Source organism: Dreissena polymorpha, chromosome 13, assembly GCF_020536995.1.
Source record: "Dreissena polymorpha isolate Duluth1 chromosome 13, UMN_Dpol_1.0, whole genome shotgun sequence".
NCBI classification, from domain to species: Eukaryota; Metazoa; Mollusca; class Bivalvia; order Myida; family Dreissenidae; genus Dreissena; species Dreissena polymorpha.
The window spans coordinates 70545487-70689665 of NC_068367.1; the positions used below are offsets into that span (position 1 = coordinate 70545487).

The window sequence follows — 144179 nt, forward strand, 5'->3', positions numbered from 1 at the left end:
TTTTGCCCAGTTTTCTCAGAACGCGACTCATATGAAAATATCGTTATAAATTCCACATCCTAACAGTCCATTGATGTGCGCTTCTAAATTCTCACACGGCAAATTTGTACACAAACAGAAGAAACAACAATTAATGTTTTTCTTGAACTCTTAATCATTATATAATTTCAAAATACGGTGGTATAGTATTGTTAGAAATAAGTTTTTTTCAAAAATAAAAAGATCTGTGAACGTATGTTTTTAATGATTGATTTCATTTAATATAAAAAAATACAACTCCGGGCAACTATCTTTTATTTACTACTAAAATCACCCGTTCATGCATTTGTATTAAAATAAAATAAAAACTGACTTTGATATTGACTGATGTTTATTTACAGGAATGAAATAGTGTGTTTAAATAAATGCGAAACTTGATTGAGTGATCGTAAATCAAAGCACTACAAAGAATGCTATCGAATGTACCTAAAAGGTTCCAATGTCAATATCACATTTCAGTCATGCGCATTAATGTCACCGAGGTCGATTCATATAATACTGCTTGAAAAGATATATGACAATCTCCAGTCAAAACAATTATCTCACTTGCAAGGAAATAAACAATGTTTAAATTCAATAGTAAAGAACCGTCATTGAACATAAATCAAAGGTCATTTATTAAAGCGAAACGAACACACGGTGGAGTTACACAAAAAATGAACGCAGACATAACTTTCCAATTGATTACATGGTCTGCTGCGGAATTGTTATTGGGTGAACGCCGTCATTATTCGGGTGCTTAATTACTTAGTAGCAATGTTTTAATTACTTAGTAGCAATGTTTTAATTACTTAGTAGCAATGTTTGTTCATAAAAAATTGCAAAAACCCTTGATGAATATACCCGTAATGACTATACAGTACACCTATTAACACGTGTAAATGTCAGTGTTGTGTTTTCTTATACCAAGGCGTTGTACTGGAAAATTCTAGTTAAATATAATTATGTTAATGCATTCCCGATAAGCAGCTTTTAAATGGATAACAGCTGATAGATGTGTTCTGCTAAAATTAATTTTCCATTATATTTATTGAATATTTTCACAAAATCTAATCTAAAATAATCATGGGAAGTGGAATCACTAAACCCCGTCCAAAGCCGGAGTTGCTCCAGTGTTCAATATGTTTCAACGTCTACAAAGTACCGCGGATGCTCCCGTGTCAGCATACATTCTGTGAAGGATGTCTGCATTCGTACATCATGACAACTGCGGTGCAGGACGCGGAGAAGAATGAGTTCCCTTGCCCGATGTGCCGTGATGTGGTCCAGGTGCCGCAGCCTGAAAAGCCAAGGTTTAAATGGGCCAAGATGTTCCCGAAGAACAGACTGATGATCTCCCTATTTGACGGACAATTTGAGTTCTCCGATTCTTGTAGGTAAATACACGTGTGTTTTAAGTAGTGATTGTTGTTCAACATTTGAGTACACCGATTCGTGTAGGTAAATGAAAATAAGTTGTTTAACCCAGTCTAGTGGACTCTCAAATCCTTCAAAATTGGATCAAGTTATTTCCAAAATTATGGATGTCTAGTATATTTATTTCATCATGCGGCGTCTCATCTGGGTCTACGCTGTTTGCCAATGTCCATTTTTCTAGACGCTATGAATAAATGGGTTAAGTTGTAATTTTCGTTTAATGTTAGAATACATGTACTCATATTCTTGAAGGTTAATAATCCCGTGTTGTATAAATTGCAATTGTTGGTCAGTTATGTGTGGTTTCCAATGATGTGTGTTCCTCACTCTGTGGAAACTGGGCTCAATGCATGTGCGTAAAGTGTCGTCGAAGATAAGCATGTGCATTCCGGATAGGCAGCTCAGCGACTACACTTTAAGCATAAACTGGATTTTCGTGTTGGAAAGACTGCTGACAAATGACAAATACCGCAACAGCGGAAAGTGTATTTTCTGATAAGCCTGTGCGGACTGCACAAGCTAATCAGGGAAGTCATTTAGCACATGCCTTAAAACACATTTTCCCAGACTGAGATTCTTAGTCTAAGACTTTTGTCACAGTTTTAATTAGTGTTTTATTAAATAAATGTAGTTTTTAATTTTTTTAAAATGTTTTCCGATGGTCCTTCATTGGCGATATTACGTTTTTTGCGTGTACGCCATACGAAATTTGTGCGCAGTCGGCACGTATTTTTTCAAAATAAATCGATTTTTGTTATATTAATAATTTTGCTGGTCATGCATTCAATCTTATTATTTTAATTATATATAAGATTTCCATGTTTTTTGCTTCATAGACTGCATCCAGGAAAACTCATCGAATTCTTTTGCGAGAATCACGTGGAGATAGGATGTGGCTCGTGTCTCGTTACCCGCCACAAGGGCTGTGAAGTGACGTCACTTGTACGCTTATATCAATAGCGGGAAATTCAAACGCGCGTGTCAGAAGAACAACGATATGCTTCAGCAATGCATAAAGGTGTTCGAAGATATAATAGTCGAGGCAGGTAAAAATCTCAACACTTTGGAAAAGGAGAAGGTAGCAATTGTAGAAGAAGTTAAAGCTATGCGAGCGTCCATCGAAGAAATGCTGAAAACCATGGAAGATAAACTCCTTGCTAATATAGGTATTATCGCTATTTAAAAAAAAAAACTATTAATCATATGGGTTTTCAATGTTGTATTTGTTTAACACAACCAAGATGACCTTTATTAATTAATTGTCATAGTAGAACAACATGCGAATTTCAGACAAATCCTTACATGTATGTAATACCCCCAATTATATGAACTCAGTGTAGGCTTATTGTGAACGAAACTTTCCGCTTGTATGGAATGTTTCGTTTAAAGGATGTCTCTTTTAAGCGAAGTTCCAATCTGCTCGGCTAGTGTAGTCCCTGATTAGTAATGTGCGGACTGCATTGACTAATCTAGGACGACACTTAGGCACATGCATCAAACCCCGTTTTCCCAATAGGAGGGTCATACATTTGATTACATTTTGAGTGTTAAATATTTTCGGTATTTAGAGTTCTGGTAACTAAGTTGAGTGTTGGTTTATCTATATAAATATGTTAGCAACGATATTGTTCATAAAGAACTATGGCATCAAGATGAAACAAATCAACAACAAAGAATAATGCTCAAAACATTGTATTTCTCAAACTAGCTGGACACATTTCAAGACGTCCAGTAGTCCTAATGCATTTAATTTACGTGTAAACAGTTTGAAAAAATGACAATTAAAAAAGTCATACATTAACAAAAAGAATTAATGCGGCGTCTCATCAGGGTCTGCGCTGTATGCTTGAAGGAATTTATGTAAGAAATACTGTAAATATAGAAATTAATATACTATACATCCCTAATTTTGGAAATAAATTGACCCAATTTTGAAGGATAGGAGAGTCCACTAGGCATAAATGAGTTAAGTATATTTCACAGATGCGACTTTCAAGGCGGAATGTGACGGTCTGATGGAGAGGACTGAGAGATGCCGCAATGTGATTGTTGACATTGGCAACGCCGTGGAGCAAATAGCGGCAGCACACACAGAGATACGCCCGGTATGAACACATACACAACGTACACTTTGCTCATTAATATTATTAATATTAATATAATTTGGTTTTGTTTAATTAATTTATCGTGGGCTTAAAATGTATAGCTAAAAACATATATTTTTTTACGTCATATGTCTTTGTACGTCATGTGCAAGTTAAAAAGATGAAATGCTAAACATTTTTAAACATGCAATAAATAAAAAGATGCAATAATTAAGCAATTTAAATTAAACACAATTAAATGTATTATCTAAGTGTTCTGATTGTGTTTTTTAGATTTCTAATGGTTGGCATGATAATATTTCTTTTACATGAAGTATACAAAAAAAGTTCTCCGAAACGATATCTAGAGGAGCTAAAATTCCAACTTTGTGTATAATTTTGCTTTTTTATTTTTATGCCCCCGAAGGAGGGAATATAGTGATTGCACTGTCCGTCTGTCTGTCCGTCACACTTTGCGTTTAGGTTTCGAAAAATGCTCATAACTTCTATGTCGCTTCAGATGTAACCTTTATATTTGGTATGCACGTGTATATGGACAAGGCCTTTCCATACGCACACAAATTTTGACCCCTTTGACCTTGAACCTGAACTTAGGGTCCGCGTTAAGGCTTCAAAATCTGCGTTCAGGTTTCGAAAAATGCTCCTTACTTCTATCAAAGCGTTTTTTTCGGGGGCATATATCAACCTATGGTGACAACTCTTGTTTAACACCAGAATTGCTGTTTTTAGGTACAGAAGGCCGAAATTATCGTCACGGTCAATGAGAAGCTCTCTCGCTATGGAGAAAGTATACGTGGAGAAATAGACACACTAAAATATGTTAACACCATGATCTGTTTCGACTCCCTTGTTGAGAACCTTGCAGAAAAATTACAGCAAATAGGCGAACTTAAGCTAGAGAAGTAAGTATTGTAACATCTTATTGTGGCGTAAGTATGAAGGGATGCCATAGCCATCGCAAATAACGTTTTGGCTCTATAACTGACATCTTAGTATAGCAATATAACTTCGATGTATACAATGCACAATAAATCATATGCGGCCTGCATACAGGTACACAAAAAGGCACTTGTCACGAAAGTTTAATCAAATGGAAACAATAATTGTCAATAAATGTTTAAGGTCAGGTACGATCCATTAACGGCTTGGCCAAATTCTGATTGCCTGTAAGTGCAGTAAAAGCGTCGTCAGGTAAACTTTGCCATATGTCCGTCATGATTCATTAGACATGAATGAGTAGAATCTTTTTTTAATTGCCAAAAAAATCATCGACTGACATGCAATTTGCCACATGATTTTAACTCTTACAACGTAAATTAACGAAATTGTTTAATGCGCGTTATCTATGATTCTCTTTAGTCACATAAACAATTCGATGAACAGAGTTTTATTTCAAAGGAGAAGGATTTGCATATGCGTGTTATGCAATCAGACTCAAACTTAGAAAGAAATAAGCAAAGAAAAATGCTGTAAATGCAATCAGACTTGCAATCATGAAGAAATTAACAATTAAACACCAGGCTTACGATAAAAATTGAATAAATACTTTGCACGTGCTTTGAAATAAGCAGGACGATATATCTTATTTTCTGTCGTACCATACACAATAACGAACTTATATAAAACAATAAGAATATGTCACCCATTTTTTATCTGCATTTGGCTAAAATTCTAATTAAGCGTATATTAATTGAATGTGGCTTGATAGAAATGAGCCCCTCTCTGGGACTTAATGCATGTGCGGAAAGTGTCGTCCCAATGCATGTGCGGAAAGTGTCGTCCCAATGCATGTGCGGAAAGTGTCGTCCCAATGCATGTGCGGAAAGTGTCGTCCCAATGCATGTGCGGAAAGTGTCGTCCCAATGCATGTGCGGAAAGTGTCGTCCCAATGCATGTGCGGAAAGTGTCGTCCCAATGCATGTGCGGAAAGTGTCGTCCCAATGCATGTGCGGAAAGTGTCGTCCCAATGCATGTGCGGAAAGTGTCGTCCCAATGCATGTGCGGAAAGTGTCGTCCCAATGCATGTGCGGAAAGTGTCGTCCCAATGCATGTGCGGAAAGTGTCGTCCCAATGCATGTGCGGAAAGTGTCGTCCCAATGCATGTGCGGAAAGTGTCGTCCCAATGCATGTGCGGAAAGTGTCGTCCCATATTCGTGCAGTCAGCACAGGCTTAGCAAAGACGACACTTTCAGCTTAGACTGCAATTTCGTTTAGAACAGATTTCCTTTAAACGAAAAATTCCATAAAAGCTCAAAAGCGTCGTCCATGGAATGTGCTGGCTAACTAGGAACGACACTTTAAGCACGGGAATTAAGCCCCGTTTTTTCCAGAGCGACGCTCAAATGTATGTACCACTTATGCTGTGGCGTATTCTGTTACAGATCAGAAATCAACTTTATTCTACCACCTTTTATTCCTGGTGCGAACGTTAAGCCAATGCTAAATCCACGACGTCACAGAAACAAGCACGTCATCAAGATAAGCGAGCATAAGGTCAACGGTGAAGGAGAGGCGTTTTTCTGCAATATAACAAGCACGCTAGTGTTGCAAGACGGTCGCATAGTATTATGTGACGACAGCAACAGTAAACTTAAAATGCTCAGTGGAAAGTTTGATCTTCTGTTTGAGTTGACGATAGATTCAAATCCCTTGAATATGGCTTTAGCAACTGAAGAAAAACTAGTGGTTTCCATTCCATCAAAACGTGAACTGACGTTTGTTGATATTGGAAATAATGACTTTAAAATTGACAGAAACATTTCTACACGGCTTGATTGCTGGGGTGTTGATATTTTAGAAAATTTTATTATCATCACAACTGGCAGAGATGGGCATTCGGTGATTGTTATGGACATGAAAGGCAAAGAAGTTAACTCCTACCTCCTTACAGCGCATGCGGATGAAAATATTCGATGTCCAGTGTCCGTTAACGCTGAGCGAAAAACGAGGTTGCTATATGTTACGTGTACCGGTGGAGCTTGGAGCAAAGGCTGTGTCATCTGTATGGATCTTCAAGGTCAATTGATCCGCGTGTACCAGGATCCCGACATTGACACGCCGCGGAGTTGTGTGATTGACCGACATGGGAAGATTTATATATGCGGGCTGGAGTCCTCGACAGTGTTTCAGATCTATCCATCGGGAGACGTTTATAAAATCTTCCCCGCTAGAAATGAAGAGGTGGTGGGACCACTGCATTTAAACTTTATACGCAACTATCATATACGTTTCCTCTTGACTGAGGTTGCGAGTGACGTCCATTAAGGTTTATGAACTACCGACTGCGAAATAGTTGAATACGTCTTAAATGTAAACTACCATCTGCGAAATAGATGATGACATCATTTAGCTTTTTGAACTTCCTTCTGTGATATAGGTTCATAGTTTGCCCAATTATGTCAATGACGTCATAAAGGTTTATTAACTACCGTTTGCAAAATCGCGAGTGACGTCATAAGATTTTTTGGACACAGTAGTTGGGCATTGATTGACCGATGATTGTGTTTTCATTTGTCCTACAGCTAAATGATTTTATATAACACATTATAACACATTGAATCAAGATTTATTCAACACTTTGCTTTATACAACACTGCTATGGGACAACTTGTGTTTGCCTTTCACTCCTCGTTCATTTGTATGGCCCCTTATATATACTAACTTTCCGAATATATTGTGCGTGCATGTAATGGTTATGTTGAAAATATTCTTGTCGAAAGGAAATACTTCAATAGTGTTGATCAGAAAGACATTGATATATAATTGCCGATATTTACTGACTGCAATAAAGCCGCATTTGACAACAATTGATCTCACCGACAATCGGGAAAAAACAATACCAAAGAACGTTTACATGTACTTGAATCATATATGTCCTTTTATTTCACTTACATTGCTTTTTCTTACGTTGTATTAAATTTATTACATTGGATGGAATTTAATACTTCTGAGCACCTCCGTCAATGACATCCCATGTATTACGTCGGTAAATGACATCCCAGGTATAACGTCGCTAAAGGACATCTCAGACATAACGTCGGTTAAGGACATCTGAGGCATAACGTCTGTTAAGGACATCTGAGGTATAACGTCTGTTAATGACATATCAGGCATAACATCGCGAACGTCTGTTAAGGAAATCTCAGAAATAACGTCGGTTAAGGTCATCTCAGGCATTACGTCGCGAATGTCTGTTAAGGACATATCAGACGCAACGTTTGTTAAGGACATCTCAGACATAACGTCTGTTAAGGACATCTCAGGCATTACGTCGCGAACGTCTTTTAAGTACTTATCAGACATAACGTCTGTTAAGGACATCTCAGACATAACGTCGGTTAAGGACATCTCAGGCATTACGTCGCGGACGTCTGTTAAGGGCATCTCAGACATCACGTCGGTCAAGGACATCTCAAGCATTACGTCGCAAATGTTTGTGCATCTCAGACATAACGTCTGTTAAGGACATCTCAGACATAACGTCTGTTAAGGACATCTCAGACATAACCTCGGTTAAGGACATATCAGGCATTACGTCGCGAACGTCTGTAAATGGCACCTCAGACATAACGTCTGTTAAGGGCATCTCAGATATAACGTCGGTTAAGGACATCTCAGACATAACGTCTGTTAAGGACATATCAGACATAACATATGTTAAGGACATCTCAGGCATAACGTTGCGAACGTCTATTAAGGGCATCTCAGACATCACGTCTGTTAAGGACATCTCAGACATAACGTCTGTTAAGGACATCTCAGACATAACGTCTGTTAAAGACATCTTAGACATAACGTCAGTTAAGGACATCTCAATCATAACGTCTGTTAAGGGCATCTCAGATATAACTTCGGTTAAGGACATCTCAGACATAACGTCTGTTAAGGACATCTCAGACATAACGTCTGTTAAGGACATCTCAGACATAACGTCTGTTAAAGACATCTTAGACATAACGTCAGTTAAGGACATCTCAGACATAACGTCTGTTAAGGGCATCTCAGACATAACATCTGTTAAGGACATCTCAGACATGACATCTGTTAAGGACATCTCAGACATAACGTCGGTTAAGGACATCTCAGACATAACGTATGTTAAGGACATCTCAGGCATAACGTCGGTTAAGAACATGTCAGACATAACTTCGATTAAGAACATCTCAGGCATAACATCGGTTAAGGACATCTCGGACATACTGTCTGTTAAGGACATCTCAGACATAACGTCGGTTAAGGACATATCAGACATAACGTCGATTAAGGACATCTCAGACATAACGTCGGTTAAGGACATCTCAGGCATCACGTCGGTTAAGGACATCTCAGACATAACGTCGGTTAAGGACATCTCAGACATAACGTCGGTTAAGGACATATCAGACATAACGTCGATTAAGAACATCTCAGGCATAACGTCGGTTAAGGGCATCTCAGACATAACGTCGGTTAATGACATATCAGACATAACGTCGGTTAAGGACATCTCAGACATAACGTCGGTTAAGGACATCTCAGGCATCACGTCGGTTAAGGACATCTTAGACATAACGTCGGTTAAGGACATCTCAGACATAACGTCGGTTAATGATATCTCAGACATAACGTCGATTAAGGACATCTCAGACATAACGTCGGTTAAGGACATCTCAGACATAACGTCGGTTAATGACATCTCAGACATAACGTCGGTTAAGGACATCTCAGACATAACGTCGGTTAAGGACATCTCAGACATAACGTCGGTTAAGGACATATCAGACATAACGTCGGTTAAGGACATCTCAGACATAACGTCGGTTAAGGACATCTCAGACATAACGTCGGTTAAGGACATATCAGACATAACGTCGATTAAGAACATCTCAGGCATAACGTCGGTTAAGGGCATCTCAGACATAACGTCGGTTAATGACATATCAGACATAACGTCGGTTAAGGGCATATCAGACATAACGTCGGTCAAGGACATATCAGACATAACTTAACATATCTGTTAAGGACATCTCAGGCATAACGTCGGTTGAGGACATCTCAGACATAACGTCGGTTAATGACATATCAGACATAACTTCGACTAAGAACATCTCAGGCATCACGTCGGTTAAGGACATATCAGACATAACATCGGTTAATGACATATCAGACATAACGTCGGTTAAGGACATATCAGACATAACTTCGATTAAGAAAATATCAGGCATAACGTCAGTTAAGGACATCTCAGACATATCGTCGGTTAATGACATATCAGACATAACGTCGGCTAATGTAAGGGACATCTCAGGTACTACGTCGCCTAATATAAGGACATCCCATGTTTATGTCGCCTAATATAAGGACATCTCAGGTATTACGTCGCCTAATATAAGGGACATTTCATGTATTACGTCGCCTTATATAAGGACATCTCAGGTATTACGTCGCCTAATATAAGGACATCTCATGTATTAAGTCGCCTAATATAAGGGACATCTCAGGCTTATGTCGCTTAATATAAGGACATCTCATGTATTCCGTCGCCTTATATTAGGACATCTCAGGTATTACGTCGCCTAATATAAGGACATCTCATGTATTAAGTCGCCTAATATAAGGGACATCTCAGGCATTACGTCGCTTAATATAAGGGACATCTCAGGCTTATGTCGCTTAATATAAGGGACATCTGATGTATTACGTCGCCTTATATAAGGACATCTCAGGTATTACGTCGCCTAATATAAGGACATCTCATGTATTAAGTCGCCTAATATAAGGACATCTCAGGCATTACGTCGCTTAATATAAGGGACATCTCAGGCATAACGTCGCTTAATATAGGGACATCTCAGGCATTACTCGCTTAATATAAGGACTCTTCAGGCATAACGTCGCCTAATATAAGGACATCTCAGGTATTGCGCCACTAAATCACGTCCAAGTTTTGGTACCAAACGAAAGTGTAATCAAATTTTATTTAAAAGGCACATGTTACTTTAAACTTTAATGTATTTTAAATGGGCGGTGGTTTCGTGTTTCATGTCCTCAATCAAGCATTCAGAAGCTCCTCCTTTTAGCATAATGCACTCAATAGATTGTCAGTTATTGATAGACTAATTAACTATGCTTTAGGTTAAGCAAAGTGAAAATCTGATATTTATGTACAAAGTTTGAAAACCCTTTGGTATAACAGTAAACAATATTTAAAAAATTAACTCCAATAGTACAAATTCATCATCATAAAACTTGGTCGCAATCCCTGTTTGCACAGATTCTCGGCCAGAACGATAACCTTCAGATTGCCTGAAGAACTTCTAAATATGGTACTAAGTTCTCTACTTATCAAATAGTTTTAAGTAGTAAGTGACTGCACAGGCTGATCTGGGACGACACTTAACGCACATGCATTAAACCCCCCTTTTCACAGAGCACGGTTCATTTACATTATCTTATGTTGAAGCGTTCTTCCGTTCCTCAAGAATACCCATAATACTGATTTGGCTGATCGCTGTTCTAGCGTTCTCTACATATCTTGCGGAAACAAACTGGTATGTGGAAAAGATAGTTTTGATTTACAACCCCAAATTTTTATTAAAATCAAAAAGTTTCTTCTGTTTTTCCCACTCTAGTAACAAACTGTGTTTTTCCCACTCTAGTAACAAACTTATTTATCAAAATGATCATAGGTCAACTTTTTTTATACATAAAGCGCGGAAATTAATTTCATGTTTAATGCACTTTACAACCAAAACGCATTACTTTAAACCCTCTTTAGAGACATTTTTTCAATTGAATATGGCATTCTCTAAGTCAGATCAGGAGCTACTCGGTCTGAAAATAATACCACGAAATCTTGTGCGACTTTATCACGAAGAGGGTAGCTCCTTACCAGGCTGCGCAAATGCTGGTGTAGAAATGCGCTGGCCGCATATGACACAAGACCCATTTTCGCATGAAGCGGGACAAATAGGAGATTTTTCTTAAGGACCAGTGTGTTGTTCTCGTGAGCGAATTCAGTATGTATCGATCATTAACTATTTAAAATAAAAATACTGATACTTTCTCCGCTACATATACATGTTCTGCCTCCGTTTGTTTACGCTTCCTGTTTCCTTTTTACCGGACTTCAGTGGGTATAAGCCATTGACTGGTTCATTACAAATAGTGTCAGTCTTTTCCAAACACAATTTTGGTAAACATAACCCAAATAAAATGTATTGCCTCTATCCCGATTTCTTTTGAATTTATTTTCTTTGATCTTTTCGATATCTTATTGTTATTATTATCCTTACAAATCACAAACGCTTGATTATTTTTTTTTCAAAACATTATTATCGGCATCTGTATTCTCGCAGTATTCTCGCGGTATTTCAATAACGCCACCCTACTGTTTACTTGTCAGAATTCGTGACGCATTTTCCATCATTCACTCTCAGAAAGCAGTTTTACGTGTGTGATCATAAGCAAGATTCTGGTAAGTTGTGGTTGTTATCCATCAGTAACACGATTATTCAACAATTTAACTTTATTCCGATTTAACTTTTCAGTATTTTGTAAATTCTTTTTTCTTCGTCTGCACTTTCCCCGGTCATATGATGTATATGCGTATGGTTACAAATAACTATATACAGATTAGGCCTCAAATCACTTCATTTAATAATGTTATGATCTCCCCCGAATATAGTTAGAATTGGGTTGTAAATGTGAGATCATACATTATTTTATTTGCAGAAAATTAGAAGGAGTAAAAAGCCATGCTTGAATGCCATCATTTTTGTACCACAACCTTACTCTTTGTTCAAAAGCAACACAAACGGACATTAAACAATTGTCTGTTTTATTTTTATTTATCAAATTGTATGTGTTTTTTTTGCCATTGATGGTTTTCTATTTTAAGAAGCTGTTCTGCCATCACACAAGCCATTCCATAGAGCAAAACTGACAGTTTTCAGAAATCAACAAAGGAGTGATCCCTGCACTATCAAAGTTTCCAAGGAAGAAAGCTACAACCCATTGTGATCTCGTTCATTGATTTCCTTGGATGGAACATATGTGAACTTTTATAGAACTGTAAAGATTCTATTTATGTCTGTTTGTATACAAAATTCAGCTACGTTGTTATAAAGATCAGCTGTGCAAACATTGTCAAAGTGTTGTAAAATTAACAATTAGAAGGCAATTAACATGTTGAAGAAATACGAATCATTCCTAGTCTGCTTGTCGACCAGTGCATGCAAATAAATGTTAAACTAGTATTAAAAAAATAAGTATTTAAAAGGACTCACTACCTAGACCACTGTGTTGTGATCATTTTTAGTAAGACAGGGTAATTCTAAACAGTAGCAACAAGCTTGTTTAGTTTATGCATAAAGATGATTTCCTGTTTATTGTGTAATAAATCAATTGGCAGTTACTTGTTGTTCCATGATAAATTTGTAAACGCTTGTTCAAAACCATCATTTTTTTATTTTTAAAAGGTTATACAATATTACGTATAAGATATTGTTTTAAACAAACTGAATACTGTGTTGTATTAATATGCCTATAAAATTCATGCATGTATTCAATGGTTTATTTATGTGTTATTTATGACCTTTATTTATAAATTTCTACACAAGGGCTTGTTTTTTAGTGGCAACATAATTTCAAATAAGCGACACTACTTTGCCAAAGGAAATTAAAATCCTTTGAGCTACCTGTATTTATGACATACTTCAAAAAACAAGAACGCTGTCCTTCAGTTTCACATAATTGTACAATTATAATCAAAACTGATTTGACAAATCACATTCTTTAATGTTAAATCTGTTTATGCTAGAATAATCAAATTTAGCAAGATTTATTTGAATTGAGACATTTAATGAAACAACCTGATTCCTGGATAGGACCAGTACATTGGCGTCTTAAGGGTCATCTATAGAACACTCCCACTTAAGGGATCAATACCAAGACCCCACAGTCGCAAAGCAGACACCATATCCACTACGCAGAAGCCACTGAACCAGCTTTGAATAACAGAGGCTAAAAAGCACACAATTATAAGATATAAGATCTTAAAGCCGGGCTGATATAAAACACTTTTTTTATCAAGCAAAAAATATAATTTAATTTTGTTGGTTGTATAACTTTTTATTGAAAGTCTTGTAATGTTTTGTACACAATAATTTCCATATATTTATAACAATACATGGTAATCAAATATCGAAGCTTTTGCCCGTAAATAAGGTAGCACTTATTATCATATAATATCAACGAAGCTTAAGTTATCAGAACTACAATCCGAAATAATACTGTTTCGTAGATTTCACAATCTCGATAGAACTTATGTGTTTTTGCCATCGAGTGTGTTTATTTTTGGTTTTAATCGGCTTTTTATGCAATATAATGTTATGCTGTTATTCATTTTCACATGCAAGAAATTAATGTGTAAATTTGAGTATGAAGTCGATTTACTATTGTTCAAGTGTGAGTAAACTGTCTGTTGTTTCATAATTGTCCTCAAAAGCAATTTAGTAAGTATAAGTTATGTCCAAATTTTTATCAAATCTGCAACCGGAGGTAATGACCATAACCGGGATTACAAAATTACCCTTGACTGGTCATTTTCGGCTCGGGTACTACTTACATGTACCCCGGCTACTCTTAAGAGTAGAGGGGAAACTAGGCTTCTGGGACAGAACCGTTTCCCTTCCGTTTTCCTTCCGTGTCCCAGGAAATTCTATATATAAATGTATAGGTAAATAATATCTTTTTCAAGATATTATATATCCTTCCGTGTACCCGGGAAATTCTATATATAAATGTATAGGTGAATAATATCTTTTTCGAGATATTATATATTTCAGAAAGGTCAAGCTCGGGTAGCATCCCATTCGCGAACGCGGCCGCTCGAGGACTTTTGACCACTACCATTATTCGTGCATTTTACAAAAAAAAAAAATGAAAATGACTTAAGTATTTTTTTTTACTATATAAAATGGATGACAAAACGGTACAAGAATTGATTCAACGGCGTATTCAGCAAATTGAAAATCCACCACCAAAGGAGCATTTAAATACAGTTTTACAAGACTTAAAATTTACACAAAAATTATTTAATTGCATAAAATTCAAAAGCCATTAAACCTGTTAAAAACAGTTGGATTTATGATCAACGTGTTATGGATTTAGTAGATTTTAAAAAGGATTAAGGTCCATTTCCAAACCCTCACTTGGGTATGAAAATGACTATTACAAGTCTATTAAGCTTTTATTGTCAACCCATGAATTAAACGATTCGGGATATCCAAGCCACTTGACTAACGACTTGTCCCCGCGTTTTCGAATAACTTTTTCTATTCTATATACTTCTTGACTTGTTTTTTGTAGTTCTTGTTCATAAAACGTACCCTGTATTTCCTCATCATTATAATCAGTGATTTTATACGTTGGCGGATCTGTATATTGAACTTGTGACACTGTAAACACCTCCTCAGTCCATCTAGGTGTATATCCTTTTTCAAATATTCCCTTTTCTTAGTTATTCTTACCTTATCGCCGACTTCAAATATTGGCTTACCGTACTTTTGTGGGCGTTTGGAGTACAAAATTACCCAAACAACACTTTCATTTTTTTTATCACTAGCATCATCAGGTGTAATTTTGATTGATGAATGCTTTGTGTTGTTATAGTCATTGACCATTTCATCTAAGACATCAACATATTTTTTGGTAGAGTTGGCTGAAAAGTATTTGAACATTTTTTCCTTCATTGTTCTGTTCCATCGCTCTACCACGGAACTTTTCTCTTCGTTTTCTGTGGAATACAACTCGACTCCCAACGCCATAACGTTTTTATTGTAGAACTCCTTTCCTTTATCTACCCACAACCTTTGAGGTTGTCTGTTTTTAAATATTTTGTTAAATGCTTCAGCAACCTCAACTCCGGTTTTACTCTTTAATGGAACAATCCATCCATATTTTGAAAATACATCAATAACTGTTAGCAAGTATTTTACACCATTATTAAACTTAGCAAAAGCTTGCATTTCAACTAAATCCGCAGCCCATATGTTATCAATGCCATGGGCAACGACTATTCTTTTTCTAAAACGTTTTACAACGGGTCTATGCAGTTCGACTGCGAGCTGATCAGACCATTTTATTTCTTTAGCCACGACTTTTTTTTTTCCCATTATAACCCAACCCAAACTTTGCCTTGGTAGATATTATCGGCTTTATTATACTACGCTCAATTCTTTCACGGAGTGTTGGGTCTTTAATAGCATCCATTTGTTCAAGCATAATTTGATCAGCTACGTTTCTACCTGCTGTATCTGGAAAGTGTTGGTAAGCTAAATCATGATGGTAGGCGGCATTATCAACTCGATCAACTGGTTTACTCCAGTCTTTATATGCGCCAGTTGAAGTTAATCTCTCGTTTAAATTAGTTCCAGGTCCTGCAAAGTTCATTCCTGGAATATGCATTTCACCGGGAAATTTAGCCCACGGAAGCTTGACTTTACTCGTCACCTTATTTATTGTCGAAACCAAGTCTCCGCCAGTTTTAGTATGCATTTTTACAAACTGTGTTTTAACACAACCGCAAACGGAGCACTTTCCGCGAAGCATTGGTTTATTGTTCTTACTGACAACATTTTTTACATCAACTGTTTCAGTTTTGCTTTTGCACTTTACACAATACATTTTTTAATGAAAAAATAATTTATATTTAAAATGGAAGTTAAAGATCTTTCGTGGAATGACGTAAATACAAAAAGATACAACAGTAGACTTTTACCGAGATCAATACGAGGTCTTATTATTGGTAAAAGCGGATGTGGAAAAACTATACTATTGTTAAACCTTTTACTTCAACCAGGCTGGTTAGACTACAACAACTTGCAAGTTTTTGGCAAGTCGCTTTTTCAGCCGGAGTACAGAATTATTAAGAAAGCATTTGAAGAAAAGCTACCTAAAGAAGAGATTATAAAATTGTTTAACGAGCAAGACTATATAATGGAGAACGACGTTTCACCAGCTCTTTTAGTTGAAGAAATGGCTAAAATTTTAGATAAACCAGCTGATATTGAATGTAATTTTTTTGAAACGTCTGATGATGTACCTGATCCTAGAGACTTGTGCAGGTCTAAAAAAAAAATAATGATTTTTGACGACCTTCAGTTGGAAAAACAAAACAAATGTGAAACTTATTACATAAGAAGACGGCACAGCAATGTAGGTGTGAGGTTGAGCGCTCTATAACCAGGTTTAAACCCCCAATGCTTTGCATTGACCGTTCCAGGGCGTTGACCCCAGCTTTATTCATATTTTGTGTTTATGTTGGTTTGTATTGTGCTGTATTGTGCTGTTTTGTACTGTTTGGGCAATCGGTCACTTGCCTTAAATAAAGGACCAACTTATTGTTTTTAATGAAAATTCAATACTGCTCCAGCAGCTGGAGTTTCTCTTCTTTATATTTTATCTTGCACAAAACTACTTTAAACTTCCGAGACAAACAATACGTGAAAATGCAAACTTTATTTGTTTATTTTCACAAGACATGAAAAATATTAATAACATCTACAACGATCACGTTTCAACTGATATGTCAAAAGAAGAATTTAGAAATTTTTGTAAAGTAGCCTGGGACCGTCCTCATGGATTTGCTGTAATAGATCTTACTAGTAAAAATAATAATGGTAAGTATAAATCGGTATTTGACTGCTTTTATATGTCCGAATCAGTGTACTAATATAAAAATGGAAACAACGCTATTAGAAAGAATTGCAAATAATACGGAAACAACTGCTAAAAATACGGAGCCAAAATCTTCGTTTTACATCTTGTTGAGTGAGAAATGCGCTTGCATTAAGACTAAATTTAGACCACTCATACAACTAGATAAAAACAAAAAGTATGAAATGGCGCTAGTTAATTTAGAAACATACTATTCATTTCCAAATATAGACTCTTCAAACAATAACTTTCGCTATAGCCCTAACAACGGAGATGATTGGTATGATATAAATATTCCCGAAGGCTCATACGAGCTTGAGGACATAAACGAATACATACAACGAATAATGAGAGATAATGGCCACTACAACTCTAAATTTGATAAGTACGGCATAACACTAGAGCCAAACAACAGCACGCTCAGGTCTGTACTAGAGATTAAAGCAAAGTATCAAATAGACTTTACAACGCCAAACTCTGTCAGAACGGTATTGGGGTTTAATGCAAAAGTATACTCATCAGGGTACAATGAATCAGAAAACATTGTTAATATAATAAGTGTCAATAGCTTGAAAGTAACTAGTGATATAATTGGTTCATCATATTCGATTGGTGTAACTGAAAACATTATATACAGTTTTTTTTTCCATCAGTTGGACCCGGCTATAAAATTGAAGTTCCAGTTAATTTAATTTATTTACCTATCACTATGAGCACAATTTCGTCAATGGAAACAAAACTTACTGATCAAACCGGTCAACTTATAAATTTGCGCGGTGAAGAACTTTCTATGCGGTTCCACATACGAGAAGTTTAAACTAAAAAGTTTTTTTTTAATCATATATAAAATGAGTCGTTTCGTAAATATAAAAGTAAATATTAGCGAAGGTCAGAGAGAAAAGATCAAAAAAGCTATTCAATCAGGAGCTCCCGTGTCTATTCGCCTATCACACGAGGATTTATCTGGAGAACACGTGCTAGCCCTCACTCAAGCACAGATTAACAAAATGACAAAAGCGTACCAAAGTGGTAAAGGAGTGACGATTAAAATGTCAAAAACACAAATAGAACACAACGCAAAAGTTGAAGGTGGATTTATTGGAGCTATTTTGCCGATGTTGGCTACCGCGGGTAAGTTTCTTATGTCAAGCGTTTTACCAGGACTTGCAACTGGTTTGCTAACCGGCGTAGGAGCCGCAGACGGTAGTAAAGTTGTCGAGAAAATTAGTGGATCGGGTGTTTTGTATTTAAAGAAAAACGGAAGCGGTTGTAAAGTAACACAAGCAGGTAAAGGATTGTATTTAGCTCCGTGGAGGAAAGGTAGTTCGTTAGGAGAGGGATTATACATGAAAACCGGAAAAGGGTTGTACATGAAAACCGGATCAGGATTGCTACTAGGACCTAATTCACCATTTAGCAGTATTCCAATACTAGGAACGCTGTTGTAAATAAAAATATTTACATATATAAAAATGCAAAGATCTAATATGCCAATTCACAAGTTTATCCACAAGTATAAACAACCATCACCAGCGTCAGTTAAATGGTTGCCACACGGGAATCTTTCGCATTCTGCAGAACAACTGTATGGTAAATGGAGTATTTTAACGCAGCAATCGCTTACTATTAAACCGAAAGCAGCACTTACTATTGAATTAAAAATAGGTTTACGGTTATTTCAAGGTGTTTGTTCGGTATCGCTCAAACAAAGTTTAAAGGAAAAGAAATGTAGTTTACAAGATGGAATTATTGCTGAATCTGTTGACGACATAATTGTTACAATTCAAAACAACTCAGACGTTGCAGTTAATATTGTTGAAGGCGAATCTTTATGCTTCGTCACACATCAGTCGTTTAAAAAAAATATTTTGTCAATATAAAAATGGAGTATAAAGATTCTAAATGTAACGCATACGGTACGTATGCTAGTGACGCTAAACTATATCCAGCTCTACCTGCTGTTCCATCGGCTCCTGAACTAATAAGAGTTGAAGGAACTGCTCAGTCATACAGACTTCAAAAGATTAACGAAATTCAAAAAGAAATTACCACAGAAAGAGACAAGCGTGCTTACATGTCTAAAAAGTATCACAGAGCAGTGAGAGTTATAGCAGGAGTGGACAACGTTTTTGTTGTTTTTTCAATGGTGTTAGGTGCTACAGGGATAGGGGTATTGAGTACAATCATTGCAGCGCCAATTGCAATAGCAATGGTAGGTGCTGCCTTAGGTATAGGACTATTGTCTATCGTTGGAAGTCAAACCAATAAAAAGCTATCAATGAAAGCTGAAAAACACGAAAAAATTAAAACTCTTGCGGATGCAAAGTTGAACACAATAAGTGATCTTATATCAAAGGCGTTAGCAGACGATCGAATTTCTGATGAAGAATACTCATTGATTCTAAGTGAACTAGACAAATTTAATCAAATGAAAGAAGAAATAATATCTAAAATAAGAGTAGGTTTAGACGAGGAAACAAAACAGTCTCTTATTGCGAAAGGACGTGACGATGCAATTTTATCGTTTCAAAACATGTTTAGTAAATCGAAAGAGACGTTTATAAAAAAAAAGACGAACACCGCTCAAACAACGTATGACGTACGACGTAAGACGTACGACGTAAGACGTGAGACGTACGACGTAAGACGTTACGAATCACGTCTAAAATCACGTTGAAATCACGTCAAAAATTACGTCTCAAATCACGTCAAAAATTACGTCTCAAATCACGTCTAAAAACATTATTATTTCTATTTAAAAATGTCGTTTTTAAAGATAACAGATCCGCAAAAAAGGGACTTTCTTGTGAAGGAGTTTCTAAAGTCAAAGCATAACATTCGTCAAAACTCTTTTTTTGAAAAGATAGGAGATATAAGTTTACAAAGAAAACTAACAAAACTCTACAAACCTATCACCGACTCTCAAAAATAGTTAAAAGAAGCAACGTCAGGTGCTATACAAGCGCTACCTGCAGCATTAACAGCTACAGCACCTTATGCAGTTAAGTTCCCTCATTATCCGAGCATACAAGCAGAAGAGGATAAAGGACCGAAAGAAAGCTTAATAAAACTTGGTCCAATAGCAACGGAATTCTTGAAATCAATGGCAAGCAAAACACAAACCGATAAAACATTTGGTTTGTATGATAAAAACGGGTCCTTTTATATAGGTGATTCTAAGGTAACACTATCAGGGGATGATATTATTTTAGGAAACACCAAATATGAGGGAACTCCTGGACTGTGGGAACTAATCACCTCCAAAACTCCTGATTCCAATATATATTCCTCTCAGGATATCGACTCCTACGAAACAATTTTACTATCCACCAATGCAATCATAAATCCTGATACGGGAAAGGTTAAATCTAGTTCAAGAGAGAAGTATAAAAACATCATACAACCTGTATACGAAAAGTATGTCAAGCCTAAAAAGACAACAAAAATTCCTTTAAGGACTCCGGAGAAGAAAGGAGAAGGAATAGCGTTAATGCCTTCTGATCCGAATACACTGGTTAACATGCTTTCATTACGAGTTGCAAGTTATAAAGCGGGCAATACTGGAGTAAAAAATGAAATCATAGACCTAGCAGATGAACTGTTGAGACAAGGGGTAATAGATAAAGAATATTATAAAACTTTAATGTTGCTTATTTAAAAAATGATTGTTACAACTAAACGAAGATACATAAAAAACACGTTATTGGTGGTGCTGGAATATTTGACACTGCTGCAAATTTCGTTAAGCGAATAGTAGGATCAACGGCTGCAAAAACTGCTGCAAATGTCGCAAAAACGGTGGCATCGAAAGTGAGTAGCGCATCAAAAACAGATATAGGTAAAAAGGCTATCAAAGCCGGAAAATCGGTTGTAAAAGAAGTTGGTTTAAAAGCTATCGATGTTGGAAAAGATGTAGCCATAGCCAAAGCTAAGGCTTTGATTGATGGATATAAAACACCTACCAATCAAGAATTAACGCAAGAATCGAGGGACGCGTTAGCTTCTCTAATTCATATGGGTTCCAATGAAGTGGACATTTACAATAGGTTTGCGGGTTCCGGCGTCGGGGCGAAGAGAGCCGCCGCAATCTCAATTCAAGATCTTGTAAAAAGTTTGAACACAGGCTCCGGTCTTCGTCTTGCTTAAAACTTTTTTCTTCGTTAATAAAAAAGTAACAATGTCAAGCGAAATATTAAATTTTACAGAACCTGCAACAGTTGACGAATCGATAGAAAAATATGAGTGTCACGAGTATGAGCCTGTAGCTCGTACGAATTTAAACTCAGTTGTGAAATACGTATCAACATTGAGTTGCAAGACCTCTTTACTCATCCTGCGGAATCATACTTACAATTTGAAGGTCGACTGACGAAAGCCGACGGGAATCTATACACAAACGCAGACGCAGTAGTGATAACACACAACGGACTTATGCATTTGTTTTCACAAATAACGTATTCGCTTTCAAACCAAGAAGTAGAATCCTTGTATCATCCGGGACAGGCCACAACCATGATTGGATTGCTAAAGTATCCTGATGAGTTTTGTAAAGCACAAGGACTCAATCAGCTTTGGGCTAAATATAGCACTGCAACCGCTGTTATTGCAGACAACCTAGGATTTGCTGCTCGACATTTACACCTAATTCGAAAGCCAACCGTTAAGGGAACATTCTCATTCATTGTCCCGCTGAAACACATTTTTGGATTTTGTGATGACTATGACAAGATTGTGTATGGCTTTAAACATACGCTAGCCCTCGTTAGAAAATCAGACGATGACGCAATCTTTAGAGCACGTGCAGTGGATGGAGTTCCTGCTTCTGGTAAAGTAAACATTGACAGAATTTCATGGTTTATGCCTCATATCATACCTGCAGATATGGAGCGAATGCAGCTGTACAAAACAATTGAGGCGAAGGCAACATTACCCGTTAGTTTCAGAGCGAGACAATGCGACACTATTACAGTTCCAGAGTCTACTACGTTCAGCTGGAGACTAAGTGTTAAGACATCACCCGAAAAACCGAGGTACATTTTAGTAGGATTTCAAACTGATCGTGATGGTAATCAAGAAGCAAATCCATCACTTTTTGATCATTGCGATCTCAAAAACATGTACATTATGATGAATCAAGAGCGTAATCCAGCTGTAGATAACAACTTGTCATTCCCAAATCAACAGTTTGCGAGAGCGTATTATGAAGCATCTAGATTTGGTGAAAAGTTTTATGGGATGGATCCGTTGATAACGCAGTGTAACATTACACCTATGGATTTCAAAGATCTGTATCCAATTATGGTGTTTGATGTTAGTAAACAAAGCGAAAGACTAAAGTCGGGAGTTGTAGACATTCAAATAAAAGCAATATTCAATAATGCAGCGCCAGCAGGGACGGAAGCGTTCGCAGTTGTGATTTCAGATAAAATGTTAAACTTTCACTCTGACGGAACTTAAATGACTGTAGTGTATTAAGGAAAATAAAATGAAAATGGCTTAAGTAATTAAAATGCTAGAAAGTATTGACGTTCCTGCTACGACTGATCAAAGTATAATGGAGTTAATGTTGATTGCAAAGGAAAACGGACTAGATTGGAAATGAGAAGATGTTGTTATACCAGAACCTAATGAAAAAAGACCGCGAGGCAGACCTATACAGTTTTCACCTAACGTAATTGTTAAATTAACGAATATTGAAACTGAAAAGGAAACAACCTATTACTCAAAATACCAAGCAATAAAAGCGCTTGGTTCTAATATAAAAAAGAGAAACAACGGACAAGTGGTAAATGGAATGAGGTATGAGGTCATGTTTTTATAAGCAAAACACATGCTTATAAAAAAAATTGAATTGACCTAAATATTTTTTAATATATATAAAATGAATAACAAAACTGTAAAAGAGTTGAAGAAAGCCGCAAAAGATCAGGGTATGTGCGGATATTCGAAGCTCACAAAAGCTGAGTTAATAGCGACGCTGAACAGACGCAACGATGAGGATTCGGATGATGATCTTTGGGAAAATGCAAGGGATGATGCAAGGGCTGAACCAGCTAAAAAACCGACTATGATAAATAGGTTATTTAATTGGGCTGTTAAACCTGTAAAGACAGCTGCGAAGAATAGCTATGATTGGATTATTAAACATACACCAGAGCCTTTAAAGAAAGCGATAAGCGAAAAGGCTGATGCGTTTAAAGCAGAAGTCAAATCTATTTATCATAATTACTATAAGAAGCAGCGAAGTAGTGAACGTGATATTAAAATTAGTGAAAGTGCCATAGTAATTAAAGAAAGTAAAACTGCACTTAGACGTTTTGCAAGGCAATATGTTATTGATGGGGTTGAAAAAACTGATGCTCCAACATTTTTAGATATTGTTAAACCTGAAGTTGTAAAGTTTATGAGCAAACATCGTCAAAAATAAAAATGAATCTAGTGCTAGTGTGTGAAATGTAGCGGCATTCCATGGAACATAAAACTGGTGTAATCGAAAAAAATACCCTTTGTTTCGAGAACTGAAATAGTATTGGAGGGAACTGATGTTGCTGAATTATTTACCCAAATGGTAGATAGGATTTTGGAATCGTTTGCAAATTTTCAAATGAAGGGAAGCAATTGGAGACTAAAGTCCGTCATTAGACTGGAAATAACACCGGTACGTATAAGCCATTAAAAGGTAAATCATACATTCCATTGCCGAAAAAGTTGGCTGCTAAAAAGGCAATTATTAACATAAAGAATGAAGACGACGAATGTTTCAAGTGGTGCGTCACGAGAGCATTAAATCCTATTGTAAAACATTCCGAAAGAATAACCGAACAATTAAAGGAACACGCAAAGTTGTTAAATTGGGATGGTATTCAATTTCCAGTTGCAGTGAATGAAAATGTTATAAGTAAATTTGAAAGAAACAGCATCTTGAGCATCAATATATTCGGTTATGATTCTAAAGAAAAGGATATTTACCCACTAATAATAAGTAAAAACGAAAGTGAAAAGGCTATTGATTTATTGCTGATTTCAAATGGAAAAACAAAACATTATTGCTTGATTAAAATTTTTAACAAATTAGCTTCGGGACGAACTGAAACCGGTCACAATAAAATGTATTATTGTAAAAGGTGCTTAACAGGTCATCGAACAGTTGAGGGTCTTCAAAGACACAATGAATATTGTTCATTACACAGCACACAGAAAATAGTGATGCCAGCAGAGGGAACCACAGAGTATTTCAAGCATTACTGTAGATCAATGAGGTTTCCGTTTGTAATATATGCATACTTCGAATCGTTTATCGAGCCTATTAGTTCTTGTAATCCGAATCCTGCGACGTCGTTTACACACAAGTTCCAGAAGCATACACCTAGCGCGTTTTGCTATCACGTGGTATGCTCTGGTGGCTCATTGTATAGTCGAGAGCCTGTTGTATATTCAGCTAAGAATCAAACAGATGATGTCGCGCAATTATTTGTTAACTCTGTTGAACAAACCACTAAGGATGTTTACAACACATTTAAAATTTCCAAGGAAATGATATTCACAAAAGATGTTCAAGCAGAATACGATGCTGCGACCACATGTCATATATGCGAAGGTGATGAAGGAGAGTTTAGATTAGAAGGCAACACTGATAGCTATACAAAGGTTCGCGATCATTGTCACTTGACTGGAAAGTTTAGAGGAGCGGCACATTCAAAGTGTAATTTAGGGTATAAAATCCCTAACTTTATTCCTGTATTACTACACAATCTTTCTGGATATGACTGTCATCTATTTATTAAAAAGTTAAGTATTGGAGGACAAATTAGCTGCATTCCAAATAACGAGGAAAAGTATATTTTGTTCTGTAAGAAGGTTGTTGTTGACACGTATACAAACAAAAAAGGACAGGAAAAGCCTATTTATCGTGATATTAGGTTTATCGATACCTATAGGTTTATGCAATCGAGTTTGGATGCTTTATCGGGAAATCTTACCGATGATCAGTTTCGTGAATTGGCTAAGGTCTATACCGGTAATGAGTTTACACTCTTGAAACAAAAGGGCATCTTTCCATATGATTATGTGAGCTCTGTTGAAAAACTCGCAGAAACGTCATTACCCCCAAAGGAAGCATTCTACTCAAAGCTCACGGGTAAGGCTATTTGTAATGATGATTATGAATTTGCAAACAAAGTATGGAAGGCTTTTGGCTGTAAAACAATAAGAGACTACCTTGAACTCTACATAAAGAGTGATGTCTTGCTGCTAGCCGACGTTTTCGAAAACTTCAGAGATGCTAGCAATAAATATTATAAACTAGATCCAGCATGGTATTATACAGCGCCAGGACTATCTATGGATGCGTGTCTTAAGTTGACTAAGGTAAAACTTGAGCTTATAAACGATTATGACGTGTTGCTAATGTTAAAGCAAGGTATTCGAGGTGGGGTTAGTACAATTTCAACGCGTCTTGGTATTGGAAACAATAAGTATATGGGGGATGATTATGATGAAAGCAAAGACCCATCGTTTATCATTTATCTGGATGCTAACAATCTCTACGGGTGCGCGATGAGTAAGCCACTTCCAACAGGGGGGGGGTTTAAGTGGATGAATGAAAATCAGCTTAACGATTGGAAAAACATTTCATACACAGAAGGACAGGGGTGTATTTTAGAAGTTGACTTAGAATATCCTGATGAATTACATGATCTTCATAATGACTATCCATTAGCCCCTGAAAACATTATACCTTAGGGATCAAAAGTTAAAAAGCTTATTCCAAACTTGAACAACAAAATCAAGTATGTAGTACATTATGAAAACTTAAGTTTGATGAAAGCCCTTGGTTAAAAACATATATCGACTTGAACACTGAATTGCGAACAGCTGCAACTAACAACTTTGAAAAAGACTTCTTCAAGTTGATGAACAACAGTGTGTTTGGAAAAACAATGGAGAACATCGAGAATCGTGTTGATATCCGATTGGTTAATAATATTACACAGGCGGAAAAGCTCCTTGCAAAGGTTAATTTTGACCGCTTGACTATATTTGATGAAAATTTAATAGCTGTACATATGAGAAAAACCAAGTTATGTTATAACAAACACATTTATCTTGGAATGTCTATTCTAGACTTAAGCTAGATAATAATGTATGAGTTTCACTATAACTACATCAAGGCTAAATATGGACAAACGGCAAAGCTATTGTTTACGGACACAGACAGTCTTGTCTACGAAATTAAAACTAAAGATTTTTATGCAGACATTTCAAACGATGTTGAAAGACTGTTTGATACGAGTGAGTATCCAAAAGATCACCCCTCCGGAATTAAAACGGGTGTAAACAAAAAGGTTCTCGGGATGTTCAAAGATGAGGCAGCTGGAAAACAAATAGAGGAATTTGTAGGACTCAGAGCTAAACTGTATTCGTGTAAAATGTATGAAGGAAACGAAAACAAAAAGTGTAAGGGGGTAAAAAAGAGCGTTGTCGAAAACACCATTACACACGACGATTATAAAAACACGTTGTTTTCTCGCCTAGAATTGCTAAGATCGATGAGCGTAATCAGAGCATACGCGCATGAAATGTATACTGAAACGGTTAACAAAGTAGCTCTAAGCGCAAACGATGATAAGCGTATTATACAAAAAGACGGCGTTAACACATTGGCTTATGGACATTACAGTCTTAATAAAAAATAATGACAAACGTTAATAAATTAATCAAAAAGTTTAAAAGCGTGGGAGGACGTGTTGTACCCAACGTACCCATTTACAGTACGTTCTCTTCCACATCACAGCTTATAGATGCTGCTAAGCAAATAAAACAAGCAAATGTTAGAGTAAGGTATCTACGTGACAACTATCCACGTCATCCAAATATGCCGGGTACACACTGGACTGCGTGGATCAAAAACGGTCATGAAAAAATATACTTTGACACTTTTTCTTTAAAGCCACCTCTTGAACTTGTAACCTATCTAAACGAGCGAATGAACGCAAAACAATAATATATAAAATGAGTTTTAATACCGTTAAATATATTAGTGTTGAAGGGGTTGTATTACCAAACGAACCTCTATCCAATTTTCAGTTGATAGATGCTGCTAAAAAATTAAAGATTACAAACTCTAGGGGTGTCTACCTACGTGATGAACTTCCTAAACAACCTAAAAGGGTAGAATGCGGAATTTTAAATTTGGGGGACTCACAAGGAAATGGCACACATTGGACTGCGTGGATCAAAAACAATCAGCGTAAATATTATTTTGATAGTTATGGTTTAACCCCTCCCCAAGAACTAGTTAGCTATTTAAACAAACCTGTGTATTATAATAGCGAAAGAGTACAAACGGATGGTGAGGTATTTTGTGGTCACCTATGTCTTTACATTCTTAAACAATGTGAGAGCGTAAGCTTACAACATGTGATAAACTCATTGTATTAAAAAAATGTGTATATAAAAATGTCTGTAAACATATTTGGTAAAACGAACGTCGGATCGTCGCAAAGAGTGATTTCAGGATGGGTTACATTATCACAAGCCATTAATACGTTCTTAAGACGAGATGGTAAAAATGCAGCTGCTGAAAATATTAATATGGATTCTCACAATCTAATCAATGTATTGAATCCTATTAATGCTCAGGATGCTGCAACTAAAAGTTATGTTATTAAGCATCTTCCATTAGCAGGTGGTACTTTAACTGGTATACTAGAAATGAGTTCTAACAAAATAAGCGGTGTTGGTGATCCTTCTACTGATCAAGAATGCTGCAACTAAACATTATGTTGATACGCATATTAGTGAAGCTAAAGAAAACATTAGTGTTCCATGTTTAAGTGGATATACTCCTATTTTGGAAGGAAATGTTAGTGTAACTGGGTTTCGTGTTTCTTCAAGTGCTATACTGGGGGATACATTTCAACCATACCACGCTTTTAACAATCTTACTGATAATGGGTGGGCTATTCCGGGTTCGGGAAGTCTTGAAATTGAATGTCCTGAGTCCGTAAAAATTTGGAAAGTGGCGTTAATGGCTTTAAAGGGTAGAACTATTACAAAATGGGAATTTGAAGGTAGCAAAAATGCTAGAGAATGGCGTACTCTTCTTCACTGTATGGTACTAGTTCTGCTGTTACGTATTTTTCTATTCCACCTTCTACAACTATTGATGATTATACATTTTATAGACTTACTATAAGCTCAAGTATATCTACTGAGGAAATTGGTATTCAATATATGCAAATGTATGCTTTATCAAACTAATTTAACTAAATCAGCCTTAATATAAAAAATGAAGATTTTATCCGTTTTTTCTAGAATGTAGTAAGCGTGAAACTGATAAGGAAAATAAAAGGTATTTGGAGCTTCTAGGGTTTGGAAAATGTGGTATGAGTATTGACAATGACGATGGAACGTCAACACTCGTTAAAGAAAAGGGAAAATTCAAAATCCCAATAACATACAGCGTCCAAATGCATGATGAACTTAATCAAATGATCTGGACTAAAAACAATGAGTTTGAAAAGCTGGAAGCAACCATTAAAGAGTCAATGAAACAGTGGGTGAACGTTAAAAAACGGGATCAACTTAGGTTGATTGACAAATACGTGTTAAAATTAGAGTGTGATATGAAGGAGAAAAAATATCTCAAAGGTGCTATTAACACGGCCTTCTTACTCGGAATGATCAAACCAAACGACATTGTTTACCAAGACTTTGAAATTAAACATATAAACACAATATTTTCAAAGGCCTTCACGAATAATGGTAGTGGTCAAAAGTCCTCGAGCGGCCGCGTTCGCGAATGGGATGCTACCCGAGCTTGACCTTTCTGAAATATATAATATCTCGAAAAAGATATTATTCACCTATACATTAATATATAGAATTTCCCGGGACACGGAAGGATATATAATATCTTGAAAAAGATATTATTTACCTATACATTTATATATAGAATTTCCTGGGACACGGAAGGAAAACGGAAGGGAAACGGTTCTGTCCCAGAAGCCTAGTTTCCCCTCTACTCTTAAGTATACTTTCATGTACCCCGGGTAGGGTAAATATACTAAAATGTACCCGGGAAATTTAACGCTAAATCGATCGTTGTCGGCTAATTTTGTTAATGAATTATATTCACATGTATGTCAATTTTCTGTAAAAAGGCCTCAATTTTATAGAAACTCATTCTCAAAAAGCATGTTATAGAGGATATTTGTTGGATTCGGCGGATTATCGATTTTAATAGACCCTTTCAGTTATTCAACTTCAACTTCAACGGGGGTACTCGACAAAATCCACATCGACGTCGAGGGCAAGTGTATGTACATCGGTGTAGGGCGAAGTGTTCCGACAAGTATTAAAATTGTTATCATAGTATAAAAAATTCGTCTACACCGTTATGTGCGGATAAAATAGTCAGAAGACAAACATGTTTTTACACTGTGCGAAGATAATGTCCCTTTATATATATGATAGCACTACAGGCACAATCTGGATGGTGGTTTTAAATATATCCAGGCTTGCAGCAGAAACGCAGGATTCTGGTAGCTTATTCCAAGTAATGATAGTTCTCGGGAAGAATGAATATTTATATACATCGACCCGTGTTGGTATTTGTGTGAATTTCATGCTATGGCTCCTTCTGGTAGATCTTATTACTGCGGTAGGTGGGAGATATGAGACTGGTATAGCAATTAGGCAGTTAACGACATTATACATGATGGTAACGTCAGCTACTGCTCTCCGTTGTTGGAGGCTGGGCCATTTTAGGTCACTTATCATTTCGCTCACACTTGATGGATTATGCGGGTTCCAAGGTTTTTTTTTCACCCTATCTCGCGGCATTTCTTTGAACTCTATTTAGCGGCTTTTCTTGGTTTTCATTTTTGACTGGGTTCCAAATGGGTGAGGCATACTCTAATTTTGGTCAAACTAAACTTAAATATGCGTTTTCTTTTACTTTTGGTGGGCAATATCTTAGGTTTCTTTTCAGAAAACCGAGAACACTTGAAGCTTTTTTAGATATGCTGTCTATATGGTGGTTAAATTTTAAAGTGTCACTAAATTCGACTCCCAAGTACGGATGGTGGTTTACATTTTCCAAAGTGTCGCCTTTCATTTTGTAGTCATATTTTGATTTTGTTTGTCCAGTGGATGCAAATTGCATAATAGCACATTTTTTAACATTGAAGTCCATTTGCCAAATATCGCCCCAGAGTTCTAGTTTACGAAGGTCCTCTTGTAGTGCCAGTTGGTCTGATGTATTATGGATTGTTCGATAGAGTACGCAATCATCTGCGAAAAGTCTAATAGTAGATGTTATATCATCGGCAATGTCATTGATGTAGATTAAAAATAACGTCGGTTCAAGGACAGTTCCCTGTGGAACGCCGGATGTGACTGGGGCTATGTCTGATGTTGCATTGTCCACTACTACTTGTTGTTTCCAATCTTTTAAGAACGAGTTGATCCAGTTTTGAGTATTTCCTTTTATACCATAATATTCTAGTTTGTGTGATAGACGACGGTGAGAAACTTTATCAAACGCCTTCGAGAAGTCTAAAATTGCCATGTCCATTTGTTTTCCAGAGTTTAAAGATTTAGCTATATCATCGGTTGTCATTATAAGTTGGGATTCGCATGATCTCTTTGAGCGGAAGCCATGTTGATTTTCGTGAAGAATATTTTGTGAGTCTAGATTGTTCATTACTTGGGATACTACTATATGTTCTAGCATTTTTGAGATGACCACTGTTAAAGAGACTGGTCGATACTTTTCTGGTTTTGTTCTATTTCCTTTTTTGAAAATTGGCACTACGTTAGCATGTTTCCATTCCAAGGGGATTTCTCCAGTTGAAAAAGATTGTTGGAAGATACTTGTCAAAATTGGTGTCAGTTCATTTGCACACTGCTTCAGTACCTTAATTTGAATTTTGTCCGGGCTTTCTTTTCGTTCAAACGTTCAATGCATTTTTTTTACGCCATTTTCAGTTCTGTTTATGTCCTTTATTGGTTTAAATGGCAAATTTCCTTTGTTTGGGATATTTGTGAGGTTTTCTTTGGTGAATACCGAGCTAAATTGTTTATTCAATAGATTGGCTTTGCTTTTCAGGTTTGTCGGTTTGTGTGACGTCATGCGATGATTATCGAGTGTATCGATTGTAAAAAAGAACAGAGATCTTGTTTGAAAATATTTGTTCAACGATGTAAATGGACTGAACACATGCACGAAAAGGTTTGTACTTTGCTAATTGCTAATAATGTATTATTTTCTAATGAAATTTTGATATTCGATTTGAAACATATATTTATAATATAATAAGTGGTGTGGATATTGTTGTTCATCAGCGATCGAATGTGTAAGAGGTACATTTAATCAATTGTAAAACAAAGCCCTAAGAAAGTGGAATAATAACAATTGTTAAATTTTATCATTTTTTTCATTGAATGAAATTTCGTTTCGTTTCCATTGAATGACAATATTGATAATTTTAAGCATACAGATGGAAAAGTGGTGTGGATTGTGATGTTTTTCATCAGCGATCGAAAGTGCATTTCAACTATAAAACAAAGCCCCCACAGGCGGAATACATAACAATTTCTAATGTTGTGGTGATTTTCTTTTCCATTGAATGGATTTGCGTTTCCTCTACATCGAATGACAATATTAATAAATGTTCGCATACGGAAAAGAACTCTGCATATTATGCAAATTGAACTGTCTTTGCGTGTATATTGAAATCTCTTTACAAGTGATGAGGAGTGATACAAATCTAGCATTTTATGATCAATAAATCTATATATTTAATTTATTTAACGCAAGTATTGTTTACCCTATTGTGATTACTTGTTTTCACGATAGTGTTATGTACACTGCAATTACGTACTTGATATCTATACACGTAATAGCGGAGTTTACATTTGCCGTTACCAGTTAAATACCTCAGTTGCCTAGCAGTTAAATTGCACAATATTTTAAATTTATTTATAGTTATTAAACATGGTATTATTATGATTAAACTGGCTTATATATATACATTAGTTCCTGTAAATTATTCCATTTCCGATAATGTCTTCATTTTTTAATGTTAAAATATTTTATTGAAGCAACTGTTCAGTATTTTAGGCTTTAAAATTTGGCTAAATTGAAATCTTAATATGACATGGGGGTATCATAAATTGAGTTTTATTACCAGACACTAGGCTGCATCATGTGGTTTATGCAGGGACCCAAGTATATGTCCCTAGGTTTATGACACCTTGTTTTCTTTGTTATTGTCTGGACAGTATTCGATCATAACGAGATAATCGGGTTGTGATTAACAAAGGTGCAATAAAACACCGGGATAAAAATGCTGTAACAAAGAGTGTCAACTTTGGTGTGGATCAATTAAATAAAACAATTACATTAATCAAGAGAATTTATTTTATGTGTTTCAAGGTAAGTTTTTTTCAGACAAATAAAGGTTCAAATCCGGTACAAAATGTTGCGTACATAAAATCGATCTATTTGTTGTTTGTTTTCATCATTATTTGTTTTCGTTCGTTAAATCTAATTTATTCTGAAAATAGTTCAATTTATGTGAATTTTTTAACCAAAAAATAGTCGCGAAGAAGTGCCAGGTATGGAGACTTTTGTCGCAACCACATACCGAGCTCTTACATTGTGTTCTAATCCCGAGTTCGTTTTTAATAAAAACAAATAATAACAACAATATAATCGTTTCAAAAATGCATGCAAATGTTTTATTCAGACATAATTAGTAAAATTTAATTAGATATTTTGCATGATTATCATCAATTTAAGCATATATAGTGCAAGAGACGTTGATATTATCAGCGACACTGTACAACTTTCTCTCTGGCGGATTTTGTAATCATCTGATTACGTCACATCCGACTAAGGGAGGCAACTCGTACACTAGTAAATGCGAATAACTGAAAGGGTCTATTCACGAGTGATCATAGAAAATAATATTTTCACGAGTGGCGCAGCCACGAGTAAATATATTTTTTCTATTATCACGAGTGAATTAAAATCGTTATTCCACCGAATCAAACAAATTTTCTTTTTATTTAATGCTTTTTTTCACAGTTATATACATCGTTAAAGAGTTTAACTAAAGAATTTCGCTGGGATAATGACGACATTTCGTCAAAAAAAAGACGTCATTTCACAGTAAACAGTGAAAATTATATAATTTTTTAATTAACTGATTATTCTCTATAAACCATTATTCTCTATAAACCACCGGAAAGCATACAATAAAATGCAGTTTTTTAAAGAGAGGTTTGTTTAAGATAAAAGGTATCGCGTTTTACGACATCGTATTTTGGGCAGGAATACAACTCGGGTACAGTCTCGACATGCTATTTTATTGAAATATTTGCTATGTTTATATGGCTATGTACTGATTGTATTCGCCAATAAAATTGTCAGTCTGTCTCATATCGACCGGGTACGATAAAGTATATTTACCGTACCCGGGTTACATGTAAGTAGTACCCGAGCCGACAATGCCAAATCGAGCCAAAATTACAGCTCACGCTAAGAAAATTCGTAGCGAGTAAATTCAAGATATATAGCGATTATTAATACGCAATAAACGTTAATCACTTTCTTAATGATATGGCTAGAAATTGAGCTGCATTTAAAATAAAACCCAAGTAATAAGGGTTACAAAACGGCGAAAACATAGCTGTATCTGCATGGACGTCGCCATCTTGAATATCACGTTATTAGATCTACCCACTCTGATAAAAATAAAATGCTTTATCCAAAGATCTATCAAGAAACTGTGTATTTATAGATATTTGGTTTTAACGACTTATGAAGTTGTTCCTGTGTTTTTGGAATGTCTCGGAAGGTCAAGGCTAAGGCTATAAGTAGAATCAGGCTGGTCTCGGGCTACGCTGGTCGCATCTGGCACAAAACCCATTTTCACACGTCGCTGTGCTATCTTGCTACCAGTCTATCCAGGTATGTTTTGATGATGGCCTCATGTGGAGATCATGTACAATGAACCGCTGATAAGCCCTTCCTGTTTACTTCTGTTTCATTGTTCAAAATGGATTCCACGCAATTGATGTTGTTTAGTAGTTGTGTCGATTGTTCTTATGGTGAGTTTTCAGTTTTAATATTTGTATTATCACACTTGCGGTTGATGTGAGTACACAGATGCCAGACCGTTATTTTACTATTGTTAACCCTAAGATTCATGCGATTTAGCAATATATTCTGAGTATACATGTATATAAAGTGCAAACGTTGAAAGCGGAATGTAAAAATGTATCGTTTGTTCGTGCGTTCATTTATGCTTTAAGCATAAACCTTAATTCCATACATGTAAATTTATGTATTTGAGTATACACATGTTTACAAAAAATGAAAGTCATGCATTATCAAGGTGATAATAATACGTTTATAATACCTTTCGAGGCTCACGCAGTTTATGGAAAACTGGACTTAATTCACGTGCTTAATGTGTCGCCCCGGACTAGCCTGTGCAGTCCTCACAGGCTAATCAGGGACGATACTTTCCGCGTTAATGGAATTTCAACGTCCTGTGTAGATGGGTGATAATAATCTTCATTACCTTGGGGATAATAATACGTGTTTCTCTTTCCTAGGTTCACGAAGTTCACGGCGGTTCGTGTTTCAAGTTTCAAGGCGATGGGCGGGTGATTTTCACGGGAGAAGATACGAACATTGGCGCCAGGTATTTCATTCTTAGTTTAAATATACTTTTTGGAAAGAACTTTATATATCAACATAAACATACAATAGTTATTAGCAAAGGATTGAAACGGAAGAAATCATTCCTCGTTATATAAAGTGTCGTTCTGGGAAAACTGGGCTTAATGAATTTGCGTGAAGTATAGTTCAATATTAACCATCATCGGACACACCCGGTCTATTCATTACGTTACTCTTCCATTCCTAAATGTGATATATGAGCGGAGCGTAATCAGCAGCCGTGGGTATCCGACGATGATATAAACCGGTGCAGTCCGAACAGACTAATCATGACTAAGCACTATTCGCGTCGACTGGATTTTCGTTAGGAAGAGTCTTTATTGAGACGCAAAATTTCATAATACCGGATAATGTCGACCCTAATTAGCCTGTGCGGCTGCTCAGGCTTATCTGGAACGACAATATACGCGCATGCATTAAGCTCCGTTTTCCCACAACGAGATCCATATAATAGTATGAGGTGTTTCGGACCAGTTATTTTATTTTTGCGATGATTTTATGCATGTTTTAATATTTTAGTCTGAGAACATAAAAATTGTTCGCATACATTTTACTGTTATTACATTTCAGTGCACATTTCCAGTTGAAATTTAAGACGAAGAAACACACAGGGATTATTTACTACGCGGAAGGAATGTATCACAGGGAGCGGGTATACGATTTTGAGGGCGTCTTCCTCCGCGATGGCTACGTGAACTACTTTCTGTTCAACCCCCCAGAGTACAGCATTGGGTCCACATTTGGGTTCCATGGCAGAAGTCGGGAAACATTGAATGACGGGAAATGGCACACGGTAAAGGTTTTGGATTCCGTTTAATCAGTTTTTATAAAAACCAAGATTATCACAAATGAGCATTTTGCACACGTCTGTTTGTTTTGTACATGGCCGTTTCATTTATGATTTTGAGTTAACAACAGTCATTAAAAAAGTTAATGCCAATCACGCAATAATTACAAGATATATAAGTTGCGCTCTGGCCAAACCAGGCTAAGTGCATGGACGTAGTGTCGTCCCATATCAGCCTGTGCTGTACGCAAATGCTAATCAGGGACAACGCGTTCCTCCTAGACCGAATTGTCGCTAATAAGAGACTTCCTTGAAACGAAAAATACCATAAAAGCAGAAAGTTTCGTCCTTGAATAGCATGTGCAAACTACACAGGCTTATCTGGGACGAAACAAACGCACATGCATGCATCCCCGTTTTCCTCAAGCTCGTTCATTTATAAACAGGTTGAGTGGTTCCGGAATCGAAAGTCCGAAGTCCGCAGTAAAGGTGGAAAAAATGAAATGACAACACAGACTGGACTTATCGTTGACGGCAAGCTGGTCGCTGTTGCCGACGGGGAGAGGGTCGGGGTCGACATCCGGCCGCCGTACATCCTCGGTGAAGACCCGCACTTGGATGACCGAGCGGTAACGACATCCAGATAATTTGAATTTCTCTCCTGCATATCTGCACACTACTTCTAACGCAACGGTTAACTTGAAGATTCCATACCTTTATAGTGGTCTCCGAAAGCACTTACAAATCACGCACGTGGTTTAAGGGCTACCTGTTTATGAAACGATTCAGCGCAGCATGCAATTCCAGGAATAATTTTACTGAATTTCGAACAGACTTCGTCATGTGTTAATTTGCATTTAGTACCCTATCTATACCAGTAATAGAATGTCCATTTTGGGGAGTAAATGCCATGGATTCACTTCCGTAATGTAATCCATTTAAGGGAAATTGAATGAAGGAGTAGAGCACTCACAATGCATTTTAATCTTCTCTCTCAGGAGTTTCGCGAAGTAGAGAATTCATTCAAACGAAAAATAACGTGAAAGCGGAAAGTGTCAATAAGACGGCACTTTGCGAACATGCGGTATGCCCCTTTCACAGAGCATTTTTTTGTGATATAAATTACTACTACAAACTGTAAGAAATGGACTAGTTTTGTTCTATCGCTTAGCTCTTCGTTCTTTTCACCCAACTTTTTGATACCGTCATTCAAGGCGGATCAATGGAGTCATTTATTTCAAATACATGTACATGTATCTATATAACCGGTACTCCTCTGCTCTTTGTACACCACTAGCCTGTTTAATCCTTTTCAACACCGTGCAATGTGTGTAGTTCTGGGAAAATTCGACTCACTGCATGTGTTTTAAGTGTCGTCAAAGATTAGCCTGTGCAGTCCGTACATGCTTATCAGGAGCGACAATTTCCGCTTCCGTGTAATGTTTTTTTAAAAAGAAGTCTCTTCTAAAAAAGAATCCAGTTAAGGCGGAAAGTGTCGTTCCTGATAAGCCTGTGTTGTAAAGTAATTAAGCCCAGTTTTCTCAGTGCGAGGCTCTATATATCCATCCAAATTTTGGGAAACGTACCTTTGTTAGATGAAATAAATATTAAATTAATGCGTGTGTTTTTTTCGACCTTAACATTTGAGCCACGTTCTGGAAAAACTGGGCTTAATACATGTGCGCAGTGTCGTCTCAGATTAGATTTTGCAGTCCGCACTGGCTAATCAGGGACTTCACGTTTCGCCCAGAACGAGGCTCATTTCATCCTCTGTTTAAGCAGTTTGTTTTCATTGACATAAAAGAGAGAACTGTCATTCTAGAGTAAAGTGATCGGAAGCTATGAAGGCAACGTTATGGATTTCCGGGAACTCACGACCAGCCACGAGTTCGAGACGGAGCGAAACATGACCGGACAGGTGTCGCATTGCATCCCAGGACCGGATATCGAGCCTGTGTAGTCTCGTGAAACGCATGCACGGTCAACAGAGCGGAACTGAAGGTGATGGCATCACATGACTGACGTGTTAAACAGAACAGAACGTTCTTTGCAGTCACTTAGAGAAATCTACCAACACAATGTGCTCTGATGCCTTCACGTAAATTATACTGTAAAATGATTTCATTCGCTTATATTACGTTTTGTGTATAGTCCATATGTATCGAACTGAAAATGAAATAAATATGCAGTATCATTACATTATATTTATCTGTTTTATTTATCATAAACCAATATATCATCAGTGTGGAGGGAAACAATACAAAATATCAATGCTTTTATCATTTTATATGCTAAAAAGTACTACATATACTTCTGATGCCCAATTCCGTTCTTTCCGTTTGTATGGAATTTTTCGTTTACTAGTAAATAAAGTCTATGGTAAAGGAAAAAACAGTTCAGACGGAAAGTGTCGTCCCCGAACGTTACGCACATGAATTATGGAAAGTTTTGTTAACTTAAACGCGGTTCAATTATCACGTGATAGTGAAGATGGTAACGTCCATGCCGAGGCAAGTAGTTTTCGCCGTTTTATACCCTGTGTTAGTTGTATTAATGTTGTATTATTTTATGAGCTTGTATTGATAATTAATTTCGACTATCAGAATAACGGTAATTGTCCACTGAATATCTTGTCAAAGAGATCTACAAGTTTATACTTCTGAAGTTTTAAGTGAATAGCTTTCATGCGTATGCGTTCATAACAGAAAACTTGATGAATGTTGAAGAGTATCCACAGACAATATGTGGAGAACCAATAGTCAACTTGAGCCACGTTTCGGGAAAATCGGGCTTAATGTGTGTTAATAAAATGTCGTCACAGATCAGTCTTTGCCGTCCGCACAGGCAAATTTGGGATGACACTTTTCGCCTTAACTGGTTTTTTTATAAGGAGAGAAATCCTTAAAGCGAAGAATACCATACAAGATTTAAAATATTTACTGAAGTGTTAAATCCACTTAGGCCATCAATAGTATTGTTTTGAGTGTTATCTGTTAAAAAGATGACAGGAAATCTGCAATCAAAATATGTGCAATCTAATGTACGTAGCACTTGTATATTTGAGCGATATTCGATGATAAAATCTGCCCAGCATAAAAAAGGATCAAACTATTGACCGTGGAGAAATGATGTTGAAAAGAGAAGGAAAGCCGTATCATGTCAACACATTAACCGGAAAGGACACACACGCTTTAATAAATGTTATTAGCTTCCAAGCCATTTGGAAAATAACCTTGGTGAAACAAAACCTCACTTACAGAACATACATACAGTTATAGACAGAACATAACCTTCTTGACAAAACATACATAATCTCAATGTCGGAACATGCAAAGTCGCATTATACGAAAAAAAAAAAACTCACTGACAAAACATACAAAACTTGATTTGCAGAACTTATGTAACCTCATAGACAGAATATAGATATTCCCATTGTCAAAAAAACATAATCTTGTTGACAGAATATATATAACTTCATTTACAGAATATTAAACCTCATAAACAGAACATAACCTATTAACAGAAAACACATAGCATTATGAACAGAACATGCATAATCGCATTGACAGAATAAAAATAACCTCATTAACAGAACAAACATAACCTCATAATAACAAAATGCATAATAACATAATTAACAGAACCTGCATAACCACATTAACAGAATAAACACAACCTCATTAACAGAACATACATAACCACATTAACAGAACATGCATAACCCCATGATAGAACATACATAACCTCATTAAAATAAAATACAAAACCTCATTAAAATAAAATGAACAAGCAAATTCGCTGAATTGATATCCCCCGCCAATATGCTTCTGGATATCAAGTTTCAATGAAATCTGATAAAGCACTTCCAAGATATGGCTCTGGACACACAAAAAAGCATTTTTTCAAGACACAAAAGGCCATAACTCTGTTATTATCAGATGGTGTACAATGCCATTTGGCGTGCATCATCCTATTATCCATATATATACTCATACCAAGTTTCAATGAAATCCGCCAAAGCACTTCCAAGATAAGGCTCCGGACAGACGGAAAGAATGACAACGCCAAAACAATATCTCCCGCCTATGGCATGGGAGTATAACCTCATTGACAGACCATACATAGCCTCATTGCCAGAACGTACATAACGTCATTGACAAAGTCACAGAACGTGCATACCCTCATTAAAATAACATACATAACCTTATTAACAGAACATGCATAACCTCATTGACAGAACATGCATAACCTCATTAAAATAACATGCATAACCTCATTGACAGAACATGCATAACCTCATTGACAGAACGTGCATAACCTCATTGACAGAACATGCATAACCTCATTGACAGAACGTGCATAACCTCATTGACAGAACATGCATAACCTCATTAAAATAACATGCATAACCTCATTTACAGAACATGCATAACCTCATTGACAAAACATGCATAACCCCATGACAGAATATAGTACATTGTTTATTTATAGGCCATACAAAACATTATTGACAGAATATAACCGAATTGATGACTGACCGAACATTACATGAAAGCTCATTGAGAGAAAATGAACCTTATTGACTGAAAATATCCAATTGCCAGAAAACAGACCATGCATAACCTCATTTGAACAACAAATCCTCCTTGCTAAAATGTAAGGACTACATTGGGGAACAACCACCCTTTTGATTAATAATAAGATCAACTTCATTGGTGGTAAAATATTTACTCCAAGATAAGTATATTATGCTAGTTTATTAGATAAAAGAAAATCAACAATCGATTAAAAAATAACAAACAAAGATAAGATAACATCATAAAGAAATAGTTTCCTTTTAGCAGAGCTCCAGATAAGGGTCGTATTTTCGTAATTACGAATTCTTTTCAAGTCCGTTACGTATTTATTTAAAAATCTTGTCGTACCATTAAGAATTACAAAATCAAGTTACGAATATTATTTTTACATCGGTTCGTATCGATTTTTATTGAGTTCTTTTCGCGTATTAAAGATCTTTGCGGTGCTTATAAAGAATTGTTATCGGGTTTGTTTAACAAAGCGCATTTTTTCCAATAAAAGCGGCGTATACAGTCTATCTGTCAAAAACCAATGGCGGCGCTCAGAGAGCGTCCAGAAAAACTGCAAAGCGTCCAAAACACGCTTTTAACATATTGCACGCAAAGTGAGCCGAAGTTAAATGTTTAGAAAGACATTATAGAAATGATCTTATACGATGTTGTATGTTCAGTTTCCAACACAGTCGGAAAAGCTAAAAAAAAACACGACGGATCCAAACTTAAACACACAAAAGCATATGAAGGTATTTGAAAAATAAAATTGTATAATACTGAAAAGACACTGTTGAACTCGTATAAATAAAGTTGCTAGTATGTTCATTTTGATTTTTTTGCATGAAAATAACCATTATAATTTATTTTTAGGTCATTTATAAAAAATAAGAATTATTTTACAAAACTTAGTAGTAACGTTAAGAATAAAATTTCAGAGTAAAGAATTCTTTTTGAAAATCAGGTAGTAATTTAAGAAATTCACAAAACCTTATCTGGAGCTCTGCTTTTAGCATGTGAAACAATAGAAGAATAACAACAAGAGCTGTCAGAGGACAGCGCGCTCGACTATTTGAGTGCTTGACAGTATAACGTAAGCCATCACGGGGAAATTGTTCAAATTATTCAATAAGGTCAAGGTTATAGTTAAGGTATATTATCCACAATCTATTGAACATTTGTAAAGACATAAAACAAACTAATAAGATTTTATTTCAAGTTTGATAGCAATAGCTTGGGTGGGAAGTTTGAACAGTCCTTCAAAAATAAAGTCAATATTTTTTTATTTTTTTTGTAACCATGTTTTAAAGAAAAAAATATTTTCGAAATGAAGCATGCAAAATATTAAAGCAATATGTCAAGGGACAATGAAAATATTTGGGGTGGTACGCAAACTTTAACATTTGCACGCTTACGCTAACGGGAATGCTAAGGCCGGGGTGAGTAGGATAGCTCCACTATATATATTATATATATAATAGACGAGCTAAAAATGAACGTTATTAACACAAGTACTGAATATTCGCATTTTTTTCATGACAACTTCATTGAAAAAATATCAGTCACTAAAAACAGTCCTTAAGTATAAGTAACATTTATGCACTGTCTATAGAAAAGTTGATAAATCAGTAGCATTTAACATTTCTATAAAGGAGAAGACTTAGCAAAATGTTTAAAAAATTTGTCAACATTTGTACAAAGTAGTGGTGTAAGTAGTATTTACAAACTTTTTATTAAGAAGAATGTCAGTGAACATTACAGTCAATAAAGAACCAAAGCTTTGTCACAAAATGACTAATACTCATGTACCACTTGTCTTACGAGAGTGAATCAACAAGGAAAATTTGGAATTGTTCATTTAATTTTTTTTTTGCACATGTTCTCTTCATGCTGATTACATTTAACCCCTTTTCCAACTTGGTTTGTGTGTTACATGTCAATAACACAAAGATTGTCTATCTATTCCACACAGATTGTCTGTAAAACAGTGGTGTAAGCACTTGGTTTTCACTGAAGCATAATTAAAGCACTTTTCTATATGAGCCTCGTTCTAGCAAAACTGGGCTAAATGCATGTAGGTAGTGTCCCTTCAGGATAATAAGCAAGGACACTTTCCGCTTGTATGGATTTTTTTGTTAAAAGAAAGTCTCTTCTCAAAGAAAATCCAGTTGAGGTGGAAAGTGTTGTCCCTGATTAGCCTGTGCAGACTGCACATGCTAAGCTGGAACCACACTTAACACACATGCATTTTCAAAAAGAGGCTCTAATAATATCCTTCAAAAGCTTTGTCTACACAGTAACACACTTTGGCTTCAAATCACCAAAGAAGCTAGTACGCACTCCAGGGCGGTCATCTCCAGGCAGCGCAGGGAAGCACCAGGTGAGTGCCCGGGTGTCAGCCCCCTCCTGTTTGTCGTGGTAACAGTAGCAGATGAGCCCCGGGGAGTACTGGCAGCCACCGTCCCTGGGAACCAGCACGGTGCCATGTGGGCCAGAGTGGAGGCAGTTGGGACCTGCAGAAACAAATGGGGCTAGTTAACCCATTTATGCCTAGCGTCTAGAAAAAAGGCCTTGGCAAGCAGCGCAGACCCAGATGAGTTGCCGCATGACGCGGCATCTCATCTGGGTCTGCGCTGTTAGCTTAAAGGAATCTCTGTAAGAAATATTCTAATAAATATAGAAATAAATATACTAGACATCCCCAATTTTGGAAATAAAATGATCCAATTTAGAAGGATGGAAGAGTCCACTTGGCATAAATGGGTTTACATATGAGACTCTGACTTGCAAACTGAGCTTAATGCATGTGCATAACGAAATGAGAAGTTTAGTCTCACCCGCTATGAAACCAAAAGCAAGGGCAACAACTCCGACTTAAATACGGTAGATATAAGCATCACTCTGGTAAAATGGTGCTTAATGCATTTGCGTTAAGTGTCATCCCAGGTTAGCCTTGGCAGTCCATACAGGCTTATCAAGGAGAACACTGCGCTTTAATGGTAGTGTTTGTTTAAAACGAAGTCTCTTCATAGTGAAAATTCAGTTTAAGTGAAAACTTTAGTCCCCCATTAGCCTTTGCAGACTGCACAGGCTAATATGGAGCGACGCTTTACGCAAATGCATTAAACCCTGTTTTCCCGAAGCGAGGTTCATTGACTGAGGTAGCATGTCAAACATGGACCTACCATTTGGACACTCCATGCAACATTTTCCCATGACAGCATCATGACATGTTTCCTCAGGACATCTCAGCAGCTCACACATAACTCCATACTGAGTACAAAAACATCTGTCGCAGGCATCTGAAGTTAGCGACTCTCCGAGCTTGAAGGTGGCGTTGCCATACTGGCATAACTTTTCTGGGACCTTAAAAAGAAAGGCATTTACAATAACAAAATCAGTAAAAGCAAGGTAGTTAAAGAGACCGCTATATCCTATGCAAATATTTTCTTAACATTGAAGTGTTTACCTTGATTTTTAGCCTACACGACATGCACATCATACCAATGAGCTTAATATTGTGGCAAAGATTGTTGAAAATCCTTGATAGGGTTAAAGAGATATGGAGAGGCCATACAAACAGAGGCTCAAACTTATGACCGTTAAGTATAGCCTTGACCTTCAGCACATCTCAATATTTGAGGCAAGTTTCATAAAAATCCGTTATACGTTAATGAGATGTGTTTCGCACAAACCAAACCCATTCCACTAATCCCCTCTAATGCTTTGCAGTGGGGTTTAATAAAACAGTACAAGACAATCATTGCCATGATCATTTTGACCATCAAGTGATAACATTGAGCCTCAAAGTGATAACTTTGACCTGCAAGTGGTAACTTTGACATGCAAGTGAAAACTTTGACCTGCATGTGATAACTGACCTGCAAGTGATAACTTTGACCTGCAAGTGATAACATTGACCGGCAAGTGAAAACTTTGACCTGCAAGTGATAACATTGATCGGCAAGTGAAAACTTTGACCTTCATGTGATAACTTTGATAACTAGAGCTTTGTCACAGACGTGACATATATCCCCCACGTGCCGCATTGACAAAGACTATTTTGCATGCTGTCTTCACAAAACAAGAGAATCTCATTTATGGCAATTTTTAAGAATTATTAAGCCATTATCATTTAGCCATTTTGACCTTTGAACTCTTGAATTCTTCCACATGACACGCCATCCAATGACTGTGAACAAATTTAATGTACAGAGTAATTTTAAAATCTCACAATGAATGACATAGTTATGGTCCAGACAAGATCATTTACTGCTATTTTTGACCTTTGAGATATTGACGTAATTCTTTTGAGCGACACACCATCCAATGATGGTGAACAAATGTGCCAAATGATGTTAAAATCTCACAATAAACAACATAGTTAAGGCCCGGACAAGCTCTTTTATGGCCATTTTTGACCTTTGAACTCAAAGCGTGACCTTGACCTTGGAGATATAGACGTAATTCTTTCGCGCGACACACCGTCCAATGATGGTGAACACATGTGCCAAATGATTTTTAATTCTCACAATGAACAGCAATAGTTATGGCCCGGACAAGCTCATTTATGGCCATTTTTGACCTTTGAACTTAAAGTGTGACCTTGACCTTGAAGATATCGACGTAATTCTTTCGCGCAACACACTGTTCAATGATGGTGAACAAATGTGCCAAATGATTTTAAAATCTTACAACGAATGACATACTTATGGCCCGGACAAGCTAATTTATGATCTTTGAACTCAAAGTGTGACCTTGACCTTGGAGATATCGACGTAATTCTTTCATGCGACACACCCTCCAATGATGGTGAACACATTTTACATATGATTTTAAAATCTCACCATAAATGACAAAGTTATGGCCCAGACAAGCATTTGACCTTTTAACTCCAAGTGTGACCTATACATTGGAGATATCAACATACTTTTTTCACACGACACACCGTCCCATGATGGTGAACAAATGTACCAAGTCATTTTAAAATCTAACAATAAATGACATAGTTATGGTCCGGATAAACTTTCGGTTTAAAACACACTAAGTGACCCCATGACCTAGTTTTTGACCTGGCATGACCAATATTCAAACTTGACCTAGACATCATCTAGATAAAACTTGTGACCAAGTTTGGTGAAGATTGGATGAAATTTCGGGACGGACCGACAGACCGACCGACAAAGTGACTCCTATATAGCCCCCATTACCAGTAATGGGTGTATAATTAATTTTTGATACACAAAATTCACAAACAACAGATTACCACCCATATAAACTTTGTTCATATTAAATTATGCAGTTCAAAATTTATTAATAAAGGAATTTTCCTTTTTGTTTGGCAATCCAGACTTTGGTTGCTATCAGTACAATGAATATGTTGCTGTTTTTTGAACACATTACATTTCTGCCTGGTCCCATATGAAAGGTCATTTAACAGCATTATCCTGATACTGTGATTTTAAAACCAAATCAGAGACAAGACTTCAGGCATAATAACATACGAACCTTGCTCTGGGAAACCTAGACATACATGTACTTTTTGATTATAAAACACTACCTTAAAACAAAAAAATTAATTACAACAGAAAGTGTCGTCTATGATTAGCCTCTGCTGATTGCACAGGCTTATCTTGGACACTTAACACTCGAGCATTCAGCCCAATTTTCCCATATATGAGCATGGCAAATATATGTGTTGTGTTCTGAGAAAACTGGGCTTAAATGTATGTGCGTAAAGTGTCGTCCCAGATTAGCCTGTGCAGGTCCGCACAGGCTAATCAGGTACGACACTTTCCACTTTTATGACATTTTTCGGTTAAGTCTCTTTTTAGCAAATAATCTAGTGTAGGCGGAAAGTGTTGTCCCTGATTAGCCTCTGCGGACTGCACAGGCTAATCTGGGACGACACTTTACGCACATGCTATAAGCCCAGATTTCACAGAACAAGACAATAAAAAACAGGACAAACTCTTACCTCTTTCAAGACCGGCGTCAACTGAACACTGCCAACCAGGCCTAGCAGAATGGTTACTACAGACAGCATGTCAGCACGGGCTGAAATCAAGCAGCAGTGTTTAAAGATCTGGGCCAACATTAGCTTACATCCATGACCACTTACTATGTTATATGATAATCCACCAAGCAGATAACTGGAATACCGTACACAATTGAAACACTATCACTAGCACTTGTTAGAAGTTGTTTTTGTCATTGAATATTGTTCACAAGTATGAGAAAACGGAAATGTGGTCCTTGTGGGTGTTTTAACATTAAACGATGTATTAGTTGATTATTATTCACCTAGCAATGTGCTTCTAGTTAGAACTCATTTAAATTATCGTCATTTAAGTAACAAAATATGGCTCCAGACACAAAAAAAAACATTTTTTCAAGAGACAAAGGGCCATAACTCCATTATTTACAGATGGTGTACAATGCCATTTGGCGTGCATCATCTTCTTATCCATATATATACTCATACCAAGTTTCAATGAAATCCGCAAAAGCACTTCCAAGATATGGCTCCGGACAGACGGACGGACGGAAAGACGGACAATGCCAAAACAATATCCCTCCGCCTATGGCGGGGGATAATAAGGCACCCAAGACAAACAACAACTGTAACTTTAAATTACACATTTCAGTTTCCCAACAATGTTATCATCACTATCAATCTTCCACTATCAATATGATGATTATCAATTGAACTTGAAGGCGAGTTAAATAATCATGACTGATGAACTCAATGCCTTACTGACTAACATCATTGAACTATCCCTCAAACTTACGAATCATACTAGCCGCGCTCAGGGCAAAAGGTGCTTATTGCATGTGTGTAAAGTGTCATCCTACATTAGCCTGTGCTGTTCACACAGGCTTATCAGGCACTATACTTTCTGTTTTATATTATTGCTTTAAATAACAGTTTTTGCTTGAATGTAGTCTCTTCTCAACTAAAATCCAGTTTATGTGGAGAGTGTTATCCCTGATTAGCCTGTTTAGACACATGCATTAAGCTGGGTTTTCCCACATAGTGGCTCAAATAAGGTTTTTTGCTTGACCTAAAACATTGCCGCTTAAATTTATTTATTGTATTTATCCCTTTCCAAGCTACCACCCAGAGTTTATCAAGCCAAAGCCAAACCTAAATATCTACTTACAAATTGGGATAAGATATTCTTTATGATCTCAATGACCACTGGTCCCACACACGGCCAAGTTCAGGAAGCGGCCCATTGACAATGCACCTCACTAGCCTATCACCAGCAGACGCGGCATCTCAAGCACTGGTAAATGTTCTCAAGTACCGCTAGTTGTTCAAGACGACTTGATGATGGCTGGATGGAATGTGGAAACATCAATATCTGATGAAAACACATGGTAAAAACACTTAAGAGAAATTACTACATAACTAAATGACTCCATAGGGATAGAAACTAACATTTTTTATTGGTTGCGTGCACAGGAAACCATCTTTAGTATTTGGATTGCCCAGCCAAAGAGTTAATAGCTCTGAATCATGTACATGTAATCTGAATCTAATACTTTCTTAAACAAAACAAGAGATGTGTTTGTCAGAAACACAATGCCCCCTTCTGCGGCGCTTTGATTTATAAATATTTTTTTCATCATTGGGCAGGTTCAGATAATTATCTCCCTTTGAAGCTTATTACTTTCTCTGGATTTGTTTTTTGACCTTTGACCTAGAAGGATGACATTGACCTTTCACCACTCAAAATGTGCAGCTCCATGAGACACACATGCATGCCAAATATCAAGTTGCTATCTAAAGCGACATAGAAGTTATGAGCATTTGTCGAAACCTAAACGCAAAACCTAAACGCAAAGTGTGACGAAAAGACAGACAGACAAATGGACAGACGGACGGTCTGATCACTACATGCCCTCCTTCAGCGGCATAAAAAAGATTGATTAAAAGAACATCAACTTTGCTGAAATGAAGCATTACCAATGCATAATGTCCTTTCATGAGCCAGATTTAAATAATTTAATTGACCTAAATTAATAAATTACAAACTATTGTAAACGTATAGAAATTCGTCAGTATGAAATTTCGTGGTTTAGTAAAAACAACTAATTCGTTGACACGTAATTTCATGGATTTCAAATAAAAAACAACTAATTCGTCGATACCTTATTCCGTGGATTGCAAATTTTCGGGGAAGATTGACCATCATAATAATTAAACTTTTATTAAAACAACTAGAGTAATAACGAAGCATAATCTGCTAATCTGTGTTGACAGCAAGACAAAAGCATGAAAGTGTTGCCGATAATTGTCGATAAGAGCGATAAAGCGGCGCACTTGTGGGTCCTCGCTCTCTAATTGCCATCAATGTTGTATTGACAATATTTGCAATTCTCAGCGCAATCGGTCCCCTAGTAGTAACAATTGAGTAATAAGGTCCCTAAAATACACGTGTGAAAAATGTTCCCAATCACTAGTCAAGATATAGTGTAACGTGAAGTGAAGTAATTATTATTTAAAACAAATATCTCTGATAACCGACACAAAAAAATGTCGGAAATAACATTCAGAAATGACCGATTTCGGTTTCAAAATGTATAAATAATCGTCGTACTTGAATTCGTGGTTCAGCGGACCAACAAAATCCACGAAAATTCGTACCACACGAAATTTAATGGTTTTACAGTATTTGATAAATGGTCAACAATTTTTGTTCAATGATTAATCGCTTATAAATGTTTCAATCTTTAAAACATTTAAGTAAAACTGTTTCCCTGCCAACTACAAACATTTGAGAGCAAGTTGCCCAGGCCAAAAATCTTCTTTCCCCATATAATAGGCAACCGTTCATTTCGATTCCTGTTAAATGCAAACAATTAACAAGCAAATTTGTTTGATTGATATTCCATGCCTTCTCATCATTAATATCTATACACCTAAGAAGTTTCATGTTGGCATCTTATATATTTTTGAGATATAGCCCTAAAAAGTTTGTTACAGACAGACAGACTGAGACAGTGCAAAAACTATATCTCTCCGCCTATGGCGGTGGAAAATAATCAATATGCTTCTGACAGATGCCATGTCAGGTCGTATGTCAAGATTTTAATTTTAAGGCATGTCTAAATATCTGTTTCTTTTCCTGTTCTCACAACTGATGCCAGACTATTGAAATAAAGAGTTACCAAAAATATAGTTTATAACAAGCAATAAGGTTGTCTCATTCAAATATGTGTAAGCCAAAATCCTGAGTGGACTAGCACTCTGTAAAAATGGAGTCAGTACAATGAACCAAATGAAATTAAAAGAATGCTCTGGGAATGAACCCAACAAACAAAACACTATGTGCATAACATAACTGACAACTACAAAATGTACATTCTGTAGTTGATCACAGCGGCTCCTCTAGACACAATTAGGTAAATGCTTAATCCTGGGATGCATGCCACTTTCAAGGGTCCTCAAAATGTTAGTTTATCTGCAAACGATTTTAGACACTTATAAATTGTAACGTCCAAAGGTCGACTGCAAATCCTGTCCTACCTTACAAGCTGTCCTTACTTGAATACCGTCCAGTCCCCAAACTGCAAGAATGTCCAAGCTGTGAATCATTACCGTCTGGTGTCAATACATGAACTCCATTACTGTCCAGTGTCGATACTATAACTCCAATACTGTCCGGTGTTGACACACCAACTCCATTACTGTCCGTTCCCCTCACTAGAAGGATGTCCAAGCTGTGACTCGGGTTCATAAGTGATTTCTGTGGTAGACAAGAACCCAGTCACACATAGCTTATACTTTTTCATCTCCAGATCTGTTGTATGCAAGTTGATCTATGTCATAGTAGCATTATAGCTAATACATTGCCTATCCAAATCTGTTGATTGGTAGTAGATGTAAGTCCCAGTCGCACATAGCTAATACTTTTGCCTCTCCATATCTGTTGTAAGTAAGTAGATCCATGTGCCAGTCGCACATAACTAATACTTTTGCCTCGTAACATCTGTTGTTTGTCAGTAGATCCAAGTCGCAGATAGCCAATACTTTTTCCTCTTTACATCTGTCATTTGTAAGAAGACGTAAGTCCCAGTCGCAGATAACTAATACTTTGGCCTCTCCACATTGGTCATTTAAGTAGATCTAAGTGCCATAAGTGTTGTCACTGTGTTGGGGTCAAAGTTGTTTCAAATATCTCAACATGTTATGATGGTCCTTTATTTTAGGTCTTCTGAATGCAGCACATATAATATAACCCCTTTGCTGTAAATTTAAACTTTCCCTATGTTTTTTCCCAGTACCCATTCTTTACCCCTATTGGACAAAGAAAATCACACTGTTAACATATAATCAGGGGTATATTGAGGACAAGTCAGAGGTGAGGAAAATATTATATAGACCAATTTAGACACCAGTGTTTCAGATAGGACTAAACTGAGGGGGGGGGGGGGGGGGGGGGGGGGGGGGGGGCAATGCTCTGATGCCCAAAGGTCAAATCTGCGCACCTGGACCATTCCATGCCCTTTTTAATCTGATATCGTTATTACAGGAATTGTATTTGAAGTTTTTAGAAATAAATTAAACTTGAACAGCGAATCTATTTCTATTAATTATAGAAACAATGTGTTAAATGAAAACACATGTAAAATTGAATAGGTACAATATAACACATGCTTTATTGGACATACGCTTACCAAGACATTTAGCTTAAGCATTCTTATAGTGTTATAACTTTCTCTTTATATCCACAGTCTGTTTTATTACATTTTAATAAATTATTCACTGACATGTCAATTGCGAAAACTAACGAGCGTCGTTTCTTCTCCAGATTAACTTCAATGTGTTCACAAGATAACAGAATATTTGAATACCAATTTTTATCTTTGTTGCCACTAATAAAAACATGTAAATTTTTCAATAAGATTTCTTTTATAAGCTTTATTTCACAACAACATTTACATGATCTACGATACGTTACAATTAATTTTTATCATTAACACACTAACACCCTTTAATGAACCTTAAAAATGATACTATTTACAATGTTTATTTTTTTAATTCTAACAAGGCATTGTTAGACTAAATTTCTTGAAAATAAATTGAGTTCTTTGAAATACAAACAACTGATATTATGAGAAAAAGAGTATTTTCAATACATTAAAATAACTACCATATTAACCAGCAAAAACTTCCATGCTATTATGGACAACAAAAAGTCAAAATAAAACACCATTATATGAGTAATTACTTTCAACTATGCAAAGCAAATTAGCATTTATTAAACTCATAATATTATTGATGCAAACTATTGAGCCTGCCAGAAGAACATTTAGAGTCACATACTTGTATACTCTGAGCAATACACAGCCCTAGAGGCGTGTCCCAAGTCATGTTAATGCATGTTCTCATTAGGTCTGCACTGGTGATGGATCAAATGTCATTAAAGTAAGAGAACATGAATGAGCCACTCTCTTGACAAACAGGGCTTAATGCATGTGTGTGAAGTCCCAGATTACCCTCTGCAGTCTACACAGGCTTATCAGGGACTATACTTTCCCATTGTATGGTATTTTTCATTCACATGTGGTTCCTGTGTTAGTTAGTATGGGACAATATTTAATGCACATGCATTTAACACAGTTTTCACCAGAACACAGCTCAAATACTGTGCAAGTCAGCTAAGAACATCATTATTAAAACAGGGTCTCAAGTCTTTCTAGAATTTAAATTTTGAATGACCTGTGTGATGCAGATTTCCCACCTTTTTTTTCATACAATCTTATTATTCTGGGTTCAAAACAACAAAGCAAAAATAAAAAATTGCAGAAAAGCGAACATATCATAAACTAAAAAAAGGTCCACACTAAGTGTCATTCAAAATCGTAAGTACACAGTTGTCCCCCTTTAGGTATAACGTATGTAAACAGTTATTCATTCAGGTACAACATTGTCATTCGTCTAAGTGTTCCGACTTGTTTGACAACAGTTTCAGTTCAATGTCACATTCCAGTACGCTGTCATAAGTGTCAGTTGTCTTCAGTTGTGTCCACCTGAAAACAGAGTGCCAGTGAAACAATGCGTCAATATCAACACTTCAGCAGAATGTCTCAACTCCACTGACGCTATTTTTAACTCTGCCATAAATATAATATGTAAGTCAGTGTGTGTAAGTCATCGTGGTAATACTGGTGATTGTGTCTGTATAAAAAATATGTAGCAGTCCAATTTTGGTTTAAGATCACGTTCATGATCAAGTTAATGTTCAAAAGTAGCCTTAATGACCTGAATACTGACTCTGATGACTGTCTTACTTACTGACTCTAATGACTTGAGAGCATATACCGGGATATTCAAGCAAGTTATTTGTTGTTACTTCCCCCAAACTGTCCTCACATTAAGGTCAGACACTTAACAGTTTGAAAATGGTTGCCCACCCTTATTCTTTCCATGGCTCTTCATGATAATTTTCTTATACAATCTATGAATTTATCCCACTCGCCTGTTCCTAGGGTGTCTCCATCAGACACTCAGATTACAGAGACAATCATTCACAATATAAGATTGATAGTGACAATGACGTTTTTTTATCAAACGCACGATTCTCAATTCAGTTCAATTAATATGATTTTCTGCAACATTCATTAATCATTTTTTAAACTTAACAAACATCAACAAATATGTATGCCTGTTCTTTCATTCCTGTTCTTTCATCAAAAGGCTGCCATTTGAAAAAAAAAATGTGATTAACATATTGATAAGATATCAGCCAAAGAACTCAAGCCCCACATGGATGAAATTCTCGCACTCACCTGAGTCTATGGTGACTCTGTCCGTAGTCTCTTGACCATGTCAGCCTCAAGTTCCTTCCTCTGTGGTTCCGCCTCAATGACCTTCAACCTCTGGCCAGCCACTGTCACGCCATGCATCGTGTTGATGGCTGAGAATGCTGATTCTTTGCTAGCGTATTTGGCATAACCGAAGTTGCGGCCTTTACAAAGACAATGGGCTCATAGCTTTTAACAATACACAAACACTTATTTCACTTACTTGAAAGAGGAAATTTCAGCTTAATTTATAATTTATTTGAAACGTGTTTAAGTTCACATGCTGATGAAAAAGTAAATAAATAGTTAACTAAACACTAACTGTATTACTTTTAAGTAGTGGAAATATTAACAGAGGTCTTACTAATCAACAAAAGCACCGCATAACGGGTGCCAACGCTCAGTTGCAGGTGCAGTTTTGAATAAATGAAAGCTTGTCAGATTTTTTAATTTTTTTTTAGAGGTCACAGTGACCTTGATCTTTGACCACTTGACCCGAAAATGGGTGTGGCATGTAGAACTCATCAAGGTGCATCTACATGTGAAGTTTCAAAGTTGTGGGTGGAAGCACTTTGATTTTAGAGCAAAATGTCAAGGTTTAAGCACTACCCGGACAGCGTACGTCTGACGACACGACAATCTGGCTATCACAATACCTCGGGTTTTCTCCGAAAACAGCCAAACAAATAAAATTATACAATACCTATTGAATTACATTTCCAATAAGTAAGTGTATTAAAACAAGAGGTTCAACATGGAGGGCAACTGTTACGAACTGTATAAAGACTGGCTGATCTTTACTAATAAAACTGCATACAATATTGACACTATCAAGTACACTGTATGTGGTCTATCAAATACATTAACAACAGCAGCAAATTGAGACTGCCTACAGCGCTCTTTGGAGGGCTGAAATAAGGCCCCATCCCAATTTTTATTCAAATGACTGCCCAAAAATTCCTAATAAAAGCTTTAAAAAAATCGTAATTTTTTTTGCAACATTCAGTTCATTTTCATATTCAGCTATGCAAGCTGAGACTTTACAAATAGAAATATAATATTGAAAACACTTTTATTTTTTATTGTAAAATATTTTTATTTAAAACAAAACAACACGATCTTCCAAATTTTGGTCAACATTTTTTGACACATTTTTTCCCAAATCAAAAGAGCCAAAGCCCCATTCCCCAAATGGTGTAAAAATACCACTGGCCTACCAAAGAGCAAGCAGACTAATAAGATTGCCAAAGCAAATTATGATGTCTCTGAGAAATCTGGGTTTATGCAAGTGTGGAAAGTTTTGTCCCAGACAAGCCCGTGCAGTCTGCTCAGGGTATTTCTGCCTAGACTGGCTTTTTGGTTTAGAAGAGACTTCTGTTAAATAAAAAATTCCATTGAATATGTTATCTTAGTTTAGCTTGAGCCAACTGCATTAAGGCCAGTCTTCCAAAATGCGGCTACAATATCAAATAAGTAAATCGAAAGAAGCTATTTGACAAAGAAGGCCACTGTTAAGGACTGTAAAACAGACTGGTCAATCTGTATTCATTGTTAAAGTGCACTTCCTAAAATTTCAGACACTTCAGAGTGTGGGCAATCATGTACATCAATAACAGCCACAAATATAAGCTGCCTATAAGAGAGCCAGTAGTCTTCAGTCAGGTTGCAAAAGGGACTGAAGATGTCTATGGGAAATCTAGACTTAATGCATCTGTTTAAAGTGGTATGTCAGACTTCTGACTGCACAGGCTAATCTGGAACGACACTTCCCGCCTAGATTTTTGTTTAGAAAAGAGACTTCTCTTGAACTCTTTCCGTGCTGGAACCAAATTTTGAAGGCCTTTGCAAACAGTTTGGATCCAGATGAGACACCACAGAGCGTGGTGTCTCATCAGGATCCAAACTGTTTGCTATTCTTATAGTATTCTTTGAAAAAAATCGAAGAAAATGCTAATTTTAGAAATTCAGCAGACAACATTTTAGCAGAAAACAAATGTCCCAGCATGCAAAGGTTTAACAAAAATTCCATAAAAGTGTTGCCTCTGCCCCTGCATAAACTATAGACACTACCAAGTATGAGAGCTATCATAAACATTTACAACAGCAATGCATTTAAGCTGCTTACCAGATAGCAAGTAGACTTCGATCAGACCACCAAACCGACTGAAGATATCCCTGAGAATCCTCTCCGGTACAGATGCCGGCTGACACACGATGAACAGTCTCTGCTCACAGGGAGTCGTCTCAGGCAGCATGGGCTTACAGATGGGCAGCTTTATGTTGCAGTACGTGACCCTCTCCAGGCCGTCAGGGGATTGGGCCGACTGGCTGTGGCTGGCGTTGAGGGACATCGGGTTGTTCAGTATGGACTGGGCCTGCAGCAAAAGGTCTGGGTTGATACCTGCCTGCTCCAGCACCTTGGCAGCCTGAACATGGAAACAGTAGGTGTCTTGTATAACCTGATTCCACAAATAGCTTGATTTCTGATAAAAATGCAAGAGTCTGAAAATTTAGGATAATAAATTATTGGAAAAAATCCGAGTGACGAAAACATTAGTGACAAGACATAATTATTTTGGCATAAAAAGAGGGTGTCTAAAAGCTCCTGAGTGTCCACAAACTTGGAGTAAATATGGTATTTTGTCACATTTTAGGTTAACATATTTCAAAGTGTTGGCAAATAAATGAGGCTAATTTTGTTTCTTATCACTAGCCTGTTCTCAATTAGCAAGACTGTCCTACCTGTTGGACCTGCATAGCAGTGCTGCTAGAGTTCTCTCCCAGCAGGTCCATAGGAGCCCCTCCCCCTCTGTAGCTGCCAGGCCTGGAGTAGACAGAGAACATAAAGGTATTGGCATTAAAGCAAGGGTGTTAAGAAGGGCTTTTCCTGGTGTATCTATGAGAAGGTCAAATGAACCCATTTTTGAAGTATATTGGTAGAAAAAAAAATCAGAATAATTTTTTTATCCAAATTTGATTTTTTTTAAGAAGTGTCAAATGATTATTTTATCTCAATAGTATTTGATTAACATTTTAGAAAGTACATAATTATTAGTTACAGTGAACCCGCGTTTATACGGAAATGTCCGTTCTGGCAGAAATCCTGAAATGCATTTTTTTTAAAGGGATCTTTTCACGCTTTGGTAAATTGACAAAATTGAAAAAAGTTGTTTCAGATTCGCAAATTTTCGTTTTAGTTATGATATTTGTGAGGAAACAGTAATACTGAACATTTACCATGGTCTAATATAGCCATTATATGCATCTTTTGACGATTTTAAAACCTAAAAATTATAAAGCGTTGCAACGCGAAACGATTGAATAATTTGGAGAGTTCTGTTTTTGTCGTTAAATTTTGTGAAACTACGAAGATTGCTTATATAAGGTATAAAATACATCATTTACGTGTAATCGGCGGAATAGCTCAGTAGGCTAAAGCGTTTTTACTTCAGGACTCTGGCAGGACTCCAGGGGTCACTGGTTCGAAACCTGGTCCGATCAATGTTCTTTTCCTTTTTTTAATTTTATTCTTGATTTTTTACTGGAGCTTTTACGATCCAATGTTTACATTTATCGATATAAAGCATTTAATGAATAAGTTAAAAAATGCCAAAATCTGTGAAAAGGCCCCTTTAATTGCCAGGTCTCTTTGAACTTGATAATGGTGAAATATCAGAGGACATGTTAATGGTGAAATATTGAGGGTGATACAAAGTTGATAATGGTGGAATATCGAGGGTGATATGGATATGTTGATGGTGAAATATTAAGTGTGATAACAAGTTGATAATGGTGAAATATAAAGAGTGATAAGGAGTTATTAATGGTGGAATATCGAGGGTGATAAGAAGTTAATAATGGTGGAATACCGAAGGTGATAAGAACTTCATAATGGTGGAATATCAAGGGTGATAAGAACTTGATACTGGTGGAATATCAAGTGTGATAAAAACTTGATAATGGTGGAATACCAAGAGTGATAAGAACATAGTAATGTTGGTTTATCAAGGGTGATAAGAACTTGATTATGGTGGAATATCAAAGGTGATAAGAACTTGATAATGGTGAAATACCAAAGGTAATAAGAACTTAATAATGGTGGAATACCAAAGGTAATAAGAGCTTAACATGAAATTTGTTGAATTTATATCCCCCGCCAATATGCTTCTGGACACAAAAGTGTTAAATTTGACACTCAAAAAAAGCATTTTTTAAATATACAAAGGGCCATAACTTTGTTATTAACAGATGGTGTACAATGCCATTTGGGGTGCATCATCCTCTTATCCATATATACAAAATGTATACTCATACCAAGTTTCAATGAAATCCGCCAAAGCACTTCCAAGATATGGCTCCGGACAAAAAAGTGACGGACGGATTGATGGACGGACAACGCCAAAACAATATTTCTCCGCCTATGGCGGTGGATAATAATGGTGGAATACCCAAGGTGATATGAACTTAATAACGGTGGAATATCAAGGGTGATAAGAACTTCATACTAGTGGAATATCCAGTGTGATAAGAACTTGATAATGGTGGAATATCGAGGGTGATAAGGACTTGATAATGGTGGAATATCAAGGGTGATAAGACCTTGATAATGGTGGAATATCGAGTGTGATAAGAACTTGATAATGGTGGAATATTGAGTGTGATAAGAACTTGATAATTGTGGAATATCGAGGGTGATAAGAACTTAATAATGGTGGAATACCGACGGTGATTAGAACTTGGTAATGGTGGAATATCAAGGGTATTCATTATTTGATAATGGTGGAATGCCAAGTGTGATAATGACATGTTAACAATTAATTATAAACAGCAATTATGACACGATAAAGGTTACGTAACAAGGCTTGTAAGGACATACTTGTTAATTTTTTAAGTTGGTAAGAATATGATAATGGCGAAATATCAAGGTTGAGAAGGTAATGGTTATAAAACAAGGGCGATTAGAGAATGATAAAAGTGACCTGTCTATGTTGATAAGGACACCATTATGGTGTACAAATGAGGATGATTAGGACTTAACTATGGAAGCGTATATTACGGAAGCGTATATGGTACACCCCAATAAAATGGTCATGCCGGATAAATTTATATTGACTAACTGTGAAATAACATGATATGTCGACATAGTTTTGTAGCTTTTTCCAACTTAATTTTACTCGCCATCATGACATTGAGTTAAAGTCTCAACGTAAATGTTTCCGGCTTCTCCCGGAAAAATATTTGGTCGACATGATCCAAGTCGACAAATCAACATAATTTTTGGCGTCATGCTCTTGTGGAAATGACATGCCATCATAGTTTTAGTCGACACGAGTTATTTTTTACGCCATGACACCTTTTCAATATCATGCCGTCATAGAATATGGTACACCCCAATAATATGGTCATGCCGGATTAGTTTTTATCGACTTACTGTGAAATAAAATGGTATGTCGTCATAGTTTTGTAGGTTTTTCCAACTTAATTTTACTCCCCATAGCGACATTAAGTTTAAGTATCGACGTTAATGTTTCCAGCTTTTTCCCGAAAAAATATTTGGTCGACATGATCTAAGTCGACAAATCAACGTAATTTTTGGCATCATGCTCTTGTGGAAATGACATGCCATCATAGTTTTAGTCGACACGATGAGTCGTTTTTTACGCCATGACACCTTTGTCATATCATGCCGTCATAGAATGTTGACATCACCATATACCATGGAAGCGTATATGGTACACCCTGATGCTGTGATGATGTCAAAATTCTATGAGGGCATGATATGAAAAAGGTGTAATGACGTAAAAAATTAATTAAACATGTCGACTAAAACAACGATGGCAAGTCATTTTCACAAGAGCATGACACCAAAAATTATGTTGATTTGTCCACTTAGGATAAAATTTTAAGACTTTAAGATTCCGCATGTTGGCTTGTCTATTTAACTATTTCTGCGTTGGTTACTGTATGAAGGCAAATATCTTGATGACTTGCTGACATGTCTATATACATTTGTAACTGAATGAGGGATTGCTTGTTGTATTATTTACTGCGTCCTGATAACAGCTTGTATATTATATGAAGACAAGTCAATATAATTTAAGTGGACAAAAGACGTTGTTTAAAAATGTTTGAATCATAGCTGCATGGATCGATGGATGTCGACAAGACTCACGAAGACATGGAAATAACATATGGATATGTCGATAGTTATATATCGTCAACATTATTGTTGAGATTATCTAGATTATATCTACCAAATATTTTTTCGGGAAAGGCCGGAAACATTTATGTCGAGACTTTAACTTAATGTTGTTATGGCGAGTAAAATTAAGCGGGAAAAACCTACAAAACTATGATGACATACATGTTATTTCACAGAAAGTCGATATAAACTAATCCGGCATGACCATATTATCGGGGTGTACCATATACGCTTCATATACATAACACTAGAGAAATGTTGAAGGTGATGAGGATATAATGTTTAACAAACTAAAATGATTATTCCATGATAATGTTTAATAATCAAGTGTGACAAAGACATTATAATGGTGAACTACTGTAGGTGATTATGACATAATTGAGAACAATAAAAAACAATGATGACATAATAATTCTGAAATTTATACAGTGATAAGGACAAGGTTATAGTCCTAATCTAAATTACAGTAAAACAAATTATGACACAACATTTATCAAAGAAGAGTACATGCTAGGCACAAACATTTTAGGTCACTTACATGCAGCAATTGTATTCATGTGTTTAATCCTTTTAATCTTTTCTCTTTTAGATGCAACTGCAGTTCACACAGGCTAATAAGGGACAAAACTTTGTGCTTAAACTGGAGTTTCGTTTTGAAAATACTTGCTTCAACAAAAGCTTCCATAAAAGCAAAAAGTGAAGTCACTTAAACATATGCATTAAGCCTAGTTTTCGCAGAACGAGGCTCAATGGGTTTAATGACTAGCTTTAATTTCCAATTTTTTTTTTCTATGCTCCACTGCCACTGCTAGGAAAGGACCCAGATTTGTGAGTTCACTTACGCGGCGCTATAATAGCTGTCACTGGCCATGACACTGGGGGACCTGTGGTTCTGTGGGGCGTCTGCAAACTGCACGGCGAGTCGGTTCCCAGCAGGAAACTCAAACTGGTCTAGCTTGGACTTGGCATAGGCAGCACACTGGGGCAACTTGTAACGCACATACGCCACACCTAAGAAGATATTATGTTTGTTCTAGCCATTTCGAGAATGGAGCGGGGGAAGAATTTCAACCCCAAATTTGACAAAAACAACAACAACTCTTGTGCGGGACATTATTCATATGTGCTGGGCAACTCAATTATCACAGTAGTACAGTATTTTAACAATGATCCCGTATGAGTTGCCTGATGCGATTATGGGTCTTATGCCAAATAAGGCCAGCGTAGGTTCAGACCAGACCAGAAATGATGAAGTCTGGTCAGGACTTACCTTGTCAGCTATAAGGTAACGCAAGGTACTTTGGTCTCATTTGTGAACAGGGTAGCTCATTACCAGATTGCACTTGCTGGTCTTAAGCTTTACTGGTCCAGTATAGCATAAGACCCAATTTTGCAAGACATGACTCTTATTATCATGAATACAACACGAGGCATTTTTATAAGTTACTTCTCCCTAAAGCCAAGCCATATTTTCCATCACTCACCAGTTTGCTAATTGAGGTCACAGTACTCAAGGCCAGGTACCAGATCAAATCACTCACCAGTTTGCTAATTGAGGTCACAGTACTCGAGGCCAGGTACCAGATCAAATCACTCATCAGTTTTCTAATTGATGTCACAGTACTCAAGGCCAGGTACCAGATCAAATCACTCACCAGTTTGCTAATTGAGGTCACAGTACTCAAGGCCAGGTACCAGATCAAATCACTCACCAGTTTGCTAATTGAAGTCACAGTACTCAAGGCCAGGTACCAGATCAAATCTCTCACCAGTTTGCTATTTGAGGTCACAGTACTCAAGGCCAGGTACCAGATCAAATCACTCATCAGTTTGCTAATTGAGGTCACAGTACTCAAGACCAGGTACCAGATCAAATCACTCACCAGTTTGCTAATTGAGGTCACAGTACTCAAGGCCAGGTACCAGATCAAATCACTCACCAGTTTGCTAATTGAGGTCACAGTACTCTAGGCCAGGTACCAGATCAAATCACTCACCAGTTTGCTAATTCAGGTCACAGTACTCAAGGCCAGGTACCAGATCAAATCACTCACCAGTTTGCTAATTGAGGTCACAGTACTCAAGGCCAGGTTCCAGATCAAATCACTCACCAGTTTGCTAATTGAGGTCACAGTACTCAAGGCCAGGTACCAGATCAAATCACTAACCAGTTTGCTCATTGAGGTCACAGTACTCACCAGTTCAGGGCTCGAAATTAACACTCGCACACTCGCAAAATGTGAGTGAAAAATACCGATTGCGAGTTGAGTTTTAAGCCACTAGTATTTTTTTGCGAGTAAATAAATAGTGAAAAAAAAGTAATATTGCTAAATGCGCTCGACTTCGCGAAGGCTAACCATAGGTCAATTTATAGAACGTCCAAATACCCCTATGCGGAATTGCGCACCTTGTATGTAGACGGGTATACTATAAATTGAGGTCACAGTACTCACCAGTGAGTTTGCTCATTGAGGTCACAGTACTCACCAGTGAGTTTGCTCATTGAGGTCACAGTACTCACCAGTGAGTTTGCTCATTGAGGTCACAGTACTCACCAGTGAGTTTGCTCATTGAGGTCACAGTACTCACCAGTGAGTTTGCTCATTGAGGTCACAGTACTCACCAGTTTGCTCATTGAGGTCACAGTACTCGTCAGTTTGCTCATTGAGGTCACATTACTCACCAGTTTGCTCATTGAGGTCACAGTACTCACCAGTTTGCTCATTGAGGTCACAGTACTCACCAGTGAGTTTGCTCATTGAGGTCACAGTACTCACCAGTGAGTTTGCTCATTGAGGTCACAGTACTCACCAGTTTGCTCATTGAGGTCACAGTACTCACCAGTTTGCTCATTGAGGTCACAGTACTCACCAGTTTGCTCATTGAGGTCACAGTACTCACCAGTGAGTTTGCTCATTGAGGTCACAGTACTCACCAGTGAGTTTGCTCATTGAGGTCACAGTACTCACCAGTTTGCTCATTGAGGTCACAGTACTCACTAGTTTGCTCATTGAGGTCACAGTACTCACCAGTTTACTCATTGAGGTCACAGTACTCACCAGTTTGCTCACTGAGGTCACAGTACTCACCAGTTTGCTCATTGAGGTCACAGTACTCACCAGTTTGCTCATTCAGGTCACAGTACTCACCAGTTTGCTCATTGAGGTCACAGTACTCGAGGCCAGGTACCAGATCAAAGAGCTTGTACAGGTAGTTCTGGGCCAGGCCCATGGGTGCATTGACAATGAGCTTCTCACAGTTGGTGTGCGGCTCAGCTTTCAGGAGCTCCAGTACACTGTGACTGGCAGGCATCGCAACTGTACAGGAGAGAAAGGTTTTGTTTAATATACTAGTACTGGGCTTGATGCATGTGCTTTATGTGTTGTCCCTGATTAGCCTGTGCAGTTTGCAAGTGCTTATCAGGGGACCGTTTCATAAACGATCTTACGACAATTTTAACTTACGAGAGAATTTTGTAATCTTAATAAGTAGACAAACTAGCTCGCCATGCTTGTCAAATATATACGGCGCTTGAGATGCCATTGTAATTAATTAAGTACTGAACATTTACAATCATATGATATGGACTTTAGCAATTATGTATCTTCGAAAAATTTATCGTATCGTAAATGTGTACTACAATATTTATTGAAACAGTCCCCTGGAACGACTCTTTCTGACTGCACAGGCTATTCTGGGACAACACTTTACACACATGCATTAAGCCCAGTTTTCCCACAGCCCTGAATTCACAATGAGCTTCCAATAGTTGCTGTGAGACTCTGTCTTCACAAGATCCAGTGAAAATGAAAGAAAGAAGAAGCTAAAAGATTTTTGGATTATGCCTAAGGTGAGCAATTTCTTTGTCCAAGAGCATAAAAAAGACTTGTTGACAGATGTTTGTATCAAGAAATGTCATTAAATATGATAACTAACAAATCTTTAATGTTTTTAATAGTCTTCACTACTTAGAATGGTAGCATGAACCAATGATCTTTTCAACATAAGTAATTGATGACAAATGAGAGCAGAAATATTTAGGATTTAAGAAAGCATAGTCATTTTCTGTTTGTCTTAATACAATTTTCTGAAAATTTTATTTCAAATGATTTTTGGCAACAAAAGGGTTAGGAACTTTCAAAAACTGTTATTTGATTATAACCAAAAGCTGGTACCATTCTAGGCGGGCACCCTGGCAACCCTGATTTGTTCATATCTTACTACAAGGGAACTGTTCAATGTGGAACTATTTTTTCCAGGACACAATCAGTAGTTATTTGGTCACAAGAGATGTTGTGTACATGTACTAGGCCCAACCAGAATGATTATTTTGTTATGCTGATTAATCATTTGTCTTTGATGAAATTTGTTAACAGCATGATTTAAAATGAAGCAAGATACAGTCCAACCTGTCAATAAAGACCACTCAAGGGATTTGGTCATTGTGGTCTTTGTTCACAGGTGGTCTTTATTCGCAGGGTCGATCGGAACTTTGCAAAATATGCTAGTAGTTTTTTAACAGGTACCTTATCTATGTATGTGCTCTATTGTTTAAATGTTTGCATACTTATGCATGTATAATGAAATAAAGGATTGAAAACACAGTTTTGTTTTACATTTGTATATTTATTACATGTTGTATTTCTATTTTCCCTATGTTTTATTATTTATTTAATTTATCATATACTGTATACATAACTATTGACATACATGTAAACGTACATGTACATGCGTCAACAAACCACTTATGCACTAAGTCATTCACTGACGCGAATTCCGAATCACGCTTAGGGCGTTTACTTTCACAGTTTACGTTCTCCTCGAATTCGTCCATAATCTCATGTTTACGTTTTAAAATGCTCTGAATTTGAGTGGAAGCCATGATGTTTAACTTGAACTGACAATTTACTTTTCTATAATCTATGAACGTCTTATTACGGAGAAATGTAAGAAGAGAATGACTATCAAAATGTTTGTCTTTAATAGACATCGTAAATGATATGAAACTGTTAATTTCCTTAATGAGTTTATGAAAGCCCAAAATTTGTCTTCGATATTTTTGGCAATAAGTACATTAATCGCGAGTCACATTAATACAAAGGCAAATTTTTACACTTTTGACAAACTGTCAAATGCATAAAACAAGCAGGCGACTACCAATTAGCAATGCATGTTAAATAAACAAACAACTGCTATCGAGTGCAATAAACTGTCACTTGCCAATATCTCCATAGCGACCGACGAGTCCACTGGTAAGATGTGTATCACATGACTACGCAGCGTCCTGGCGGCCATTTTGTTTTTTGAAAGTTGCTAAATCGTTGATTTTTATGATTGCAGTGGTCGTTGTAAGCTATCAAAATGGAGATTTGGGAATGTAAAAGGGTGGTCGTTGGTCTTTGTTCAAAGGTGGGCTTTATTCGCAGGTTCAATATATAGTGAAATCGTTCGGGAGGAAATCAGTGTGGTCGTTATTGACTGTTGGTCGCTATTAACAGGCGGTCGCTCGGGCAGGTTGGACTGTACATCTAATATATGGTTGGTCCCGATGGAAAAAGTTTATTTGGTTTTGCCGGAAAAAGAAAATAGGGCGAGCTTTATTTTTTTCTTCTAAGCCTCAAGGGATAAACTTTCTCCATCTCAACACCAACCATGTATTCTATATTTCTATACTCTTTACAAGTGGTGAATCCTGCTCAGGCCCCGTGTTCACAAAACTTTTTGCAATCGAAAATCGATTTTGCTTGTCATTGAAAATGGATTTCCATCATTGTAGTTGATAGGCAAAAATGAAAATCGATGTCAGTTTAAATAGATTTTCGATTGCAAAATTGTTTTGTGAACACGGGGCCTGAGCACTAGATTTTTCAGAGCAAAAAAATTAAGCCCTAGCTTGCTCTTTTCTACCGAGTTGTAAAAATGGGTACCTGTGAGGGAAATAAGCCTGAATGCAGTAGCTGTACCTATGAGGGAAATAAGCCTGCATGCAGTAGCTGTACCTGTGAGGGAAATAAGCCTGCATGCAGTAGCTGTACCTGTGAGGGAAATAAGCCTGCATGCAGTAGCTGTACCTGTGAGGGAAATAGGCCTGCATGCAGTAGCTGTACCTGTGAGGGAAATAAGCCTGCATGCAGTAGCTGTACCTGTGAGGGAAATAGGCCTGCATGCAGTAGCTGTACCTGTGAGGGAAATAAGCCTGCATGCAGTAGCTGTACCTGTGAGGGAAATAAGCCTGAATGCAGTAGCTGTACCTGTGAGGGAAATAGGCCTGCATGCAGTAGCTGTACCTGTGAGGGATATAAGCCTGCATGCAGTAGCTGCATACTGCGCCCAGTGTTAACAGACTACGTATATCCCAGTGATCAGGGGGTTATTTCAAAATGCAGCTGAAGATTTCAACATGTTATCAATATCAAACCATAAACCGAACTTTAAACCTTTGTAATGACCTACTTGGCTCGATGAGTGACACTGGGGCGCTGTAACGTGACCTGCCATCGTCTGCGATGTAGTCCTCACGGTGGTTGCTGTTGCGTCTCTCCCGTGCATCTCTGTCATAGAAGTCATCTCGACTTCTCTTTAATCCTGTGGGATAAGAATAGTCTTTTCAACAAGAGCACTGCATAACAGCGCAATGCTCAGATGCAGGTGCAGTATTGAATAAATGAAAGCTTGTCAGATTTTTTTTTTAGAGGTCACAGTGACCTTGACCTTTGACCTAGTGACCCAAAAATGGGTGTGGCATGTAGAACTCATCGAGGTGCAGCTACATATGAAGTTTCAAAGTTGTAGGTTGAAGCACTTTGATTTTAGAGCCTATGTTCAAAACCTTAACAAAATGTTAAGGTTTTAGCACGGCAGACGAAATGACGACCGACACAGACACGACAAGCTGGCTATGTCAATACCTCGGGTTTTCTCCTAAAACAGCTGAGCTAATAATATATGGACCCCGGAAAAGCAACTTCTTGGAAAACCCCACTTATCTGCTGGTACAAATACAGCTGACCCTTTATAATCCTTTCAATGTGTTGATATAATGGACCAGCGTTGTTTGTACTGAGGGATTTGTGGGTTTTTCTTAACTCAAGCGAAATCTGGGATCAGTCTATTGGAAGCAAGAAAATTGTTATGAATACACTTTGGATTAAGAAAATAATCCGTCACTATGTAAATCTACTTTCCGATCAACATAAATGGTATTTAACCATTATTGTTATCTGCATCTCCACAAAATAGGAAAAATGTTTGGAAACTCGCTAACAAATACTTTAAAATTGAGAATAAAACTATTCTATAATATATATACTATGTAAAACTTATGGAGCTATATAGAGTAATTTAAAGGGTGTTACAACTTATAACTAAATATATAAAAACAAGATGTGTTTGTGAAACACTATGTCCCGACCCCATATATTTGACCTTTTACCTTGAAGGATAACCTTGATCTTTCACCACTTAAAATGTGCAGCTCCATTAGATGCACATGCATGCCAAATATCAAGTTGCTATCTTCAATATTGCAAAAGTTATGGCCAATGTGAAAGTATGACACAAACAAACCAACCAAGAAACAGACAGGGCAAAAACAATATGTCCCCCAAACTGGGGGATATAAAAAAATGGGGACACATTCAATTGAGAAATTTGAGGCAGTCATTTGGGACAAAAATGTACCCTTCCTGATTTAAAATGGGGCTGAGTTAAGACCACCACTTTACAAACAAGAAACCGTCGGAGACAGGTGATGCTCCCCAAAGGTTTTTTTTGTCACAATATTGCACAATATATTCAGATAAAAGGAAATGTCTTGAGTGCACAGTAGTTGGGGGGACAAGAATTTTGTTTATAGAAAATTTCAAAGGGCCATTACTCTGTGAAAAATCATCCGATCAGAACCCGCTGATAATATGCACATTTCCTCTTGGCAGTGAAATAAATTTTGGGGAAGCATAATAAAAACAAGGGACAAAATTGTCACAAAACCAGGTTTTCATTGTGAAAAAAATCTGATAAAGGGAGACAACTCAAACTGAACTTTTGAAATGAACAAACAAAATTAACCCCCTTTGTAAGTTTGTTTTAAAATAAATCTATTTTTAGTCGTGGCGACCTTGACATTGGAGATATTGACGTGATTCTTTCGTGCGACACACCGTCCCATGATGGTGAACAAATGTGCCAAATGATTTTAAAATTTCATAATGAATGACATAGTTATAGCCCAGACAAGCTCATTTATGGCTATTTTTTACCTTTGAACTCAAAGTGTGACCTTGACCTTTGAGATATTGACGTAATTTTTTCGCGCGACACACCGGCTAATGATGGTTAACAAATGTGCCAAATGATTTTAAAATCTCACAATGAATGACAAAGTTATGGCCCGGACAAGCTTGTTCCGCCAGCCCGCCCGCCAGCCAGCCAGCCAGCCAGCCCGCCCGCATTCGCCAATCTAATAACCAGTTTTTTCCTTCGGAAAACCTGGTTAACAATGATTAAACAAGATGCGTTTGTGAAACACAATGTCCCCCTATATGATGTTTGACCTTGAAGGATGACCTTGACCTTGTGAAGGATGACCTTGACCTTTCACCACTCAAAATGTGCAGCTCCATGAGATACACATGCAAGCCAAATCTCAATTTGCTATCTTCAATATTGCAAAAGAATTCATAAAATAAGCGATTTGGGCCACATATATTTGACCTCTGACCTTGACCTTTCACCACTCAAAATGTGCAGCTCCATGAGATGCACATACATGCCAAATATCAAGTTGCTATCTTCAATATTGCAAAAGTATTTATAAAATAAGCAATTTGGGCCACATATATATGACCTCTGACCTTGAAGGATGACCTTGACCTTTCACCACTCAAAATGTGCAGCTCCATGAGATACACATGCATGCCAAATATCAAGTTGCTATCTTCAATATTGCAAAAGTATTCATAAAATGAGCGATTTTGGCCACATATATTTGACCTCTGACCTTGAAGGATGACCTTGACCTTTCACCACTCAAGATGTGCAGCTTCATGAGATACATATGCATGCAAAATATGAAGTTGATACCTTCAATATAGCAAAAGTTATTACAAAATGTTAAAGTTGGCGCAAACAGACCAACAGACCAACGGACCAACAGACAGACAGGGCAAAAACAATATGTCCCCCAATACTATAGTGGGGGACATAAAAAGTTTATGAGAGGTGCAATCAAGAACACATTTCAAGCCTGTATGCTTATTTTAATAACTGCATGCGCCTACCACTTTCCCAATCAAAGTCTAGGTCTCTAAAACCATACTGGTTACAGTTGAGCCTCTTTCAAGGACAACTGAGCTCAATTCATGTGCCTAAAGAGTCGTCTCTGATCAGAATGTGTTTCCAAACAACTGGATTTTCCTTTACGAGTGACTTCATAAAAAACAAATAATTACATACAAGCTGATGTGTCCTCTTTGGAGTCCACACTGGCCAATCAAGGACAACACTTTATGCACATGCATTTAGTCCCAGCTTTCCCAGAACACGCCTCCATGATCAATAAGAATGCCTACCGCGTTCCCGATCAAAGTCCTGATCCCGGCCCCTGTCCCCAAATGGATATGACCCCGGTGCTCCACCCCTCCTGTCACCACGGCCCTCATATCGTTCATCACGCCCCTCGTACCGACCGCCCCCACCCCGGCGACTCAGGGACTCACGGTCATACATGTCTGGTGCTTCCTGGGTCTTCTTTGGCTCAGCAAATTTTGGCTTGAATGCTATTGAAAAAAATGTATATGCTTTTAAACAGTGTTGGTTCTTTTTTTACTATTTAGGGAATGCGGTTGGTTCCCTTGGATTGGGACAAAAAGCGTCTTTTTTAAATAACTTCGAAAATTATATCTTTAGTTTTTTAAATTTCAGATTCGTTAAAATTGATAATTAACATGTTTTCAATCTTATGTTAACTAAGGCACAACTTATAGGACTGGATGGGAGATTAATTTTAATTAAGATTTATTAAAAAAAATAATCCTTTGCTGGAAACATTCAATTGGAAATTTGTAGATCCCTTAAGGGTTAAATAAATACTTGTTTCCTTTAGGAATGGGGCTATATAACGACCCACATTTGAAAAAAGAAAAATTGTTAAATGACATTATAAATCTATTTCTAGACAACACTTTTTAAGATTTGTTACAATATGTTTATCTGAAAGTTGCTATGAGATTTTGAGCTGTCCGTGATTTTTAGATATCCAAATTGTGGTATATCCAATTAAAAACTGATCATTCATATTCAACAAAAAATGTGTAGCATAAAAAAAATAAACCTTATCTTGTTCATATTTGGATACATACATTTTTAAAATAAATTTCATGTCAAATAATACAGTTATATAATTGCGATTTTACTTTTTTTTACAAAATCTGGCAAGTATTGACTATAGATGTTTTTTTACTTCATTAACACAATCATTCACTAGAAGAACATACAGTGAAATGTGGATATGCTAAAATCACATGATGAAAAGTATGCACATCTGTTACTTCTTATTTAAAACAACAAATAAATTAAATTTGAATATTGAGAAAATATGAAGTGAATATAATATTTAAATTATCTAAAATATTTAAAATACCTATTTCACTTTGTCTTTTCTTTAAGGGTTTTCAAATGCATATAAGCAGATATTATTAAATTAAATTTATGTTTTCAATTACCGTAATTAGATCTACTCTATGTTTTCGGACACCCCTTTTTTATCAAAAATAATTATTTTTCGTGACTCTTAATTTTCGGACAGACGAGTTTTCGTCCATTATTAATGTCACTAAGTTTTCCGTCAATATATTTTACAGTGCTATTTTACCAAATTTTGTCCTTTATTCGATATCTAATGACACTTCAATCATGGGGTTTTACAACCAGATTAACATCATAAAACATGGCAGGTGCATGCCTGAGGGCAACGGACCATTACATTTGCGTTATTGGTAAATAAACTTGTAAACCGGTATTAAACAATGGTTTCGCCCGATAGCATAAGCGCTATGACAATTACCAGGGGTAGTATCAATTAATATTTCAATTATCTACCGCACTGGTACTACCCCTTCTCAGTAAAAGAACTGTGACAAATACTCAACGCTTCAAAGTGTGATGCACCATATTGTTTTAAGAACAGTGGAAGATGTTAGACAACAACTATCGGAAATGAACAAACAAAGAATTCATAGTTTGCTTTTTTATTGCGTTTATTACAGGTTCATACATCAGGGGTTAATTCTAGAACAAGGGACAAAATTGTCACAAAACCAGGTTTTCATTGTGAAAAAAAATCTGATAAAGGGAGACAACTCAAACTGAACTTTTGAAATGAACAGACAAAATTAACCCCCTTTGTAAGTTTGTTTTAAAATAAATCTATTTTTAGTCGTGGCGACCTTGACATTGGAGATATTGACGTGATTCTTTCGTGCGACACACCGTCCCATGATGGTGAACAAATGTGCCAAATGATTTTAAAATCTCATAATGAATGACATAGTTATAGCCCAGACAAGCTCATTTATGGCTATTTTTTACCTTTGAACTCAAAGTGTGACCTTGACCTTGGAGATATTGACGTAATTTTTTCGCGCGACACACCGTCTAATGATGGTTAACAAATGTGCCAAATGATTTTAAAATCTCACAATGAACGACAAAGTTATGGCCCGGACAAGCTTGTTCCGCCCGCCCGCCAGCCAGCCAGCCAGCCCGCCCGCATTCGCCAATCTAATAACCAGTTTTTTCCTTCGGAAAACCTGGTTAAAAAGGGAAAGAGGCTGGACCGCTGGGTAAAAGGAGAAAATAGAGCGGGAAAGACATATTTGGGGTAAAAAATATAAATGGTTTATTTCAATGTCTGTAACTAATCTACAGAGGCATGTCTCTGTCACTATTATTGTGGGTTTAAAGTCCCCTAATACAGCACCAGTTGTGACATAGGAAATGTTTGGGTCACTACTGGATCCAAATATCTCGCAATATTTACACATAAATCCATGTTAAGTTTGACTGTGACATAGCCATGGGTATCGGGATTCGTATACTTGAGAATTGAAACAACGACTATCACGCTTAGGTTGCATTTTGTCTGGCTTGGAAAATAAAGTTGCAGGGGTAGATCTAATTACTGTGAAACCATTTATTTTCGACAGCACAAAATTTCGTCATTTTTATAAAAATGACGATTTCTTCAGCACTTAAATTAGCCGATTTCTGATTTTAAATTAAAAAAAATGCGTCAGTCAATATCCGATTTGTGTGTAATACATATTCGCGATCAATCGCAGTTGCGAAAAATCGTACGAATGCGGGAACACACTTGAGAATCACAGCAGGAGGTGGGGCCTGTTTGTCACATGCCAATTAACTAGTCTTTTGTTATCAAGGGACAGTAATGGACCCTCTTAATGTATGCCATTCACACGTTCATTGTTATGATAAGCGGACAAGTGGGATCGAATAACCGTTAACGAGTGTTTGTAACAACGAAGCCAATTGCCCATTAGTCTTTTTCTATTATTATAATTGCCATACTGATAACAATCGTAATTCTAGTTGGTATGATTTTTATTAAAATGCTGTCAATACCGTTTTAAAACTGTTTGTGTTATACGAAAGAGGTTCCAGTTTGTTAAGTGTTTTTTTCAAATAAAATGCTTTTTTATTCTGATATCAACATTAAAATTATAAACTCTATGTGTGTGTTTGTTCTTAAAAAGTAAACTACCGGTATATAAATCAATAATGTCAATAATTAAAAAATAAATAAATTTATTCATTTAAAATAGTAATAAGTGTGGTTAAACGCAAACAAACAAACAGCAATTAAAATATTCTTTATTAATTTGTGATAAATACGCATGTTGATCACACAGCGTCATCTTTTCATTTGGTTTATTGTCTTTCATCGGCATTCGCTGCGTGATGGCTAATATGCAACACCCCTGAAAAACACAATGCACCTAATGGGTAATAAAGTTATAAACAGTTAGCGCTAATTCATTACCATTCTACATAAACGAAGTCAACGCATTCGATACCGCTGTACTGCACACGCGTTTTAAAGAAGTGTAACGTGTCAGTTAATTACCTTGTGTAATCTACATCCCTTTGTGTCAAAACCGGATTAATCTTGATTACCAAACAGCAGTGAATGTGTGCATGGATTATGTTGGAATTTAATGCCTCATGTCTACGGCAAAGTTTTAAAATATTGTTCAACTCAGTGTTTGTTTTTGTTCAAACATAGACAGGGTTGGCACCAATCGTCCGCCCCCGGTTTTAACCGGAGGTTTTTACCGGTTAAAACCGCCCCGGTCAATACTCCCGAAGTGGTCATTACTGGTCAATACTGGTCGATTGAACTTTACCCCCAATTTTAATTTATATTCCATGCCTAATTAAACAATATTGATAATATAAATTAAACAGACATGTTGCCAATAATGTCTTAAGCTATTAATACCCACTATTTTATACCTGTTCATGCAATTTTTAGGCCAATCTCTCAAAATTTTGCAAATAAGTCAAAGTTGGTCAATTTGATTTTTCTGGTTGATTAATTTTTTTTTCGAATTCTAATGAATTATGATGCTCATATAATTCTGTGCTTGATTCAACAAGAACCTGTCAATTACTGTGTATGAGTTGTTCCTCATACCCCCCTGTCCCCACAGTCTTCTAACAGTCTTCTCACCTATACAGGTTGGGGCAGCCAAAACTGATAATAGGGCCTTAAATGGCACCTTTTTGACACAATCCTTACTTGTCATGTATTTTTGCATTGATTTCTTTAAATACTTTTTAACAAAATAGTGTACAAAACTTTAATTTTTATTGATATAAGAATAAAAAACATAATAAGAAATAATTATTAAAAGAAAAAAACAATTGAAAAGAAGAGTAGACCCACAATTGGAAATCATTATTTATTGGCAAAATCAAGAACTTTGATTGTTTATTCATTTGAATACCAATTGAACTTTTTAATATGAAAGGGAAAAAACACCTCTAAATACAGAAAGGAAACAAGTTAGAAGTAACTATTAAATTAATAGCAAGTACAATGTAATCTTCTTGTGTGAGTGATATGAAATAGCCTAAGGGCAGATTTGCTTAATTGTCAATATCAGAGACATAACACTGCATGCATTTTATTACCACCTAAGAGGCTAGATTTATAACCCTAGAATACACAAGAGTTCTGTTTGTCCATCTGCTTATCATATAGATATATCAATAGTTAAGTGAAATGGTACCTACAATAGTAATAATACTTTAGTAACAGATGTGATACACTGAGATAAAGATATTGCCTTAGTCCTTATGTATTTGAGGCTGTTTCCATAAATAATAAAGAAGTAACTTTTTACAGCTTTAAAGATTTTTTTACAATAAATAACTCAGAAAAAAGTTTATCAATTACAGAATAATTATTGATTTAATATAACATGGCTCCTTTGTAATGTTTAAATGCTACAATTTTCAATCGACCAGTATTGACCAGTAATGACCAGTATTGACCGGTTTTAACCGGGTATTGACCGCCGGCCCGGTCAATACTCAATTGACCGGTCAATATGCCAACCCTGAACATAGAGCATGATTGTTCGTTAGGATCTTAAATTCGCCGATCGGTCGACTGACGAAACTTATGAAAATTAATGTCTGACGATTAATAATGGTTTCACAGTATGGGAAATGTTTTCAACTGTTTTTCTGTACTGGGGCCGGGGGACGATGTCAATTTTGATATTTCAGTTTTTTGATGAATCGTTCTTAAAAAAGGTGTCTATGGGTTTAGTATTTGCTGAGTCTGAACGTTTTATTTTTTCATGTATGAACGCCAATTGTGAGACATCTTTTCTGTTTTCACGTTTACTTTTTGACTCTTTTATAACCCGGATGAAAATTCGACTGGTTTCCAGTAATTAATTGACGAAATACCCTGCTTGCGCAAGACCCGAATCCAGTGAAATAGTCAGGTGATTATTGCGGTCAGTTGCGCGGATAAAATTTCCATGACGTATTTAATTGCTATATTTAGAATTACTGGGGTTCCCAGTTTTGTGTGTTCGTCGGGAGAGAGAGCAAGATGGTGGTACAAACTGGATATAGTATACAATATCTTTGAGGGGAAAATATTATATTTTTGGGAAAAATGATATTCTTAGAGGGGATATTGTATTTTGAGGTGAAAAAATTCTGGTAGGGGAAGATGCCGAATATCGGCGTCACTTTCTTAGTAAAAAAAACCCTTGTCGGTACATCACATGCTCATCTTTGAACTTGTTGGTCAAAGTACAACCTTGCAGTAACTTTGTCAAATAAATTAAGCATTTAAAATTATTTTAAATGCAGTGCAAACATATATAAATGTAATGTATACTATATGGCATGGTATTTTACAAGCAAGTGCTATTACCGGTAGTCGTTGATACAATTGGCGCTATTTTCAGACACTTCAATTTTCAACTCTTAGGTTTTCGGACACCTGTATTTTGTGAATTTTTTCGTATCTAAGTTTTCGGACACGATTTAAAAAAATTATTTTTAAGTGTCCGAAAACATAGAGTAATTAAGGTAATATTCACAATTGAACTTTAAAGATTAGCCTGTGCCAAGTGTGCAATAACAGTTACGCACAAGCATAAAGCCCAAGTAAAGATGAAGCTGGCACTTACATCTGTCACAGTTCTCCATGGCTAACGCTGCATGATAGGGCCGGTTGAAGCGAACAAAGCCGAAGCCCTTATGGGCGCCCGTTTCCTTGTCCTTGAGTACGTTCACTGACTGGACTTCTCCGAATTTCTGTGGGCACAAAAATACATATTTATGAATGTGCGTAAAGCGTCATCCAAGACTGCACAGGCTTATCACGGACAACACTTTCCGCTTTGATGTAAACATGTTTTAAAATCTCTTCTAAACAAAAAATCGAGTAAAGGTGGTAAGTGTTGTCCCTGATTAGCCTGTGCAGTATACACAGGCTTAGCTGGGATAAGGCTTTAGGCACATGCATTTAGGGGGGTTCATACAGAACACAGCTCATTAAATGACCCTTGTGGGCACCAGTGTCCTTGTCCTTGACCCTGTTTTCTGACTGGATGTCACAGAATTCATGTGGGCACAAAAATGAGATCAGCAAATAGCCTTTTGGATTAAGTGAAATGTGTCAAATTCATAGGCAAAGTTTAACAGTGTTCCAGCTTGGTTTTGAAAAAGATTTGAATATTCGCAAACCCTTACAAACTTTTATTGGGTCTGAGTCTATCATTTATTCTAAAGTCTAAGAATGGGTTGCCGAAAAAGGGGCCCCAAACTTTCACTTTCATTGAAAGGAATCAATCGTGTCCAGAGTCTAGATGTACCGAAAACTCATTTGTGAGATCATCCTCTGTGAAGGATTTCGGGATGATGACAAACAGACGTGTCAGCTTCTCTTCCTCCCTGGGGTCACGCACCGACCCGTCTCGCTTGTCATTGGCCATGATCACCTGCAAGAGATATGTTGGAGGTATCAATACAATATTTCTGAGCAACAATATCTAAACTAAGTTTTTGAAGTTTTCTTTAATAAAATTCTTTGACAGTTGGTTGCATGTCTATACAATCCTTCTTGTCACGTGAAACTGTGGTATCTTTGTCCGCTAAATTTTTGTTCAACTTATTAGATTAGAAGTCAGGAAGTTTGAGTCATGTCAGTCCAAATTGGGTCTTATACCATCTGCGGCCAGCTTAGCTCCTTACCAGCCTGCATATTTTAGTCAGGGCTTTTCTCCCTTATATAACTTATATTCCCTATTGAAAACAAGGGCTGTTTGTAAAACATGCATGCCCCCCATATGGGCTGTCAGTTGTAGTTGCAGCCATTGTGTGAATACGTTTTTTGTCACTGTGACCTTGACCTTTGACCTAGTGACCTGAAAATTAATAGGGGTCATCTGCCAGTCATGATCAATGTACCAATGAAGTTTCATGATCCTAGGCCTAAGCGTTCTTGAGATATCATCCAGAAACCATCTGGTGGACGGACCGACCGACATGTGCAGAACAATATTCACCCTCTTCTTCGAAGGGGGGCATAATAAGGTCAATTTTTGTTTTTTAATAGACAGATTGGGCATCTCCCAAATTGAAAGCAATGAGCTTTAATATGATTAAGAATGCACCACAATGTGTCTTTTAATACTTCTGCACAATGAAAAAGACCCCGTTTCAAAAACTTTTTAAAACACGGTCTTCCCAAAATGAGCAGTTATCGCGCATGAAATTCCCAATTTGAAAGGCTAGGGCCTCTTCCCAATTTCCTGATGAAAAGCCCTGTTAGTAAAAACTTTACGTTTCTTCCCAAACAAAAAAGAACCCGGCCCCATTCCCAAAATGGTGGACAAAAACAACACTGATATGTACATATTTTCACTCCCACAAACATGAACTCATTTATTTTCCAAACTTGTATTACTCAGAAAAATAATTTATGGCAAGCCAACAAAATATATCCTTAATGTATCTTTCATTTATTAAAATATCTTTCCAGTTGATCTTATGAGGGCAAACTGCTTATATCTAATGACAGGAACAATTAAATATTTTTGACTTAACTGTATGCAGATGAACTCATTTTCATATACTCAATGTGCATGTAACTATTTGGTATGCGAAAAACTGGGCTTAATGCTTGCAACAAGGACAATACTTGTCCCCTAAATTCAATATTCGTTCAGAAGAAATCTGAATTCAATTTTTTTCCATTAAAGCAGAAAATGTCTCTTATTAGCCTGCACAAGCACACCTTGGGCGAAACTTAACACACATGCATTAAGCCCAATTTTCTGAGAAAGTGCCTTATGTTTACCTTGAGAGGTCTGGGATTGCCTTCCAGTATCTTGCCATTCATTTCCTCCAAGGCCAGCGCTGCTTCGGAGCATTTGGAGTATGTAATGTACACAACACCTGTAAAGCAATGAACATTATATATAATAATTTTATCACATGCCATACCCCGTTTCCCATATAATATAACCATTACGAATATTTTTATCTTACACATGTGTAATATACTTTTTAAGCGTTTTCATAGGCTTATTTTCGTTTGATTGACCAATCGCATTTTGTTATTTTGCTGAAATGACGTTGCAACGTCAAATGACGTCACAAAATGTAAACAACATGCGGGATTTATCATTATGTTTGCATAAATATTTATTTAATTGGCTTATTTAAAAGCATGTGATAAAAAAGATCCGACACTCGTTGTCATGTCATACCAAATTTTATTAAACTCGTCCAGCAAATTTGTTAGTAAGCTTACTAACAAAATTCCTGAACTCGTTTAATAAAATGGGATGACATGACAACTCGTGCCAGATCCTAGATATATTATATTATATTAATGCTTGAATTAACATGCTTATTTTACTGCAGAATTAAAAGCTTGAGCACTACAATATGTGTAAAGAAGGAAAACATAATGGCATGTGAATCCGTAGTATCTGGCCGTCTTAATGATAAAATCTTATCAGTGTTGTTTTTTCATTCAATATCGGGTTCTGTAATCGGCCCCATTCACATTCCCAAAATGGTGAAAAAACAACACTGTCTTAACAAACATTTGATAAGGTTTGTTAAACCAGAAAACAAGAATAAAAATTTGGATTATTAAATTTAAACTACTACAGGTAAGGCATTCTTATGTGTAACAAGGGCTGTTTGTAAAACATGCATGCCCCCCTATATGGGCTATAAGTTGTAGTAGCAGCCATTGTGTGAATACGTTTTTTGTCACTGTCAATGGTGGTGGTGGTGGTAGCAGAAGAAATAGTAGTAGTAGTAGTAGTAGTAGTAGTAGTAGTAGTAGAGTAGTAGTAGAAGTAGTAGTAGTAGTAGTTAGTAGTAGTAGTAGTAGTAGTAGTAGTAGTAGAGTAGTAGTAGTAGTAGTAGTAGTAGTAGTAGTAGTAGTAACAGTAATAGAGTAGTAGTAGTAGTAGGTGGTGGTGGTGGTAGCAGAAGAAATAGTAGTAGTAGAAGTAGTAGTAGTAGTAGTAGAAGTAGTAGTAGTAGAAGTAGTAGTAGTAGTAGTAGTAGTAGTAGTAGTAGTAGTAGTAGTAGTAGTAGTAGTAGTAGAAGTAGTAGTAGTAGTAGTAGTAGCAGCAGCAGCAGCAGGTGGTAGTTGTAGTAGTAGTAGTAGTTTGCATTACAAAAATGCAGTTAGCCTTACATTTGGTAAAATTTAAATATATTACAAGGGAGGCAAATCTGTAACAATAAATTTAAACTAATTGCATTTGTTTCCCCTGTAGTGTATTACCTCCCCTGTCCTGCTTATATTTATATTAATCAACAAAATTAAACATTAACACAATATTTAATATACAAAATATACACAAAATCTCATATTCTGATAATATTTTTACTGATCCACTGTATTTTACTAAAAGGATGATGTTTCATTGGACTGATAATTATAGATTTAGGATTACAGACCAGTTGCTTCAGTAATATTGTTCAGAGTGTGCCCTGTTGGCCGCGTATGCATTCTTGAATTATCATTCAAAAAACCGCTTTACTATTTCGAGTCACCGTTACCTTGACCTTTGACCTAGTGACCTCAAAATCAATAGGGGTCATCTGCGAGTCATGATCAATGTACATATGAAGTTTCATGATCCTAGGCCCAAGCGTTCTTGAGTTATCGTATGACAACCACCTGGTGGACTGACCGACCGACAGACCGACCGACCGACATGAGCAAAGCAATATACCCACCCTTCTTCGAAGGGGGGCATAAATATTTTGGACATGTATAGTATTCCGATAAACAGTAATAGATATACTAGATGTTCCATGCATTTAGATTGTGTTTTGTTACAAAAGCTATCCAGGGCTTGCACTAAGAAATAAATTTTGGAAGTCCTGACTTCCTGCCCTTTACTAATGGAAGTCCCACTCAAAAATGTTGGAAGTCCAAACAACTTTAATGTTGATGTTAACGGAATGTCAACTGCGTAAATGATCACAAACTCTTCCCATCTATTTTGGGTCACTGTACATCTGTGAAAGTAACTAGATATATCTTACAACAAGGCCGAGACTACCCTAGGCTTTAAAAATAGGGAGAAGTTTGTGCAAACAATATCGACTTGAAAACATGTTAATTTCAAAAATTTTATTATTTCTATCATTTTACTATGTTCATTTGTAAAAACAATAAATTCTCATTAAAATCTACGTAATCATAACACATTTAAGTCATTCAACACATTTAAGTAATTTGAGATATGTGCCGTTGCACATTTTCATCACATATTTATTGTCATTTTATTATCCTCGTCCCTATGACTGCATTTGCAACAAAACACAATCTTAATGAATGGTCATGATGGAGCATCTAGTATATCTGTATCAATTACTGTTTATCCGAATACTATATATGTCCGAAATATGTACACTTAATAAATGCCTTACCAGTTTAACTTTAATAATCCAAACTTTCCTTGTTGTTATCTGGTTTAACAGACCTTATCAAATATTTGTTAAATCCATTTAATGTTTTCTCCATTATTGAACCAACATTACTTGTAATTTGAATCGCCAGCTTTGAACTTAACGCGGGTTGAATTTTACAATAGGTCAGCCATTTGCAATGTCGAAGGTCATGACATAGCAATTTAATTCTACTCGGATAATTTATAGCTAATCCAGGAAATGTGTTTTCTGAATGTTTCTGACTAGTTTAATGACTTGTTAGTATAGAAAATGAACTGTGATTCCAGTTTATATAAGATGGTTATTACTCGTAATTATCGGTGGATTAACAAACTGAGAAAACTCGCGGGACCTAATACGGTAGTGAATGTATGTAATTAATAAAACTTTGATCAATTTTGTTTTTCTTTAATTATTTTTGCCGTCTTTCTTTTACCGTGCAGTCTGCCCAAAACCAGCAATTTTCTCCTAGTCATTAGACAACATATGGCACGCGCAGAGGCACGAGTGTGTTGTTAAAGCAACCAATTTTAAGCGACTGCTTTGTCACGGTCAATTTGCGATCCGTGGGGGGGGTAAATTGTGTAACCGTTAGATAAACAACACACAATAAACTTGCTAATCACTTAGACTGATCGAGACGTGTGCAAAACACATTGAGTCGGCAGAAAGCAGTGTTGATTGAAGTGTTATTTTAATTGACAGCTTACGTCACGGGTTGCTATTTTTGGCGTATGACCAATTTTAAGGAAGTAAAGTGGACGTCATGGTTTTTTTTATCGGCGTATGGAAACAATTATCGGGCGTAATATACGGCCGTACGCTGCTTAGTGCAAGCCCTGAGCTATCATAGGGATGATGATAATATAATGACGATAAATATGTGATGAAAAGGTGCTACCATATATCTTAAATTACTTAAATGTGTTAAAAGACTAAGATGTGTTATGATGAAGTAGATATTAATGAGCATTTATTGTTTTTACAAATAAACATAGTATAGTGATAGAAATAATAAAAGTTGTGAAATGAAAAACTTAATGTGAATATTGTTCGCACATATTATTTACAGGGGTTTTTATCTGACTTTGGGGAAAGGGCCTGGCCTTTTTTGAGGGGAAAAGAAATCGCACGAAATGCCGGATTTTGGGGGAAAAAAAACACGCGAAACGCCGGATTTTGGGGAAAATAAGGAAAGTCTTAAATAATCAATTTCACTTATTTTGCTGTTTTTAAAACAAATTCAAGGCAACAGATAATTTAATTATGCAATATGTTGTATTTTCTACACTGGATCAGGTTAACTTATGTATTTAGAGTTAACAAAATTTTTTTTTTTTTTTTAGGGGAAAAAAAAGTCTGGGGGAAAATTTACCTGCTGAGGGGAAAATAAAATCCGAGGGGAAAGGGCCGTTTTTCGGCGGGTCCAAAAGAAGGAAAAAAAGCCCTGATTTATGTTTTGTCATTATCTTTGTGTACCATTAAAAAATGTTGTGTTATGTATCATGGTATTGTTATTTAATAAAGCAGTTTAACATTTTAAGATATTGTGTTACTCTTAGAGCATATGTTTATCAAAAAAACCTGAATAATACAGACAAAAACACAATAAACGCGCTTCGAAATTGACCCCAGCATTTTTCAATTTGACTCCTCAAAATTTCAGTCCAGGGGTCATTGACTCCTGGTTTTTACAATCTATTGAAATCCCTGATGTGTCAACCGTGAAAAGTATTGTATATTCGTAAACAGATTATAAGTAGCAAAGTAGGTCACGTAGCAGAACGAGATTACAGAATAACCGAAAGTACTACAATTATTAATAATTAGTTGAAAAAAACATCTTCTAATGCGCAAGAATAATTTATTAAAACACATGGAAATCTAATTGTAATAAGGATCAATTTGTTTTTAACCCAATGCCTACAATATCCCTTACAGACTCTTTTATTTTTATTGAAAAATAACTTCGTCCATTTTTCATGAATTATAAATACATTTTCGAAAAACGCTACTAAAACTAAATACGCTTCTAGATTGGTCATGATTTTAAAACATTAAGAAGTGACCGATGCGCGAACATGATCTACGCATGGGCAGTTTGAATAATCTCATCTAAATTTGGCGTCATCATAACTTTAAATAGCAACATACCCTGATGTTTACACAACAGTTTTAAAAAATGGCGGCCGCATGTGTTCATGCAATTCTTTCAAACGAATAATGTCATTTTAGGCATTTAAATAGCGAATTTAATCATTCCCCTTAAAAACAAGTATAAATCAGGTTATTGATATAACGCTCAAATATTTAATGGACCGGTAGGGCTATTTTATAAGCATTTAGGATCGACCGACCCACAGGTGAAGGACCTAGCATTTTTACAAGTTCGATAAGTTTTTCTTGTAATTTATGTCAGCAAGTAGCAGTATGTGCTCATATTTCGTCACGAGGCAACCTTTTCCCAACAAAATGGTACATAGTTTACGAAAATCGACCGCCATTTAGGCAATAAATTGAATAAAATGTTGATGAAGGTGATTTTCCTGTGTCAAGAGATACCTACCTTGTTCATATATAAAATATCAGAAATTATTTTTTTTGGTCCAATATGATAAAAAATGTTGCTTTATGACAAATTGATAGTGTTAAAGTGACTTGGCCACGCGCCCGTCACCTGTGGACCGACCGGCCCAATAATTGACTAGGGCTTCGGGCTTGTAGGCTTATTCGAAGACTGTTCAAATATAATATCTACAATGAGGAATAAATTAATTACAATGTATTGTAATAAGAGATTATTAATGATATGTAAAAAAAAATATTTTTTTTTTTTTTTAAGGGCAGGGGGGGCCCTAGGAAGGGCAGGGCGGAGTTTCGGAGGGGCAGGGCGGGGCGCCCTTCAATTAAGACCTAGCTGGGGCACTGAATATTTATTCAATTTAATAACCATATTAACAATTTGTGGGTATAAACCATAGGGGGCTGGAACTTTGTTGGGATAGTATAATAATAAATTGTTAAATATTTGGACTCATTCTTTCCATTCGCGGACTCATAGATTTGCAAGTTATCGAGTCCCAGGACTCATATGAGAAAATTTGTAAAAATATCACTGGTGCCTTGTGCTGAAAGTTGTTATTGTTTAACTTTATTAAACTATCCCAACACAGTTACAGCCCCCTATGGTATAAACTGTATAAAAAGCCAAACTTATTAAATAAGGGAATAATTTACACGGGAAGTAATAAAGCGTATCACCGCATCAGAATCAGAGCGAAAATAGGAAACCTTTATCCTCATTTGTGCGCTTATCCTTCACGATCCACAAGTCTACAATCTTCCCATACGCTTCAAATTTTTCTCTCAAGGTGTCTTCCTTAACACCTTTTCCAGACAGAATAAACAATCGCGTGTTTTCTACGTGGTCTCTGGACGACATCTTTGAGTCTAAGATAGCTTCCGGTTGGTCACGTGGTAATGTTACTCTTTCAGGTTACAGTATACTAAATACTTTTGGTGTTCATACCCTCTAAAATGGAACGTCATTTATTTGAAAAACAATTCTCTGTATGGGCGCTTGCCATGACGTTATTTTTGAATATTTCTGTGTGCATGTGGTAGGGAAAACATTATTTTATACTACAAATTCAGTGTTTTGCTTTTAGATTGGATACTACATGAGACTTTGACAGATGGCGGGAAACTCTCACCAACTGGAGTTAATCCGGTAAAAAGATGGCCTGAGAACTGTGACCGTTGATTCGCGTCGAGTTCTTGCTTACATACTGGATGACCTGTCTTTTTATTGTTTAAATCAATTCGGCTTGGAATGTTCTAGTCTATAAGAAAAGGTATGGTTATGAGGGTGTCTACGCGCAAAAGTTTCACTTTATTTTTCGTTGAAGTTGTTGGTTTGACATTGAATTTGTTAAGGAAATCTTTTAGTATATTGTGACCTTCACACAGACGACATAGATGCACTATGTTTTAATTGTGTACTAAACTCTAAAGTACAGGTAGTGTAGCGTATTTTTTGCATTTTCGCTTCCTCTGTGTTATTTTTCGGTGTAGCTGTTTAACGTAACTTTTGACCTTAGATGACCTTCATCATGATAGATCCTAAATGAATAAACCCGAATTGTTCATTGGCTAATAATACAAAAAACACCGTAAACATTGGTAGTCTGGTTCCCAGACTAAAACATTGGATGCATATCATTTGAACTGAAAATGAAATATAAATATATTGTAAATTACATCTAAATAACAATAAATTAAAAACTGCCATGATACAAAACATTCTCTTAAAATTACATCGAAACGTTTCTCCTTAGTTTACGAAGCTGTATAGCATTAATCACATGTCTGTACAATTAAAAGAATCTATTGTTTACATGCCATAGCGGCCACACTAAACACTACAAAAACAGGCTAGATTGCACTTTACCGGTACGCAGTTGTTTACCACTATCGACAAAGTGGGGGTTTGGGGCGATAGCCCGCGATACTAAAGAAATATATAGGTGTTGGAAAAATATCTTTTTTGATTTATTATAATCCATATTTGCGTTTAATAGTGCAAATATGTTTCTTTGTACTTTGTTTCGTTCATTTTTTATATAAAGGTCTGTTTTTCTGCAAAAAAATCATATCACTATGATGCTTGCAATATTGAGTCTTTTATGTTTACATTCTACTAACATCTGTACACATTATAACACATTATCTTTTATTTCATTCCAACATTATGTTAATATTTTTTCAGTTGCGAATATGTTTTCTTTTTCCTATTGAAACTAATGTATTCCTCGTTCAATTATGAAAACCTAGTCATTACAATACTTATTAACAATAAAACATACAATTTCACCTCTTCTTGTTCTTCAGTTTTATTTGTTCATACATAAATATATATATTTATATATATTATCTTATTATCACTCATTACCTTCATTAAAATACATGGTCGCTTCATTCCATCTCCTTTCACTGGTCGCAAACATTACAACATCAACGCCGTATATCTTTTAAAGATATTTCTTGTTTTAAATTTATTTATTACCTTGGGTAACCTTAGGTGGTTTACCACCGCAGGTCTTTGGAACCTCTGTAGTCATGGTAGTGGCCTCTTCTTCGTCCTCACTATTTAATTTTCTCAGTGTTTTGCTTTCGGTTATTATCACATGATAGTCACATTTATAATCATACATCATCGGGTGGTTGATCCAATGTTTATCCAGGCGTCTTTTGAATGTATCCGTATTATTGGCTGTGACGACAGCACTTGGCAGATTATTCCATATGTTTTCAATGCGGCTAGAGAAAAAGTTCTTGCGAATGCCACGTGCATATTTGTGCTTTAAAAGTTTCAGTGGATGACCTCTATTGTGGTTATCTCCGGCGTCTGTCCGTCTGTCTGTCTGTCTGTCCGTCCGTCCTGGCCACTATCTCCTCCTACACTATAAGCACTAGAACCTTGAAACTTACACACATGGTAGCTATGAGCATATGTGCGACCCTGCACTATTTGGAATTTTGATCTGACCCCTGGGTCAAAAGTTATGGGGGTTGAGATGGAGCCGGGTCAGATATTTTCACTCATCTTTTTAATGTTATTTTACATTAACTTTTTTATTTCTACACCGATTTACTGCAAAATGATACTGAACATCTCTTATGACAATACGGTCAATCTCAACTATGCATGGCCCCATTACCAACCCTGGGGCGCCCCGCCCACATAGACCACGCCCACACAAAATTGCTTTTTACTATAATTTCTAGATTTCTACACTGATTCACTTCAAATTGATATTGAACATCTCTTATGACAATACGGTCAATCTCAACTATCCATGACCCTATTATCAACCCTCGTGCGCCCCGCCTACATAGACCACATCCACCAAAAATTGCCTTTTACTATAATTTCTTCATTAATTTCTACTCCGATTCACTTCAAATTGACATTGAACTTCTCTTATGACAATACGGTCAATCTCAACTATGCATGACCCCATTACCAACCCTGGGGCGCCCCGCCCACATAGACCACAACCACCCAAAATTGCCTTTTACTATCATTTCTTAATTTCTACTCTGATTCACTTCAAAATGATACTGAACTTCTCTTATGACAATACGGTCAATCTCAACTATGCAGGGCCCCATTACCAACCCTGGGGCGCCCCGCCCACATAGACCACACCCACCCAAAATTGCCTTTTACTATAATTTCTTCATTTCTATACCGATTCACTTCAAATTGATACTGAACTTCTCTTATGACAATACGGTCAATCTCAACTACGCATGGCCCCATTACAAATCGTCGGGCGCCCCCCACATAGGCTACACCCGTCCCAAATTGCCTTTTACTATAATTTCTTCATTTCTACACCGATTCACTTCTAATTGATACTGAACTTCTCTTATGACAATACGGTAAATCTCAACTATTCATGGCCCCATTACCAACCCTGGGGTGCCCCGCCCACATAGGCCACATCCACCCAAAATTGCCTTTTACTATAACTTCTTCATTTTTACACCGATTCACTTCTAATTGATACTGAACTTCTCTTATGGCAATACGGTCAATCTCAACTATGCATGGCCCAATTACCAACCCTTCGGCGCCCCTGGGTCAAACATGCGGCGTGAGGATACGCGTCGGCCTCTGCCGCGCCATTTCTAGTTGTGTTTGTGTTCAGGGTAAAAGATCTAGCTGTTGTTCTTTTGTCATATATTTTATTAATGATCTTGTATGTTTCAATCATATCTCCCCGTAGTCTGCAAACTTTCAAAGTGGGTAGTATAATAAATTTAAGTCTTTCCTCGTATGACATATCATTAAGTTTTGGTAATATTTTGGTTGCTCTACGTTGAACGTTTTCAATGCTATCAATGTCTTTAATTTTTGATGGACTCCATACACTGCTCTCATATTCCAGATGTGGTCTAACAATGGACTTGAATAATAATCTGAAGCTTGTAATGCCTAGAAATTTAAATGAACGTCTTATTAATCCCATCATTTTGTGTGGCTTTATTTACTTGGTTGTGTATGTGTTCTTAAAATTTCAGTTTTGTGTTTATTGTTACACAATGTACACCAACAATTTATTCATAGACATAAGTTTCACTGTCATGTAAACAAGATGTTAAATATCATGTGTATTTTGAAATATCACAGGTTTTCGCGCCATGAAAAGACGGAAATGATTTCATTTGCACATGCATTTGATGATGTGTGCTTTTTGAAGATAATAAACTAAATGAGCTGTTTCCGCGCACCAGGCTGTATAATGTGAGAAGGTTTCACAGCATTCTTGCTAGATTCTGCTAAAAGCAACTCGCCTTGCAATGCAGGCTGCAGGTCTACTAGCTGAGCTGCTTATATAATCAGGTCGACTTTACTTTGACATTACTTTTTTTTTAGAATTTGATCACCTGAAATCATTGTTTGTCACTCCAACATGTTGTTTTTTCCAATTAAATGTGTCCTCAATATCTGAAGCCTCTGTGCAGACTGTGGGGCATTCTTGTGTTGCTATCATCAGACTTGTGCAGATGGTAGAGCTTGTGTACCTATCTCTAAACACATAAGCCACTAATGTTCAGAATTACGATCACTTTCAGTCAAAGGAGATAGTAATCAACTATGTAGATATGTGCATATCATATATACTTTAGTTCAATATAGAACCATAATGGTCTATCCAAAAAGAAATTATTTACAAATCATACGCACATCCAACTGTCCCAAATTCCGAACATATAATCGTAATTCCGAACAGGAGTGTTCCTAATTCTGAACACGATGACCTTTTTAAAAGAAATCCCGATGAATCCATTTAATTGACACAGTTTGAAAAATACCAACTTAGAAAAAATTTCCGTATTTAAAACGATTACATGTAAGTTCGATAAAATAACAAGTTAGGTAAAAAGGTAATATATAGAGCAATAGATCAGTAGGTTTCGGTAAATTGCTATTTTAAAATACGTCAACATAACAAGGATATTAACACTCATGTTGATACCTTACAGTTATTCACGCCTTTGTTTACTATAGAATTTTAATTTACCCAAACCTCCAGACATTTTGAACTATTTTACATTTTTGTAGATCTTTTCATTTTCAAAACTTACTGTCAATTGGTGAGAATGCAAAGAACACTGTAATCCATTACCTCAATCAGATTTTTGTTATTTATCCAAATTAAACAAGGAAACATTACACTAAAAAAGTAAATTGTGCGACTGACGGATATATATACGAATATTTTGGCGAAAATGCAAAACCAGTCTCTATTCAAACCAGGCAATGTTGATGTCAGATGTCGCGTTGATGTTTTCCACAAGTGTGAACAGTCGATCGTCATACTCATCGTATTGCATGGCGAAATCCTAGCTTAATACACATCCTTAAGCCAAGATGTGAACACCTCATAGTCAATCCCTCCAGTTTCAGATCTTCCCATTGCAGCCTCCTCAAATCCATGTAATGGGTTGTACGAAAAACGCTGCCCAGGGAATATAATCATCGCTTGAATGTAATGTCCAACCGCACTTGCCGCTGTTATTATTGCCTTTTGTGTCTTATCATTGTTGCCCTCTTTATTGACAGCAGGTGCAAATTATCTTTTTATTGTTTGTCTGACATAGCAATATTCCACTTTCATCGGCATTATAAATTCTGCTAGGATCTTGCAATAACCGCAAGACTTAGTGTTCCAAATCACCAAACAATTTCAAAATTTTCTCTGTGTTTACGAAAGCACACTCTTTTCCAAGCTGGACAGAGGTGCGCAAGTTGAGAGATGGGTGACGGGTAAAAACAAAACATCCATCCACTTTCGGCCAGGTCGGTTGTCCGTAAAAGGGGTCGTCCTGCCATCCTCCTCAATTATTTGCATTACCACATGTGCGAATTCCTTTTGGGTTCTTCCATAACCGATCAGAGACATGGGAAGGGCCCATTGCTCCAACTGTGTTTCCTCTACAGGTGTCAACACCGTTTTCACGCCAATTTTGTACTTCTAAACTTGTTTTTGACAATCATGCAATGTTGTTACGGGACATTATAGGTTTTAGAGGCTTGACAAAGAGACATACTTCCGCTCCCAAAACCTCGGCAGCTTGATCCATCATACAGGGGTCGTATGACTGCCTCTTCGCTCCAACTTGAAGGCTCATTACTGCAAAAGAAAAACAAAACCAATTATTATAAGTCATCGGACATGCACCGTAAAAAAGATCTTTTATATTTGACAAAATTAGTCCATTGTTCGGTATTTGAATCAGCTGTTGAATGTGGTATGTAATTCCAAACACTATCAATTCCTCCTTTACACAGCCCTACATCTTGATAATGAGTGTCACACATGATCAGAACATGTTTCTAGATTATTATTTTTCATAGAACTCTACTGAAACGAAAGTATATGTTTTGATATTACCGAAACACAAAAGTGTAAAAAATCAAATAATTTCACTTACCGAAAGGCTGTGTATATTGGCAAATGTATTTTTCAGAAAAACTGGCTGCAAAATGGCACCGAAAAGAAACAGAAATGAAGTGATGTCAAAATAATGACGTCAGATTTTTGATATCTTTTATGGCACATGATTGGATAAGAAATAAATATTTGTTCGGCATCAGGAACATGGTCAGATTTCGGAGTACCCGCTCTATGTCTTTAGTCTCCAGTGTTTTATATTTGGTCTCATTCATTCTTACTCTGTTTGAGGCTCTGAAAACTGCTCTTCATTTTTTTTCGTCAGGACTGACAATTTTCATGATTTGTTTTGCATAAAAAACTAATGACACCTCTTTGTGGTTATGTTTGTTTATTCTTAATTCTGCATGAGAGTATTCATATCATTTAATAATGAAGTCAATTGTGCATGTAATCAAAGTGGTGAATTGAGTTTGAAGAAGAATACTTTGATTTCCATGATTAAACATAAATTCAGATTTAAACTCTGGGTGATAAAAGCTTACTATATGTTGAAACTGTTTGCTTACTGTATTCATTGATATTTTGTTATGTTGTTTATGAACACAGTTTTTTTAAATGTTTATTAGGTTATTAAATGGAAGAAAACAAAATAATCCAGTCGCTGTTACATATTTTACTTCATTTGGTCTTGTTAAGTTTTTTTACCAGCAACTTGATTTTGAACTGGTATTTTCTGTTAACACTTGGTTTCGAACTGGCATTTTCTTTTAACACACGAAGAGCAAGAAATGTTAGGTCACAGAAATGCAGGGCTGTTGTTTGCTTTCTTGATGACTGAGTCTAGGTGGCAAGCTTTTCTTCGATCGTAACATTGAGATGTATCTGCTGCTTTCTGTCATTGCTACCTCAGTCTTGGCATTAATTCTTCTTAAGCACATTTTAAAAATGCCAAAATAAAAGTAATCATTCTGTAACATTTGTTTTTGTACAGAAGAAACATAGAACAATGAAGATTAACATTGGCAATAACTTGTGGAATATTGAAGATAGCAACTTGATATTTGGCATGCATGTGTATCTCATAGAGCTGCACATTTTGAGATGTGAAAAGTCAAGATCATCCGTCAGGTCAAAGGTCAAATTTTGCAATATTGAAGATAGCAACTTGATATTTGGCATGCATGTGTATCTCATGGAGCTGCACATTGTGAGTGGGGAAAGGTCAAGATCATCCTTCAAGGTCAAAGGTCAAATGTTAAAAATATGGGGGGACAGAGTGTTTCACAAACACATCTTGTTTATTTTAAATTAAGGGCCTGTTGAAGGACCCATTCCCAATCGAAAAAAGTATACATTTTATCCAAATGGCACCTAAATTTCCGATTTTTTTTTTACAAAAATGTCTTTTTAAATAAGTCTTAATATATAGTTTATCTTCAATCAAGCTTTATAAGTTAAAAATAAGTAAATGTAATTTTGAAATAACTTTGATTCTTAATTTGAAAGCATTCGTTAGTTTAAAAACAATTACACTTATTTCACAATTAAGGTCAAAACAACTAGAATTTTCCCAATCCAAAGGGAAAAACTGGTGTCTGCCTCAGTCACCAATATTCAGGTCAGACATGTCAGGTACACTCTTAATGGCGGTTTGGAAAAATGTACTGTCATAACTGTAAGATTTCGGACACATGAAAATAAAAAATTTGTCCAAAAATGTAGATACAAACAAATATTCAAAAATGCAGGTGTCCGAAAATTTAGAGGTAAAAAATAGCGTCGTTCAAACAATTTAGAGACACTTAAACTATTGCATTGATGATCAGATACGGGTATGCAATGTGTTTAGCGTCAAATGTTGCAATGGATAATACAGGGTTTGTTCTGCTATGTAAATCAAAGTACTGGCAGTACTGGTGTGACGATGCTTTTGAAGAGGATGGATATAAAACATCAATTTAAGTTTATCTATATCACCACAATTGTGTATGTTGATACGAACATTTGGGTACGATAAAAAATTTGGGTACGAAAAATTTGGTACGAAAAAAAAATGCGTACGAAACATTTTTGGTACGAAAAAAAGTTTAGGGGTACGGGGAAGTAGTACCCGTCGGTAACTTGACCCATTGAGCGAAACTGGGAGGCGGGTCACATTCTTGTTCATTAAGTATGGCAATACCTTCATGATGATTCTCGAAAGTAGGTATGAGAACATAGCCGGACCATGTGAGCTCAATCGTATGAGCACTTGACTATCCGAGTTCGCCCACGAACATATGGATAAGTTAACTAATAGCGAAATGACCTTATACATGTTTATGCTGAAATCTAACAATCGAACGAAATATCAAACATGGTATGTACACTTAGGTGGTTGTGTAATTTCTGTTAGAATATCGTATTCAATATGTAAATTTTAAATGATTGTGCCCGCACTTGATTTTGTTGCCTTGTTTGAGTCTATACGCGCCTAGGCTGCACCCAGTGTGTGTATTTGTGTTTTTCCAAGGTAATGAGTTACCTCCGCGCTGAGGCTGCATAATGTTGGGACCCGGAGTGTGTCCAGCACTCCTACCTAATGTTCGCCAACGAACATATGGATAAGTTAACTAATAGCGAAATGACCTTATACATGTATATCCTGAAATCTAACAATCGAACGAAATATCAAACATGGTATGTACACTTAGGTGGTTGTGTTATTTCTGTTAGAATATCGTATTCAATATGTAAATTTTAAATGATTGTGCCCGCACTTGATTTTGTTGCCTTGTTTGAGTCTATACGCGCCTAGGCTGCACCCAGTGTGTGTATTTGTGTTTTTCCAAGGTAATGAGTTACCTCCGCGCTGAGGCTGCATAATGTTGGGACCCGGAGTGTGTCCAGCACTCCTACCTAATAAGATGAGATTGACGACAGTTGGGGCGAATTTTGAATGATAGCTGCAATTTCCAGCTATTTGTTTTGTACTGAAATACTTTTTAATGTTTTATATGGTCAAATGCTGCGGGGGGGGGATGAGATTATCCGGAAAAAACACCTGTCCGGAATGGTGACCACAAAACAGACAAAATATAACATTGCGCCGGGAGCGGGAATCGAACCGGTGTCGTAAAGGTGAAAAAGCGAACGTCCTTACCACTGCGCTAGCGGGACGGACGTTTACGCAAAAAAATGTTGTTTTATCTATATATATCATAGCAGTGCAGCGTTTACAATTTGCAGGTTCGAAATTGTTCGCATTCTTTAGTTTTGTGATCACGTAAAAAGTTAATTTTTATTGTTTTTATTCGCAATTTATTTACTAAATCGAGAACAAATATCAAACAAAAAAGAGAAAATATATAGTTGTTTCATTGGCCCATAAAAAATAAAATGGATGTAAAATTACTAATTTGAAATTAACGTTCTGATACACTTATTGAATCTGTTTCCCCAGGATATGCTGTTCTATTAATATTTACCTTTATAAACACGAACGACAACTCTGCTAGGAGAATGTTATCAATGAAAATCAACGAGCAATCTCCTACGCAGTGGCGAATGCCAAGGGAAGTAACTGTAAAATCGAATTAGCACGGTCTTTTACATAGGTCGCCATTGTGAAGTTTTTTTTTAATGGTTAAAATACCTTAGACGATGCTGAAAAAGGCCGTAAAACAGACCCGATAGTAAAGCAAACAGACCCTATTCCAAACCGAAATTGTAAAAAAATGCCAATTGCCTCCACCCATTCCTCCCAATAGTTTTTATGCCCCCCCCCCCCTTCGAAGAAGAGGGGGTATATTGCTTTGCACATGTCGGTCGGTCGGTCCGTCGGTCGGTCGGTCCGTCCGTCCGTCCACCAGATGGCTTCCGGATGATAACTCAAGAACGCTTAGGCCTAGGATCATGAAACTGCATAGGTACATTGATCATGACTGGCAGATGACCCCTATTGATTTTCAAGTCACTAGGTCAAAGGTCAAGGTCACAGTGACTTGAAATAGTAAAATGGTTTCTGGATGATAACTGAAGAATGCTTAGGCCTAGGATCATTAAACTTCATAGATACATTGATCATTACTGGCAGATGACCTCTATTGATTTTGAGTTCACAAGGTCTAAGGTCAAGGTCACAGTGACTCGAAATAGTAAAATGGTTTCCGGATGAAAACTCAAGAATGCTTACGCCTAGGATCATGAAACTTCATAGGAACATTGATCATGACAGGCAGATGACCCCTATTGATTTTCAGGTTAATAGGTCAAAGGTCAAGGTCACAGTGACTACAAATAGTAAAATGGTTTCCAGATGATAACTCAAGAATGCTTATGCCTAGGATCATGAAACTTAATAGGTACATTGATCATGACTAGAAATGACCCCTATTAATTTTCAGGTCACAAGGTCAAAGGTCAAGGTCACAGTGACTCGAAACAGTAAAATGGTTTTCTGATGATAACTCAAGAATACTTAGGCCTAGGATCATGAAACTTCATAGGTACATTGATCATGACCAGCAGATGACCCCTATTGATTTTCAGGTCACAAGGTCAAAGGTCAAGGTCACAGTGACAATAAACGTATTCACACAATGACTGCCACTACAACTGACAGCCCATATGGAGGGCATGCATGTTTTACAAACAGCCCTTGTTAAATGTGGGTTTGTTTTCTTGAAAACATATTTGTTCATATACGCTTGAGTGACAAGTTAAAAGAAGATGCCTTAGTTAAAACTGCCAGATAATACATGTTACGTGTGTTAATAGCACTTGCTTGTCAAACCATGTACATGCCTGGTGTGGACAACAGTTTCCACTAAAGAAAAAGTTCTTATTTTTTCATGAAACTTGAAACGTGGTCAGATGGCAAAATGGAGATTATGCACGTATTTTCATTTTGTTCATTCGTCAAGAATTCTGGTTGCTATGGCAACAAATAAAACAATTCTGACATAAAGGTAGAGCCAGTAGGAGACATGTATTGCTTGGCAAAAGTCTTGTTATAGTAAGTCGTGCTCGCAGTTGGAAGATAACCTGCTCTGGTATTGGCATTCGATTGGAGCTGTCATGTGGCTGTTTAGTGAACTGAACCAGTACATGACGATGTTCATTTCAATAATTGTAAAATGGTCTAAGAGTGACTTAACATTAGTATTGTTGATGAAGCTTTCAGAATCTGAATCATTACAATCTTTTCAAAGTATGGGTATGGGGTTAAACATAAGGTCATCTGGAAACGTCGTATATTGAGGCTTAAAGAGGCATCATGCAAAAACTAGGGTTATATCTTTTAGAAAAAAACACGCTTTGGACACGATCTTGAGGAAACAAAGTCACATTGGTATCTTGAAAAGATCTAGGCTTATCTACGAAACTGAGTTATCAACGTCGAAAAATAAGGTCAATTGTAATGTAAGAAAAAAAACTTTGTTTAAACATATTTATTTTAGCTTGATTGCATAGAAAGCCTAAGGCTTTAATGGAACGCTCTCGAGTCCGTTTCCTGGGACTAGAACCAGTATTCGTCTATGGGGAAATCTAAAGAACGCTCGCACATGTGGATCGAATCCGTGACCTCCCGAACGCTAACCAAATCCACTACACCACTGCGAAAAACCTGTATACCACCCTCGAGCAAACATTCAGGACTCAATCTTGAAGAAACCTAGTCAGAATATTTTCCTTTACAAAATCTAGGCCTAGTTCGAATCTGAGTCACCACGTCTACAATTGGTGACCAGTTTAAACAGTTTAACCACTCTAGGAGTAATAATTGACACCATGAAGGCCAGTTTTGAATCCGGGTCAAGTTTGGTAAAATCAACTATCACCAGGTCAAGTCAACTCTGCAACATTTGGTCTCCATGAATACCGACCGGTGACCGCAATCATGGTCTCTTGTTTATCACTAGCATTATATGCGCATATTATTAACTTTCACTCATACACTCGTATTTATTGCCTTTAATAATCAGCATTGCCTTTAATAATCAGAAATAAAATAACGTAGAAACCACAGGACTGGAAGTCTTGATCAATATTTGCTATGCTGCATATTCTACATTTTACCAAATGTACCATGTATGCATGTACAATCTAGTTTTAAGTCGACAGATAGCAGCGACCAATGAAGTAAAAAATAACACCTCAACTAAACCATTTAATTTCTTTAAAGTATGGCCAAATAAATATGATAACATACCAACACCTTTAAGTGCGTATTACATTGTGGTTGTTGTGCCGCTTGCTCATCACCGTAATTGATGAAATAGAGAAGAGAGAGAGACTTGCTAAAGCGACATGTGCAATGACAATATGTCAAAGGGGCCTTTTCACGTTTTGATAAATTGACAAAATAAAAAAAAATGTTAAAGATTCGCGAATTTTCGTTGTAGTTATGATATTTGTACGGAAATTAGTTGAATACAAGATCACATCCACCCATGAATCTCCTGTAGACTCAGGTTCTGTAGTGGTTGTGTATTGCTGATCGACATTCATCATCAGCATAGAATCCCTCCGTCGTCAATGTTTCACCCCTGAATCTTGGGAGGATGGGGCCACCGTAGCTTCGGTGTGAATGCCGATAGCTCTTCTTCTTGGCGTGCGGAAACAGTAATACTGAATATTAACCATGCTCTAAACTATCCATATTCATCTTATGACAATTTAAAAACCAGAAAAGTATAAAGCGTTGCAACGCGAAACGATTGAATAATTATAAGTGTTCTGTGCTTGTCGTTATATTGTGTGATACTACGAGGATTGCTTATATAATGTATAAAATACGAAACACGTACATTGCATGAGCACGGATGGCCGAGTGGTCTCAGCGAACGACTTTTACTCCAGGGGTCAGTGGTTCGAGCCCAGTTGAGGGTTACTGTTTTTCTTTCTTAAATTGTATTCTTGTTTTACTGCAACTATTTAGATCTAATATTTACATGTATAATAACAATAAAGTACAAAGGGGCCTTTTCACAGAGTTTGGCATGTATTGAAGTGTGTCATTAGAGGGGCCTTACGTTTTCACGTTAGAGTAAATTGACAAAATTGAAAAAAAGTTGTTTCAGATTCGCAAATTTTCGTTTTTGTTATGATATTTGTGAGTAAACAGTAATACTGAACATTTACCATGCTCTATAATAGCCATTATATGCATTTTTTGACTGTTTAAAACCCGAAAATTATTAAGCGTTGCAACGCGAAACGAATTAATAATTTGGCGAGTTCTGTTGTTGTCGTTATATTTTGTGAAACTACGAGGATTATTTAAATGAAGTTTAAAATACACCGGTCATTGTAAGTATGGCCGAGAGGTCTAGGCGGGAGGCTGTTTACTCAAGGACTTCAGGGGTCAGTGGTTCGAGCCCTGCTGAGGGTTACCTTTTTTTTAATCTTTTTGAGCTTTTGTGATCGCCCTTTGTCCGTCGTCCGTTGTGCGGCGTCAACATTTGCCTTGTTAACTCTCTAGAGGTCACATGTATTGTCCAATCTTCATGAAATTTGGTCAGAAGATATATTGAATGAGTTCAAAAATAGTAACCTTTGCTTGAAAACATGGTTGCCAAGGGGCGGGGAATTTTTCCTTATATGGCTATAGTATAATATTGTTCACACTCTAGAGGCCACATTTATTGTTCAATCTTCATGAAACTTGGTCAGAAGATTTATCCCACTAATATCTTAGAGGTGTTCCAAAATGATGCCGGTTGGTTGAAAAACGCCAGGGGCCGGGGCATTTTTCTTTATATGGCTATATATGGCTATAGTAAAACCTTGTTAACACTATCGAGGCCATATTCATTGTCCAATCTTCATGAAATTTGGTCAGAATAAAATGATAAAGTTTGCTTGAAAAACATTTCTGCCAAGGGGCGGGGCATTTTTCCTTATATGGCTATATATGGCTATAGTAAAATCTTGTTAACACTCTAGAGGCCACATTTATAGTCAGATCTTCATGAAACTCGGTCAAAAGATTCATCCCGATAATATCTTGGACGAGTTCAAAATGATGCCAGTTGGTTGAAAAATATGGCTGCCAGGGGGCGGGGCATTTTTCCTTAAATGGCTATAGTAAAACCTGTTAACACTCTAGAGGCCACATTTATTTTCCGATCTTCATGAAACTTGGTCAGAAGATTTGTCCCAATAATATCTTGTTATCTCAGGTGAGCGACTTTGGGCCTTTTAGGCCCTTTTGTTTTATTTTTATTCTTGATTTTTTTACTGGAGCTTTTTATATCCTATGTTAACATTTTTCAATATAAAGCATTTAATGACGAACTTCAAAACATGCAAAAATCTGTGAAAAGGCCCCTTTAAATGCTTTATATTGATACATGTAAACACAGATTTCATCATTTCATGAGACACATCGTCCAGATATCATTAATACTGGTATATTAGTGTCAATTTATTTCGAAATCCCATAATAAATAACACAATTATTTGCACTATAATGATATATGCGCAAACCCCTCGCTATCACTGTTACATTGAAGCCAATTTACTTGAAAATCCCCTCATGCGCAATACATGTACATTAATCGGCCGGACAAAAACATTTACATAAAAGGGAAATGCAAAGACTTCACGTGTCACTTTGACGTCGACCTTAAATGAAATACTTTTTACACGCGAAACGTCATATTGATACGGTGATCATTTATGAAAATGTATGTCGATATGCCATCATGCACAACACAGCTATGGGCTTGTTCCATGATCCAGATACATAGATACAGGCTATAGCTAATTATCATACCCAAGGGTTACTCATAACATAGATGCAGACAGCCCGCACATTCAGTCTCTTGTATGTATTGCTTGGAGTAACATCATTATAATAGTTGTAGAGTTAAGCTTCATTAGAATGCTATTAAATATATAACCTCACACTTGTGTTGTTATTAAGTCATTTGACTTTATACATTTGTATTACAAACCTCTACACTACAATAAGATAACATTACAACAGGGCTGCACTAAAACGCGTTATTTCACTATATAAGTTTGCGGCGGGGTGGTGAAAAGTGTGCAGACAGTCAGGGATTCGAACTCTCTCGCTTTTTAGGCTTGTGCACTATCGAGTGAACTAACCGGGCCGCTTTACAGCCAATCACTTATTCCGATTACTTTCAGTACCGCGGCATTCCCTTCTGCCAAGTTGAAATTCGTCATCGAAATCGAGTTACATACAACCGTGTATACCTGAACCCGACGACACCACGGTCAGATTCTATGGAGAACTGCACGCGTCACGGTACCACGTTGGGCGAAATTGTCGCCGGGGGTGAGTAGTGTGGTAGTGTGCAGCATGTCCGACACTCGAACGGACCTCCCCTAACAAGGCGAGTGAGCTAACCGGTCCGTTAACACAGCTAATCACCAAAGCCCGCTTAAATTCAATACCTTGACATTCTCCCCTCCAAAGTTGGGATTCGTCCTCGAACTGGGGAACAGTGTACAGATGAACTCGACGAAACCACGGGTAGGTTCTATGGTAATCAATGGAGAACTGCAAGCGCCATTTGAAGTTGGGTTCTTATAATATTGATAACCATAAACCAAGGACGTATACATATACATGGATATGTCTTTGCATAAACGCATCAATATGATTTTCCTCGCTTTATTTATTATTATGATGATGGTCAAGAAACATAGATTATATTCTCTATTAGATCTTCAACGGAAAGTTATAGATTTGTCCTTGTCGTGACCCCATTCAAATTGAAGTAACAAAGATACTATAAAAGGAATTTATTTAAATTAACATAAAGTTATGCAATAACAATTAAAACATCTCACCACTGATTCACTCATGCATACTTATCTCACTCACTATACTCATACATCATTATTAATGTGAGTCTAATAAGATTATGGAATTAAATACCCTGCACAGCATATACGGACTATACATAGCATGCACATGTAAACGTCCACTGTACCTTTAACTTGAAGTCAGCAACATAGTTGGTGCGCGTAATACGTCGTCTTGATAAGAAGGTTATGAGCGCCAATTTATTTTAATGCACAACAACGTACGTTATGGTCGGATACGAATTCATATGTACTTTAACTTGATGCAGTAATTGAGGAATATTAAAAACTCAACGAATTTTGGCGACGTTTTGTTTGAATGGAGCGATATGTTGACTGCGTGGACATGTTTGTTGCACGCGACACATAGTTTTAATATTTTTTTTATCGATTGTACATAACAAAGTTATTGGCGGCATGAATGTATACAAACATGTACCTTCACCAAAATACATATACCCGGTATGAAATATGCAAATAATCCAAATTGTTACATGTACCTTGAAGCGAGGGCACGGTGTAAATGATAATCATTTGTGCCAATTTATTTTGAAATCCCAGTATGCACGACAAGGTATACATACATATATATATATATATATATATATATATATATATATATATATATATATATATATATATATATATATATATATATATATATATATATATATATATATATATATATATATATATATATATATATATATATATATATATGTGTATGTATACCTTGTCGTATATATATTGAGCCGGATCCGAAATGTCAAACACAAATAAACAAAAACACATACGATCGGGGGATAACAGCATTAAATGTCTTTTCACTATAGCGGAGGCATAAAAAACAAGCTAACATCGATTAGTTACGGTAAACAGTGAAGTAACTACCAATCATTCGCGTGCATTTGCGCGCTATATATCGAGTTTACGGTATAAAACATCATATTTCATATACAGACACGCATTAAAGATCGTTCAACACCCAAGGGGATGGTACAGTTAGCTTGGTGTAGCAAAAATCGACCATTTACATAGTAAATGGTAACGCAAGTGGTATTTCGACGGCCTGCATCGAAATCGTGTCCATTTGCATCCTGCGTTTGGACTCCTCAAAATTCTCGTATTCTCCTCCGAATACGACAATATTAGTCCCAAAGCCAGCGACTCCAAAATCTTGATTAAAACAGGATTTGGGCAGTAGCCCAATCTTTTCAATTTTCGCATCGTCCGTCAACGTTTCGATCATTTTATATACAACGCTTTTATGAACAACGTATATGTGCATACCGAGGTGCACAACTCCGAACGCGCTGGATTTCATTTGAAATGGTAAGCGAGGAGTCTTGTACGACCAGCTGAGCTTGCTCTTTGTATCAAAGCACTGAATTGTATCAATAGCCACTTTCGAAGTGGGGGCACTTCCACATTCATATCCACCAAAAATATAAATCCTCTCAGCGATTACAACGGAACGCGCTCCGGCTACTGGTAAAGCCATACTTCCACATTTTATCCATCCGGGTACAACAGTGTCGTACCTTTGAATTTCTCCACGTTCTACGGACGTTTTCCCGCCCAGGACGTAGATACATTTGTCCACAGCGGTCATGATATGCTGCTCCCGATCGGATAAAAGGTCAGATAATTGGAACCACCTCTTTTCGGATCCATCAAAATACATGAATCGTCTTTTATAATTGATGACGCCTCCACTCAAGTACAGTCGATGTTGCAACGCGCAAATGGCATATTCGTAGCCAAGCTTTTCGTTGAGAGTTTTAAGCTCGAACCACTGTTTCTTCATATAATTTAGGAGAGACATCCGATTTTTTATGTTGATGTGATCCCCCAATGACCAATAGCCATTCAGACTGTTCCGTCGCGTTGCTGCCTGTTTGCAAAGACCCAGAGGCGATATACTCATTGTTTCCATCGCGACGTATCCATAAAGCCTCACATGCCTTCATCCATATTTTTGCTTTCTCTGATAAACTGTTCATTTCGTCACCGTTTGACATACCAATGTCATCATTTTCACCATCGAATTTCTCTTTAACAACATTTAAAATGTCATTTTGGTCAACATTTGGAGCTTTTAGTACAGCCGCAACAGCAGATTTTGCATTCTCGACCGTTGGCGATTGCTGGGAGAGAAACCAAACCCACGCAGCTGTACATTTGAGCGTACCGGTGCAGTTCAAAAGCGGTTCTTGAAATAATCTCCTTAAAGTTATCGAAAGACAGCCGCCCAATGGCATCTCTGGTAATAAAAATGTTAAAATTCTGGAGAACTATTGATTTGGCAATGTCCACGATTTCGTTAGAACCAATCAACCTGGCGATATGCCATATATCCAAGCTTATACTCATCGTCATGTTAGACCGAACGAATGATTCACACAAGGCGACAAGGGTTGTAATTGCATGAAGTGAGCCACATGGTAAAGCTCAACTACCGTGTCTTCGCTTAAAACGTCGCATCCAGTGTAAATGAACTTTAACATCAGATCCACTGTTTCCGTAGAAAATTGAAGATTTGTGCTTTTCTCGCAGTTTCCTAAAACGAAATTTTTAAAATATGTTACCCGAACTCAAAGATCTAAACAAGGATTGAATACTAACAGCGGGTATATGTAGGTGCAAAGAGACGCATTATCGAACCTTCCACAAAAATAATCTGATAAAAAAATCGAGAAAAATGCAGATGGACAAGCTCAAACAAACCAGTACAAAAACTCTTTTTTCGTGGAAACACTTGTGTTTTGGAACCACCTGGTCGATACTGTGGTGCGCATGCAGACAGTCGAGGGCTTTAAACAAGCCCTCCCAGATCACTTGTGAAGACTCCTCCCCCGTAGAAACATACCAGAAGTGGTCCTTCTACGTATTCGAACAGATACAGATACAGACACATCTGCTTTTTGTCACTCATGACGATACTTAACTCTAATGAAGTTTTACGAGATTAAAAGGAGAGTCAATAATACCATGACGATTCAAATAAAAACGTGTATGAAGTTTTGCAAACATAAAACGAGAGCCCATAACTTCAACATTATCATAACGTAAAAAGCACGGGCGAATAGAACTATAGCAACGCCATCCAATGCTGAGTGTTTACCTTCATATCACTGGTAAACATGGTGTCGAAAAACGGGGAAACTGCGGCCAGAACAACTCTGTGGCAGTGGAAAGTCTTGCCTTCCTCTGATAAAATGGTAAAATCTGCGTAAGATCCCTCGTTCTGGCGCAGCCTCTCAAGACCGTCGCACAAATATTGTTGCTGTTGATTCATAGTTATTTCAATCGTATCGAGGGCCCTGCGCTGGATGTGGTTTTTATATACAACTTTAAAAAAGAACTGTAATTAAATTAAAACTGATTGTAATAAAATGTAGCTTATACATACAATAAATATTAACAAATTTTACAAAATAACTATAGTTTTTGTAAATGTTTCATACTAATACCGAGAACGATGATACGTAAGTTTGATGTAGCCCTAATCGAAAGTAAAAGTAGGCCTTTTCGGTAAATATTGCTTTTCGCACAACCTTATATTATCGTAAACATGTAAGTTGTTCCGGTTTGAATTTGAGATATTAAACTTATAATTCTTCAAAAAAATATTACCCTTCTCACGGTAAAAAATATGCAGTCATGTCTGAAAATAAGTCCTGTATATATTTTTTGCATTAAAAAGTTGTAAAAAAATTATTTTATACATTTTCTCCTCGATACGTGCACTAAACCATATTCCGGATACACCGGTGGTTATTATATTTCGGATGTCTATCTATCTATCTCATAGTACTGCCTCACGCCTCTCGCGAGTATTATGGGCAGGGTGCGCGTTGGCTGTTAGTAAAGTAAAAGAGTAAAAGCTGAGAAAGGTATCTTTCAGCAAATTAAGAATTTGTACAATAATAAGGATAGTGTTGTTAGGTTGTTAAGAGATTTAAAAGTCATGTAGTATACAAGGGGTAAAAAAATGGATAAAAGCAATTCCCATGGGTTTAGTGGCTAAGTTGGGCTACTGCCTGCTTGAAGCTCTCAAGGTCAGGCAGCATTGCGACGGGGTGGGGTAACCTGTTCCACAATACTGTGGTGTGGGGGAAGAAAGAGTACTTAAAGTAATCGTAACCTGTATGGACTTGACGAAGACTGAGGGGATGCATGTGTCTGTTTAACCTGGTTGGGGCTTCAAGATAAGATGGGAGGGATATGGCCACAAGATGGTGGTAGACTTTGTAGAAAAGGACGAGTTTGGCATCTATGCGTCTGTTCTCAAGGGTGCGCCAGTTGAGTGTATTTTGAAGTTGTGTGACACTGGTGTAATGGGAGTAGTCATTTTTTACCCATCTGACTGCTCGCCGCTGAATCATTTCTATGTTGTGTTTGTTGACCTGAGTGTGTGGTGACCATATGGGGGAAGCATATTCAAGTTGGGGAAGTACTAGTGTTTGATAGGATAGTGATTTGACCTTTTCATGTTTTGTCTTGATGTTACGTTTGAGGAGACCTAATGTTTTGTTTGCATTTGTTGTGATCCTGGAGATATGTGTGTTCCAACTTAAATCATGGCAAATGTCAACACCAAGATATTTTGCGTCCTTAACTGGGGATAGGATTTGACCATGAAGCTTGTATTGGTGCGCAATGGGCTTACGATTCCGTGTGACATGGAGAACCTGACACTTGCCAGGGTTAAACTCCATGTCCCATAGCTCTTCCCATTTCTCTAGTTTACTGAGATCGTCTTGTAAACTTTGACAGTCCACCTGTCACTGTTAGATAGATGGCAGTGTCATCAGCAAAGAGGCGAACTTGGGATGTAACACGGGAAGGGAGGTCATTTATGTATAGTAGGAAAAGGAGGGGGCCAAGGACAGAACCCTGAGGCACTCCAGAGGTAACTGGGACTTGGTCAGACTTAGTACCATCTACTACGACTGATTGGGATCTGCCGATTAGGAAGGATTTGATCCAGGATATGGATGTTACGATAAGACACTTATTTTATTCACGCCTCATGTCTTCGTAGCGATTCGTGGTCACTGATTTTAATCTTGAACTATTTGCTTAAGTAAAGAAGTTTCATCTTTTATTTTAAGCTTGAAATCAAGACAAGGTAGCATTTTTGCAATTACTGAGTAAATTAGCGATTTTTTCAGTCGAACAGACAGAGATCAAAGATTAATATGAGAAACTTTATGGAAGACCAATACATTGAGTGCACATCTACCTAAAGTGGCCATACATATCCATTCAACTAGTTATAATCCAACAAAACCCAGTTGCAGTTTTTGACGATAAATGTGTTTTAAGAATTTCATAAAAACAAACAGGACTGAACATGCGTGTATCACATGTTCAATATCAGGGCATCTGGTAAAGTTCTTAAACGTTAAATCAATCTTCATTCTCCTCAAAACATTCAAAAGGAGAAGCAATGCATGTACTCAGGCCTTTTCATCTTATATAACAGAGGCTGAAAATTCGGTTACTTCCCAATTGAAAATGAGTTCATTTTTAGGTCACCTGAGCACAACGTGCTCATGGTGAGCTTTTTTGATCGCCATTTGTCTGTTGTGCGTTGTGCTACGTCAACATTTGCCTTGTTAACTATCTAGAGGCCACATTTATTGTCCAATCTTCATGAAATTTGGTCAGAAGATTGGTCTCAATGATATGTAGAATGAGTTCGAAAATGGTTACGTTTGCTTGAAAAACATGGCTGCCAAAGGGCGGGGCATTTATCCTTATATGGCTATAGTAAAATCTTGTTAACTAACTAGAGGCCACATTTATTTCCGATCTTCATGAAACTTGGTCAGAAGATTCATCCCAATGATATCTTGGATGACTTTGAAAATGGTTCCAGTTGGTTGAAATACATGGCCGCCAAGGAGGCGTGGCATTTTCCTTTTATAGCTATAAACCTTGTAGCCACATGTATTGTCAGATCGTCAAGACTCATGAAACCTGGTCAGAAGATTTGTCCCAATGATATCTTGGACAAGTTTGAAAATGGTTCAAGATGCTTGAAAAACATGGCCACCAGGGGACGGGGCATTTTTTCTTATATGGCTTCATGAATCTTCATGAAACTTTGTCAGAATATTTGTTTAAATGATATCTTGGATGTGTATATAAATGGTTCTGGTTTGTTGAAAAAAGTTGCTGCCAGGGTGTTCACTAGTCATGAAAGTTGGTAAGAACATTTGTTTTAATGACATCTTGGGCTGCACAGAACAGGTCAGTTCCTTTTAATCTCATGTGAGCGACTTTCGGCCTTTCAGGACATCTTGTTTTTTATTGTAAGAATTTTTTTTTTCTAAGACATGTTTGACATCTCCCAAATTGAAAGCAATCAACTCATTATGATTAAGAATGACCTCAATGTGTCTTTTGCACAAAGAAAAAGACCCTGTTTCATTTAAAAAACAACAACAACGCACCGTCTTTCCAAAATCAGCAGTTAACATGCATGAAAATCCTATTTGGAAGGCTAGGGCTTCTTCCCAGTTTCCTGAAAAACAGCCCTGGTACTATAACCGGTACACAATTAGTTTGGCATGTTGAGTAAGACAAAGGAAGCCAATTTTATCGGCTTGAAAGTGTTGTTTTATGGCTTCCTGACTGGAAGCCGCTTTCCTTTGATAATGTCAAACTGACGCTAAATCGGTGATCAAGTTTGTCGCTAAACACACATTATATTTTGAAATTTTATTACAAGGTAGTAGCTTAATCCTATATTTGGACATCAACATACTGGTAAATCAGTGGTTGCTGGTCACGTAAGTCAAAGTTGCTTAATACAATATCAAAATACTGTGAAAATTAATGCTTGGTGGGAATTCAAAGTGGTCGCATAAGACAATTGTTGCTTTCTTCAGAGCTATAGATAACAAGTGTATTTGCCTTAACGCAATACTTACGAACAACCGGCGTATTTTTTAGACTGGTTATTTTCCGTACAAAAATTATTGTAGTTATTCATAGACCCGTCAGATTTCTACTTTCAAGGTATTCAACTCAAAATTACCCGAAAACAGGGTGCATCGCTTTGAACAGCCATAACTTCATCAATTGTGCAGCGATTTTCACGAACTCGGTCTTATTCAAAGCAAAAATGAATGAATTTTGATCCGAAATTCCGTAATTATTTGTAGTTATGTACAGGTACCTTTTTGAATTCTTTTTGTATAAATGATATAGTAACCTTAGTAGAATTTTATTATATTATATATGTCATTCCCTAAATGACCCAATTAAGTTAAAAAAAAAACGGGGGTGAAAAACCCAATTAAGCTCGAAAGTAGGGGGTGAACATTTTTGCTAAAACTTTTGAATTTACAAAAACCCTATTGTTGTCAAAAACCGGGGGTGATTACCCAATATATATCCCAAAAGTAATCTATAACCCTGCTTTATTTATTATGCTGTTTGGTGCGTTATGACTCTTCAAGAAAAAGCTATAAAGTCATGGCTAACGAGATTTGTTTAATTATTTTATCACTTTCAATTATGCATAGATATGCATAATCTCCATTGATTCTCCAATGCATGCGTATCAACCTGACTATCAATTACTGAATACTTACTTCTTTTCCAGTTGCTTTTAATAACGTCATAATCCTGTATATTCAATTTTTATGCCCCCCTTTCGAAGAAGAGGGGGTATATTGTTTTGCACATGTCAGTCTGTCGGTCTGTCCGTCCACCAAATGGTCACTAGGTCAAAGGTCAAGGTCACGGTGACCCGAAATAGTAAAATGGTTTCCAGATGATAACTCAAGAACGCTTATGCCTAGGATCATGAAACTTCATAGGTACATTGATCATGACTCGAAGATGACCCCTATTGATTTTCAGGTCACTAGGTCAAAGGTCAAGGTCACGGTGACCCGAAATAGTAAAATGGTTTCTGGATGATAACTCAAAAACGCCTATGCTTAGGATCATGAAACTTCATAGGTACAATGATCATGACTCGCAGATGACCCCTATTGATTTTCAGATCACTATGTCAAAGGTCAAGGTCACGGTGACCAGAAATAGTAAAATGGTTTCTTGATGATAACTCAAGAACGCTTAGGCCTAGGATCATGAAACTTCATAGGTACATTGATCATGACTGGCAGATGACCCCTATTGATTTTCAGGTCACTTGGTCAAAGGTGAAGGTCACAGTCAACTGGTTTCTGGATGATAAATCAAGAATGCTTAGGCCTAGAATCATGAAACTTCAGAAGGTACATTGATCATGAATGGCAGATGATCCCTATTGATTTTCAGGTCACTAGGTCAAAAGTCAAAGTCACAGTGTCTCGAAGCAGTAAAATGGTTTTTGGATGATAACTCAAGCATGCTTAGGCCTAGGATCATGAAAATTCATAGGTACAACTACATTGATCATGACTGGCAGATGAGCCCTAATGATTTTCAGGTCACTAGGTCAAAGGTCAAGGTCACAGTGACCTGAAGCAGTTAAAGGTTTCTGGATGATATAGATATATATTAACTATTGATACTTAGGTCTAACGTATTCACACAATGGCTTCCACTACAACTGACAGCCCATGCGTGTTTTACAAACAGCCCTTGTTAGAAGTGTCTAATGATTATTACATCTCAATTTTCTTTCATAAACATCTAACAAAATATATAACTAGAATTTATATGATGTTTCCCAAATCTCCAGGAAAAGGCCTGATGTGTCAATATTTATGGATTAAAAAACCCATGTTTGTTCCATTTTGTTGATAATAAATTCTCAAATTTGCCATTTGATCAATGAAAAAAATCCCATTTTTACCAGACTCCTTTCCCAAACTGGCTAGCAAAACCCCTGTTATAATTTATTGTGCTATTTTTCTCAATCCAAAAAGCATAGACTGTAAAATGTAAAGCAAACAAAATCACTGACCACAATTTGATCTAGTCCTGAGTAAAATTCATAATCTTTAGTTGTTTATAAATATTCTTCATCTGGCACTTGACTTGTGCATTTTTGCATTCAGTCGGTTGTAAAGGAATGCAAATTACGGTTTTTACTTCTTCCTTGTATCTGTGTCATAAGTTATTACATTTATTAGCTTGACTATTATATATGAAATATATATAGTGGAGCTATCCTACTCACCCCGGCGTGAGCGTGCAAATGTTAAAGTTTGCGTACCACCCCAAATATTTCCTATGTCCCTCGACATATTGCTTTAATATTTTGCATACTTCTTGACCCCAACCTATAAACAAGAGCAGACAACTGTATCAAGCATTTTGTAAGAACTATGGCCTTTTTTACGCCTTAGAATATGCATATTATTGATAAATCTATGTTAAAGTTTGCGTACCACCTCAAATATTGTCAATGTCCCTTGACATATTGCTTTCATATTTTTCAAACTTCTTTGCCAACATGACCCCAATCTATAAACAAGAGCAGACAACTGTATCAAGCATTTTGTAAGAATTATGGCCCTTTTTTGTCTTAATAACTGAATATTTTGTTAAATTTTGTGTTTAGATCCACTTGACTTCTTCAGTATCAAAGCTATTGCTTTCAAACTTAAAATATTTTCTTACTATCATGAGGGTATTGTACCTGGCTAGTTCAAGTTGAACTTGACCTTTGAATGACCTTGACTCAAGGTCAAAATAATAAATTTTAGTTAAATTGCCATAACTTCTTTATTTATGATCAGATTGTATTAATACTTTGACAAAACAACACTTACCTGAATACCACAATGGATTCCACCCAAACAATGCCCCGCTCCCCAATCCAGAATCCCCGCCCCCACCCCCCAAAAAAAATATTTTTTTTTTCCTTTTTTTTATTTTTGAAAGATCGTCTACCGTTAATAATTGACCACACCCCACATTAAACGCCCCTCTCAACCCTCCCCCCCTACCCAACCCAAAAAGAATATTTTTTTGTTTGAAACATGGTTAAAAAACAAACACATATTTATTTACTTTATTTTTGAAGGACCGTCCAAACTTCCCATCCAAGCTATTGCTATCAAACTCAGGGCTAGCGCTGGCCTTAAATTTCTTTGGGCCAACCAGATTTCGTTTTTCGGCGCACGAAAAGTGGTTTTAAAATAATGATATATACTATCAACTTGGTTATATTTCTTTTTATGACAACAAGGGCATATATCACATATAATATTACATGCAGTTTTCAATATAGAAGTAATTATTATGGTACTTTTCAAAGTACAAACTTAAGTTAATTTGTACATGTACACTTAATTAACAGTGGAGTAAGTTGTTCAAAATTTGAAATCCTGAAAACAAGGCCGGGGGTCTTAGAACCAGGAACCCAACAGGAATAAAGGGCAAGGCCCGCCCACCCCACCCAGAGACTTACAAATTGTTCTTTGTTATAGTCTTTCCAATTGCAATTTCAAGTGAATACAATTCGAAATAATATAGACCATATCGTCTGTATTACCGCATGTGTATTCGGCATTCTATTTCTTCCATAAAGAACTCTGAAAATAAATTTAAATCAGCGAAAAATAATGTATCCGAAAACGACAGTCCGAAAAATTGTACGCGTTCTGCACTTGAAATAAAATTATCATATCGTTTGATTGCAGAAAATGAAAATTGGTAGCCTAGCAAATACGTAATCAATATACCATTTGGTTGACATTTTTCTTTACAATAGCATAGCCTGTGGGTAAAACAACTTAATTATCACCTTTTATTTCAAACGATAACGTCGATAATCGTCAGAAAGGTGTAACATCATCAACATAGAACTAATTATTTAATGATCATCCTTTAATTCAGATCGATAGTCGGTAGACAGGTCTAAAGTGATCAGCTGAGAAATTATTTATTGTTGCTCTTGTCATTTGTTTATCTTTAAATACGACGTTTGCCATCGGCCGATAAATTGTAGGCAGACGACAATATCAACTGTGTATTCCAAGTGTCTACGCATGATTGACCCAATATTATGTGTGAGCGAACTCAATGTTGATTGGCCAGCTACCACGTGCGCTTCAATAACAATAAGGTCAAGCAATGTCTCATGTTCTGGTGCAGAACGGTTTTCGTTTATTGTTCAATTTGCGAACACTTTTAATGAAACAAAGAGAAAACTATAGAAAACCAGTCTGGATTTAAATGGCGGATAATTTCAATGAAGATTTGCGAGATTTGAGCATTTTCGCAAATCAGAATTTTCTTGAGCCAATTTCTCAATATTTTCGCAAATGGCTCAAATGGCGAACGGCAGCGCGAGCCCTGAAACTTGAAATAAAATCTTATTAGTTTGTTTTATGTCTTTACAAATGTTCAGTAGATTGTGGAAAATTTACCTGAACTATTACCTTGACCTTGTTGAATAATTTCCCCATGATGGCTTACCTTATACTGTCAAGCACTCGAATAGTCGAGCGCGCTGTCCTCTGACAGCTCTTGTTTAAATATATCACTGAATAATTTGCATTTGATGTTATTGTATAGTTGTTATTATGCCCCCCTTCGAAGAAGAGGTGGTATTTTGCTTTGCACATGTCGATGTGTCGGTCTGTCTGTCGGTTCGTCCACCAGGTGGTTTCCGGATGATAACTCAAGAACGCTGGGGCCAATGATCATGGAACTTCATAGGTACATTGATCATGACTAGCAGATGACCCCTACTGATTTTGAGGTCACTAGGTCAAAGGTCAAGGTCACGGTGACCCGAAATAGTAAAATGTTTTTTGGATGATAAATGAAGAACGCATATGCGGCCAACAGGGAGAACTCTGAACAATATAACTGAAGCAACTGGTCTGTAATCCTAAATCTATAATTATCAGTCCAATGAAACATCATCATTTGAGTAAAATAAAGTGGATCAGTAAAATTATAATCAGAATATGAGATTTTTTTGTATATTTTGTATATTAAATATTGTGTTAATGTTTAATTTTGTTTATTAATATAAATATAAGCAGGGCAGGGGAGGTAATACACTATTATATCTTTGTTATATACAGGGGAAACAAATGCAATAAGTTTAAATTTCATGTTTAATAAATAGAGGATATTTGTTCATGTCAGTGTGAGATCATTTGTTATTTTTTTCATTGTCCCTTGACATATTGCTTTTATATTTTGCATACTTGTTTACCAACATCAACACAAACTATATTTCCCCCCCCCCCACACCTCACCCCCTACCAATTTTTTTAAACATCATCTAATAAATTACCACACCCCACATTAAAATATGACAGCTCTTGTTAGGTCACAAGGTCAAAGGTCAAGGTCACAGTGACTCGAAATAGTAAAATGGTTTTCTGATGATAACTCAAGAATGCTTACGCCTAGGATCATGAAACTTAATAGGTACATTGATCATGACTGGCAGATGACCACTATTGATTTTCAGGTCACTAGGTCAAAGGTCAAGGTCACAGTAACTCGAAAGAGTTCAATGATTTCCGGATGATATCTTACATTAGGTCAAAGGTCAAAGTCACAGTGACAAAAAACGTATTCACACAATGGCTGCCACTACAACTGACAGCCCATATGGGGGGCATGCATGTTTTACAAACAGCCCTTGTTATATATATTGATTTCTATCGAATTATATACATGTATGTACTTTAACATATTTAATTACCATTAGTAGTTATATTTTTTATTGTATACTTGTATAATGTTTTATTTAATACAATTTTATTTTTAGGCTTTTTTCGTCAAGTGAAATAACAACTTAATTGTTGTTTGGTCATACATTTTGTATTAAACCTCCAGCATAGATAATTTAACAGTTGTATTTTGATTTACTTTGTATTAAACTATTTCAAAACATGCAAATGATCGGTCCAATATTCATAGAAAAATACTGAGCTAAAAGAGGGACTTTCAGATTTGATACGTGCCATTTCCAAATTTAACACTTAAGTCTGGACTTCCAACTTGCCAAAGTTACTAGAAACACTGGAGTGAAATTAATTGATCTATATTGAATGATAACACGTTTTTCTGAATAGGAATGTAAACATTACAAGCATTTAATTACAAAAAGTTGTATGCACATTATGCGCTGAATTAATGTTATTGTAGATAAATGTGGGGCTAAAGTGTTTATCATTGAACATGTAGTTAATACATAATACAATGTATGTATTGAATATGACCAACCAACAATTAATCACCATTTTAAATGCAAACCATGTTAATTTCTCAATAAATTTGCATTCATTATCTAGCCTCATTCTGGGAAAACTGGGCTTAATGCATCAAGGGTTGTCCCAGATAAGCCTGAGCAGTGTTACAGGCTATTCGGGGACAGCACGTGTGCACACTTTACGCACATGCATAAAGACAAATTTTTTCCAGAACGGGGCTCATTGTACAAGAAATTATTAACATAGTGTAGTATGACGTTTTCAGTTATATTCCTGATTGAAGCCATGGCAAGTTTAGCAGAGCAACTAAAGAGGGTTCAGCTTAAGAAACCTGCAGAACCAACAAAGGACTTCTCAAGCACAACATCTGCTGGCTTTATGACGGAAAGGGATATCAAAGGTACATAATCCTCATTGTTTTGTTCGGCTTTTGTCATTCGTACAATGTTTTTTTGACGGTTGGGTAGCTCCAGTCTAGACTACACAAATGCTCTGATTGGTCTGACTGGTCAGGGGCTAAGCCGTCAGCATATGGCATAAAACCATTTGCTCATGAAGCAGTTGACCCCCCAATCTAAGGGCTTCCACTTCTACAAGTATTGAGTTTATGATATATTATGTATGCAAACTTGAAACATAAGGTATGTTACAGTTAGGGATGAGATGGAATATTCAAATATTAAAAGATTTATATAAGATACGATTTATAGTGGTGTATGTGGCATTCCGTACTTTGTTCCTGGCATTTGTTAAGTCCTGACAAATGGATCTAAAGTTAGAAAATTTATAATTCAAATATATAAGAATATTGAAAAGACAAGTATTTGAATATCATTTCAATATTCATTCTCAACCCTAGATGCTGTACATTTAAATTTTTATTTAATATTCTACATTTCAAGACTCATGAGGGATGAAGCTATCCTTCTACACTGGATCTGCTAAGAGGAGAACAAATGCCATAAATGCGGAAAGTGTCATCCCTGAAAAGCCTGTGAAGTCCGCCTAACTGGATTTCCGCTAAGAGAAGAGGCCCTTTAAAAAAAATACAATGGGAATTATGAGTATTCTAAATTGCTTGGAACTTACAGGCACACAATCTTCATAATATTTTTGTGCATGCCTTTTAAGTGAAATGTTCAGTTTCAGTGCTCAGTTGATTTGTTCACTGGCAAAAAATCCGCATGATGAACAACTTTCCTCCTTTTTTTAGAAATTTTATGGATAGCAATTCGGAATTTGTAATTGTTCATTGGAAAAGTGCCTTTTATGGGCACTTTATTGCGAAGAAAAAAAAATCACTGTTGTAGCAGACAGGAAATTTCTTCAGCCAAATTTGTTCTGTTGAAGCAATTGACTAATATGGTAAATGGCAGAGAAAGGCCTGCATGGTGAGGAAAAGTGAGCTGACTTTCGTGAAATTGTAGGTGGTTATGCATCTGAAGATATATTTTTTTGCCTGAAAATTGGGAGTTTACTCTTTTTAATTATTAGTCCCGTACCGGTTTCAACGGAGGGACTTATGATTTGCACTCTGTGTGTCTGTCAGTATGTCAGTCTGTCACACTTTTCTGGATCCTGCGATAACTTTTAAAGTTCTTCATATTTTTTCATGAAACTTGAAATATAGACAGATGGCATTATGGAGATTATGCACATCATTTCATTTTGCTTCTTCGTTAAGAATTGTGGTCTCTATGGCAATAAATAGACTAGAAATATTGCTGAAAATGGGGATTCCATTTTTATTACCATCTACAAGGCTAACTTAAAAGAATTACGTCCCTTGAAAACAAAGGGAGAAAATTATATTACTGCTTCATGTGAGGTAGGGGACTGTTATTGCTTGGCAATAGTCTTGTTCATTATGAGGGACTAATCAGTTACTGAAAATATGTTCAATTGTGGTTTTATGTTAAATTAAGATACACTAAGAATGCATCTTTGTTTATAAATAGTCTGATATATGTTTTATAATGATAAATGTTTGTGATACCAGCGATTTTTTTTGCACTATCGGGAAAAGTAGCGATACCAGCCCAATAAGGAACAAATTGTGCGAAAAACCCCAAAATATGGGAAATTCGTGTCGTGAGATTTTCAAAAGGGTAATTGGTGTATTTTATTTTTTGCAAACATATATTTTAAAATTTAGAATAATTATCGTCAATATGTAAATATTATGTTTACTAACTTTCAACCCATATAGCTGCATAACAAAATTAACTAAATGTTGCATTTTATTTTTAAAAAATGTTCGAAACCATCAAAAGGAATTTGTTCAGACAGCTATTGGGAAGTCTGTAATTGTCCCCTGATTGGAAAAGTGCCGTTTTCCGGTACGTTATAAAGAAGGAAAAAAATGACTGGAAGACAATTATTAAGTAATGATTATAAAGCATGGCAATCATTGTTTATAAAATATGTTCATCAACCAAAAATTAATATGTGGTAGTTATAATGCACATGTATAATTCAATAGTAATAAAACAACATCATTGCTTACATGTATTTACAATGACCAGAAAACTGAAACAGTATAACAGTATAACAGTATAATATTTTACTTTGATTTCCTGATTTCAGGCTTTACCTGAACAAGGATAGTGAAGTGGTGATTGCCACTGACTGGAAAGAAAGTCTGACTGATTCAGAGAAGAAAATACTTCAAGATCTGTCAAGTAGACTACAGGATGTGATGAATGTCTACACAGAGGACGGTTATGCATTTGTTAAAACCTCCAGTCGCAGTGCAAAAGATGCGCCTCTTGTTCAAACTAAATTCCACAAATTGTACACTGCTGAATTGGAATCATTCCCAGAGAGCGACCGTTCTGAAAATACTCAAAACACTTGCCTATTAAGAGCTGCTTTCGTTGCTCTGCGAGTGAAAACTGTGGACGAAGTAATTGATATGTTTATAAGAAGCGAGAGGATCTATCAAGACCTGCTCTTGGCTGCTGTAAATCAGGTATACGTTTACAACGAACATTTTGTGGTAAGGGAATTTATCAACATAGACGTTGACATGGAATTTCGCTGGAAGAATGAGTTGTAGGCAGTATCCCAGTATAACTACGCCATATATTCACGGAGGCTTGCGAGCAATAAAGAGAAGTATGGGGTAATGATTCAGGACTTCTATCTGACCAAGGTCAGACCGAGGATTGAAGGTCGTGGATTTCCTGCGAATTCCATCATTGACTTTGCTGTATGTGAGGATGGTAGGTTGGAATAATTTTTTTTTTATGCCCCCGGTAGGCAGTTGAACCGTCCGTCTGTCTGTTTGTCCGTCTGTCCGTCCGAAAACTATAACATTGGCCATAACTTTAGCAATACTGAAGATAGCAACTTGATATTTGGCATGCATGTGTATTTTATGGAGCTGCAAATTTTAAGTGGTGAAAGGTCAAGGTCATCCTTCAACGTCAAAGGTAAAAAAACAACTCCAAGGTAAGTAACAAGCTTTAAAGGGAGATTTCTATTTATCATTTGGCAGGAACATATCATTTTCACAAAAGAAGTAATATTTTTTAAATAAAAAAAAAACAACAAGAGCTGTCTCCATAGGATGACATATGCCCCCAATAAACTCTTTGATATAAGTTATGAGCATTTTTCGAAACATAAACGCAGATTTAGAAACATAAATGCAAACCCTAAGTTCAAGGTCAAATGGGTCAAAGTTTGTGTGCATATAGAAAGACCTTGTCCATATACACATGCATACCAAATATGAAGGTTACATCTGAAGAGACATAGAAGTTATTAGCATTTTTCGAAACCTTAACGCAATTTGTGACGGACAGAGGAGACGGACAGTGTGATCACTATATGCCCTCTTTCGGGGCCATAAAAATAAATCAAAGCGGCGCAGAAGGGGGCATTGTGTTTCTGACAAACAAATATCTTGTTTTAGTCTACTATTGGGGTTGAACTTAAGGGGAAATATTGGTTCAGCTTTCATATCTCTCTGTCTATTGGAAATAAGGATACTGGGATGAAACTTTTGTATATATGTGGGCACCATGAGGATTATGCATGACCTTAAACACCTGAGGTGAAAGGTCAAACAATCAAATATTGTTATTTATCAAAAAGTTCATAGTATCATGACACTTTGTATAAACTCACTGTGCTATACTTTTTCTCCAAATTCCCTTTATATTTTAGGTGAACGCCTCTGGGTGATAGAAGTGAATCCCTTCCTTGAAACCACAGACGGTGCCCTGTTTAGCTGGCAGCAAGAGAGGCCCCTACTGGAGGGGTCACAGGGGTTTGTGTTCCGCATCACTGAGCGGCCCCGCCCTGGGGCCAGGACTATCCTACCCCAGAGTGTGAGGGCACTGCTTGTGTAGAAGATGTGAACAATAGTGAAAGTGCTTATCCACTGTGGATACTGTCCTAGTATTTACTGTCCAGTCCATTGTGGATACTGTTCTAGTAAGTACTGTCTTGTCCACTGCGGCTACTGCCCTAGTAAGTACTGTCTTGTCCCCTTTGGATAGTGTCCTAGCAAGTACTGTCTTGTCCACTGTAGAATTTGCACGTGCAAAAAGTGTTGTCACAGATATGCCTGTGCAGGACGCATCACGGACGACATTTTCAGATGATCTGGAATTTTTCGTTTAAAAGAATTCTCTGAGAAACAATCAAGTTAAGCCGAAAAATGTTGTCCCTGATAAGCCTGAACAGACTGCAAATTTTTCTGGCACGTAGTACTGTTTCATTCTCCTTGAAATTTTCTTAGTACGCGGTCACGCATGTACCACTAGTGTAGACTCACATCCACTTGAGATTTGTTGTGTTAGGAAAAACTATTTGTGTTAACAAAGAGTCCATTTTCAAGTTTAATGAAAAATACAGACTGGGCTATCCATAAGTAATACATGCGCAAATATATTGGTTGCTATTGTGCAACTATGCTAATAAATGCAACAAATTATTCACATTGATAATTCAATAGTTTCTCCCTTAGATGATTGCTAGAATGTATTTGTAATCGAATTGACTCGCTTAAAGTATTGTTAAAGCTTTTGCCATTACGTTTAATATGTGTCGGTTGAGTAGTTGGTGAGGAGATTTGAAATCAAATGCAACTATTCGCACAATTAGAAATCCCAATGAGGTTTCCCGTTTAGTTTTTATTTACAAAAAATAATAATTTAAGTCAATAACTCGTCAACGAATTGACCGATTTTTATTATACTTCCCATGTGCAGTGGCCTTGTACAGTAGATGACCTCCATTGAAATTAGGGTCACTGGATCAAAGTTCAAGGTCACTGTGATATGAAGTGTTTAATTGGTTTCGGTTCGATATGTCATCAAAGGATTTAGTTATGGGTGTCAAGGACATTTTGGGTGGGAGTAATGTGTCTCCGACCGTGGAGCTTTTGTTTTGCATAAGGTCTGGTGAAGTAGGGGAATGGTGCAGTTGCTAAAATGCTAAAAGTTTGAAAAAATTGGTTGTCATCAAGATTGCTGTTAGTGGTATGCACAAGACAGTAATTTTGGTTTGAGATAAAATTCTTTCTTTCTTTGGTCGTACACATTAGAAGAAATACATTCCGCAAACTGTATCTTATGTGATGACAATTGATTTTTAATTGTATAGAATTAATTTTGTATTGTTAAAATTCACTGTTCGTATCACATCAACACATTTTTTACAACAAAAATGCCTGTGCTTGCGAAAATACTGCCTGCATGAAAAAGATAATGTTATCCGCATAGACAGCGTGAGCGTTTTCATTATTGCAGAGCATGCAGTATCAAGTATTGATCATTTGAATTTGCAGGATTTAATATTAAGAAAAGAAAAAGCATGTCTGATATGACTCTTACATTTTAGTTAGTTCGCTATTAAAAAACGTGCAAGATTCACACATTATATTAATTATTTGTGGTCCCTCTCTAATGATGCAGTCCCGTTCATCCAGAAGTGGAGAGAAATGGTTATGTGCCAATTAGGAGACACATTTAGTTTTATGATATGTTTAACTTTTCTCTAACATCAAAAAGGCTCCCTACAAAACTATGATACTTGTATAGATGTTATCTATAAACTCTAAACACATCTTCATCACTTGAGCTTGATAGTGACCTAAATTTGGTTATAGACATAACGTAGGCCATTTGATTAATAGTTACAAGGCTTCTAGCATTTATTGAACAAAAAAACATCTTAGTTTTTATCATTTAACTTTGTCACTGCACCATATTTCTTTTGTCATATTTTCTAAACGTTCCATTTTATTTTGTTAGTTTACTGTCAATATCAGTTTTTTTTTCATAAGCAGGTTTTGTATAAACAAAGTCATATTGGTTTGCTAGTTTTGTTATTATCCCTCATGCTACGGGCACACATTAAGATGGTCATTAATTATGTCTTCATTTATCTAATAGCAATCTTAGCTAGGTAAATCTCAACCCCATGTAAAACTAGAACGACTTGAATTATCACCACTTACTTGCCAGAGTCTGCAAGTTCATTTAACAGTCTCTCTTCATTAGTTAAATTCTTTTGTTTTGTATTATATTGTGTGTTTAGTGGGACTGTTTCCTTCTGAAGGTTGAAGACCCAAGCTTAGACCGTACATGTTTAATGCATACTGTTAGAAAAGATTGAACGTGAAGTTGATACCAGTTGTTCCCCACAGCCAGACATTTTAGCCTAAAAGGTGTTTCTAAACTTAAGATTCTCGCTGATTGAGGTCTCATTTGAAGTCAGAGCCTGATGTGGTATCATTTGAAGGATGACCATGCTTATGACATACTTTAAAAATACAAATACAGAATTTATGTCTATTAGTCCGTTTTTCCGTCCTTCAATCCAGCCGTGCGTTTAATAGTTTGGTATATTATTTATTTGGGTTGCTTTTAAGGATTGCAGGTGAAAGTGGGTGCATTTTTTTTATTTTTAATGGCCTCTGGATTGTTGATTTTTGCACTTGTGAATGTTGGCGCGTGCGTGATTTAGCCCTTAAGTTGCTGCATACGCCTGTTGAATCGTTAGAGTCGGAATCATGCGAACCACAATCAGCACGTTTGGTTGTTGTAGCCACCTTTTTGTTGTTCTTGTCTTCACAACTTTTATGAGTTTCAGCCAACCTCGTTACAGAGGAGGTATCGACCATGAACATCCGTTACGCCCGTGTACCGGTTGTATACTTTAACATGTGGCTGTTGCATGTTTAAGAAGCGACAAGGAGGAAGTGATCACACGGTGCACTACTTTTTTAAGTCCCTCAATTCAGACGTGAACTTGGAGGCTCTTTTCTGCAGGATCTTGAACTGGCCTTGTTCCCGGCGATCTTTCGGCTTCTACAAGGCTACAGTGTACTGCTCACTGTTTTTATGAATGAAAGCCATCGTTCAGCAACTTATCCATGAGCGTTGCACTTAGGAAATAATTGTCACAGTAAACCTCACAGTAGATGCTCTTAATGTCACAGGTCATCTTTTTCCAAAAATTGTAGACAAGTCCATGTTTCGACGACCCAGATACACACTTATAACAATAGTATGTGTTGGAGTCTCACACCATCCATATTTTGATTCCATATTTATTTGGTTTTAACTGTATGTATTGTTCCATGGAATTGCGTGCATAGAACTTGACCATCGCCTCGTCAAAGGCGACATTTGTTACGACTCACTTTCAGATATTTAACTGATTGTTGGTTTGCGAGTCTTCTAAAATGACCTACAGTTAAAGTATGAGTTTTATTCCGGTGCATTGATTTTTGGCGAAGTTATGGGCCGTGGCATATTTTGGCGCAAAGCGTCCATATATTAAGCTGATTTTTGGTATGTTAGTCTACTTACAAGACTTCCAAATTACGTGTGAGTTTTTTCGTTTTGGCGAAGTTATGGGCCTTGGACACTTTTCTCCTAAACTGCTTCCTTCCTCTTTAATGCGCAGTAGGGGACACTGTGTTTCTTACACACAGTTCTTGCTGATAGTTAATTTGCACATAGCTATGACCACCACACAGGGGTTGTCTTGCCACTCGGCTACATCAATTGCTGTGCACATGTACTTATTGACTTTTTTTCTATTAGACACTGTCTCCTTTTGGAAAATTGTCAGACGTAGGCATTGTGTTTCTCCGGCGGAAAAAAATGACAATATTTCCCATAAACATGTGATAAGCCAACTTTCTTTTGAAAACCGTTGCTTTCATCATAAACAATTAATACATATCGGAGTCGATGTAGAAGACCAGCAATTGTTCCCAAAGAACCATGGTCTATCGCAATCCATCGGCACCGACACAATTTATTTAAGTATTTCTTAAACGATTCCAAGCGCAGACGACCTCTGATGTTGATACGTTACCATTCTCTCTTGATTATGTTTTTTCTGTTTGTTTAAATACATATTTACAAGATAATTAGTTCCTACGTGTAATGTCCGGTGCTTTATTCAAAAGCAAGTTCGACCCATCTGCATTTTGGAACCTTAAAATGTCATCCTGTGCATGTCCCACTAACCTATTAGTTTTCCATCTGGGTTTCTTCGGTTCCATTTGAGAGTCGGTATTGCGCAAACGCCAGCTCAGTAGAAGATACAATCCCCAATTACCCTTCTATATGGGTCCAGGTAAAGTAGTCTGGTATAATCCTTCAATACCTTGACGGATCTTTCCTGTTGTTTTCTTTTCCTACCTGGCGGCATGTTATATGCTTGTAAGTGCATAGGGTAAAACACCAGATTTGTAGTTTATTCCATCACCTGATGATCCTTTGCAAAAAGCCAGTCATTGAAATTAACGTCCAAAACATGTCCTGGTCAGCTCACAGAAGTTGAAGGACGTGACAATAAATGAAAATCAATAGGGGTCATCTGCCAGTCATGATCAATGTACCTATGAAGTTTCATTATCCTAGCCATAAGCGTTCTTGAGTTATCATCCGGAAACCATTTTACTATTTCGGGTCACCGTGACCTTGACCTTTGACCTAGTGACCTGAAAATCAATAGGGGTAATCTGCGAGTCATGATCAATCTACCTATCAAGTTTCATGATCCTAGAAATAAGTGTTTTTCAGTTATCATCCGGAAACCATTTTACTATTTCGGGTCACCGTGAACTTGACCTTTGACCTAGTGACCTCTAAATCAATAGGGGTCATCTGCGAGTCATGATCAATGTACCTATGTTCATCATCCTATGCATAAGCGTTCTTGAGTTATCATCCGGAAACCATTTTACTATTTCGGGTCACTGTGACCTTGAACTTTGACCTACTAACCTGACCTTGACCTTTGATATAGTGACCTGAAAATCAATAGGGGTCAACTGCGAGTAATGATGAATCTACCTATTAAGTTTCATGATCCTAGGCATAAGCGTTCTTCAGTTATCATCCGGAAACCATTTTACTATTTCAGGTCACCGTGACATTGACATTTGACCTAGTGACCTGAAAATCAATAGGGGTCATCTGCCAGTCATGATCAATGTACCTATGAAGTTTCATGATCCTAGGCCTAAGCGTTCTTGAGTTATCATCCGAAAAACATTTGACTATTTCGGGTCACTGTGACCTTGAACTTTGACCTACTGACCTGAAATCAATAGGGGTCAACTGCTAGTCATGATCAATCTATCTATCAAGTTTTATGATCCTAGGCCTAAGCGTTCTTGAGTTATCATCCGGAAACCATTTTACTATTTCTGGTCACCGTGACCTTGACCTTTGACCTAGTGACCTCAAAATCAAAAGGGGTCATCTGCAAGTCATGATCAATGTACCTATGAAGTTTCATGATCCTAGCCCCAAGCGTTCTTGAGTTATCATCCGGAAACCACCTGGTGGACGGACCGACCGACAGACCGACCGACATGTGCAAAGCAATATGCCCCCTCTTCTTCGAAGGGGGGCATAATGAATGTGGTACAGTCTTTCAATTTGCAGCGCTTTTCGTGAGCCACATGAGAGATTGTATGTGCATCTAGCTGTCCAATGGATTATGTCTTCTCTGCAAGATGTCCAGTCGCAGGTATGCATACGTCGAGGGCTTCCTTCACATCATTTAAGCAAAATTTTGGGAAAACTGATATTAATGAATGTGCGTAAAGTATCATCACAAAAGAGCCTTTGCAGTCTGCACAGGCTTTTCAGGGACGTCAATTTCCTTAAACACTTGATTTTTGTTTAAAAAAGTCCTTAACATGAAAAATTCCATACAAAAATCGCACCAACTTCTTACGAAAAAACGCGACCTTTTTAAATTCCGCAAAGTAGCTACCAGATGCTGCTTGTTTTTCTGATCCACATAGGTAGGTTGGAATTCCCTTCAACATCCATCTGGAAAGTATCATAATTTTAATTGTAAAGGCCCTGTTTGGCGGGTTGGGGCATTTTTCTCCGACCGCGGAGCATTTGTTGGTAACACATTTGTTATAAAGTACATTTAATAAACATTACGTTATGATTCACGCTTATACGGTATTATTCGATTCAAACCTATGCGGCTATATATTATCAGTGGGACAAAACGTCCACATCCACCCTTCACAAATATCAGTGGCACGAAACGACCATCACCCGTGTCGGGTATTCTCAACGTTTTGAATTCCATAGCCATCATTGTTAGCTATTGAGTTTAATTTTCTAAAATCTATACAACATCTGAGGGTTCCACCCTTCTGTCTCACAGCAACTTTATTTGACGACCAGGGACTTAAAGATTCTTTGATGGCGTCGATATCCATCATTTCTTGCAGATGTTCTTTTACGTCATTGTACAGAAAAGGAGGAAAACGCCGGTAATGTTCTTATAATGGAGTTTCTTCTGTCAACTCTGTTTTATGCTTAACGGTGGTCGTATATCCCAGGGCGCCTTCCGGTTTCGGGAAAATAGTTTCTCATTTCTTTAATAGGTTTTACATTTTACTCTTCTGCTCCGCTGATAACTCTGACTTGTCAACATCTACCCCAAAGCCGCGATGTGGTCCGTCGTTTTGAATGTTGTCAACGTTCACTTTTCAATGGAGCTGTTTTCGCAAAGAGGAACGAACCTTTATACATTCACCTTGGCAATCTTACATAGAACACTTTAACTTTCGATCCTGTCTTGGCCGATAAATTGCATACTCTCACAGGTACCCTTGCTGTCTTGCCAGGATTCTTTAGGCTCAATTCTTTCACAATTATTGGAAATGCGCTAAAAGCTGTTGGCAGGTCAACGGTTTCTATAACCGCTGCTTCAATAATTTTTTACGTCCTTACAAAACCAGTAATGGTCTAAGCCTCCATTTGATATAGAATGGTCGTCTTCGAGTCTTTACCTTACCTACTATTTGATAGCAAGGCATCAAACACATTTTTCATTACTTAATAAACGCACAACTTTGCATTTCAAAGTCGGCTCTGCTTTCAGGTTTTCAGAGCTCGATCTTCTCCAAAGTATTTGCTTCAACTTGTTATCTCGCTTACTTTCGTCTATTTCTCACTTTAATGACTGCATTTTGAAAAACAGCTTCTAGTCTTATTAAACATTAAAAACATGATTCAGTTTCATGTTGTTTTGCTGAGTAACAGTTTTGCACTATTCTTTAACAAACTTCACTTGTACATAATGCTCAGTCATTTTAACGATGAGCTCCTGTGCTGACTCAGATGGTTTGATTGTAAATTGTATCTTGCGATCTTGTAGGAAAAGTGCAACCTGTCAGTGATTTTTACTTTTAAATCAGGCTTATATTTGCTTCCATGTTGTAAAAGAAAATATTCAATGTAAGGAAAACACTGTGTAGTTAATGCATGGAAATCAAGGACAGCATGTTTGAATTATATGGCCAAGTAATGTTGTTTTCCACAAATAAACAACTAAAGTATATTATGTCCCAAATACTAAAATTACTGTTCTGAAAATGATATGCCAATGACTGCTACTTGTGTGATATCATACATTGTGTATTATGGTTATCCAAATTAAAATGTTTGCATATTATCATCTTTTCAGCAATGATCGACAGCATTGGTGGTCCAGGAAGGCTTAATTACTTTTTGTCAACACTTAATGTTCCAATGATAAGTAACTTGAACTTAAAGAAAATGGAAATATGTGCAGGTAGGACCATTCAATAAGTGTCAACTATCTTCTCAGCAGACGCTGCTAGACAGGCTAATTAGATGGTAATGAAGTAGGTGTTTCACTGATTTATGTGATTGTTAATGTAGAACCAATGTTTTAAGTAATAAATTAAATGTAACGTTATTTGTCGGTTTCAGCAGCGATTATTCGTGTATTTGGTATTAACATTTGGATGAAGAATGTATATGCATGTATGTGGTGTTTACACTTATTGATTAATCCAGTTTGAAAGTGCGCATCATATCTGCAGTTCTTACTCCTATACAAGTGCTTGTGTATTTGACGTCAGTACACATTTTTTTTTGTCAAATACGATGAAGAAAATGTTGTCAATTTATAGAAACAACTTTTAGAAGGCTTATTAAAGCCAAATAAATAAGAAAAGACCGAATATTGTTTCTGTTAATAAATAAAAATATGGAGATAAAAATATGGAGAAAATTATTGCTACACAATTTGTTATTTTGCATAATTTTCTTTGACTGAAACTTATTGAAGTTCTTAGGAACCTATCTGAATATAACTACTAGGAAAACATTAACTTTAAGGAACAATGGTGTTATCATTTCAGTGATATAGCTTTGCAGGAGGAAAATGAGACCCGACATATTATGGACTCAAATTCAATCAAGGAAAAGCTAGGAACTTGCAGTTATTGAGTGTTCTTGATTACAGTCATGTGTTCAAATCCGCAACAACATAAAATATTATAGCTGGCTCTGGACTCAACCTCATGCATCTTAGAATGACCTTTGAACATGATGAACATTTTCATCATAAACTCAGATGGTCTGCCCAGGGTCACCAATACTAAGCGGTTTTGTTAGACACGTATTCCAACCTGTCGAAGTTCTTTAAAAAACGACCATGACAATAATGTATATGTTTAATACGTTAAATAATAAAACTACTCATTGATAAATCTATTTTCTTGTAAACTTGTATGATTGGAGGATTGAATGTGCCTCGTTACTTATTTATTAATTGTCTTATTTCTCTGTAAGATTTTTTAAGTCTTATACATAAAAGAACGTGTTTCATTTGCAATTTAAACAGGTTTAGCAAATCCTACTGCACTGAGTATGTTCCATGTCACACATGATATGAGATGTATGTATGTAAATGTTTATGAGTTTATGATAAACGTTTCCTCATTTTTTAAAATCAATTTGTGAAATTTGAACTCAAGTAAAAATCGCAAATTCAGTATGGCGTTTCTGGCAAAGGGGGAACCCTTGATTGTAAAGCCGGAACTTTTCATTTTCAATGGTGACCCCCATTTTTATCTCGACTATTATATATGAAATATATATAGTGGAGCTATCTTACTCACCCCGGCGTCGGCGTAAGCGTTAGCCTTAGCGTGAGCGTGAGCGTTGGAATGTTAAAGTTTGCGTACCACCTCAAATATTTTCTATTTCCCTTGATATATTGCTTTCATATTTTGCATACTTCTTTACCAACATGACCCCAATCTATAAACAAGAGCAGACAACTCTATCAAGCATTTTGTAGGAATTATGGCCCTCTTTTCACCTAGATTATGCATATTATTGATAAATCTATCTTAAAGATTGCGAACCACCTCAAAAATTTTCTATGTACCTTGTCATATTGCTTTTATATTTTGCATAATTCGTTACCATGACCCCTATCTATAAACAAGAGCAGACAACTGTATCAAGCATTTTGTAAGTATTCTGTTCCCTTTTTATACTTAGGAAATTGAAAATTTGGCTAAGCTTTGTCTTTAGGTTCACTTTATTCCTAAAGTATCAAAGTTATTGCTTTCATACTTGCAACACTTACTAACCATCATAAGGGGACTGTGCGGGCAAAGTTATGTAACTCTTACTGGTATTTTGACCGAATTATGGCCCCTTTTATACTTAGATAATTGAACATTTGGTTACGTTTTGTGTTTTTTCATAGCTATTGCTATCAGACTTGGAAAACTCGCTAACTTTCGTAACTCTGGTTGGCATTTTAACAGAATTATGGCCCTTTTTAGTCTTAGTAACTTTAAATATTTTGTTAAATTTTGTGTTAAGATCGAATTAACTTCTAAAGTATCAAGGGTATCGCTTTCAAACTTCAAATACTTTCTTACTATCATGAGGGTACTGTACCTGGCAAGTTGAATTTGACCTTGACCTTTGAATTACCTTGACTCTCAAGGTTAAATTGATAAATTTTGCTTAAATTGCCATAACTTCTTTGTTTATGCCATTTTTTCGAAAATTTATTTAAAAAAAGACTTGCCAAGTCTTTATATAGTGACTAGAAATTGCAATTGTTCTCGTTTTCCGAAGGATGATGAATCACTTGTTTTCATTTCCTGACATGTTATAAACTATCATATTTTGTATATATTATGCATTTATCTAATAAATACTAAAAAGTGTTGTTTGTTCAAAATTTGGATTAACAAGAATGAAACTAGTAAATACATGGTTCAGAAAAAAAAAATTTGGGGGGGGGGTATAGGGGTGGGGGGGTAGGGGGTGGGGGGATTGGCAAATTAAAATGTCCAAACTGAATTATTGTACGGTGAATTATATTTAAACTTTAATTACAAATGCAAGTTACCAGAACACTAAGAAAAATGCGAAGAAGGAAGAGAAATTCAAAATGTCCCATACGAGTGCTAATACCTTAAAAAGTTCTTGCCTTTCCGTTCAAGAATTGTCCCTTGTTCTTGTGTTAAATTATGTTTAATTGACATTATGTAATATCCGGTTTCCTCATGTGCTTTTTTTCTATCGTGGTGTCTTTATTGTGTTTCCAAGCAGTCTCCAGACTCTTCATTCATCGATCTACATTTATGCTCAATAGACTTCATTGATTCTTTAATGAAATATTCATTGATTGTGTCAATATTTGCAATTATGCTGTCAAGTTTTTCCCGCACGTTTTACATCTCGCTCTGTAATTATCTTTCAATCCTCTCTCTTATTCTCATTTCCTTTAATTCTGTAATGTATAAGTAGTAATTTACGTCATCAACGATATCACCACTACCGTCGGAGGAAAGTTTTAATCTAATTTAATTTCACAGTAATTAACAAGCAGTCATTCAAAAATACAATGACATGAACGAGTAAAAAAAACACTTTTATATATAGTGAACTTGAGTTTTGAAAAGTAAAAAGGAATGAACAAAGAAACACAATATTGCTGTGAGCGATACCTCGCAGCCCAATCAAAAACATAATAATGACACGTGGAAATGATCAATGTGTAGTTATTATTATAAACACAATGAGCTTGAAACAAAACAGCGAACTTTCTATATGATGGGGTACAAATTAGTATTCCCGATTACTTTTTTGTTTTAGTATATTTTCCGTACCCCGGGTAATGTTTTGTATACTTAAGAGTACCCGGGGTACTTATAAGCAGTACCTGAGCCTAGATTGACCGATCATTCTTAAATTGAACGATGGCCATATCCAAAAGCATTTAAAACAAATTAATCGAATGTATATTACAAACATTTATCTTCTTTTAGCGTGATATCCGTCGTTTTGCTTATTGAAGCTACACGTTTTTGTAATAATGATATCATCATACGACTTCTTAATGTAACATGTATACAAAATGACTTATCTTTTAAATGAAAGTCGTTTAATTTGAAAATGTGGCCGAATTTTAGAAGTTATGATCAAAAGACTCAAATATTAAAACAACTAGAAATTAAAAGATTTCATCTGACCTGCGTGAACATCAAAGGTTGCAATATAATTATAACAACGTAATATCTTCCAAGAATGTATCACTGCTAATGATCAAATACAGAGATCAAAAGACTCGCATATTAACACATCTAGTTATAAAAAAGTTAGTCTTACCATAGTGAACATCAAAGGATGCGCCCTAAATATAAAGAAAGTTATCTCTTACTAAGGATCACATATTGCTTTAATTGCAATTGCTTTTCATAGGCATACTCACGTTTGATGTCTAAGATTCGTTTCAGTATTCCTCTATCTGTTTAATTAGATATCCCTTCTCTGTTCGAACTTTTAACCATTGGCCATGTCCCAGGATAATCATAATATAATAATTAAAGATGCTATATAGGTCAAACTGAATACATTGCATATTACTTCTATTGTGTTTATATGTATACTTCGTGTATTGAAGCAGGTCGTGTTAAAAGACCCGTATTAAGCCCCACATGGCATCGAAGAGTTATTGCCCCTTGTTTTGTTTTTGTATTTAATGCAAATTTTCAGGGCTATATCTCAGATACCACGCAATACTTCAACATGGAACTTCATGGGTGTATGTATTCTAATGAGGTGAAGTGTGCCATGCTTAAGAACCACACATCTTCACTTACTTAAAAAAGGTATTGCCCTTTGTTGTTAATGTATTATGTTACTTTTCAGAGCTATATTTCAGATACGATACAACATGACACTTCATTCATGTGTAAAAATCGACGATAAAAAGTGCCATGCACACGAGTCATAACCGTACATTTTCTTAACTAAGAGTTATTGCCCTTTGTTTTTTTTGTATGATATACTGTTTCAAGGCTATATCGCAGATACTCTACACGATTTCAACATGAAACTTAATGGATGTATAGATGTGAATGAGGAGAATTGCAATGCATAAAAGCAGTTACCCTACATGTAATTATTGTTTATAAGTATACCGTTTATCAAGGGATTTTCACCTATCCATAAACACAATTTATTTGACGGGGGATACCAATTCAAGGAATTTGCTTGTTTTATATTGTTTCACACAAACTCGTTGCAAAATTGTACTGTTCAGACGAACTGTAATTAAGTATAGGTTTCGGACACTTAAAATGATTATTTTTTCGTTTCGACATAATAAGTTGAACAAAATACCCCCTCCGCCCCCCAAAAAGGAAGGCTTCATGGTTTGAATGCGCCAGTGGCATTGTTATCCGCGTGCTCCAACAACCGGAGCTGATTGATTTGGTTTAAGACGGCATACGTTAATCTGTCCTCAGCCAGTAATGTAGATGATATGTTCTCAGAGGGAAGATAATTAAACACCACGGTCATGTTCGTTGTACATTTTTTATTTTTTAACCCTACGTTATATGCTTGCTGGATTTTTAAGAATATTTATGATGAAAAGTTGTCATCAGGCTTTTAAAAGAGAGTTCTTTATTTCGACTTACTCACTCATTGAAGTAATCTAGGTACGTCTGCCAATCTGCCAATCTTCTGTTGCCGTTTTCCCCGTTAAACTTGTGTACAATAATTAGCTATTTACCATTTTGATAAGAATGAGCAAATGATATAAACAAACAATAAATATAAGACAATACTCTTCATAACTTTTTCGTTCGTAGAATAAAATTTATAATGTAATTATACAATACGAGGCTATATAAACAATGTTATGACACCATGGTTTGGTAAGTTTTCATCTCAGGGGTACCAAACGAACAAACTTAATGGAGGATCATTACGAAAGTTATTCAGTGTATAATATTAATGGTCTGGAAATGCGTGAATGTAACTTTACATTTTCAACGTGATTTTAGACGTAATTTTGACGTGATTTTAGACGTTATACGTTTATTGAGAGGTGTTCGTCTGTTTTTCTCTCGATTTACTAAACATGTTTTGAAACGATAAAATGGCATCTTCACGTCCTTTTGCTATAAGAGACCGTTTTGTTTCCTCGTTTTTACCTACTCGTATTTTAGATCTTATTTCCTCTTTCATTTGATTGAATTTATCTAGCTCACTTAGAATCAGTGAGTATTCTTCATCAGAAATTTGATCGTCTGCTAACGCCTTTGATATAAGATCACTTATTGTATTCAACTTTGCATCTGCGAGTGTTTTAATTTTTTCGTGTTTTTCAGCTTTCATTGATAGCTTTTTATTAGTTTGACCTCCAACGATAGAAATAGTCCTAAACCTAAGGCAGCACCTTCCTTTGCTATTGCAATTGGTGCTGCAATGATTGTACTCAATACTCCTATTCCCGTTGCACCTAACACCATTGAAGAAACAACACCAGCGTTGTCTACTCCTGCTAAAATTCTCACTGCTCTGTGATACTTTTTAGACAAGTTTGCACGTTCGTCTCTTTCTGCGGCAATTACTTTCTGAATTTCGTTAATCTTTTGAAGTCTGTATGACTGAGCACTTCCTTCGACTCTAATCAGTTCGGGAGCCGACGGAACGACAACTGGTGGCAGAGATGGATATAGTTTAGCGTCACTAGCATACGTATCGTATGCGTTACATTTAGAATCTTTGTACTCCATTTTTATATTAAAATATTTTTTAAAACGACTGATGTGTAACAAAACATAAAGATTCACCTTCATCAATATTTACTGCAACTTCTGAGTTGTTTTGAATTGTAACAATTATGTCGTTAACAGATTCAGCAATAGTTCCATCTGGTTAACTACATCTCTTTTCTTTTAAACTTTGTCTGAGCGATACCGAACAAACGCCGTCTCTAAGTTGTACACCTATTCCTAATGCAATAGTCAGTGCTGCTTTCGGTTGAATAGTCAGCGATTGTTGCGCAAAAATGTTCCGCTTTCCATTTAGTGGTTCCGCAGGATGTGCAAGATTCTCGTGTGGCAACCATTTAACTGACGCTGGTGGTGATCGTTCAGACTTGTGGATAAACTTGTGAATTGGCATACTATATCTTTGCATTTTTATATATGTAAATATTTGTATAGAAGCATCCCTAATATTGGAATACTGCTAAATGGTGAATTCGGTCCTAGTAGCAATCCTGTTCCCGTTCTCATGTGCATTCCTTTTCCAGATTTAAGATACAGCCCCTCTCCTAACGAACTACCTTTCTTCTACGGAGCTAAATACAATCCTTTACCTGCTTGTGTTACTTTACAACCTCTTCCGTTTTTCTTTAAATACATAACACCCGATCCACTAATTTTGTCGACAACTTTACTACCGGCTGCGGCTCCTACGCTGGTTAGTAAGCCGGTTGCAAGTCCTGGTAAAACGCTTGACATCAGAAATTTACCCGCGGTTGCCAACATCGGCAAAATAGCTCCAAAAAATCCCCCTTCAACTTTTGCGTTGTGTTCTATTTGTGTTTTTGACATTTTAATCGTCACTGCTTTTCCACTTTGGTATACTTTTGTTATTTTGTTGATCTGTGCTTGAGTGAGGGCTAACACATCTTCTCCGGATATATCCTTATGTGATAAACGGATAGCCACTGCCTCTCCTGCTTGAATAGCTTTTTTAATTTTTTCCTTCTGACCTTCACTAATATTTACTTTTACATTCTCGTAACGAATTAATTTATATAGGACTTAATTTATTTCTACTTTTCTCTTATATGAAATCTTATCGAAAGATCTTCACCACGCAAATGTATAAGTTTCCCGTTTTGATCAGTGAGTTTTGTCTCAATTGACGAAATTGTCGATAAATTTAACAGGTAAATAAACCAAATTAATTGGTGTTTCCATAATTTTATACCCGGGTCCGACTGATGGAAAAAAACTATAGATAACAAACACATAAAGTTAGCATTTTCACGTATTGTTTGTCTTGGAAGTTTAAAGTAGTTTTGTGCGAGATAAAAGCAGTCTACATTGCTGTGGCGTCCTCTTATGTAATAAGTTTCACATATTTTTTGTTTTTCCAACTGAAGGTCGTCAAAAATCATTAAATTCTTTTAAGAGCTACTCAAGTCTCTAGGATCAGGAACATCATCAGACGTTTCAAAAAAATTACATTCAATATCAGCTGGCCTATCTAAACATTTAGCCATTTCTTCAACTAAAAGAGCTGGTGAAACGTCATTCCCTAGTATATAGTCTTGTTCGGCAAACAATATCAGAATCTCTCCTTTAGGCAGCTTTTCTTCAAACGCTTTCTTAATAATTCTGTACTCCGGCTGAAATAGCGACTTGCCAAAAACTTGCAAGTTGTTGTAGTCTTACCATCCTGGTCGTAGTAAAAGGTTTAACAATATTATAGTTTTTCCGCATCAGCTTTTACCAATAATAAGACCTCGTATTGATCTCGGTAAAAGTCTACTGTTGCATCTTTTTGAAATATCATCATTCCACGAAAGATCTGTAACTTCCATTTTAAATATAAATTATTTTTTTCATTTAAAAGTGTATTGCGTAAAGTGCAAAAGCAAAACTGAAACAGTTGATGTGCAAAATGTTGTAAGTAAAAACAATAAACCAATGCTTCGTGGAAAGTGCGTTGTTTGCGGTTGTGTTAAAACACAGTTTGTAAAAATGCATACTAAAACTGGAGGAGACTTAGTTTCGTCGTTAAATTCGGTAACTAGTAAAGTAAAGCTTCCGTGGGCTTAATTTCCAGGAGAAATGCATATTCCAGGAATGAACTTTGCAGGACCTGGAACTAATTTAAACGAACGATTAACTTCAACTGGTGCTTATAAAGACTGGAGTAAACCAGTTGATCGAGTTGATAATGCTGCCTACCATCATGATTTAGCTTACCAACACTTTCCAGATACAGCAAGTAGAAACGCAGCTGATAAAATTATGCTTGAACAAATGGATGCTATTAAAGACCCAAAGATCCGTTTGGGTTAGGTTATAAGGGGAAAAAAAGTCGTGGCTAAAGAACTAAAATGGACTGATCAGCTCGCAGACAAACTGCATAGACCCGTTGTAAAACGTTTTAGAAAAAGAATAGTCGTTGCCCATGGCATTGATAAAATATGGGCTGCTGATTTAGTAGACATGCAAGCTTTTGCTAAGTTTAATAATGGTGTAAAATACTTGCTAACAGTTATAGATGTATTTTCAAAATATGGATGGATTTTTCCATTAAAGAGTAAAACCGGAGTTTAGGTTGCAGAAGCATTTCACAAAATATTTCAGAAAAGGCAACCCCAAAGGTTATGGGTCGATAAAGGAAAAGAGTTCTACAATAAAAATGTAATGGCGTTGGGAGTCGAGTTGTATTCCACAGAAAACGACGAGAAAAGTTCCGTGGTAGAGCGGTGGAACAGAACAATGAAGGAAAAGATGTTCAAATATTTTTCCGCCAACTCTACCAGAAAACATATCGATGTCTTAGATGAAATGGTAAATGATTATAACAATACAAAGCATTCATCAATCAAACTGACACCTGTTGATGCTAGTGATAAAAAACGAAAGCGTAGTTTGGTTCAATTTGTACTCCAAACACCCTCAAAAGTACGGTAAGCCAATATTTGAAGTCGGCGATAAGGTGAGAATCACTAAGAAAAAGGGAATATTTGAAAAAGGATATACGCCTAGATGGACTGAGGAAGTGTTTACAGTGTCACAAGTTCAATATACGGATCCACCAACGTATAAAATCACTGATTATAATGGTGAGGAAATACAGGGTACGTTTTATGAACAAAAACTACAAAAGACAAGTCAAGAAGTATATAGAATTGAAAAAGTTATTTGAAAACGCGGAAACAAGTCGTTAGTCAAGTGGCTCGGTTATCCCGAATCGTTTAATTCATGGGTTGACAATAAAAGTCTTATAGACTTGTAATAGTCATTTTCAAATCCAGTTTGGTTATGGAAATTAACCTTAATCCTTTTTATAATCTACTAGATCCATAATACGATGTTCATAAAGCCAACTATTTTTAACAGGTTTATGACTTTTGAATTGTATGCTATTAAATATTTTTTGTGCAAACTTTAAGTCTTGTAAAACTGTATTTAGATGCTCATCTTGTGGTGGTGAATTTTCAATTTGCTTAATACGCCGTTTAATCAACTCTTGTACTGTTGTGTTATCCATTTTATATATATAATAAAAAATACTTAAGTCGATTCAATTTTTTTTGTGTAATATAAAACTTCCCAACCCGTCGTACCGTGCGACCTATCCTGTCAAGAGCCTCGTGATCTTTATGATATAAACTATTTATATTATATACGAAAACAATGTCTGACGTAAATATGAATATTATTTCATTACACAACAAAATTCATTCCCGCTTTTCACAGGAAGAAAAAGAGACAAAGACAATCTTGCAAACCGTGACTGATTTTCTTTCCTCTCCGTTATTTACGGAGGAGACAGTGCGCTATTTACAGGAAACGAAAGAAGAGCTAGAGCGCCGCGTGCTCATTAAAAACGGGTTCATCGTTAAAACCACGGAACTGGTGCAGGAGTATATGACGATTCTGAACAACCCGCTAAATGCTAACATTGAAGAGAAGAAAAACACGCTGTATCAACAGTACGTGGCCATTTCGTCCAAGTTGGTGGAGGATAAGAAATGGAACATTAAGATACAAAAAACTCTCTCGGTGCAAAAGACGGTGTGCGAAGTCTGTCAAAATAACGACCCGAGACAATTTGAAATGGACGAGAGCAGTAAAAAGTTTTGTATAATATGCTCAACGCAACACGACGTTCTTGAAACAAGCCAGGCGATGCACAAAGACTACGATCGAGTTACAATTGTTACGAAGGTCGCGTACTCGCGTATAGTACACTTTCACGAGTGCATAAAGCAGTATAAGGGTAAGCAAAACTGCAAGATTCCACAGAAGGTGTTTGATAAGCTACCTCAAAAGTTTCAGACGTTTCGTCTGCTTAACGACTCCGATAACGCACACATTACGTACTCGAGAATAACCAAGAATACCATTATAATGTTTTTAAAACAGCTTAACTATGCCAACCACTACGAAAATGCAAACTATATTTATAACGTTTTGGTTGGAAAACGTATAGACGATATTGAGTATTTAGAGGACAAAATAATCAAAGATTTTAAGGAGCTTTCGTCCTTATACGACTCCATTTATGGGAAGGATAAACCAATGGAACTTAAACGTAAGAACTTTATAAATGTTCAGTATATCCTCTTTCAACTTCTCCGCAACCGAAACCATATGTGTAAATTGGAGGATTTCGTGATTTTGAAAACCATTGAGAAGAAAAAGTTTTACGACAAGATTTGCTAACATTTATTTAAAATCCTGGGTTGGGGTTTTACACCAACATTTTGATTCTTATGGGTGTCGTCAAAAACAACATGTAATTTGGAAAAGGTTAACTATTAAAAAATAGGATATACAAAACAAACCATGAATACTTATTTACAAAAAGGTCTTTTAGAGTTACAGAATAACAAGTACAGCAAGGCTATCTTTGATGTGGTTAATTCCGTTCCGGTATGCAAAACAGTATTTGTACTAATTGCGAATGAGATGCTACCAGATCTTAACTGGGGGAGAATCTAAACTCTGTATACCTTTCAACAGCAGATGGTTACACAATCCAACTACGACCCAGAGTTTTCAGAGTTTAAGGAGATATGGCTTAAACAGAATGTTACTCCTTGGGTTGAAGCTAATGGAGGGTGGGAGGGTTTAAACACGTTTCTTCAAGGTCGAAAGTCGATAGGCAAATATCTAAGGGAAAGCTTGACCTTTCTGTGGAACTGGAATAAATAATATCTTTTCAAGATTCACGACTTTGAAATTAAACATAAAAAAGGAGAATATTTTGCATAGGCCTAAACGGTCGAAAGTCGATAGGCGAATATCTAAGGGAAAGCTTGACCTTTCTGTGGAAATAATATCTTAAAAAAGATATTATTTACCTATACACTCCCTGGCCCACGGAAGGAAACGAACGGAAAACGAAAAGGAAACGAGAGTGAAACGAACGAAAAACGACCGGGAAACGAGAGTGAGCCAGCCGCGCTGTTTTAATACTACTTTCAAGGCAACCGAAGAATCCCATCTGGTTCAACTACTGAATCCTCAAATGTGCTTGAAAATGCTTAGATCAAAATGTTGCATTGTCATTCTTTAACGTCAATTGTGGTCGTTTGTTTACAGATCCTTATATGTATCTCAAAATGACAGGAAGTGGTCGATGCAAAGCTTGTGCAAACAAGGATTGCCCATTTGATGATGTAGATATATAAACAGTATTTAAATTCATCAAACAACTATTGTTCAATTTGTAATATTTATTTATTATAAAGTAAATATACAAAAACAGGAAATGGTTATAAAAAAAGAAAGCAACTTTTGTATGTCACTTTACATTTTTCCTGATTAGATATCAGTACGGTTATATAGTATAACATGGAAAACATAATTTTATGTATTTGTAACATCAATTATATAGGCCAATTTAAATGCTTCAATTTCTACGATTTCATCCTAAAGCTAATTTCAAATATATTTACCAATAATCTATACATATTCGTTTACGTTGACAATCTTAGCGAAAGTCGCAAATTAACTTCTCTCTGGCGCTTTCAAAAGAATTCGACATGTCTAAACGTGGTTTCTGAACATAATTTATACATTCATAAGGTCGTGTGACATTTATCCGACACGGATTTTCTGATCTGACTAAAAACAATTAACCTTTTAAGTTACTCCAGAAGGACATATTTTGTTTCTAGGAGCACGGTGTCTGGTAAAAAATAAACAGTTTATGGCTAATAATCCTAGTTTATCCTTAATCAACAACTCCACAATTGCGGTTCAACAATTACACAAGTTAATGTTTATTTTAAATAGCTGGTCACTCATAAACAGACAGAACAGAACAGAAAGTTTATTCATATAACTTGAACATATACAGTTCATCGTTACATATACAAAACTGACAATATATAAGCAATAAGCATATGCATAGTAATGCGAAAGTGACCAAACTAGCACATAAAAAGGTGTTAAAAATGCACTAAGGCCATCGAATTACTCAACGTTTGCATTCAATGTATCAGTTCTCATTTTAAAAGCATTTTTATAATATATCGCGAGTTTATTTAGGACTTTGGTTTTATTATTTGTTAACAAAAGAATAAATTTATGCATACTAGGTCGGTTATAATAGAATTTGTCAATATACATTTTCTTATATCTGTATAAAGAGGACATACAATTACAAAATTGTATTCGTCTTCAATATCATTTGAGTTCGTTTTTAGGAAAATTTGTATGTCTCCCAGATTCAATTTTTAACATGTGGGACGAAAGTCTTACTGTTGATATGTATTATCTTAAATTAAAATGTTGGATTATGTTAAGGTAATCAGATAGTTCAAATCGATGTTTCAATTCTTTGTATAAAGTTAATGAACTTTTAACGTTTAAATCATTTAGCCACAAACCTATGTACATATCAATTCGTCTATTTTTAAATATAGGAATAAATACATTTTCATTTACTGATTCTGGGTACATCCAAACATCTACAAAACCAGTGTTTTGAAGTAAGTCTCGTACTTTGGTAATCCAATGGTTGCATCGTATTATATTTTCAGCACCATTTCTCATATAACAAAGTGTACTATATAATATACAATTAGTTTGTTTAACAGTATACAATTGTATGACATATTTTATTATTCGTACATAGCGATTTATATATAATGGGTATCGCCCTAGTTCCCCGTACACAGCTGAATAACGGTACTCATTTTGACACCCAGTATTCGTTTCAAAAATCTTCTGTGGACTCTTTCAATATCATCAGCATTTACAAACCCCCAAACCTCACACAATAAACAAACAGCATATAAAACACATGCAAGTTATAGTACATAGTGCATATTTAATATCAAAAAGGGACTTCGACAATTTTCGAGTTGTTGAAAACTAATTTGATCATTAAATATATTTACTACAAAAACTAAAACGTTTGGAACTATCTTAAATAATTACAAAATTAAATCATGTAAACAACAACACAACACTAGCAACATATTTAAAAATAAGATAAAATAAGAGCAAAATATAGTACATAGTAATATCGAGTGTGCAAGTGTGATAACGATACTTCATGAAACATAAATACTCACTAAAACAGCACATAGGTAGTAAACCATTAGTTTCTTTTAGATCACGTGACTTACTTTAAAAACATTACCCGAACCTCTACGCTCTTATTAATGATATATATGATATATTGGTTCACTCAAGAACTATAAACAAACAACATATAAAACAAGAGCAAATTATAGTACATAGTCAATATTTAACATCAAAATGTGCCAATTTTTGAGTTTTTGAAAGCTAATTTGATCTTTAAACATATCTACTACAAAAAATTCAACGTTTTCAACAATCTTAAATAATTACAAATCAAATAATGTAAACAACAACACAACACTAGCGTTACAAAAATTAGAAAATGTTAATGTTTTCATTAAACTCTGTTCACTCATTATCAATACACAAACATCATATATATAGTTTACTGATAAATGATTACATGAAGTCAAACCTATCTGAACTTACAAAAGTACAGGAATGAGTTGAATATAATATATAGATCAAAAGAAGAGGGATGTATACTTTAAAATATAACAATAAACATTGAGGTTTACTCAAATATTTCGTATTAACATTACAATGCGTGCATCAGAGATGATTCATAAAAGGCCATTTTGACAAGTTCATTTTATCAATACATCATTCTGAATCAATGCATATGAAATATCTTTTCACAAAAATTAATGTCTGCAAATAATTTGTTTTTATATATTTCACAGATAATATTTACCAACATCTGGAACAAAGCGTTGGGTCTTTTAAAGGGTTTTTTTTCACAGATTTTGGCATGTTTTAAAGTTTGTCGTAAATTGCTTTATATTGATAAATGTAATATTGGATCTAAAAAGCTCCAGTAAAAAAATCAAGAATAAAATTTAAAAAAAGGAAAAAATAGCCCGCAGCAGGACTCGAACCAGTGACCCCCGGAGTCCTGGAGTAAAAACCAATTAGACCACTCGGCCATCCTGTCAAGTATGTATAAGAGACGTATTTTATACTTTAAATAGGCAATCTTTGTAGTTTCACAACATTAAACGACAACAACAGAACTCTCCAAATTATTCAATCATTTCGCGTTGCAAAGCTTTATAATTTTCAGGTTTTTAAATCGTCAAAAGATGCATATAATGGCTATATTAGACCATGGTAAATGTTCAGTATTACTGTTTCCTCACAAATATCATAACTAAAACGAAAATTTGCGAATCTGAAACAACTTTTTTCAATTTTTTCAATTTACCAAAACGTGAAAAGGTCCCTTTAACAATTCGAATATATTGTTTTTACGTTTTATGTTAGCTCTTTACAAGAGATGTGTTTATCAGAAACACAATGCCCCCTATTGCGCCACTTTGAAGCCATATATTTGACCTTTGACCTTGAGGGATGACCTTGACCTTTCACTACTCAAAATGTGCAGCTCCATGAGATAAAAATGCATGCCAAATATCAAGTTGATACCTTCAATAATGCAAAAAGTATTGCAAAACTTCAACCAAGGTTAAAGTTTTGGGACACACACAATGAATGAATGACAGACAGACAGGCCAAAAACAATATACCCCCGATCTTTCGATCCGGGGGCATAAAAAACAAAATATCACATTTTAAACATTTTGCCAACATAATATACATTAAATCATCAACCAAGTACCACCTTTCTGCCAACATAATATACATTAAATCACCAACCAAGTACCACCTTTCTGCCAACATAATATACATTAAATCACCAACCAAGTATCACCTTTTTGCCAACATATTATACATTAAATCACCAACCAAGTACCACCTTTCTGCCATTTGGCTCCTTAGAAACAGAGTAAAAAACCATTAAACACCAATCAAGTAAAACCTCAGTTATACGTCTTCCTGCTCATAAGATGGGCACATAGGCAATTCGTTTAAGACTGTCCTGTATTAAAGAAACATATTCATTAATTTAAAGAAAGCTATAAAATACCAATTTAAATTGAAAATCATAAACGTAGTTCTGATTTGTCATAAATATTATATGCTTTTCAGTGGAATACGAAATCTAATTGCTGAAAGGAAACTCGGTTTCGATGTTTTCACAGAGTAAATATATCAGCAAAATGTTTCCATCAATTACACCGGTCTACCAGTGTTCGTTACTTGTTCTTTACTTTTTCTTACAACTAAAAACGTGTTCAGAATATTTACAACCTTGTTTTCACCATAAACGCAGACATATATAAACAAAACTTTCGTTTAGGTAAAAAGACTAGATCTAGCAGAGTTTTATTAGTTATTGGTTACTATTAAAACAGTGTAACGTTTATATCTCATCGACGTCATTTTCTTTGTTGTGTTTAATAGAAATTCGTATCAAGGCGTGTGTTAGCGTTTATATTAGATATAATCCTATTTTGTTTTGTTCTTTGTCATATATTAAAAACAAGCATCCCTTATTTTTATTTTCATTCACTTGATTACGAACTGTATGACGTATTTCGTATGACGCTTTACTTGTTTTTATTACTAGAATCACGTGTTTTATGTTTTGGTGTAAAACCATTACCTTCAAAGCAATATTTTCTTTGAGCTATATAATAATGTATTGTTTATATAGCTATTCGCTGATAATAAATATACGAGGCAAGATATTCAGGCACTTTCATGTTAGCTTATCAAACGGACTTCAGACAAAACTGATTTCCCTCATGATTTAACACGAATGTTATTATCATAAATTCATTGTAATAAGTTAAACGTGGCTTAGTTATAAATACGTGGACAGATCACGAGTGATATTGTGTATTCGAGCGGGTGAAATTTCATTCATTTGGATGAAGCAGTTGGATGAAATGAATTTCACAGGAAACGCCACGGCGGAGACTACCGGTATCAGCTACGCATACCAAATCTATAAAATGCGAGAAGTGTTTATGTACCTAAGCATGCCGATAGTACCGTCGTCGGTTTTCGGCAATGTGTTAATTATCACAGTGGTAGCAAGGGACAAAGTAAGTTCTACCAGTTTTTTGTTTGGAACACTTGCTGGCGTAGATTTGTTAGCGACATTTATTGGTCCGGCGATAAACATTATTGTTTATTTTAGTGCCGCGGCGTATGAATTCGTAACGGCCAGTGGATCTGTCGGCATATTTATTGAGTTCGTCATGCAAACGGCTGGGGCAATGTCGACCTGGACACTTGTTGTCATAACTACAGAGAGATTGTTGAGTATTACGATTCCGTTTCATGTTAAACAGGTGCTGACAGTGAAAAAGGTTATACTTGCAGAGATTACGACATCTATCGCAGTTGTGGTGGTACAATACCTGCGACATTACGTCGCAGTCTACATCGTAGTTAATCGAAATACAATGCTTATGTATAGAAAAAGTGAAACATGGGGGACCTTTTTTTTAGTTTCTGACTGGGTATTTTTTGCAGGAATACCATTCATCGTCATAATAACAGCGAGTTCAGTCATATTGATTAAGCTGCGCACACCGTTAGGACAAGGACGGAATCACTCAGCAAGGTTCCGGTCAGTGACGATAAATCTTCTAATGGCCAATGTTTTGTTTCTTGTAACAAATATTCCATTCAAGTTAGTGAATTTGATTTTTCATTTGTATTTCGAGAGCATTTATTTGTCGTTAAATGCGTTTTAACAGATGGCAATCAGATATGCAGCCACGTACCTTCTGCAGATTCATCATGCTCTCAATTTTTACGTGTATATTTTGAGCGGTCGGAAATTCCGAGAGGACGTTATCAAAACATTCTCGAGCTTGAAAATGCAAAAAAAAATAAAAAATAATTGTGCTTGATGACGATGAATTCGTGTCCTGTTTTGTAAAAGGCGCAACAATATGTTACAGGTTTCCTTTTAGTAGGGTAGGTAGAGTTATGTGTTATAATGTATTGTATTATACAGTTACTGGTAAAAATAACAATTTAAAAAAAAAACTTCGGAAATAACCTTTGAATATTTAACATTATAAATACGCTATTTAATGAATCAATAAAACGACAATGTATAACTATCACAAATTACAGTTCAGGTATTTTTTTCTATGTGAGGCTTGATTGGAAGGGCTGTACAGCTACACAATTTACTTTCAAAGTGCCAGGGTTAAGATTATGCGATGGTTTTATGAATATTTAAGATTGTTCCAATTTTGGATTTTTAGTAGTAAATACATTAAAGGATTCAATCACTTTTTACAAACTCGAAAATCGACGAATTCCAACTATTCGATATTATACTATATAAAATAAAGTATACATATATTCGTGTGTAATATGTGTAAAAACCTACTAAATCGTGACTCAATCGAATTAATTTCTTTGTTTCTTTTGATTGTTTTTTTTTTTAATTTTAAATTCTAGAACATAGTACCATCTCAACGTCAATGTTGATACGCATTTTTCTTAAAATAAATCCTACCTATACAATCGAACAAAATATATTTATCGTTTAGGTTCGCATATGCAGTCGTATAATTTCTCACTTAAGTGCACATACACATCTGGAGTGAATCTTTCAAAGGGATCCACTTGCAAATGCACGCATGCGAAGTCTATTTTGCACGAGTACATACACTCCCGTCAGAAAATGCTAAAAGACAGGGTCACGAGAGCGCACACATATTCTCAAATTCGCACGCATCATCTTAAAAGCGAGATTATACGATTTTTTTATATGTGTTAATTTGTAATATATTGATAAAATATGTAACAATGACACAAAATAGGCAAGAAAAAATATACATTGAAGACGAATTTCATAAAATGCAGCAAAGACAAATTAGCACCGAGCCGATTGTGACGAAGATATTTCGTACATATATTCCTACAATAACCGAATCATTCGTCTTTTTAGTTTGTGTTCGTGTGTCGTACGAATAGATATCGTTGCAGGAATATAAAATAACCGTAAAACTAACTTTAGATTCACATCGTACATGCATGATGTACATGCTGGCGAATTCGACTGTACAGCCTTTTTCCATTTCAGAATTAAATATCTGGCTTATTTCGCATTTTTCGAAACACGTTCTTCTTTACTTTTATTTTAATTTATATTAAAATATATGTTTAAAAAGTTTTTTTTACACATGTTATATTTATTAATGAATATTTGACAAAATCGTATAATCTCGCTTTAAATACACTCGTACACTTTCATAAACAAAACACGGGCGCGCATACCCAGAGAAGCACTCCGACACAAGCACTCTCCCCAAAACAAACCTACGCACACTCGTGTGCGTACGAACACACACATGCGTGCGAAAAAACACCCGCAAGGGACCACGTGTGCGAATATGCACTCTCACAAGCACACGCCCGCATCTGCACAAACACATACAACAAAAACAAATCACATGCACGAACGAACAGACACATGCACACATAATCATACTCAAATGAGTAGAAAAAAATATTTTCTTAGCATATGAAGCAAATGCTTTTAGCTTGTTATATTATTCAATATTGTATCTGTGTGTGTAAACTTTAAGCAGTTATGGTTAACAAACATGTAATATTTGCAGGTTTACAAAACAAATGCAAAGTTATCCTGCTTAAAAAAAATTCTTCCCGCATAACAGGGGCGTAGATAACCGCCAAACATTGGGAAGGCGGATGCAAGGTCCAGGCTCTGAAAAGAATAAAATTGTTAATATAATAAATTTTGTCTTAAATATTAATGATAATAATAAAACACATTATTAAGCAACAATACGAGTATTTTTTGTATGTTGTGTTTTTTTTCTAAATTTCGTTTGTATTTAGATCGACATTAGGTTCATAAAAGGTAAGAACGGTCGCAAATTAAAATTTAATACTAATATACATACCTCATCGTAGTGGAGCCATGTGAACGAATAAAACCAACTAGATTGGAATGAACGCTGTTC

At 36.3% G+C, this 144179-nt stretch overlaps 3 protein-coding genes and 1 pseudogene across 14 annotated transcripts; 2 read left to right on the forward strand and 2 right to left on the reverse strand.

Moving 5' to 3' along the window:
• Nucleotides 1–34199: 34199 nt before the first annotated feature.
• LOC127854927 (uncharacterized) lies at nucleotides 34200–38000 on the forward strand. The gene is made up of 5 exons (XM_052390036.1): nucleotides 34200–34239; nucleotides 34890–34978; nucleotides 35587–35809; nucleotides 36250–36432; nucleotides 37626–38000. Exons 3-5 carry the CDS (start codon nucleotides 35651–35653, stop codon nucleotides 37761–37763), a joined length of 480 nt encoding a protein of 159 aa, XP_052245996.1. The 5' UTR covers nucleotides 34200–34239; nucleotides 34890–34978; nucleotides 35587–35650; the 3' UTR covers nucleotides 37764–38000.
• A 2-nt stretch (nucleotides 38001–38002) lies between these two features.
• Nucleotides 38003–47708, reverse strand: LOC127854926 (brorin-like). 11 transcript variants are annotated; one of them, XR_008037205.1, is made up of 5 exons: nucleotides 46349–46515; nucleotides 43557–43737; nucleotides 40168–42884; nucleotides 40030–40098; nucleotides 38003–39983 (listed from the first exon to the last, which is right to left on the reverse strand). XR_008037205.1 is itself a non-coding variant. In XM_052390035.1 (4 exons), the coding sequence occupies exons 2-4, from the start codon at nucleotides 46415–46417 to the stop codon at nucleotides 42661–42663; spliced, it is 474 nt and encodes a 157-aa protein (XP_052245995.1). In that variant the 5' UTR covers nucleotides 46418–46428; nucleotides 47535–47708; the 3' UTR covers nucleotides 38003–42660. The 11 variants fall into 11 exon arrangements, 3 of the variants coding, with proteins under 3 accessions (XP_052245995.1, XP_052245994.1, XP_052245993.1); XR_008037206.1 differs by lacking the exon at nucleotides 40030–40098; XR_008037211.1 differs by lacking the exon at nucleotides 40030–40098 and having other exon boundaries at nucleotides 38003–40029.
• Nucleotides 47709–51286: 3578 nt separating this feature from the next.
• Nucleotides 51287–83421, reverse strand: LOC127854925 (RNA-binding protein 45-like). 2 transcript variants are annotated; one of them, XM_052390031.1, is made up of 12 exons: nucleotides 83219–83421; nucleotides 77298–77395; nucleotides 75811–75936; nucleotides 75124–75250; nucleotides 68959–69165; nucleotides 65843–65974; nucleotides 62539–62706; nucleotides 60232–60400; nucleotides 55930–56011; nucleotides 55313–55613; nucleotides 53173–53351; nucleotides 51287–52413 (listed from the first exon to the last, which is right to left on the reverse strand). In XM_052390031.1, exons 1-11 carry the CDS (start codon nucleotides 83367–83369, stop codon nucleotides 53179–53181), a joined length of 1734 nt encoding a protein of 577 aa, XP_052245991.1. In that variant the 5' UTR covers nucleotides 83370–83421; the 3' UTR covers nucleotides 51287–52413; nucleotides 53173–53178. The 2 variants fall into 2 exon arrangements, with proteins under 2 accessions (XP_052245991.1, XP_052245992.1); XM_052390032.1 differs by having other exon boundaries at nucleotides 55313–55562; nucleotides 83219–83419.
• Nucleotides 83422–102784: 19363 nt separating this feature from the next.
• Nucleotides 102785–116839, forward strand: LOC127854752 (uncharacterized; annotated as a pseudogene).
• Nucleotides 116840–144179: the final 27340 nt, after the last annotated feature.

What these genes read in the sequence shown, in the direction of transcription:
- LOC127854925 (XM_052390031.1), bottom strand. Translation starts at nt 83,369, where the DNA reads ATGTCGTCCAGAGACCACGTAGAAAACACGCGATTGTTTATTCTGTCT. An exon ending in AGTGTCACTCATCGAGCCAA is followed by an intron (nt 62,707 to 65,842) that starts GTAGGTCATTAC and finishes TCTCCTGTACAG; the next exon opens with TTGCGATGCCTGCCAGTCAC. An exon ending in GACAGCTATTATAGCGCCGC is followed by an intron (nt 56,012 to 60,231) that starts GTAAGTGAACTC and finishes TGTCTACTCCAG; the next exon opens with GCCTGGCAGCTACAGAGGGG.
- LOC127854927 (XM_052390036.1), top strand. Translation starts at nt 35,651, where the DNA reads ATGTATCACAGGGAGCGGGTATACGATTTTGAGGGCGTCTTCCTCCGC. An exon ending in ATGACGGGAAATGGCACACG is followed by an intron (nt 35,810 to 36,249) that starts GTAAAGGTTTTG and finishes ATTTATAAACAG; the next exon opens with GTTGAGTGGTTCCGGAATCG. An exon ending in CGCACTTGGATGACCGAGCG is followed by an intron (nt 36,433 to 37,625) that starts GTAACGACATCC and finishes CTGTCATTCTAG; the next exon opens with AGTAAAGTGATCGGAAGCTA.
- LOC127854926 (XM_052390033.1), bottom strand. Translation starts at nt 46,468, where the DNA reads ATGTTGGCCCAGATCTTTAAACACTGCTGCTTGATTTCAGCCCGTGCT. An exon ending in TGACGCCGGTCTTGAAAGAG is followed by an intron (nt 43,738 to 46,348) that starts GTAAGAGTTTGT and finishes TTTCTTTTTAAG; the next exon opens with GTCCCAGAAAAGTTATGCCA. An exon ending in TTGCATGGAGTGTCCAAATG is followed by an intron (nt 42,885 to 43,556) that starts GTAGGTCCATGT and finishes TTGTTTCTGCAG; the next exon opens with GTCCCAACTGCCTCCACTCT.